This window comes from Ranitomeya variabilis, chromosome 1 (assembly GCF_051348905.1).
Source record: "Ranitomeya variabilis isolate aRanVar5 chromosome 1, aRanVar5.hap1, whole genome shotgun sequence".
NCBI classification, from domain to species: Eukaryota; Metazoa; Chordata; class Amphibia; order Anura; family Dendrobatidae; genus Ranitomeya; species Ranitomeya variabilis.
In genome coordinates, this window is record NC_135232.1 from 338,026,172 (window position 1) to 338,153,216 (window position 127,045).

At 45.9% G+C, this 127,045-nt stretch overlaps 1 protein-coding gene across 1 annotated transcript; it reads left to right on the plus strand.

Annotated features, from left to right (window-relative positions):
* Positions 1-19,831: 19,831 nt before the first annotated feature.
* Positions 19,832-96,260, plus strand: RNF31 (ring finger protein 31). Its single transcript, XM_077299486.1, has 22 exons — positions 19,832-20,077; positions 26,483-26,711; positions 26,914-27,057; positions 29,036-29,191; positions 29,281-29,340; positions 29,448-29,496; positions 32,301-32,469; positions 33,490-34,084; positions 34,169-34,366; positions 43,001-43,252; positions 51,513-51,695; positions 51,773-51,979; positions 58,733-58,906; positions 59,189-59,287; positions 70,799-70,888; positions 71,203-71,317; positions 82,626-82,744; positions 84,028-84,141; positions 86,262-86,319; positions 87,974-88,070; positions 94,695-94,863; positions 95,744-96,260. The coding sequence occupies exons 2-22, from the start codon at positions 26,556-26,558 to the stop codon at positions 95,798-95,800; spliced, it is 3,261 nt and encodes a 1,086-aa protein (XP_077155601.1). The 5' UTR covers positions 19,832-20,077; positions 26,483-26,555; the 3' UTR covers positions 95,801-96,260.
* Positions 96,261-127,045: the final 30,785 nt, after the last annotated feature.

The following is a 127,045-nucleotide window of genomic DNA, read 5'->3' on the forward strand; positions in this document are numbered from 1 at the left end:
TTATGGCCCCATAGATGCCCCATATAATGCTCCATGCAGTTCTTTATGGCCCCATAGACGCTCCATACAGTATTGTGCCACATGTAAAAAAAAATGACATACTCACCTCTCTTCGCTGCCCGCTGCTCCTCAGCATCCCGTCTCTCTGCACTGACTGTTCAGGCAGAGGGCGACACGCACACTCAAACGTCATCGCGCCCTCTGACCTGCACAGTCACAGCAAGAGGACGGAGAAGACGGAGCAGCGCCCGTCGGATGGAACGCGGACAGGTGAATATGAAATACCTGCTCCTGGTGCTCCTGACGCTGTCCCTGCCTGTCCCATGTACCGCAGCTTCTTCCTGTAATGAGCGGTCACTGGTACCGCTCATTACAGTAATGAATATGCGGCTCCGCCCCTATGGGAGTGGAGTCCATATTCATTACTTTAATGAGCGGTACCACGTGACCGCTGAATAGAGGAAGAGCTGCAGCGCGGGAGACCATGGGACAGGCTGGGATAGCGTTAGGAGCACCAGGAGCAGGCAAGTATGCGACAGTCCTCTCTCACTCGCCGACCCCGCCACCAACCATTACGCGAGTATAAGCCGAGAGGGGCACTTTCAGGGGCTGTTTTGGGCTGAAAATCTCGGCTTATACTCGAGTATATACAGTAAGTTGGCATTTGTATATGGGAGAGCAGATTTTTCTGGATTTCTTTTGGGGTCGAGAAGCCATAACACTTTTCCTGAGGCTTTGTGCTACCAGTAATATTGAAGCCCTCGATATTTCCGTTAACAGATGACAGACCTGAGTGGGGACGCTTTTTTCTGTGGATTGAGTTGAAGCTTTTATTGGAAACATTTTACGTAACATTTTGAATCTTGTTTATCCTGCGCTCTGCACAGAGCACTTACATCAGGGTTTCCATGTAAATCTCCAAATAACGTGATTCAGATGAAACCCCTGACAGATCCATTCACTATAATGAGGCAGTTTTCTTTTTAAACTTGCAAATAAATTATGGCCAGCAGCACTTTTGTACACACCTAAAAAGATGCATAAAAAGAAGGACACAGCCGGATTATAGTGTTTCCATCTGTCTCATTATAGGGAATCTTCTTCCATCTGAATCACGTATTCCAGAGATTTACATGTAAACCCTGATGTAATCGCTCAGCATAGAGTGCAGTATGAATGTAAGGCGAGCCTAAGGGTATGTGTCCACGTTCAGGATTGCATCAGGATTTGGTCAGGAATTTTCATCAGTATTTGTAAGCCAAAACCAGGAGTGGGTGATAAATACAGAAGTGGTGCATATGTTTCTGTTATACTTTTCCTCTAATTGCTCCACTCCTGCTTTTGGCTTACAGAAACTGATGAAAAATCCTGACCAAATCCTGATGCAATCCTGAACATGGACACATACCCTTACTGCAATTTTTGGGAAGCGGAATAAACAATCAACAGCAGGTCAAGAATTGGTGTTTTTTTTGCCTTATACTGTGTGGTATAGGTGATTAAACAACTTTATTCCTCAGATCGGTGCGGTTACAGCAATACCATATTTCTATTGATTTTTTTTATGTTTGGATACAATTATTCCCTAAAATAACCCTTTTTTAAACAAAAAGTTTTTGCATTGCCATATTTTGAGAGCTATAATTTTTCTATATTTCTGCCGACATAGTCATGTGCGGGCTTGTTTTTTTCGCGGGATGAGTTGACATTTTTATTGATACCATTTTCAAGAACATAACATTTTTTTATATGAATTTTGGGAGGCAGAATGAGCAAAAACCAGGAATTCAGGAATTTTGCTTTTGAGAGTATTTTGCCATTCTTCGTTTGGTAAAAGTTATAAGAAAGCTTTATTCTTCGGGACAATACGATTATAGCGACATCAGTTTTATATATTTTTTTATGTTTTGCCGCTTTTACACAATAAAAAAACATTTTTTAGAAAAAAAAATTGTTTCTGCACCAGTATATTGTGAGAGCTATACCTTTTTTTTTCTGCTGATGAGTCTATATGGTGGCTTATATTTTGTGGAACAAGATGCAATTTTCAGATATACCATTTTTATTTACATTCAACTGCTTGATTGCGTTTGGCAGTATGATGAAAAAGCATATTTTTTTGCCACGTTTTTCATTTATTTTTTTATACGGTGTTCACTCAAGGGGTTAACTGGTGTGACAGTTTTATAGGTTAGGTTGTTCTGGACGCGGCTATACCAAATATGTGTACTTTTCTATTTATTTTTTATAAATATGTGTATTTATTGGTATCTTAGTCCCTCTATGGGACGTTATCTTCTATTACTCTGATCACTGATATAATGCATTGTGATTCATTATACCTGTAAGCAGGGCCATATTTGGCGTTCATGCTGCCCTAGGCACTTTAACTGTTCACGCTCCCTACTGGTAAGTCACGCTAAGGCTTCTTCCAGAAGTCCGTGTTGTACGTATGTGTTATATCAGTGTTTTTTCACGGACACAGCAGGTACCCATTATAGCCCGTAGGACTGTTGATAAGTCTGTGTTTTTTATTGTATCACAGATGTAAAGGGCCAAGTCAAGCCTATAGGACCAGAAAAAATAACGTAGGGCACAAGGATGGCATTCATTTGTGCCATCCATGTGCTGTCCTTATTTAACATCACAAAGTATAGGAGAAGCTTTCTTATTTATTTACTTATCTATCCGTAAAAAACACTATTGACACACTGATGGTAAAAATAGACACACAGACCAAACACTGGCACAGGTACCATTTTTTCATGGACGTGTTTAACCCCTTAACGACAGCTGATACGCCTTTTAACGGCGGCAGTTAAGGGTACTTAAACCACAGCGCCGTTAATTAAAAAGTGAATAGCGCCCCCCAGAGTCGGATTTTCTCTGGGGTCTCGGTTGCCGGGGGTAGCCGAGACACAACCAGAGAACAAAAGCAGCAAATAGTCCAAATATATAAATATACAAAAACTTTATTAGTAATAGAACCAGATAAAAATGACGAAAGGAAACAATCCCCGTGCCACCCTCAGCATGCACCAAATATGGGCAGGGGGCAGGTGCTAACAATTACAAAGGTCCACATATTAATCACAATTTGCAGCAGGCTTGATTTATATAACATCAAAAACAATACAAGGAAATACCTAAAAAACCTGACATAGTAATAAAAGTACATACATACCAATAAGTTGTAGATGTGAAAATTGTGGACCGGCACCTCACCCCTGTCCCCCCCGACGCGCGTTTCGGCTCCTGCCTTTTTCAAGGGGTACACCGGTGTAGTGCTGGGTTCAGTATATATAGAGATGGGAAGGCACAAAATGGTGGGACTACAATTAAGGCTTGCCCAATGGCGTGAAGTGCCCCCTTGATCCGCTTATGCTGCACCTGGGCGCCGCATATGGAGAACACACGGGCCCCATGTGTCTCCAAAATGACAGCGCCATGATGCAGGAAGCAGAGGAGGCAAAGGAAGTAGTTCTGGGATGGTATGTGAAAGCAAAATCAGTGCGCATGCGCATATCGCGTCAAGCGGCCATTGTATTGGAGGCCAGTGATCAAATCAGCTGTGCCGCCATATTGGTGTAGTCTAATAGCACAAGTATGTCAGCGCAGCTATACAGGACACAGGAAGGGTAAATAACCACATCTATGCAGTCCAGCGCATACAGGTGGACGATATGCGACTATATTGATTACATTTACAGCGCAGATGTAACCAAATAAAAATAATACAATCCAACCATAAAAAACACAATCAATGAACAGACACCATTACACAGGAACATGTGCCCGTTCAGATATGAGTACACATATAAATAAACACATTTATCTCCCATCCTAGAAAAAATAATAAATAAAAACACCAAAGAAATAACCCACACACCTAAATAAACATATACATATATGCATATATACATGAACGAGTGAGAAAAACAATATAAATAGACATCCCATTAGATATATCGGTTGGCAAAAAAATCCCATATTTCACAGGACATAAGAAAATTCACCCCAAATGAACACATTTAAAGAGTCAATTGCAGATGGCAGACAGCATAGTGGCCAGAGTCAATGATATTCAACCCCTGTATATATATACATAAATGGGGATAATTAAACTCCAAGTGGATTTCTTCGGACATTCCAGTCACATGCTGCTCACTAGTTTCTCCATCGAGGGCAATATACATAGTCCAGAGAAAAAATAGAGCTGTTGCCAAGGAAATAACCGACTAATCATCCTTTACGTGCCAACACATCAATACTGAAAATAAAAAGTAAAAAATACACCGTTAAAAACAAAATATAAAAAGAAAGAACATGCGGGGGTTTGCAGAGCGATCTAGCAACAACAACCAGCAGACTACAAAAATGGGGCAAACTAAATATTTTCATTTAGACCCTCCGGGTAGAGTGTCCGGAGACGCCAGATCCACTGCGTCTCAAGCTTCCCCAACCTTTTCGAGAGTTGACCACCCCTAATGTTAATTTTTAGGGTATCAATGCCCCTAACTCTGAGGAGTGATGCATTGCAACCGTGAAACTCCCTAAAGTGCCTGGGTAGTGTTTCAAGTTTGGATGCATCAATGTGGCCGCCGGCCGCCTGTATCCCCAGGACATGCTCCCTAATGCGGACCTTCAAATGACGGGTAGTCAATCCCACATAGATAAGTCCGCAAGGGCAGGTAGCATAATAGATCACATATCGTGTAAGACACGTAATATGTGATCTAATAGAGTACGTCCTGGTACCCCTTGAATCAATGAATGTATCACAAGTATCCACATTGGGACAGGTGACACAGCGGCCACACGGACGACATCCAAACCTGGGAGTAAATCTCTCCAAAAAGGTTGGGGGATGCTGGCTCACATGGTGACTCTTCACCAGACAATCCCGGAGGTTTCTCGCACGTCTAAATGTCAATAAAGGTCGAGCGGGGAGAAATTTCCCAATGATCGGGTCGACCTTTAGAATAGGCCATGCTTTCGCCAGTATCTGGCGTACTTGGTCAGATTGAAGGCTGAAGGTAGTAATAAATCTAGTTGTCTCACTGACACCCATAGAGGGTTTTCTAGGGGGGGCCATAAACCAAATTATCCCTTGGGGTATGTTTGGCTCTCAAGTAAGCTCTTTTTATGGTTCTCCCACTATAACCACGTTCCCTAAATCTTAGAGAGAGTTCCTCCGCCCGTTTTTCAAAATCCCCCATATTGGAGCAGATTCGTCTCAGACGGAGAAATTGCCCCACAGGAATGGATTGTACCATGTGTCTTGGATGTCCAGAGGTGGCATGCAGTAGGGTGTTAGTAGATTTTTTTTGCGGAATATATCCGTATTTAAAGCACCTCTACTGTCCCTCTTTATCGTGACATCCAAGAAGTCAATGGAGTCAATGCTAGATGTAAACGTTAAATGAATGTTCAGGTCGTTGCCGTTCAGGAGAGACATAAACTGCGCAAGGTCGACGGATGTGCCCTGCCAGATGAAGAAGACATCATCGATATAGCGTGTCCACAACGGGACACGATCAATCGATCCCTGTTCATCTGACAGGGGAAGGTCCTTCTCCCACAGCCCCAGGAAGAGACCGGCATAGGCGGGCGCAAAGGCCGCCCCCATGGCGGTCCCCTGGAGCTGCAGGTAGAAGGACCCCTTGAAAACAAAAAAGTTGTGGGTGAGGGTGAACTCTAGAAGTTCCAGCAGAAGCGATCTCATGCCACTAGAGAGTGATGAGGTTGCCAAGAAGTATTTAACGGCACGGATACCATCCCTGTGCCTGATGTTAGTGTATAGAGACTCGACATCTGCTGAAACCAATAGAGTATCACCCTCTAAACACAATCCGTCGACCCTACGCAGAAGATCCCCAGTATCCTTAAGAAAGGAAGGGAGACTGGTAACTAGGGGCTGCAGGTGGAAATCTATCCATCTATTCACATGCTCCAGCAGGTTCCCCCTGCCCGAGATAATAGGTCTACCGGGTGGAGATCGGAGGCCCTTGTGGACTTTTGGCAACAGATAGAGTGTTGGTATAGTTGGCTCCTTAACCACTAAAGCTGTTGCCAGGTCCTTGGTGATAACGTCATCCCTTAAGGCCCGCTGGATAATAGATTCAAGTTGTACAGAAAATGCAGAGCGGGGGTTATATGTAAGTTTTTTATAAGTTGACATTTTTATTGATACCATTTTCAAGAACATAACATTTTTTTATATGAATTTCGGGAGGCAGAATGAGCAAAAACCAGGAATTCAGGAATTTTGCTTTTGAGAGTATTTTGCCATTCTTCGTTTGGTAAAAGTTATAAGAAAGCTTTATTCTTCGGGTCAATACGATTACAGCGACATCAGTTTTATATATTTTTTTATGTTTTGCCGCTTTTACACAATAAAAAAACATTTTTTAGAAAAAAAAATTGTTTCTGCACCAGTATATTGTGAGAGCTATACCTTTTTTTTTCTGCTGATGAGTCTATATGGTGGCTTATATTTTGTGGAACAAGATGCAATTTTCAGATATACCATTTTTATTTACATTCAACTGCTTGATTGCGTTTGGCAGTATGATGAAAAAGCATATTTTTTTGCCACGTTTTTCATTTATTTTTTTATACGGTGTTCACTCAAGGGGTTAACTGGTGTGACAGTTTTATAGGTTAGGTTGTTCTGGACGCGGCTATACCAAATATGTGTACTTTTCTATTTATTTTTTATAAATATGTGTATTTATTGGTATCTTAGTCCCTCTATGGGACGTTATCTTCTATTACTCTGATCACTGATATAATGCATTGTGATTCATTATACCTGTAAGCAGGACCATATTTGGCGTTCATGCTGCCCTAGGCACTTTAACTGTTCACGCTCCCTACTGGTAAGTCACGCTAAGGCTTCTTCCAGAAGTCCGTGTTGTACGTATGTGTTATATCAGTGTTTTTTCACGGACACAGCAGGTACTGGTAAGTCTGTGTTTTTTATTGTATCACAGATGTAAAGGGCCAAGTCAAGCCTATAGGACCAGAAAAAATAACGTAGGGCACAAGGATGGCATTCATTTGTGCCATCCATGTGCTGTCCTTATTTAACATCACAAAGTATAGGAGAAGCTTTCTTATTTATTTACTTATCTATCCGTAAAAAACACTATTGACACACTGATGGTAAAAATAGACACACAGACCAAACACTGGCACAGGTACCATTTTTTCATGGACGTGTTTAACCCCTTAACGACAGCTGATACGCCTTTTAACGGCGGCAGTTAAGGGTACTTAAACCACAGCGCCGTTAATTAAAAAGTGAATAGCGCCCCCCAGAGTCGGATTTTCTCTGGGGTCTCGGTTGCCGGGGGTAGCCGAGACCCCAGAGAACATGATTCGGTTTTTTTTTACAGACCCCCGAGTTGCGATCGCCGGTAATTAACCGTTTACCGGCGGTCGCAACAAAAAAAAAACGCGATTTGCCATTTAATTTCTCTGTCCTCCGATGTGATCGCACATCACAGGACAGAGAAATGGGGTCCCCAGTAGCCCCCCGATACTTACCTATCTCCCCCGGTGCTCCTCGTTGCTCCCGATGGGCGCCGCCATCTTTTTCCAGGAAAAAAATGGCGGGTGCATGCGCAGTGCGCCCGCCGCCCGGCACCCGGAAGATCTTTGGGGTCTCGGCTGCCGGGGATAGCCGAGACCCCAAAGAACATGATTGGGGTCGGTTTTTACCGACCCCCGTTTTGCGATCGCCGGTAATTACCTGTTTACCGGCGACCGCCAAAAAAAAAAAGAGATGTCATTCTCTGTCCTCTGATGTGATCGCACATCAGAGGACAGAGAAATAGGGGGATTCGGGGACCCTGTTATACTTACCGGTGTCCCTGGGTCCTCCTGTGTCCTTTCCTGGCCGCCGACTTCTTGCTCCGGTAAGAAAATGGCGGGCGCATGCGCAGTGCGCCCGCCATGATCTGCAGGCCGGCAGAGGAAGATTCTTCCTCTTCTTTTATTTTGGTCACTGTGAGATCCTATCACAGTGATCAAAATAAAAAAAATTGTTAATAACCCCCCCCTTTAACACCCCCTTAGTAAGGAAAAAATAATAAAATTAAAAAAATGTATGTATTTCTATTTTCCAATTAGGGTTAGGGTTAGGGGTAGGGTTAAAGGTAGGGGTAGGGATAGGGTTAGGGGTAGGGTTAGGGGTAGGGTTAGGATATGTGCACACGTAGAATGATTCTCTGTGGATTTTTCTGCAGCGGATTTGATAAATCCGCAGGGCCAAAACGCTGCATTTTTCCTGCGGATTTATCGCGGATGTACAGCGGTTTTTGTGCGGATTCCCCTGCAGTTTTACACCTGCGGTTTTCTATTATGGAGCAGGTGTAAAACCGCTGCGGAATCCGCAGAAAGAATTGACATGCTGCGGAATGTAAACCGCTGTGTTTCCGCGTGTTTTTTTCCGCAGCATGGGCACAGCGTTTTATGTTTCCCATAGGTTTACATTCTACTGTAAACTCATGGGAAACTGCTGCGGACCCGCAGCTGCGAAAACGCTGCGGATGCGCAGCAAAATCCGCAACGTGTGCACATAGCCTTAGGGTTAGGGCTTGGGTTAGGGTTAGAGCTAGGGTTAGGGCTAGGGTTAGGGTTGGGCTAAAGTTAGGGTTAGAGTTGGGATTAGGGTTGGCATTAGGGTTACATTTGGGATTAGGGTTAGGTTTGGGATTAGGGTTAAGGTTAGGGTTAGGATTAGGGTTAGGGGTGTATTGGGATTAGGGTTAGGTTTTGAGGTTAGGGTTGAGATTAGGATTAGGGGTGTGTTGGGTTTAGGGTTTTGATTAGGGTTATGGTTAGCTTTTGGATTAGGGTTAGCGGTGTTTTGGGGTTAGGGTTGTGATTAGGATTATGGATCAGATTAGGGTTAGGGGTGTGTTGGGGTTAAGGTTGGAGTTAGAATTGGGGGGTTTCCACTGTTTAGGTACATCAGGGGTATCTAAACGCCACAGCCAATTTTGCGCTCAAAAAGTCAAATGGTGCTCCCTCCCTTCTGAGCTCTGCCGTGCACCCAAACAGTGGTTTACCCCCACATATGGGGCATCAGAGTACTCGAGATAAATTGGACAACAACTTTTGGGGTCCAATTTCTCCTGTTACCCTTGTGAAAATAAAAACTTGGGGGCTAAAAAATCTTTTTTGTGGAAAAATAATATTTTTTATTTTCACGACTCTGCATTATAAACTTCTGTGAAGAACTTGGGAATTCAAAGTTCTCACCACACATCTAGATAAGTTCCTTGGGGGGGTCTAGTTTCCAAAATGGGGTCTCTTGTGGGGGGTTTCTACTGTTTAGGTACATCAGGGGCTCTGCAAACGCAAAATAACGCCCGCAGACCATTCTATCAAAGTCTGCACTCCAAAATGGCACTCCTTCCCTTCCGAGCTTAGCCATGCGCCCAAACAGTGGTCCCCCCCACACATGGGGTATCTTTGTACTCAGGACAAATTGGACAACAACTTTTGGGGTCCAATTTCTCTTGTTACCCTTGTAAAAATAAAAATTTTGGGGCTAAAAAAATCTTTTTTGTGGAAATTTTTTATTTTTTTATTTTCACAACTCTGCATTATAAACTTCTGTGAAGCACTTGGGCATTCAAAGTTCTCACATCACATCTAGATAAGTTCCTTGTGGGGTCTAGTTTCCAAAATGGGGTCACTTGTGGGAGGTTTCTACTGTTTAGGTACATCGGGGGCTCTGCAAACGCAACATAACGCCCGCAGACCATTCTATCAAAGTCTGGATTCCAAAACGGCGCTCCTTCCCTTCCGAGCTCTGCCATGTGCCCAAACAGTGGTTTACCCCCACATATGGGGTATCATCCTACTCAGCATAAATTGCACAATAAATTTTGGGGTCCAATTTCTCCTGTTACCCTTGTGAAAGTAAAAATTTGGGGGTGAAAAGATCATTTTTGTGGAAAAAATATGTTTTTTTTTTATTTTCATGGCTCTACATTATAAACTTCTGTGAAGCAGTTGGGGGTTCATAGTGCTCACCACACATCTAGATAAGCTCTTTGGGGGGTCTAGTTTCCAAAATGGGGTCACTTGTGGGGGGTTTCTACTGTTTAGGTACATCAGGAGCTCTGCAAATGCAACATGACGCCCGCAGACCATCCCATCAAAGTCTGCATTCCAAGCGGCGCTCCTTCCCTTCCGAGCCCTGATGGGTGCCCAAGCAGTGCCCCCCCCACACATGGGGTATCAGCGTATTCAGGACAAACTGTTCAACAGATTTTGGGGTCCAATGTCTCCTGTTACCCTTGAGAAAATAAAAAATTGCAGGCTAAAAAAATCTTTTTTGAGGTAAAAAAAAGGATTTTGTATTTTCACAGCTATACGTTATAAATTTCTGTGAAGCACTTGGGGGTTTAAAGTGCTCACCACACATCTAGATAAGTTCCTTAAGGGGTCTAGTTTCCAAAATGGGGTCACTTGTGGGGGGTTTCTACTGTTTAGGCACATCAAGGGCTCTCCAAACTCGACATGGTGTCCGATCTCAATTCCAGCCAATTCTACATTGAAAAAGTAAAACGGCACTCCTTCTCTTCCAAGCTCTGCGGTGCGCCCAAACAGTGGTTTACCCCCACATATGGGGTATCGACGTACTCAGGAGAAATTGCACAACAACTTTTGTGGTCTAGTTTCTCCTGTTACCCTTGTCAAAATAAAAATTTGGGTGCAAAAAGATCATTTTTGTAGAAAAAATGTGATTTTTTATTTTCACCGCTGTACGTTATAAACTTCCGTGAAGCACCTGGGGGTTTAAAGTGCTCACCACACATCTAGATAAGTTCCTTAAGGGGTCTAGTTTCCAAAATGGTGTCACTTGTGGAGCGTTTCCACTGTTTAGGCACATCAGGGGCTCTCTAAACATGACATGGCATCTGATCTCAATTCCAGCCAATTCTGCATTGAAAAAGTCAAACGGCACTCCTTCTCTTCCAAGCTCTGCGGTGCGCCCAAACAGTGGTTTACCCCCACATATGGGGTATCGGCGTATACCGACCGATGGTCAACTTTTAACCCTTATAACTCCCTAACAAAAAAAAAATGTGTTTCCAAAATTGTGCTGATGTAAAGTAGACATGTGGGAAATGTTATTTATTAACTATTTTGTGTGACATATCTCTCTGATTTAAGGGCATAAAAATACAAAGCTTGAAGTTACCACTAGCATGAAGTACAATATGTCACGAAAAAACAATCTCAGAATCAGCGGGATCCGTTAAAGCGTTCCAGAGTTATAACCTCATAAAGTGACAGTGGTCAGAATTGTAAAAATTGGCTCGGTCATTAAGTACCAAATTGGCTCTGTCACTAAGGGGTTAAACACAGACTTGTGATTGAGGCCTGAATCGAAGAGCAAGGCACCGCTGGAGCTCGGCCAGGTAAGGAAAACGTTACTTTTTTTTGTAAAGCCACAGTCTGCGGCATATTATAAAGGTATAGACAGGGGCGTAACGACCGCGGTCGCAGCGGTCGCCATTGCGACCGGGCCCCGCAGGTCAGGGGCCCCGGGCCGGAAGGTCAGAGCAGGGCCGGGCTGGCCATCGGGCACTTCTGGCAAATGCCAGAAGAGCCGATGCCAGTAGTGGGCCGCTGCACTGTTCCTCCCCCCCCCCGCCGCCGCCGCCGCATTTAACTATACCGGCGTCTATGACACCGGTATAGTTCAATGCAATGATGGAGGAGAGCGTCACCTGACGCTCCCTCTCCCATCATTCCCCGCTCTGCCTCTGACAGTACACTGCGGGTGCGGTGTCCTGGGCAGACTGCAGCCGCCAGGAGCAGCGCGGGCAAAAGGAAAGGTGAGGAGTTTTTTTTTTCTTTTTAACCGGACTGTGGGGCCATTATCGGGGGGGGGGGGGGGGGGGGGAGATGAGATGCGGGCTGTGCTCTATATACCCCTGTGCTGGCTGTGCTGTATATACCCCTGTGCTGGCTGTGCTGTATATACCCCTGTGCGGGCTGTGTTGTATATACCCCTGTGCGGGCTGTGCTGTATATACCCCTGTGCTGGCTGTGCTGTATATACCCCTGTGCGGGCTGTGCTCTATATACCCCTGTGCTGGCTGTGCTGTATATACCCCTGTGCGGGCTGTGCTCTATATACCCCTGTGCGGGCTCTGCTGTATATACCCCTGTGCGGGCTGTGCTGTATATACCCCTGTGCGGGCTGTGCTGTATATACCCCTGTGCGGGCTGTGCTGTATATACCCCTGTGCGGGCTGTGCTCTATATACCCCTGTGCTGGCTGTGCTGTATATACCCCTGTGCTGGCTGTGCTGTATATACCCCTGTGCGGGCTGTGTTGTATATACCCCTGTGCGGGCTGTGCTCTATATACCCCTGTGCTGGCTGTGCTGTATATACCCCTGTGCGGGCTGTGCTCTATATACCCCTGTGCGGGCTCTGCTGTATATACCCCTGTGCGGGCTGTGCTGTATATACCCCTGTGCGGGCTGTGTTGTATATACCCCTGTGCGGGCTGTGCTCTATATACCCCTGTGCTGGCTGTGCTGTATATACCCCTGTGCGGGCTGTGCTGTATATACCACTGTGCGGGCTGTGCTGTAAATACCCCTGTGCGGGCTGTGCTGGATATACCACTGTGCGGGCTGTGCTGTATATACCCCTGTGCTGGCTCTGCTGTATATACCACTGTGAGGGCTGTGCTGTATATACCCCTGTGCTGGCTGTGCTGTATATACCACTGTGCGGGCTGTGCTGTAAATACCCCTGTGCGGGCTCTGCTCTATATACCCCTGTGCGGGCTGTGCTGTATATACCCCTGTGTGGGCTCTGCTGTATATACCCCTGTGCGGGCTGTGCTGTATATACCCCTGTGCGGGCTGTGCTGTATATACCCCTGTGCGGGCTGTGCTGTATATACCCCTGTGCGGGCTGTGCTGTATATACCCCTGTGCGGGCTGTGCTGTATATACCCCTGTGCGGGCTGTGCTGTATATACCCCTGTGCGGGCTGTGCTGTATATACCCCTGTGCGGGCTGTGCTGTATATACCACTGTGCGGGCTGTGCTGTATATACCACTGTGCGGGCTGTGCTGTACATACCACTGTGCGGGCTGTGCTGTATATACCACTGTGCGGGCTGTGCTGTATGTACCACTGTGCGGGCTGTGCTGGATATACCACTGTGCGGGCTGTGCTGGATATACCACTGTGCGGGCTGTGCTGGATATACCACTGTGCGGGCTGTGCTGGATATACCACTGTGCGGGCTGTGCTGGATATACCACTGTGCGGGTTGTGCTGGATATACCACTGTGCGGGTTGTGCTGGATATACCACTGTGCGGGCTGTGCTGGCACCCAACACCATGTTGCAGTGCAGGAGATTCCTGCAACAGTCCGAGGCGTATCTAGGGGAAGGGGGTGGGGGGGCGTCGAGGGGGTAGGGGGGGGCCCATTTGGAAGTTCGCACCGGGGCCCATAACTTTGTAGTTACGCCACTGGGTATAGAGGTGCATTATGCTGGTATGGGGCTGCATTATACTGCTATGGGGTGCATTATACGCCCATGGGGCTGCATTATACCACTATGGGGTGCATTATACTCCTATGGGGCTGCACTATACTCCCATGGGGCTGCAATATACTCCTATGGGGCTGCATTATACTCCTATGGGGCTGCATATACTCCTATGGGGCTGTATTATACTGCTATGGTGCTGCATTTTACTGCTATGGGAGTGCATTATATTGCTATGGGGCTGCATTAAAATGCTATTGGGCTGCATTATACTGCTATGGGGGTGCATTATACTCCTATCCGGCTGCATTATACACCTATGGGGCTGCATTATACTCATATGGGGTGCATTATACTACTATGGGGCTGCATTATACTCCTATGGGTCTGCATTATACTGCTGTGGGGCTGCATTATTCTACTATAGGGCTACATTATACTCCTATGGGAGTGCATTATACTACTATGGGGTTGCATTATACTGCTATGGGGCTGCATTATACTACTATGGGGCTGCATTATACTACTATGGGGCTGCATTACACTCCTATGGGGCTGCATTATACTGCTGTGGGGCTGCATTATACTACTATAGGGCTACATTATACTGCTATGGGAGTGCATTATACTACTATGGGGTTGCATTATACTGCTATGGGGCTGCATTATACTACTATGGGGCTGCATTATACTCCTGTGGGGCTGCATTATACTCCTGTGGGGCTGCATTTTACTGCTGTGGGGCTGCATTATACTACTATAGGGCTACATTATACTTCTATGGCAGTGCATTATACTACTATGGGGTTGCATTATACTGCTATGGGGCTGCATTATACTACTATGGGGCTGCATTATACTACTATGGAGCTGCATTATACTCCTATGGGGCTGCATTATACTGCTATGGGGCTGCACTATACTCCCATGGGGCTGCATTATACTCCTATGGGACTGCATTATACTCCTATGGGGCTGCATATACTCCTATGGGGCTGTATTATACTGCTATGGCGCTGCATTATACTGCTATGGGAGTGCATTATATTGCTATGGGGATGCATTATACTGCTATGAGGGTGCATTATAATGCTATGGGAGTGCATTATACTGCTATGGGGCTGCATTCTACTGCTATTGGGCTGCATTATACTGCTATAGGGGTGCATTATACTCCTATCTGGCTGCATTATACACCTATGGTGTAACAACTCTGCTGGCATCACGACATGGCCTCTCATCTCTCACACTATCTTACCCATTGCTCCAGGTCATGTTGCAGTTTCTGTTTCTTGCCAGCTCCATATTCTGTGTCTCTGCTCTCTGCATGCTTCCTGGCTGTGTGCATAGGGGGGCGGCGCCTAAACTCTCTGGTTCTTATAGGAATCAGGTACATCTGTCTAATCTGTTCCTGACCAATTGCCAGGAGGCCTCCAGTATTTAGTGCAGCTCCACCCAGTGGACTGGGCCTGTGCAATGTGTTAGCTCAGTTTGTGCTTAGCTTCTGAGTTTGCCAGGCCTTGCTCTGTATTACTCCCTCTCTAGAGGCTTTTCTCCTTGCCTTGCCTAGATCTTGTTGTCCGCCCTCCAGGAGGCAGAATATCCTGGTCCCTGTGTCTTTGTTCTTGTTTCTTGTCTTGTTCCATTTGCTTGTCTGAACCTAGTCTTATCTCGGTCTTCTTGTCTGTGGCTTCCTTCCCTGTTGTGTCTTTCCTTGTGTTCTCAGTCTGCTTATGCTCCGCACTCTTGCGGCTCTGCCTGCTCTGTACCTTTGTGGCTTTACCTCTGCTCTGCACTCCAGCGGTTCTGCTCCTTTCTACTCTGCTTATCTTCTGCTGCAGTAATCTCTTGCTGCAGCTCCTCTCCGCATTCCTTGCGGTTCTGCTCTGCTTTGCTGCTGCAGAAACCTCTTGCTGCAGCTCCTCTCCACATTCCTTGTGGCTCCGCTCTGCTTAGCTTCTGCAGCTGCAGTAATCTCTTACTGCAGCTCCTCTCCGCATTCCTTGCGGTTCTGCTCTGCTTTGCTGCTGCAGAATCCTCTTGCTGCAGCTCCTCTCCACATTCCTTGTGGTTCTGCTCTGCTTAGCTTTTATTGCTACACTATCTCTTGCTGCTCTACCGCTCCTATCCACAGCCTTGCGGTTCTCTTCCTGTGTGAACAGGTCCCAACCTGTTCCTTCATTCTCCTTTCCTTCTGGCTTGTTTCCGTACCTGAATCTCCTGTGTGTACAGGTCCCAACCTGTTCCTTCATACCTCATTCCTTTCTGCTTGTTTCCTTTCCTGCACCTCCTGTGTGAACAGTTCCCTACCTGTTCCTCCATACTACATATCCGTACCTGCACCTCCAGCGTGAACAGGTCCCTACCTGTTCCTCCATACTACATATCCGTACCTGCACCTCCAGTGTGAACAGGTCCCTACCTGTTTCTTCATACACCAACCAGCCCTGTGTTCTCTGCCGTGCCTGCCAGCTCTGTGTTCTCTGCCATGCCTGCCAGCTCTGTGTTCTCTGCCTTGCCTGCCAGCTCTGTGTTCTCTGCCGTGCCTGCCAGCTCTGTGTTCTCTGCCGTGCCTGCCAGCTCTGTGTTCTCTGCCGTGCCTGCCAGCCCTGTGTTCTCTGCCGTGTCTCTGCCAGCCCTGTGTCTCAGCCGTGCCAGCCTACTCGTCTGAGTTTCAGCCGTGCTCTTCTGCCAGTCCTGCCTGATGCCCGCACCAATCCTGGTGTTCCTGTCTGTCAGCTCTTTCGGAACTCCTAAGGTGAACCCACAGAACCACGACAACGAACCTCCCAAGGGCGAGCTGGCCAGGTAGACCACCCCCAACACAGGGAGCGTTAGGGGTAGGCCCGAGGGAGACTATTGCCGCAGAAGCTGATACCCGGGGACAGGAAGTAGGAGAGGAAAAGACGCATAACTGGCTATAACGGAGACACAGGACTGACTGGCAATGACCGAGACAAAGAATAGGCAGGGTATGGCGGACGCCCAGGACAGAATGGATATTTTGGGAACACAGGACAGGCAGCGTATGGTGGAAACACAAGACAGGCAGGTTATGGCAGGAACACTGGACAGGCAGGGTATGGCAGAAACACTGGACAGGCAGGGTATGGCAGAAACACAGGGCAGGCAGGGTATGGCGGAAACACAGGACAGGCAAGGTATGACGAACGCACAGGACAGAGCAAGGAATGGCGAACGCACAAGACAGAGCAAGGTACAGAGGGACCTGGGTCAAATGAGGACAAATGACAATCAGGCATGGAGCAGAGGAAGAAGTTACCTTAAATAGGAGAGACGCAGAAGGACTTCCGGGTCAGGGTCCTCCAGGGTCAGAGAGAGGAGGAAGGGAGCGTCCGTAGAGCAGGGGAAGGAAGTGCGCGTGCGCGGAAGGAGTTGGGAGAGGAGTGCGCACGCGCACCCGATGTGAGCCAGGGCCCGGCGGCGAGACTGGAGACGAAGAGACCAGAAGGCGTGCACACACCGCAGGAGCGCGCCGGGTCGGGTAAGTATGCCGGCGGACAGGGGGCGGAGCGGCAGGCGGGGCGGCAGGAGCGGCGGCGCCATGACACTGTCTCCCAAGTGGGATCAGCAGCCACAGCCAGACACCACCCTGGAGTAGCACCTGGCAGCTGCCTGCTGCACAAGCTTGACCTCACCATCAGAGGCTCTAGTGAAAACCCAGGCAGCTGTCATAGTCACGCCCCTTCCAGGGTAGTCTGGTTTGTGGCACAGTGGGGCCACAAACCCCTCGAGCTCACGCCCACCAGTCAGGGCATGAGCGTGACATATGGGGCTCCATTATACTCATAAGGGGTGCATTATACTACTATGTGGCTGCATTATACCGCTGTGGGGCTGCATTATACTACTATAGGGCTACATTATACTGGTATGGGAGTGCATTATACTACTATGGGATTGCATTATACTGCTATAGGACTGCATTATACTACCATGGGGCTGCATTATACTCATATGGGGATGCATTATACTGCTATGGGGCTGCATTATACTGCTCTGGGAGTGCATTGTACTGCTATGGGGCTGTATTATACTGCTATGAGGCTGTATTATACTGCTATCGGGGTGCATTATACTGCTATGGGGGAGCTTTATACTGCTATAGGGGTGCATTATACTGCTATGGGGTGCATTATACTCCCATGGGGCTGCATTATACCACTATGGGGTGCATTATACTCCCATGGGGCTGCATTATACTTTTATGGGGCTGCATTATACTCCCATGGGGCTGCATTATACCACTATGGGGTGCATTATACTCCCATGGGGCTGCATTATATCACTATGGGGCTGCATTATACTCTCATGGGGCTGCATTATACCACTATGGGGCTGCATTAAACTCCCATGGGGCTGCATTATACTTTTATAGGGCTGCATTATACTCCCATGGGGCTGCATTATACTTTTATGGGGCTGCATTATACTCCCATGGGGCTGCATTACACCACTACGGGGTGCACTGTACTTCCATGGGGCTGCATTATACTCCCATGGGACTGCATTATACTCCTATGGGGCTGCATATACTCCTATGGGGCTGTATTATACTGCTATGGGGCTGCATTATACTGTTATGGGAGTGCATTATATTGCTATGGGGATGCATTATACTGCTATGAGAGTGCATTATAATGCTATGGGAGTGCATTATACTGCTATGGGGCTGCATTATACTGCTATTGGGCTGCATAATACTGCTATAGGGGTGCATTATACTCCTATCCGGCTGCATTATACACCTATGGGGCTGCATTATACTCCTATGGAGCTGCATTATACTCCTATGGGGCTGCATTATACTACTATGGGGCTGCATTATACTCCTATGGGACTGCATTATACTCCTATGGGACTACATTATACTCCTATGGGACTGCATTATACTACTGTGGGGCTGAATTATACTACTATAGGGCTACATTATACTGCTATGGGAGTGCATTATACTACTATGGGGTTGCATTATACTGCTATGGGGCTGCATTATACTGCTATGGGGCTGCATTATACTGCTATGGGGCTGCATTATACTACTATGGGGCTGCATTATACTCCTATGGGGCTGCATGATACTGCTCTGGGAGTGCATTGTACTGCTATGGGGCTGTATTATACTGTTCTGGGGCTGCATTATACTGCTATCGGGGTGCATTATATTGCTATGGGGGTGCATTATACTGCTATAGGGGCACATTATACTCATATGGGGTGCATTATACTATGGGGTGCATTATACTGCTTTGGGGCTGCATTATACTGCTTTGAGGCGCATTATACTGCTATGGGGCTGCATTATACTCCTATAGGGCTGCATTATACTCCTATGGGGCTGCATTATACTCCTATGGGGCTGCATTATACTGCTATGGGGCTGCATTATACTGCTATGGGGATGCATTATACTCCTATGGGGCTGCATTATACTCCTATGGGAGTGCATTATACTGATGCTGGATGTGGCATTAAGTAAAAGCTTTGCGAATTTTGTTAACAAAAAAAAACATTGTGGGGAAGAAAGGTGACATCAACCCCACAACTATTACTCAATTGCCACCGCTACAGGCCAAGTGGGAATAGTCGGGCAAAGCACCAAAATTGGACTCCTCTATTTTTGATAACCAGCCTTGCTGAAGCTGACAGCTGCAGCCACCAGCTGTGAATTTTGCCTGGCTGGTTATAGAAAATACAGGGGATCCCAGGTTGTTTTTTTCATTTATAGTGCAAGTGGTGGGTGATGAATACCCCCATCAGTTGCCACCTACTGTCACTGTTATTAGTGGCAGCAGGTGTAGGCTGATGGGAGTAATAGTCCCTTCAGCCGCTGCCTGCTGTCATTGTTCTGACTTTAATACAACTGTCAGCATTCTCCCCTGCTTGCTTTGATCGTCGGCAGAGCAGGAGAGACTGATGAGAGCCGTATTCAGCACCCGGTGCGGGGGAACAGCGCTTAATGTACCGCTTCTTCCCTGGTGCCCGTGCTTTTGGTACTGATGCGGCACATGGTTGCCAAACGTGTGCCACAAGTATTACACACACAGACACTGACATCTTCAGTACCATTTTTTTCCGGCACCGTAAATATCACAATGTGTGAAATCGGCCTAACACACAGGGGTGGACATTTCAGGGACCCACGAGATGTACAAAGCAGGTGGAATTGTGTATTTTGATGAGGTATTGGACTGCATTGGGCCCCTCCCCACTGGCCTCAAAGGTCACTTCTTTTAACCACTTTGTGTCTTTGGAGACCTAAAGCAAGAAGATCCCCTTAAAAAAAAAATCTGCTGGAAACCAAACCAGAACATATAATAGCACCTCACGTCTGTCACAAGGCGCCGGGCCATGTGTGCAGTATTGTCCTCCTGCCGTGCGATTTTACCTCCGGCCTGTAGAGGTCGCTTGGTCTTAGCTGAACAACCATGATTCTGTTATTTCTTGGGAATGGAAAGAGGAAGTAAGAATGAGAAACATAAGACGAGAAGTAGCTGAGCTCAGACAGGTATTGGCTATGGGTTATGGAATGTGTGAGTGCTTCTGGGGCGAGCGGGGGTCACGGGTGACAGGCAGACTGTTGTGAGGCAGGCACGTAGCAGAACTACAGGGCTCAGCATGCCCACACAACCTCTGGCGACCATGCTGTGCTGTGTGCCAGTCTCTGTACTGTGAGCCCCAGTTTAGTGCTTGGTATTATGTCAGTGCTTCCTGCCTTACTTAGAAATATGGCTACTTTGGAAGAAGCTCCCATTTTCTGATGTTGTCTGTGGGGCTACAGGGGTGGGGGGCTGCAGGAAATGCCGGCTGGAGTACGTCTAATAACATTGTGGGGCAGATGAGCATAAAGGGGTCTTCTTCTGATAATCTGATTGCAGAGGTCATGTGATATTGATTTTGAGGGAAATTTAATAGGGTTGTTATCTTCTGATTATAACAAACAGGACCAGTAGGGGACGTGTATGTTCACATGGGTCATACGTGGAGGGGCTTGTATTTACGGAACTGGGGAAGACCTTTATTACGTCTCATCCACACACGGTGCTGAGGGTCCGGGGCAGAAATGGGTCTTTTGGATATGAAATCCGCAACCTAGCGATAAGGCATTCCCCTGTGCAGTCTGTAGGATTTGGTGATCTGGATTTACTGCTGAAAATATATCCAATGGCTGTAACACCCCCTTAGTGCAGAAACGCTGCAGATCCACAATTGATTTACAGTACAATGTAAATCAATGAGAAAAAAAAAATGCTGTGCACACTTTGCGGAAAATCCGCTGCGGAAACGCTGCGGTTTAAAAGAAGTAGCATGTCACTTCTTTTTTGTGAATCTGCAGCGTTTTTGTACCCATTCCATTATAGAAAACCACAGGGGTAAAAAACGCAGCAAATCCGCAAGAAAACCGCAGCAAAAATGCACAATAAAACGCTGCGGAACCGCACAAAAAACCGCAGCTGCGTTTTCTGCCAGGAGAGACAGAATCCGCACCAGAAATTCCTAAGCCTAATCCGCAACGTGTGCACATAGCCTTAGGCTGCGCCCACAGTGCGTTTTTGACCCTGCGGAATCATAAATGCAGCGCCTTACAGTTCCAGCAAAGTGGATGGGATCTATAGAGTCTCGGGCACATCGGGCTTCTGTGATACTCAGCGTAACTGACCTGCGGTGCGCTGGGTTTTCTGTAAACGTGGAAAATCCGCAGTTAAAAAAAAACGCACGAGCACAGCGGAAACGCATCAAAAAGTCATGTAATCCGCATATGACGATTTTTGATAAGTTTTGCCAAAGCGAAATACCAGCAAGTATAAAAAACAAAGCGGCTTTGATTAAAACATGAACGCACTTAAAATTGCAATGATAAAAACACAAGTAACTTACTTTACATAATGGAAAAAAAAAAGAAAAGCTCATTATGGGAACATGGCCATCAGTTTTTTCCCCTAGACAATGAGTCGAGGTCGAGCACGCACAGGGTCTTGGGATCGCTGGGGTCATCACCCTCCCCTGTTTGTTAATATTATTATTATTCTGGACACATCAGCTGCCAACCTGACTTTCCTGTTTTCTCTTTTGGGGCTTTTATGTCTATGATAATCAGTCTAATGTCGGATTGCAATGCCCGGGCTGGCTGCACATCTTCTGATCCGAGCGTGACATGCTTCATAGAAATATACAAAGCTGTGCCTTGTGATCCGACATTAGACCGATTATCACGGACATCTGAAAGAGCTTTAATCACGATAGGCCACTTGGATTTATACTTGTCTAAACATAATGAAAGATTTATAAAGACCAATGACCTTGTCCTATTGATTCATGGAATCTATATATATATATATAACAGGCATCGTGATTACTCGCTAATCCCGCCCCCTGCACAGTAGCTCCGCCCCCACCACATCACCACACATAATCCCGCCCCCCCACCACATCACCACACATAATCCCACCCCCACCACATTACCAAACACAATCCCGCCCCCCCACCACATTACCAAACACAATCCCGCCCCCCACCACATCACCACACACAATCCCGCCCCCCCACATTACCACCCATAATCCCGCCCCCCACCACATTACCACACACAATCCCCCCCACCACATTACCACACACAATCCCGCCCCCACCACATTACCACACATAATCCTGCCCTCCACCACATTACCACACATAATCCTGCCCCCCACCACATTACCACACATAATCCTGCCCCCCACCACATTACCACACATAATCCCGCCCCCCACCACAGTACCACACACAATCCCGCCCCTCCACCACATTACCACACATAATCCGGCCCCCCCACCATATTACCACACATAATCCCGACCCCCACATTACCACACGAGGCTCCGTCCCCACACATTACCACACGAGGCTCCGTCCTCACACATTACCATACGAGGCTCCGTCCCTCCACATTACCACACGAGGCTCCGTCCTCACACATTACCACACGAGGCTCTGTCCCCACACATTACCACACGAGGCTCCGTCCCCACACATTACCACACGAGGCTCCGTCCCCACACATTACCACACGAGGCTCCGTCCTCACACATTACCACACGAGGCTCCGTCCCCACACATTACCACACGAGGCTCCGTCCTCACACATTACCACACGAGGCTCCGTCCTCACACATTACCACACGAGGCTGCGTCCCCACACATTACCACACGAGGCTCCGTCCCCACACATTACCACACGAGGCTCCGTCCCCACACATTACCACACGAGGCTCCGTCCTCACACATTACCACACGAGGCTCCGTCCCTCCACATTACCACACGAGGCTCCATCCTCACACATTACCACACGAATCCAGTTTGCTTTTGATTTCACATTGTGAATAAAATGTAGTATTATTCTGATTTGTAATTATTATTATTGTTATTAACTTCATTTTAAGTTAATTTACCACCTGTGTAAGCGCTATTGAATGTTGTCATTATTTACTTTAGTTTAATCACTAGCAGCGTTAGGCCACGTTCACACGCTGCGGGTTCCTCTGCGGGTTAATCCCGCAGCGGAATTGAAAATCTGCAGGGCAAAACCGCTGCGGTTATCCCTGCAGATTTATCGCGGTTTGTTCCGCGGTTTCCGCTGCGGGATTACTGCTGTACTATTGATGCTGCATATGCAGCAATATGCAGCATCAATAGTAATGTAAAAAATAATAAACATTGGTTATACTCACCCTCTGACGTCGCGATCTCCCCGGCGCTGCAAGCGGCTGTGCCGACAAGGACCTTCGTGACGTCACGGTCATGTGACCGCGGCGTCATCACGGTCATGTGACCGCGACGTCACCACAGGTCCTGTTCGGCACAGCAACTGAGACCGGACGCCGCGGGCAGCGCTGAGAGGTGAGTATAGCATTATTTTTTATTTTAATTCTTTTTTTTACACCCAAATATGGTTCCCAGGGCCTGGAGGAGAGTCTCCTCTCCTCCACCCCGGGTACCACCCGCACATTATCCGCTTAACTTCCCGCAACGTGGGCACAGCCCCGTGCGGGAAGTTAGCGGTTCAATGCATTCCTATGGGTGCAGAATCGCTGCGATTCTGCACCAAGAAGTGACATGGTCCTTCTTTTTTTCTGCAGAAAATCCGCGCGGATTTTCCACAGAAAAAAAGGATCGTCGGCACAGCGGGTTTTGTTTTCCATTAGGTTACATTGTACTGTAACCTACATGGAAAAAGGATGCGGACCCGCAGCTGCAAAACAGCTGCGGGTCCGCAGCAAAACCCGCAGCGTGTGAACATAGCCTTAGATAGCAATGAGCGTGCCGAGCGTTAGCTGGCTGGAAACAGCTAGTATTTAAACTAAAAACGGATGTTACTGTGTTATTCAGGGTAACAGAAGACAGTTGGTTATTTGCTCCACTGCTACCTCAGCTTTAGGTCACTTTCAGATCTGTGTTTTTTTTGTTTTGTTTTTTTTTTGCCATCCATTTTTGATGTGACTAATTTCCCCATCTTGTGTGGCATCCATTTTTCCCATATGCTAAACAAATAATACACTTCTGAGCTTCTTTTACCCATTAGGCTACGTTCATACATCTGGTTTTGTATTTACATCTATTAAAATCAAGCACTTTTTCTCTCACCCGTTTTTCCTCTATTTTATTTATTTTTTCTTAGCCATTGTTAAAAACTAAAAAGGCTAAACTGTCTCAACCATTTTTTTTCTACTGACACTTTTACAATGAAAAAGTTATAAACAAGTGGGGAAAAAAGATATTTTCCAAGTCTCATCTCCAAAAACGGATGAGAATAGGACATGCAGAGAGTTTAACAGAAGGGAAGCATGCATCTATCAGAAAACGTCGGATGTATGAATGGTTCTATAGATCTCTGGGTCAGTGTGCTGCCTGTCTTAAAAATGGACAGCACAAAGATGAGAAAAATTGATGTGTGAATGTAGATATAGGCCAAGATTCATCAAGACTGCTGTGAACAAGGCTGATCTCGATGGGGCTAATCCAATTAGGAACTGAAGTGAAATTTCTGGTGTAAGATGAGGCTTAAGGTACCTTCACACTAAGCGACTTTACAACGATAACGATAGCGATCCGTGACGTTGCAGTGTCCTGGATAGCGATCTCGTTGTGTTTGACACGCAGCAGCGATCAGGATCCCGCTGTGAGATCGCTGGTCGGAGCTGAAAGTCCAGAATTTTATTTCGTCGCTGGATCTCCCGCTGACATCGCTGAATCGGTGTGTGTGACACCGATCCAGCGATGTCTTCACTGGTAACCAGGGTAAACATCGGGTTACTAAGCGCAGGGCCGCGCTTAGTAACCCGATGTTTACCCTGGTTACCATTGTAAAAGTTAAAAAAAAAAACCACATACTCACATTCCGGTGCCCGGCGTCCGCTTGCCTGCACTCCTCCTGCATCCTGTGTAAGTGCCGGCCGTAAAGCAGAGCTGTGACGTCACCGCTCTGCTCTGTGGGAGATGCCGGAGATGTTCGGCGCTGACACAGGATGCAGGAGGAGTGCAGGGAAGCGGACGCCGGGCACCGGAATGTGAGTATGTGGTTTTTTTTTTTTACTTTTACAATGGTAACCAGGGTAAACATCGGGTTACTAAGCGCGGCCCTGCGCTTAGTAACCCGATGTTTACCCTGGTTACCAGGGGACTTCGGCATCGTTGGTCGCTGGAGAGCGGTCTGTGTGACAGCTCTCCAGCGACCACACAACGACTAAACAGCGACGCTGCAGCGATCGGCATCGTTGTCTGTATCGCTGCAGCGTCGCTTAGTGTGAAGGTACCTTTAGTTTGTCATGAATTTTGGCAGAGCTGAGCACAATTGGCGTGAGAATGCCAACATTCAGAATACTTTTGTGCAACTCGAAATTGAGAAAAAGTTTTGTGACTTTACAACGTTTCTTAATCCAGAATCCGTGCATCATCACTTTGATGAATTGGGGACTTAGATGGTTAAAATCAGACAGCAATAGGATGATATACAGATGGTTGGATAGATCTGTGTGCCATACAGTATTTTCACAGACCAATGCACTTGAATGGGCGAGTTAGATCGGCAAATTGATCAAAACTTGATGTCCATTTATTTATTTGGCAGGCTTAAAAAATTAAATAAATAAATATGACCATGTCTATAGATTATAATGGATATGTGTTCTCCCCATGAAAAACACAGAATGAAGCTTTTAGTTTAGAATCAATCCTGAAGATCAGCCTGACTTTCCAGTTCCGGCCCATAGCTAGCTATTTAATCAAATTCTACCATTAATCGCTAAACTGGGCACCCCTGATTTCCCACTCATATTTGTTATATTTGCCTCATCAGCTGACGTGCCGGAAAACATGTAGGCTCAGCGCCGGAGCCCACATCAAAGGGAGGGTGTCCAACATTGGTGTACTATCACTCCCGATGTCGGAAAGGGGTTTAGGAGAATCTGTCACCTGGTTTTTACTACTCCATCTGACAGCAGCATGCTGTAGAGACAGAAGCCCCGATTTCAGTGATGTCACTTAGTTTATTGGATGCAGCACTTTTGATAAAAACCGTTTTCTCTGCTGCAGATCCAGCAGAGCTCAGAAGGCTGAGCCCTATATAATTACACCACTGATTAGTAGCTTTCTGTGTACACTGCACATTGACAGAAAGCTGCTAATCAGTGGTGGGGGTGGGTTTAACAAAGCAGGATGACTAGATGGCACGGGGTAGCTAGTCCTCTAGTGATCACCTCCTGATAAAACATCAGACTTTCATCCCCTACATCATGCTGCTCTCAGATTACATTACGCAAACCTGCTGACAGATTCCTTTTAAGGGGTTAAGTAATGTATGGCGTATTATGTATACAGTTCATAACAGATGTATCTATATATTTGGTGTATTAATTATTTATGTATTTATTTTAAAGGTCTGTTACTGAAGGAAACTAAAGTGCTGCTGTGTATTTGGATTATACCAATGACAGTGTCTTCTGTGGAAACATGGCTACCTGGCAGCTGAGAAGTGCTTTGGAACAGGCTTTAATTCAGCAGCCTGACACTGTGACAACCGTTCTACTTGACCGGATGCTCGAGGTCCCATTGAAAGATAGGTATCGTAGACTGGACCTGCCGACTCTACTTCCAGGTGTTGAACAGGTATATTATCAAGAATCTCATACATTTTTCTCCAGTTTTCATCCCAATGCGAAGGCTACATGTGCAGCACCAGTTTCACAGGCCTTTGTACTTTGCGGTTTCTTTTATTATATACTGTAGCATAAGCTTGAACTGTCACTCAGCGTTTGAAATGGAAAGTGTTAATATTTGACATTCATTTGTACTGTTCTTCGTACCCTAGCCACAACATCTTCGCAGTGTGATTAATGCTCTCAATATCCTGGAGAAATATGGAAAGAATCTCCTCTCACAACAAAGACCTAAGTTCTGGAGAAGCGTCAAATTTAACAACCCAGTGTTTAAATCCACTGTTGATGCCATTAATGTAAGTTGTAATTAATTATTGTAGCGATTATAGGGCGATTATTCATTGCCTGGCTGTGCGATTACTGTCAGGCGTGTTTTAGGCTTCTTTCACACTAGCGTCGGGCCGAGGTCCCCGACGCTAGCGTTGTCCCCGCCGCACAACGGGGGCAGCGGATGCATTTTTCCTGCGCATCCGCTGCCCCATTGTCAGGTGGGGGCGGAGTTCCGGCCGCGCATGCGCGGTCGGAAAAAGCGGACCGTCGGGAGCAAAAAACGTTACATGTAACGTTTTTTGCTCCCGACGGTCCGCAACAGCACGGCGCTACCATCGCAGGACGGTTGCGACGTGTGTCATTGCATCGCAAATGCGTCGCTAATGTTAGTCAATGCAGAAAAAACGCATCCTGCAAGCACTTTTGCAGGATGCGTTTTTTCGGCAAAACGACGCATTTGCGACGTAATGCAGTTAACGCTAGTGTGAAAGTAGCCTTACTCTAAAGTGCTGCGGCATTTAAGAAAAAGCATATGTTTAAAAGCCGACAGGGATTGTGTGTCTTCGGCTGACTTCACGCCCCACACCAACTTCTCCCTGCCCCAATCCCCTTAACCATCAGGTCTCTCCGTGTGTACGCACAGAAGGGGAGGTTGGTCAGTCACTGAGTCAGGAAGAAGCCACAGACTAGGCATGCGAGACACATCGTCCCCATGCTTTTCAAAGTATGTTTTCTCTGAGACAACTCAGCATTTCAGAGTAAAACATGCACGGCTGCAATTGTGTAGGCAGAGTCTATTCATGCTGCTTACTGTTCAGGCAGCATGACTCTGATGGCAGATTCCCTTTAATATTTCTATTGGATTTACCTTTTTTTTTTTTTTTTTTTTTTTTTAATTTTACAATTTTTACATGTCAGGGCCAGATATGATATAGAATGGTGAGTTCAGAGCATGCAGTGTTAGAAAGACACATAATGACGTGAACTAAAAGATTGCCACTATATTCATACAGTGTAAAATCTGATGTGTGACATTATATACCATAGTGTATTATATCTAGTGCAGAGCTTTCAATATAATGTATGAGTGTGTGTGTGTATGTGTGTATATATATATATATATATATATATATATATATATATAATGTCAATTGAGAATCACTGAGTTAATTGAGTGTTTTTTGTTTTTTTTTTGAGACTGCACCATTCTAGTGCACGGGCTGTGTATTTGCAGCAAAGAGCTATTCACTTTAACAGCTGAAATGCCAGACCATTCCCATAGAGTGACACTGTTTCTTGCAAAATAAAAAGCAGAATATATATATATTTTTTTAAATCTCAGGAAACCCAGTGCCATTAGATCTTCATGTGTAGAACCTTTTGGCTTCAAAGTTCCGTCATTGTGCTGCGATCCTCCCTTTCCTTTTCATTCAGTAAGATGAAGTTCTCCTTGTCTGCCATGTTACCGATCCAGCAGAACTGCAGCCCGGTTCTACAACTTGCTAGCTCTCATTACACTTGTTATTCCTCTCCTCCCTGTCAGTATACTTCATCAGCAAGTGGACATGTGGTTATAAACATGGCACATAACAAGTATTCACTTTCTACAAAATGGTGGCTAGGATATACCATCACTTTATCATTGGGTTTGACTCCTGATGAAGCATGAAGGTGCTGCAATACTTATTTAGGGTTGTGTCCTCCTCAAAGTTTTAGTGGTACAAAGTTAAAAATAAAACTAATTAGGCCAGCAGCGATTCCGAACACAGCCAATGGGCTGGAGAAATTACTAAATCATAATCCTTTTGTCCTTTTAGATGTGATTTGTGAATCTTTTTGTAATAGAAAATAAAGAGATTAAATAGAAAAGAATAGTGAAAATGCCAATCCAAAGGAAGCATTTTGTGTAGACAAAATGTCACTGTGCCTTGGCTGATTTACTAGAGTCCATAAGTGTATTGTGATATTTCTATATAATGAGCCACTGCTTTTCTTACCTCCTAGGGTGGGCGTCATGTCTTATCATTGTATGGCTACACACAGTCTCTTCCAGATGGTCTTAGCTTTCCAGATACTGTGGAGGAACCAGATATCGCCAATGTTGCCGCTGTGACAGCGGATGTCATCATCCTGCATCGTGAGCTCAATCTTTTGATTTCTGTGAGTGCCTCTGTGCTTTCAGGTCTGGCTTCTGTTTTTCAAATCCTAGAATTTTCCTCACCAGAAATCATGACCTGTTTGTCCCCCAGAACTCCCATCCACACCAGGATCAAGTGGCAAAGGAACTGATGACTATGAATGTGCCTCAGGTAAAGTAGGTTTAGATATCTTATTGAGCTTTTGACAGTAAAATGTGTGGATTTATGCATCCTTTCTAAAAAGCTTTTATGACAATTGGGTTTTTGTATACTTGCAGCCAGCCTTGGTGTCAGATTCGGTTGTTTTTTCTAGACCTACCCCACCAGGTAATACAAATATTGCTTTGTCATTTAAATATACTCTTTTACTTTTAGCCTTTTATAAGCCAATTCTACCAAAAACCTGAAAGGTGCACGGTAAAAGAAAGTCCAATGATAATGAAAAATATTTTTTTTATTGCACAACCATATTAACAAAAGGACAAACAATTTAAAGCCCTCAAGTATATACAGTTGTGCTCGAAAGTTTACATACCTCAGCAGAGTTTTTGCTTTCTTGTTCTTTTTTTTAGAGAATATGAATAATAACACCAAAACTTTTTCTCCACTCATGGTTAGTGGTTGGGTGAAGCCATTTACTGTCAAACTACTGTGTTTTCTCTTTCTGAATCATAATGACAACTCAAAATATCCAAATGACCGTGATCAAAAGTTCACATACCCCATTTCTTAATACCGTGTATTGCCCCTATAACATCAATGACAGCTTGAAGTCTTTTGTGGTATTTGTAGATGAGGTTTTTTATTTTCTCAGATGGTAAAGCTGCCCACTCTTCTTGGCAAAAAGCCTCCAGTTCCTGTAAATTCCTGGGCTGTCTAGTATGAACTGCGCGCTTGAGATCTACCCAGAGTGGCTCAATGATATTGAGGTGAGGAGACTGAGATGGTCACTCCAGAACCTTCACTTTGTTCTGCTGTAGCCAATGACAGTTCGACTTGGCCTTGTGTTTTGGATCGTTGTCATGTTGGAACTTGCAAATTTGCCTCCAGTATTTGCTGATAATCTGCTGCATTCGTTTTTCTTCAACTTTGACCAAGTTTCCTGTGCCTTTGTAGCTCACACATCCCCAAAGCATCAGCGATCCACCTCCGTTTGTGGCCAAAAAGTTCAATTTTGGTCTCATCACTCCAAATTAACTTGTTTGAGAAGTTTTGAGGCTTGTCTCTGTGCTGTTTTGCTTATTGTAGGTGAGATACTTTGTGGCATTTGCACAGTAATGGCTTTCTTCTTGCGACTCGACCATGCAGCCCATTTTTCTGCAAGTGCCTCCTTATTGTGCATCCACAATGCTCGTTTTCAGAGAGTCCTGTAATTTCAGCTGAATTTTCCTGGCAGTTGTCGACAACATTTTTGTTTGTCAACCTGACCGTGGTTTTGTTTTTACAGAGCCCCTGATTCTCCATTTGTTAATCACAGTTTGAATGCTGCTCACTGCCATTATCAATTCCTTTGATATCTTTTTGTATCCCTGTCCTGTTTTATACTGTTCAACTACCTTTTCCCGTAGATCCGTTGACAATTCTTTTGCTTTCCCCATGACTCACAATCCAGAAATGTCAGTGGCTGGATGAAAGATGCAAGAGTCTGTCTGGATTACAGAAACTCACTCAGCTATTATGCACACACACACTGATTACAAGCAAACAGGTCATAGGTGAGGATGTTACCTTTAGTAGCTATTCAAACTCATTTGTGGCACCTTCTGTGCATGTTATCAGGCCAAAATCACCGGGGTATGTGAACAGGGTCATTTAGATGTTTTGGGTTGCCATTATGATTTAAAAGGAGAAAACTCAGTAGTTTGACAATAAATGGCTTCACCCAACCACTAACCATGAGTGGAGAAAAAGTTTTGGTGTTGTTATTCATATTCTCTGAAAAAAGGACAAGAAAGCAAAAATTTTGCAAGGGTATGTAAACTTTTGAGCACAACTGTAAGTGGCCAAGGGGTTACACTAAACATCTCATGTGCACCCTAACAACAAGTGGAATAGGCCCTAAATTAGGATAAGGGACCCAACAATGCAACATTTATCCGACTCATAAGCATGGATATCTGTATGAGTTAGTATGTGAAGACAAATAGTATATGTCATGTTTGCACACGTAAAGCACAACTTTAGGAGATTAGGCAGTGCCATTTACCTTCAATGTTATGTATTCGAGAATTGCATTATATTCTGGATTTGTCTGTTAGTGCATGCTTTATTTTAATCTGTCTTATAACGTATTATAAATTTCAAAAAATTGACCGTCACATCCAAACATAGATCAAGTATGAACAGGTGCTGAAACTAGAGTCACCAACTCGTACACAGTCAAATAAATAAGGCAGCACACTGTAGCGCTAAAATATGCAAACATGAAATTTGAAAGTTGAACTGCATTACTGCACTAGAAATATGAAAAAATGAGAGCGTTTAGCGCATAAAATGGCCAATTTAGGTGTACCTGGTAGCCACATTAGGGCATCTCTCGTATACCAGGTCCTAGACTTTCCTTTCCTCGCTGAGAATAAACGTCTCCATCTGAATGGGTACCTGTGAAACCTCTTCTTAGACTAAATTTCTCTCTCTCTGTGGAGGGGTAATAGACCTGCTGCGATTAAAACACCTGTGGCTAAGAGGCGGAGTGCTCGGTCAGAAGGCTAGTGAATACAAATTTCAAAAAACCTGACCGTCGCATCCAAACATAGATCAAGTGTGAACAGGTGCTGAACCTAGAGTCACCAACTCGTACACAGTCAAATAAATAAGGCAGCACACTGTAGCGCTAAAATATGCAAACATGAAATTTGAAAGACGTTTATTCTCAGCGAGGAAAGGAAAGTCTAGGACCTGGTATACGAGAGATGCCCTAACGTGGCTAGCAGGTACACATAAATTAGCAATTTTATGCGCTAAACGCTCTAATTTTTTCATATTTCTAGTGCAGTAATGCAGTTCAACTTTCAAATTTCATGTTTGCATGTTTTAGCGCTACAGTGTGCTGCCTTATTTATTCGATTATAACGTATTATGACTTTTCTAGAAAGTAACTTTTAGTTTTTGGGTACTGATTATGTCTCCAGTCTCAGAAACGTCTCCTGAAGGTTGTGGACTGTGTGGTGTGAAGACCGTTTCTGTGGTGTGTAATTCATGCAATGATGCGCTGTGTTTAGCGTGCGATCAGAGAGTGCACTCTCATCCCAATCGTTCACATCACCAGCGCACCCCCTATGGCACACCACCCACGCACAGGTATTGCTCATATTGTCATATATAGAAATTGTTTTATTACTTCAATGTGTATTCAAAATCTAAAAGTTTGCAAATTATCTTACAATTATCCAGTTGTGTCTACGTAGTAAAGGACTACAATATTTGCGTACTCTGATATGCAGTTATGATGCGATCTGGTCCGTCGTAATTTGTTATAGGGTTGTCCACTACGTTTTTTTATATTAAAAATGAGCCCTTGGTGGTTATTAGACAACAATGTACAGATACTCGTCTACTGCACCAGTGTCCTTGTCCCTGACCAAACTTCTCTCTTCGGGTGGTCATATCACACAACTGCTTAATACCTTCATGGGTTTAAAAAAAAAAATGTAGTGAACAGCACATTTATTAACCTAATTCTTGTAGATTTGCAGAAAGTAAGACACAGACAGAATAGCGTATGACTGCTGATTACATTACATAGGGTTTGCTTGTAGTCTGTTACTGTAGAGACTTACAGGTGTACTGAGCTGTAGACACGTAAGGCTATGTTCACACATAGGTTTTTCTTGCAGGCTAAAAAGCAGGTTTCACTGAGCGTTTGCCACTTGTTTTTCCTGCGTTTTTGTTAGGGTACATTTGTCTCTTGTGCATGCTGATAAAGCTTAGAGCATAAAAAAAAAAACCTGATTCAACTTCATCAGGTTTTGGAACAAAATCGCAGCAAAACCTGATACCTGCATTTTTTGCAGCATTTTTTTGCACTACCTATTACTTTCTTTGACAAAACGGTCATGAAAAAAACAAGCTATGTGCTTAAGATATCTGAAATCTCATAGACTTTGCTGGTATTGTGAAACGCAGCTGAAAATTTGCATAAGAAGCATATTAAAAAAACTGCAGTGTGTGAACATAGCCTAACAGTATGTAGGATATTTATTTTTTTAGATGTATTGAAGCAATAAAACAATTTTTGCTACAAAATGTACAATCGCTTTAACCAGACCTCTGAAGTCTTATTTTCCTTTTTAACTTTTTTTTTTTTTCTTTTTAATAAAGGCTCAAGGATGATGAATTTCTTTCACAGGTTTCATCTCGCCCAGCATGGCAATGTATGTCATGCCATATCTTAAATAGAGGGGGGTCAGTGCTGTGTGTGGGCTGTGATCGCCCCCGGGGTTGTAACAATGCATCAAGCTTGGCATCAGAAGCCTCTTTGCAGAAAGACACATGGGGGTGCCAGGCTTGTACTCTACAAAATCCTTCTTCAGCCGTCTTGTGTGCAGCGTGTGAGCGACCTCGCTTAGCCGGGAAACCACCTAGAGATGGCCTTGAGTCTCCTGCTTTTACCTTGATGGAAGCTGGAGACTTTTATAAGACAGCTGGCGTAATTGACCAGAGTAGACTTATGTCTAAGTCCGAAAATAGCAAGACAACTGTGTTGGGTAGTATGTATGACAAAGCTGCCAATATTGAGAGAAGTAACCCAAAGCCACTAACCCAAGTGAATAACAATGCTAGTCTTCTTCACGCAAAGAAAAGCCCCGATAACTCTTTCATGACTGAGAGACCCAGCATTGACTTGAGAAGCAGCTCGGACATTTTTTCTGAACGGCTAAATGGTGAAAAGGAAGATCAAATGAAAATGTTAAAGGTAATTATAATAACAGGATAGTATATCCTGTAAATAAGTGCGAAAGGGGTAAAAGTACTTAAACCTTTGTTATGTGGACCCTAGGGTTGGAAGTGCCGTCACTGCACCTTTTATAACATGGGCACTGGCCATGTTTGTCAGGTGTGTGACCGAACGAGCGAAGGAGTGGTACCTACAGAAGAAAATAAGAAAAAGGAAGAAGACAGACAGAAAAAATATCAGGATGAGATGAGACAGAAGCAATTAAAGGAGGATGGAGCCAAAATAGTGGCATTGATTAAGGTTAGTGAAATGCAAAAAATGAACTTGCAGTGTTCACTTTGTGTACAGCACCTTCCCATGCTTCCAGATCCATCAAATTGGAGTGAACATTTTAGGTGCACAATGTATATTATGTAGACCCTCTGAATTCATATTTAAAAAGGTATTCCCATCTCCAAGATCCTATCCCAATTGTAGCAGGTGTAATAATGATGATATTACTAAATACCTCTAATTAGAAATGTGGTATAGTTTTTCTGATTCGCTATCTTTCTTTCCTCATGTTCAGCTATTGTAGGACCTTAGGTATCAATGATTACGACCACTAGCAACTAGTGACTACCCCTGAGGAAGACACCCTATATGTGTTGATACGAGTGGGGCTTGTTCGTAGCTGCCATACAGCATCCTTTCCATCAGGATCCTTATGGCTGCCTAATGTTGTATTTACCTTTACAAACAGGAACTTTATTTGTTAAATGGCTGCTATTTTGGCCACAGCACGTATGGATCGTTTTACATGTAGCTAAATGCTTAAATATTTCTTTTGATATACAGCTCTGGCAAAAATTAAGAGACCACTGAAAATGTTCAGTTTGTCTGAGTTTTCTCTTTATAGGTATATTTTTGAGTAAAATGTAAATTGTTCTTTTAGTCTATAAACTTCTGACAACATGTCTCCGAAGTTCCAAGCAATACATTTTGAATTTTTTTCTGAAAAGGAGAAATGGTCAAAATTAAAAAAAACAAACAGTGCTTTCAGACGTCAAATAATGCAAAGAAAACAAGTTCATAATCATTTAGAAACAACAATACTAATGTTTTAACTCAGGAAGAGTTCAGAAATTAATATTTTGTGGAATAACCATGATTTTTAATCACCGCTTTCATGCGTCTTGGCATGCTTTCCACCAGTCTTTCACACTGCTCCTGGCTCAAAAATGTAAGCAGTACTTCTTTGTTTGATAGCTTGTGACTATCCATCATCCTCTTGATTACATTCCAGAGGTTTTCAATGGGGTTCAGGTCTGGAGATTGGACTGCCCATGACAGGGTTTTATGTGGTGGTCTCTTAATTTTTGCCAGAGCTGTATATGCACTTGCCATAGGCATTGTCTCATAAACAGCGCATTTTGATTATCCGGTTTTCTGGCTGGCAGCACACCATCAATGGAGGTATTTATCTTTTGGCTTGTGTTAATAACTATTACAGGTTATTATTCCTTGTATTTATGCCTCACTTTGGTCCTTCTTGATGGTTTCTTTGCTATATTGTGACTATTTTGGGAAAGACCACTCTTCATGGTCAGGTTCTTACTAGCAATAGGCTTTTTAAATATTTTTAAAATTCTGTAGTTGTGTGGTTTGTGTATTGCTTATATCTCTTGATAATGAAATAAATATTTGACAAAGGTGATCCCCTTTTGTATGCATACCCTTTTCCAGGACGTCCCCCTGACAGCACAATGGAGGACGTCCTCCTCCTCCTTGCAGGGACAGGAAACACAACACGAGAGGTTAAAAGGTCCCACTCCTCCCCCTTTCCCTCAGTGTTTTTCCTGTCCCTGCATGGAGGGACACACGAGAGGAACAGCGCTATACAGCGTGAAGACTCACCAGACCGGAGGGCTCGGGGGATCGTGCGGCTAGGCCAATATCCTTCCCCCGCCGTATTAAGCCCCAGGCAAGAAACTCCCCGGTGGGGAGTCCCTCTGCCCAGAGACCAGTCGAGCGGACGAGCTCCTGGGTTGAACCGCTTCCTCCCGGGGGGAGGCTCTCGGTTCAGGCGCCAGGAGAAGAGGCGCCGCATGGAGAAATATCCGGCGCCAGCAGCAGGCGCGACGGGCGTTCCACAGCGTGGAACGCGGCAATAGGAATCATATACCGGACAGTGCTTCCGGTATCAGCACAGGTAAGGTGACGTCACATCCGGGGCGCGCCTGACGCCCTCTCCTCCTGGCATCTCAGCGTGCGTTCCACTTGGTGGAACGCGGAAGTGAGCGTCCTTAAGGGCGCTGAGCACAGAGCGCCGCAGCGTTTCATTCAGCGTTCCTTCTGGAGTAAGGAGCGCCAGATTTGAAGTGTGGAGAAGCGTTTGAGCTACAGGACACGAATTGTGGTCTGTGCTAGCCAGACGGTCGGAAAGAATGCCGGAGACTAAGGGTGAGTGCGGCAGATGCTGCTATATCCCGCATTTGGTTGCTTATATTTAAAAAAGCTTATTTTATATACGGGGCATTTCTCAACAGAGAATGCGGAGGACAGAAATGAGGAGACTGGGGTAAGTGCGCAGTGCGCATATTACTTACATAGGACCGCACGCAGTCTGAGCCATTCTTATTCTTATTGTAGGATAAAGAGGCCACTCAAACTCCCCTTTCTCAGGCAAAAAAGTCGGGCAAAGCGGGAGCAAAATCTAGGAGATGCTCCATGTGCAACATGAAGCTTTCAGAAGCATACAAGAAAGCTCTCTGCAGTTCTTGTATCACTAAGGTTGTCAGGGATGAACAACCAGCAATGTTGTCGGAGATGAGGAGTCTAATCCGAGAAGAAATCCAAAATTCGCTGGCCTCTATGTCCCAACGGAATAGGAGCAGTCCAAGTCCGGCTCGTAAGAGACCAAGAAGGGATCCAGAACAGGAAGACCAGGAGGTTTCTTCAGAAGCAGAGTCGGAATACGGAGAGTTTGATCAGGAAGAAGGAGAATTGCCACTGGAACAGGAACAAGGCAGAAGGTATTACTTTCCGGTAGAAGACACAGAAGAGTTGGTTCAAGCGGTCAGAAGTACCATGCAGATAAAGGAAGATCCACGTCCAAGATCTAGACAGGATCAGATGTTCGGAGGTCTCACACATCAAGAACAAACAGTGTTCCCGGTGAGCGACCATATTCGCCGTATGATATCTCAGGAATGGAGAGATGCGGAACGTAGGTTGGTGATGTCTAGAGAATTTAAGAACCGTCTTCCATTTAATCCAGACGAGATCAAGACATGGGAAGAAATTCCTAAGGTAGATGTTCCCATAGCCAAAGTGGCAAAGAAGACTTCCATACCTTTCGAAGATTCATCTAGCCTCAAGGATGCCATGGACCGTAAGGCGGATATTCTGTTACGCCGAACCTGGGAGACTTCTGCAGCTCTGATAAAGACTAACATCGCAGCCACGTCGGTAGCAAGATCCATGTTCCTGTGGGTGGAACAATTGGAAGAACATTTAATTAATAAGACTCCAAGGGCTGATATAATTTCTTCCCTGCCTATCATAAAGTCAGCCACGGCTTTCATGGCAGACACCTCAGCCGAATCTGTTAGATTTGCGGCCAGAAATAGCTCTTTGTCAAACGCAACCCGTAGGGCCATTTGGCTTAGATCTTCGTCGGGGGATAATGCATCCAAAAATAAATTGTGTGCCATTCCATTCACAGGTTCTAGGATATTTGGTCGGGCTCTAGACGACATACTTGAATCGGCAGCTGATAGTAAAAAAGGGTTCCCCGAGGATAAACCTAGGAGATTTCAGCCCTTTCGGAGGAGGCCACTCCCCCCCCCTCCCCCCCGCAGACAACCGGAGTATAGAGAGCAGTGGAGATCAGGCAGAGGAACATTTAGGAATTCTTACACCCAGAACAAAAGGGGAAGATCTTCCCTTTTTGGTTCAAATTATAGACCAAGAAAGCAATGACGCCATGGGAATAGGCGGGAGACTAAGATTCTTTTTAAATCACTGGAGTCAGATCTCAGTCAACAGTTATGTTCTCAAAATAATCTCAGACGGTTACAGAATAGAACTGGTCTCCCATGTACCGCAGAGGGTTATAGCACCAACAGTGGTAGCTACAAATTCCCCTATGTTCTCAGACCTGCAAGATCTGTACAAGTCCCAGGTCATAGTTCGAGTTCCCTTTCCAGAATTAGACACAGGTCATTATTCCTCCCTATTCTCGATTCCAAAGGCGTCGGGAGAATCCCGTACAATAATAAATTTGAAACCTCTGAATGTATACGTCAGGTACAAAAAATTCAGAATGGAATCGATCAGGTCAACCATTCATCTTATAAACAAGGATTCGATGATGTGCACTCTCGACCTGAAGAGTGCGTATTATCAGGTTCCGATTCACCCCTCTTCTCAGGAGCTTCTGAGATTCTCGGTGAGTTTTCCGGACCAAACCTGCCACTTCCAATTTCAATGCCTCCCATTCGGTCTAGCATCTGCTCCAAGAATTTTCACAAAATTAGTAGCAGAAGTAGTGGCGTTCCTAAGAAACCAAGGAATAACAATAATTCCGTACTTGGACGATTTTCTCATCGTAGCACAGTCCGAGATCATTCTGCGGCAACACACAGATCGGGTCATAGCAGTATTGGAACAACTAGGATGGGTGGTAAACCGAAGAAAGTCCCATCTAAGACCAGAGACCCGAAAATTTTTTTTGGGAGTACTTTTGGATTCTACAACCAGACAATCCTTCTTGCCAAGGGACAAACGAAGCTCATTAATAAAGATGGTGCTACAGTTTCAAAGAAAGCCAGTTACGATAAGAATGGCCATGGAAATCTTGGGGAAGATGACAGCGTGCATCCCTTGTGTCAGATGGGCTCAAGCGCACTCAAGACCCTTACAAGAACAAGTACTCTCGGTATGGGATTGTTCCCGTTCATCATTAGACAAGAAGATGCTTCTATCAATGAAGGTAAGAAGTTCACTGCGATGGTGGACCCGGGACGACAATCTAAGAAGTGGAGTTCCTTGGATATCTTCCCCTTGTGTGGTAATCACCACAGACGCAAGTCAGTGGGGATGGGGAGCACACTTAGGAGGAAAATTCTTTCAGGGCAAGTGGCCCAAAGAAATCAGTCAGATGTCGTCAAATTACAGAGAACTATACGCAGCTTGGGAAGCTCTCAGAAGAAACTATTCATGCCTAAAAGGCAAGCACGTAAAAATCCTGTCAGACAACGTGACAGCAGTATCCTTTTTAAGACATCAAGGAGGTTCCAGACACAGGGCGCTTCAAATTCTAGCGCAAACAATATTCACATGGGCAGAAAACGTGGTCCTGTCGATAACAGCGGTTCATCTAGAAGGTTCCCAAAACATTCTAGCCGACTATTTAAGCAGAAAGAAGGTTTGTCCGACCGAATGGGAACTAAATCAAGAGATGTTCCAGATACTATGCCACCGTTGGGGAACGCCCAGGATAGATTTATTCGCCACAAGGAAAAATTCAAAGGTGTCCAGATTTTACTCTCTCAACCCTTCAGACATACCAGAAGCAGTCGATGCCTTAAGCCAAACATGGAACGAACCTCTTTCTTAAGCATTTCCCCCAATAGCACTTATTCCAATAGTGCTGAGGAAGATTCAAGAGGACCAGGCAACGGTGCTCACGATTATACCATTCTGGCCAAAGAGAAGTTGGTTCCCGTTATTGGGGGCCATGTCAGTGGAAGACCCTATCAAACTCCCGTTATGGAGGGATATCATTCACCAAGGACCAGTATTGCACCAGGATCCGGAGAGGCTACATCTGTCAGCGTGGATCCTGAAAGGGACATCTTGAAATCCAGAGGTCTTTCGGACGAAGTAATCACAACCATACAGGCTAGTAGGAAGCCTGTGACCACAGCCATCTACCACAAAATCTGGAGGAAATTTTGTTTGGAAAGTGGCAGGTCGGCCGTGATACCGGGGGCTTTGGATGTTCCTAGAGTCTTAAATTTTTTACAGACTGGGTTTAACTTGGGGCTCAGGCCGAGTACAATTAAAGTCCAGATCTCGGCCCTTAGTACCTTTTTAGATTATCCATTGGCCTCCCACCCCTGGATAATTAGATTTGTGAGGGCTATCCAAAGATTACGGCCTACGTTAAGACAACTAGCTCCTACATGGGACTTAAATCTGGTCCTCAGGGCGCTGTGTAAAAATCCTTATACTCTTGAGGAAGACATGCCCATTTCAATACGTACCTGGAAGACTGCCTTTTTAGTTGCAATTACAACTGCTAAACGCATAGGTGAAATTCAAGCCCTATCTATTAAGGATCCATATCTTCAGGTTCGAGAAGACCATATTATTCTAAAACTAGATCCGGCATTTATCCCTAAAATAGCCTCAGTTAAAAACCGAGACCAGGAGATAATTTTACCGTCTTTTTGTGAGAACCCGGCTAATGAAAAAGAACAAGCTTTACACTCCCTTGATGTTAGGCAGGCGGTATTAAGCTATCTAGAGGCCACTAGCTCCTGGAGAAAGGACCCTAATCTTTTTATTCTGTTTGGGGGTAAGAATAGAGGTAAAAAAGCATCCAAGCCTTCAATAGCCAGATGGATCACGACTATAATTTCAAAAGCCTACTCATCAGAGGGGATAGCTTGCCCAACAGGGATAAAAGCGCACTCTACTAGAGCGGTCTCAGCATCATGGGCTGAGCGAGCAGGAGCGTCTCTAGATCAGATTTGCAAGGCCGCAACTTGGGCCAGAGTAAACACATTTTGTAAGCATTATAAATTAGATGTTATGGCAGCCCAGCAGACATCATATGGGAGAAAGGTTCTCCAAGCAGTTGTCCCACCCTAAGGGAGTTTTCTTTGGTATTCTCCATTGTGCTGTCAGGGGGACGTCCTGGAAAATGGGTATTATACCTACCGATAATTCGGTTTCCAGGAGTCCATCCTGACAGCACCGTTATTTCCCCCCCTATGCATGCCAGTTCATATGCTGTAATATGTTTGGTTAATAAAGTTTTCAAAGTATATCTATCCATAGTGTGGTACTTGTCAAAACACTGAGGGAAAGGGGGAGGAGTGGGACCTTTTAACCTCTCGTGTTGTGTTTCCTGTCCCTGCAAGGAGGAGGAGGACGTCCTCCATTGTGCTGTCAGGATGGACTCCTGGAAACCGAATTATCGGTAGGTATAATACCCATTTTTTCTCTCATCTTGCCAACTCTAGCAACAAGCTAACTGTCACTATATCAGTGGTCGTAACCTTGGATGCCTAAGGCCCCTTTTCACACATCAGATTTTTGCCATCAGTCGCAAACCGTTGAATTTTGAAAAAAAAAAACGGATCTGGCGACATACCGCCGGATCTGTTTTTTTTCTCATAGACTTGTATTCGCGACGGATGGCCTCGTGTTTCATCCATTGTTCACCGGATCCGTCAAATTTTGTCCGGCGGCCGGAGGCAACAGATTGTGACTGACGACAAAAAACTGATGTGTAAAAGGGGCCTAAGGTTCTGCAATGCCTGCATATGGGGAAAGAGACCTAGCGAATCAGAAAAACAATACTACATCTCTAATTGGATGTATTTGTTAATATTATAATTATTACACCCATTACATTATTGGGAAAGGATCTTGGAGATGGGAATACCCCCTTTAAGGCTGCATTAAAGGGAACCTATCACCCCCAAAATCGACGATGAACTAAGCCCACTGGCATCAGGGCTTATCTACAGCATTCTGGAATGCTGTAGATAAGCCCCGATGTATCCTGAAAGATGAGAAAAAGAGGTTAGATTATACTCACCCAGGGGCGGTCCCGCTGCAGTCCGGTCCAATGCCTCCTATCTTCATAGGATGACGTCCTCTTCTTGTCTTCATTCTGCGGCTCCGGTGCAGGCGTACTTTGTCTGTCCTGTTGAGGGAAGAGCAAAGTACTGCAGTGCGCAGGTGCTGGGCCTCTCTGACCTTTTCCGGCGCCTGCGCACTGCAGTACTTTGCTCTGCCTTCAACAGGACAGACAAAGTACGCCGGAGCCGCGGCGTGAAGACAAGAAGAGGACGTCATCGTAAGAAGATGGGAGGCCCCGGACTGGACCGCGACGCCCACTGCAGTGGGACCGTCCCTGGGTGAGTATAATCTAACCTCTTTTTCTCATCTTTCGGAATACATCGGGGGCTTATCTACAGCATTCCAGAATGATAAGAGATACGGCCACCGCCTTTCAGGGCTGATATACAGCATTCTATAATGCTGTATATCTGCCCCCAACCCGACCTGCAAGAGAAGAAAAATAACTTTTATTACACTCACCTGCGGGGTGGTCCAGTCCAAGGGGTGTCGCTCTTTTTTTTAATCCAGCGCCTCCCATCTTTTCTTCAATACTGCTCTCCTGCTTGCTTCGTGTGGATGACACGTCTCCTCGGCACAGCGCTCCTGCGCAGGCGTACTTCTCTGCCCTGTTGAGGACAGAGCAAAGTACTGCAGTGTGCAGGGAAAGGTCAAAGAGCCCAGGCGCATGCACACTGCATTACTTTGCTCTGCCCTTGACAGGGTAGAGAAGTACACCTGCGCAGGAGCACTGTGCCGAGGAGACTGTGTGGATGACGAAGGGATGCATCCTCCACACAAAGCAAGCAGGAGGACGGGGATCGTAAGAAGATGGGAGGCGCCGGACCAAGACCACCGACGCCCATCGGACCGGACTGCCCGGCAGGTGAGTATAATAAAAGCTCTTTTTCTTATCTTGCAGGTCGGGTTGGGGCAGATATACATAATTATAGAATGCTGTATATCAGCCCTGAAAGGTGATGGCCATATCTCTTATCGGCCAAACCTGGCGACAGGTTCACTTTAATGTACAAACATACCCATAGGTGAAACTTGAAGTATTACATATATGAAATCCTATGTCCATTCTTTCAGGAAGGAGAGGCCTATGGGGTGTCTCCAGAAGAAGTTTGCAGTGCAGTACGGTACTCTGGTACAGAGGTGCCTCTTTCGTGGCTGCAGTCTGAGCTCGTTTATGTGTTAGAACATTTAATTGATGCTGCGTCTCAGAAAACAGACTCCGAGTTGGGGGCTTTCACAGCAGAAGAAGCTCGCAGTGCATGGTTATCATGTGGAGGTGATATGGAGGAAGCAGTTAACCTGTGCATCATGCAGCGAAGGAACAAGGTTAGTTATTAGCAAGAGAGCACAATGTTTAGCGTTGTGCGGCGCAGCGTCGGGCGCAGCCACGGCGACGCATGCGTCATGTGACCCTATATTTAACATGGGGGCGCATGGACATGCGTTGTCTTGCGTTTTGTGACGCATGCGTCATTTTGGCGCAACTGTCAGGGCGCAGAGGACGCTGCATGATGCAGTTTTTTCTGCGACAAAAATCATGCAAAAAATGAACGCATGCGTCACAAAACGCTGCGTTGTGCATGCGTTGCGTCGCCGACGCTGCGCCGCACAACGCAAATGTGAACGTAGCCTTAACTATTAATATGGGCATACAGGCTATAGACTGCTGAGAATAGTCCTACCTGTGTGTCTCATATGAGCTGCGTTGTTGCTGAGAAATCATCTATTATCACTTTATATAAATGACCTCTTCAAAGCTGTGGGGAAGACACTGCCTGGAAGATAACTCTGCCTCCAGAGATTATTTTACATGAAGGGGGAGTTACCAGCGTGAGACAAGTGACTAACACAAAACAGGAGAAGTGAAATTTGTCTAATTACAAACACATTTTCTTTATCGCCTCTCATTGGGGGACACAGGAACCATGGGTGTATGCTGCTGCCACTAGGAGGCTGACACTATGCAAACAAAAAAGTTAGCTCCTCCTCTGCAGTGTAAACCCCACCGACTGGCATTATACTCTTCAGTTTAGCTTAGTGTCAGTAGGAGGTGGACACGGGTCTTTCATTAGACCCTTATCTACCTCAATGTGCGTCGTTTCTTTTCAGGTTTTCCGGAAGGGATACAGGGTGAACAGTCACACCTGTATTCCCACAAGGCGGACTATGAGTACGGCGTGTACTGCCACCTCGTATCCTCATTGATCCCTTCCCAGGACCAAGAGCCTAGCACACAAGCGTGCTCAGAAGTCCGGTCCTGGCCCCGTCCCTCACCCACTCGCCCACCAGAGCCTGTCGGTTGGAGGAGATGAGGACGTCCATCACCAGCTCCCAGGGACGTCTGAGTCATTCCCCAAGGTTAGTAACGGACGACATGGGATGTTTTTAGGTGAGTATTCCTCTAGTCCTCGGGGGTCCCTTGAGTTCAGTTTTCCAGGCCACCTTTTGGCCTGGTCGGCATTCCTAAAGGGGTCCCAGGAATCAGCAGGGGTCATCGCTGCATTTGCAGCACTTTTTCAGTTCCCTGCGCGGTGGAACTGCCTGGCGAGGCGGCCTTTCGGCCAGCCGCGCTACTTTCTTCATCTGAGCACCGCCGCTGCCCTAACCGGCGGTCTCCATTTTACTAATTCAGGCCCCGGCTTCTTTCGGGGCCTACTTGCGGCGGTACACTAGCCTGCGGCAGCGCTCCCCCCAATCTATGCGGCGGCCCCGCAGGCTGCCGCGCCGCTCACCTTCCAGCAGGGTAGCACCGGCACCGCGGCCTTTCTCCTGCGGTCGCCGGCTCCTAATTTAGGCCCCGGTTTTTCCCGGGGCCTACTTCCGGCGACACGCTCACCGGCGGCAGCGCTTCCCTTTTCTATGCGGCGGCTGCCGCGCCTCTCAATCCAGGCAGCGCTTGCACAGCAGCGGTCGCCGGCTTTTAAATATAGGCCCCGGCTTTTCCCGGAGCCTACTTCCGGTGCCGCGCTCCGCCCACTTCCGTTTTCATCAATCTCTGCCCGGCGCCATCTCGGCTGACTCCGCCCCTTCCTCTACGCCGCTGCCTACACATTCAGAGCTGGATTCTAACAGAGCGCACACTCTAAGCCATCCTGATCTGCCTCCCTTCAGCGGTCACCATCTGCGCGGATGAAAGAGAGAACCCAGGGGCTTGTCTTCTCTCCGGAGATTCACCGCAAGCTGGACAGCTTCCCCCACCTGGTATCCGTTTTCTCGTCTGCCGTGAGTAGCTCTGCACTGCAGACTGACACCCCCCTCTGCCCCACTGTCCCCTAACCCGCTGGCATTTTCTTCAGGGACCTTTTCAATATGTCTAACTCTAAAGGGGGCCGCTCTCTTCCTCCTACTTCTTCCTCTTCTACCTTAGTCAAGTACTTTGCATGTTCGTCCTGTAACAGCAAACTTCCCTCAGGTCAGTCCTCTCCGCTCCGTCAGGCCTGCAGCAACCCGATCCGGTCCGCCCGAGAGTGATATCCCCATCCCAGGCTGGGCTTCATCTCTGTCTCAATCGGTGGCCGATCTGACACGGGTGTCTCAAACCCTGGTGTCAGTGCTGGACCGATTACCCCTGCAGACTCCCGCAGTAGCCAGCGGGTCGCAGGAAGCTCCGTCCGAGCCCTCCATTGCAAACGGCAAAAGATCCAGACAGGAACGCCGGTCTGAGTCCTCTTCTCGCTCCATCTCGCCACACGGTCCTTCTCTGCGGTCGACTTCCCCCCCCGGTCCTCCTCCTCTGAGTCAGGCGAGGCGTTCTCTGATGCGCCCTCGGAGGATGTTTCGGAGCTGGATTCGAACCAAATCGCTACTATGAGGGACATGGTTCAGAATCTCATAGGAGCGATAAATCAAACCTGTGGCATCAAGGAGTCCTCTACGGCAGAGGTCCCCAACCGCCGGTAGGCGGACCAGGACCGGGCCGTTGGGGTTTTTCAGCCGGTCCGCGGCGCCGCTGACAGCTAGCTCCGCGGCCCTGCGCCTGGTCAGAGCTCGCACAATTAAATCCCTCATCATCCCCGGCGCCCGGCGGCGCCTCGGCTGCAGGGGGTCCACAGCCACAGAGCTCTGTCTGAGCTGTTTCGCCAGCTCCTGGCGCTGCGCAGCTGCAATAGCAGCAATACTCACCCCCGCCGGCCCTCACCATGGATACACACAATACACTTCCGGGCGACGCTGGGTCATCTCTCCTGTTACTTCCGGTCGGCTCATCATCCTAAGAGCAAGAAGACAGAGAGAGAGCCCCACGTCGTCCAGCACAGCGTCCACCAGGTCACCGTCCAGGACATGAGGTCCAGCAGCGGCAGCGCCAAGCAGGAAAAGACGAGCAGCAGCTGCAGTGAGGACCGTGCAGCACCCTCTCCTGCTGTGTCCACAACGAGGGCGATGGACGGGCCGGTGAAGCAGTGAGTGAGTCAGTGACTCGTCTGCACTTTGCGGGGGCGGGGGGAATATGGGATGCAGCCTGCTGCTGCTGAGCCTGGGTCTGCTCTGCTGCGTGCTCACTGACCCTTTTACTTGCAAAATCTGATCTCCAGTGATGCCCCTGGGCCCTGTCACACATGAAAGACACGGAATAGCTGCTTGAGGGCATGAAGTTTTGGTGGCACGTCTCTGTTCAGTGCGGCACATTGTAAACACACCGCAAGGTGCATTGCTAGCATATGCAATCATTCAACAAAGTCACATTCTCATTATAAATGTCAAAATTATATGATAAGTATGCACTATGCTCCATCCCTCCATAACCCCACCCCCATATGACCAAAGCCCCGCCCCTGCCCCACCCCCACCGGGCCATGGAAAATTGGTCTTGCTTAAAGCCGGTCCCTGGTGCAAAAAAGGTTGGGGACCTCTGCTCTATGGAACCCGCAGATCAGGCGGTTTCGTTTAGACGGGCTAAACCACCTTCCAAGTTTTTCGCTCCTCACCCGGAATTCGAGGAGATTATGACTATGAGAAAGAGAGAACCCGACCAGACGCTTTCAGAGAGGAAAGCGACTTGGCGTCTTATATCCCTTCTCTCCGGAGCTCACCGCTAGTTGGACTGCTTCTCCTTCGGTGGATCCTCCAGTTTCCAGACTGTCCACCAACACGGTTCTTCCACTGTCCGGCGGAGCATCTCCGAAGGATTCTAATGATAGGGTCATAGAATCTTTCGCGAACTCAGCCTTTGAAGCGGCCTCAGCTAGTCTTTGCCCGGCCTTCGCTTCCACTTGGGTTTCAAAATCCATATCCAAACGGGCCAAACAACTCCGTCGGGGCATTCTGGACGGGACTCCGTCCGGTCAGCTGGCGGAACTTGCCAACCAGATTTCTCACGCGGGTGAATATCTGGTCTTCGCTTCCCGCGGTTGCCATCCGCCGGACCGTTTGGCTTAAGGCCTGGCAGGCGGATTTGTCTTCTAAAAAGTCCCTTACCAACCTGCCTTTTCAGAGGTCTCGTCTCTTTGGTTCTAAGCTGGACCAAATCATTAAGGACGCTACAGGGGGCACAAGCTCCCTTCTTCCCCAGGCCAAGCCTCGTCGCCCTCCTCCTAGACGTCAATTTCGGTCCTTTCGGCCTTTTCGTCGCTTCGCGGCATAAAATTCCTTCTCCCAGCAGCAACAGAGGCCACAGGCACGTCAAGAGAAGAAGACGGTATCCTTTAGGCCCACTCCTTCCTGGCGTCCTCGCTACTCCCAGGGTAGATCCTCCATGTCCAGGACTGGAAGAACCACCTCGGCATGACTCTCGGCTAGTCGTCAGCCCACCTCCCAGGCTGGGCGGCCGTCTCCTCTTTTTCAGGGACGTCTGGATCTTCTCAGTAGAGGACGCATGGGTCAGGGAAGTGGTATCCTCGGGATACAAGATCGAGTTCGTTTTACGACCCCGGGATCGTTTTTTCGAATCCTGACCTCCAAAAGATCCCGCTCTAGTTCCGGGTTTCTTCGCAGCCATCACCTCTCTCCTCAAAGCTGGGGTAATTGTTCCATTTCCAGAAAAAGAACGGTTCACAGGTTTCTATTCAAACCTTTTTGTGGTACCGAAAAAAGACGGCAGGGTGCGTCCCATTCTGGATCTCAAATTGCTGAACAAGAGAGTTCGTCTGAAGCACTTCAGGATGGAATCCCTTCGTTCAGTAATTGCTTCCATGGAGGCTCACAAATTTCTGTGTTCCATAGATATTCAGGACGCCTACCTCCATGTTCTGATATTTCCAGGACATCACTGATACCTGCGCTTTGCAGTGCTTCAGGAACATTTTCAGTTCGTCGCCCTGCTGTTCGGTCTTGCAACCGCCCCAAGAGTTTTCACGAAGATCATGGCGGCGCTGATGGCCATCTTGAGGGTCAGAGGCCTGGTTCTGTTTCCATACCTCGACGACATCTTCATCAAGGCTCCGTCCTTTTCTCAGGCCCACGAAGGCCTGTCCATCGTTCTCGACACCCTAGCCCGTTTTGGGTGGCTGGTCAACCGGAAGAAGTCCTGCCTTATTCCTTCTCAGCGCATCATCTTTCTGGGCATGCTCTTCGACACTCGTCAGACCAAGATCTTTCTTCCCGAAGACAATGATCCATTCTTCGTCGGGACATACGCGTGCTCCAGGGCCCTCGGTCTCCCTCCTTTCGATCGGCCATGAAGGTTTTGGGGAGGATGGTAGCAACATTGGAAGCGATTCCCTTTGCCCAATTTCACTCGTGACCTCTTCAGCAAGCCATTCTGTCTCAGTGGAACAGGTCTGTCTTCTCCCTGGACCGCCCGATCCGACTCTCTCCCCGGGTCAAACAGTCTCTCAATTGGTGGCTCACGTCACCTCTCGTCTCCCAGGGCAGGTCTTTCCTTCCAGTTCACTGGCAAGTGGTGACGGATGCCAGCCTGCTCGGCTGGGGTGCGGTGTTTCGCCACCTGACTGTACAGGGCCGCTGGTCGGCGCAGGAGTCAACCTTGCCGATCAATGTCCTCGAGATCCGGGCCATTTTTCTGTCCCTTCGTCACTGGGAAGGGATCCTCAAGGGCCTTCCAATCCGAATCCAGACGGACAATGCCACGGCGGTGGCATATGTCAACCATCAAGGGGGGACTCGGAGCTCCTTGGCCGAGGTATCCAAGATCCTCCTCTGGGCAGAGGCAACGGCTCCGGTGATATCCCCGGCGTGGACAATTGGGCCGCCGACTTCCTCAGCCATGAGGGTCTCGCGGCAGGGGAATGGTCCTTGCATCCGGAGGTCTTCTATCAGATTTGTCTTCGATGGGGGACTCCGGATGTGGACCTCACGGCGTCTCGAATGAACAGGAAGGTTCCGCAGTTCGTCTCCAGGTCTCGCGATCCTCTCGCAGTGGGCGTCGACGCTCTGGCCATTCCTTGGTCACAGGTCGTGCTGCCCTACCTGTTCCCACCCCTTCCATTACTTCCCAAAACTGTTGAAAAAGATCAAAGCGGAAGGGGTGCCGGTCATTCTGATCGCCCCGGATTGGCCCAGGAGAGCTTGGTACGCGGAGCTCGTCAATCTTCTCGCGGACGCTCCCTGGCGCCTTCCAGACAGGCCCGATCTTCTGTCTCCGGGTCCGATCTGCCACCCGAATTCTCGGTCGCTCAGTTTAACGGCGTGGCTGTTGAGACCGCAGTTCTAAGAGCGTCCGGCCTTTCGGCCTGGGTTATTCACACCGTGATTCAGGCTCGGAAGCCTTCGTCTTCCAGGATCTACTATCGTACCTGGAAGGCTTACTTCCGCTGGTGCGAGTCCAACCGCGTTTCATCTATGTCCTTTTCCCTGCCTCCCATCTTGGCCTTCCTTCAGGCAGGACTGGATTCGGGCCTTGCTCTTAGTTCCCTAAAGGGCCAGGTTTCTGCACTTTCCATCCTTTTTCAGGAGACTTTAGCTTCCCGACCACAGGTTAAGACCTTCCTTCAAGGAGTAGCCCACGCAGTCCCTCTGTACAGGGCCCCTGTGGATTCATGGGATTTAAACCTGGTACTGGACATTCTGAGGGTTTCCCCCTTTGAGCCTCTCAGGGAGGTTCCCCTGCCAGTTCTATCTTGGAAGGTGGCTTTTCTTGTGGCCATCACTTCTATCCGCCGCGTTTCCGAGCTGGCGGCCCTGTCTTGCCGTCCTCTGTTCTTGGTCATCCACCAGGACAAGGTGGTCCTCAGGCCTCCGCCTTCTTTTCTTCCTAAGGTGGTTTCCACCTTCCACCTCAACGAGGACATCGTTCTTCCTTCTTTTTGTCCAGCTCCGACTCATCCTCTGGAGCGATCGTTGAACAAGCTGGACCTTGTCAGGGCAGTCTATCTGGATAGAACGTCCACTTTCCGGAAGACGGATTCTCTTTTCGTCATTCCTGATGGCTCGCGCAGAGGCCAGCCGGCTTCTAAGGCGACTATTGCTCGCTGGATCAGAACGGCTATTCTGGAGGCTTACCGGGTCAAGAACAGAGTGCCTCCTCCTGGGATCAAGGCTCACTCTACCCGGGCAGTCGGCGCCTCCTGGGCGGTGCACCACAGGGCTTCCGCCCTACAGCTTTGCAAGGCGGCAACCTGGTTTTCCATCCACATGTTTGCCAAATTTTACAAGGTCCATACCTACGCTTCGGCAGACGCCAGCCTAGGCAGAAGGATCTTGCAGGCAGCAGTGGTGAGTCCTCTGGCCTGATGGAAGTCTGTTTTTCCCGCCCTTGGGACTGCTTTGGGACGTCCCATGGTTCCTGTGTCCCCCAATGAGAGGCGATAAAGAAAACAGGATTTTTGGTTGCTTACCGTAAAATCTGTTTCTTGGAGCCTCCATTGGGGGACACAGCTCCCTCCCAATGTTTCTGTTGTTTTATGTTCTATGACTGTTCTCACGTTTGACTGTTATCACGTTTACAGTTCTCAAGTTTGTGGTTATGGTTTTTCAACCTTGTTATTTTTCTCCTACTGCTTTCTCACTAACGGAAGAGTATAATGCCAGTCGGTGGGGTGTACACTGCAGAGGAGGAGCTAACTTTTTTATTTGCATAGTGTCAGCCTCCTAGTGGCAGCAGCATACACCCATGGTTCCTGTGTCCCCCAATGGAGGCTCCAAGAAACCGATTTTACGGTAAGCAACCAAAAATCCTGTTTTTTGCTTCTCTCTGAGCTCTTCTGTATTGCAGCAATATTGCAGCCATGTCTGCCTATGAGCTGGAAGCTGAGAGGAACCAGCAGATGTGTCGGGTATAATCACACACCGCTCCGCAGTTAGATCAGGAGAGCAGAGAGCAGCCATTTCGCATAACACTTGTAACCATTACACATCACGCTGGTATCTCCCTTTTATTTAAAATAAGCTCTGGAGGCATAGTTATCTTCCTGGAAACATGCTCCCCATAGCCTGGATGAGGTCATTTACATGAAGTGATAAAAAATGATTTCTCAACAATCTGATATGAAGCACACAGGTAGGACTTTTTTCAGCAGTCTATAACCTGTGTGCCCATATTAATAGTTTACATAGGTCAAATGTGGTGACAGATTCCCTTTAAAATAGATCCACAAGATTGTTTTTAATTTCAACAATTATTTATTTTATAGGCAGCAATGTGATGCAGGTAGTATAAACTAAGCGCTCTCTTTTTGGATACACTTTCTAGGTGGAAGAACTATGTGGCCTTGGCTTCCAAAATCGAGAAAACATGGTTGCTGCCCTCTATGAGAGTGCTGGCAGTGTAACTGGAGCACTTAGCATTTTACAAAAGCCTCTTCTGGAGCCCTTTCTCAAACGTGTATGGGAAGATAAAGAAGTTCCATTTCAGCTAAGCTCTGGAGACAGACAGGTGCTTATGATATATTTAGTGTGTTTTATAAGTAGGATTTTGTAGTTTGGGTACTAAAGCTGTTCCTGATCTTTTAGGCACTTCTTAGACGATTGCTTGCAGAACATGCTCTACATAGTTGGGGACGTGCAGAGCTGGCTCTGTCGTTGTTTCAGGAAGGTGAAGGACGTTATAACCTTCAGGATGTTGTTGAAGCAGTGAGGGAATCACAAGACCGTGACTTTATCAAGAGGATGCTAACTCAAGAATGTGCAGTCTGTGGATGGCAACTTCCACGCAATAAGGTACCATTGGGCACACTGAATAATACTGGCATGTCGCTCACCACTACTACTGTGTGGATGCTCATTGTGTAGTATTGCAACTTACATGTATGAGTCTTGGCATAGAATGTTAGAAATAGTGGTGATGGGCTTCATAAATATAGTTTTCTTTTAATTTTTAAAGGAATGTTCACAGAATTTGCACTCCTTAACTATCCATGTCATAGGTGTTGTGTCGCGTGAGATCCAACCTCTGAGTTTGGCTGGCTTAATGAGATGCCCCTGAAGATGTTTGAGGCAGGGTAGGACTGGTTCTCCTTAAGGAGACTAGTTGAGTATCAAGTCTTATTTGCAGTATGTTGCGGGTAAAAACTTGCAGATTAGTCTTCTGCTCAAATTAAAGCAATTGCCACCTGTAAGTGACAGGTTCCCTTTTGCAACATGACTATGCCAGACACCCATCTATATACAGTTGTTTTGGTGGAACATGCCCATAATAATTGGAGGCTGTCTGACTGAGATGTCATTGACGCTTCTGTGGAGTGGGTCTGTAGTCCGGCTTTCCCAGGCAGCTAGCCTTTCTGCACTATATAAAACAGCCCTGGAAATTTCCATGCAGACTACCTTTATTGGTGGGCATCCAGATCAGAAATGCTATTTTCTTTCTCGCCTCATTGGGGGACACAGGTAACCATGGGTGTATGCTGCTGTCACTAGGAGGCTGACTCTATGCAAATAAAGAAGTAGCTCCTCCATGGCAGTATACTCCCTCCGACAGGCACCAGGCAACTCAGTTTTTGCTTAGTGTCTGTAGGAGGCAGACCTGGATCTAACACCAGATCCGCATTTTTTCTTTTACAGGGATTTGTTGTGTGTATTAACCTTTTCCCCTTTCTTTTTCAGACTCTTTCTTCAGGGTAACAGGGTGCAGTTTTCTCACCACTTTGAGCGACAGAGAGCAGTGTGGTTTCACCCACATCGCACCCTCTCGGACCCGCTGGGCAGGACTTTGTCCTCGGTCATCCCTGCGGGTGTTCAGGGTGACTTTCTTCCTCTGGCCAGTCCTGCCCGTTTCCCCTCCACATCCCTCTCCTCGGAGAGGGCTGAGAGGAAGACGGCGGTCACTTCCAGTGACCCTCTCCCCCTGGTTAGGGGTCGACGCCGTCTTCTGCGCCGGGGCTCGCGGCGCGGGAAGGAGGACTTCTTCCAGGACCCTCTAATCTCCAAGGGATCCTGATGTGTTCCTCATCTCCAGGTAGGGAGCCTTCAATCAACAGTACTCCCCCTCCCCCCCGTACGACAAGCGATCTCCCTGATCTTACCCGGCTGGATGCCTTATACCCTTTTCAAGGGTCTCCGGTATAAGGAAGGGGGCTGCAGTTTTGGGGACGCAATCGCCGCAGGTCACATTTCCCTCCCTTTTATTCAAACCTACGGGCGCGCGCCTGCCATTTTTTTACCGGCTGTTTTCTCCTTCATTCGGCGCTTACGCGCCCTCTTGTAGCGGCCGGCATTATTGCGGCCGGGAGTTCAGCGCTTGGGGGCATTCTTTATGCTTCTCCCCTTCGGCGCTTGTGCACGCCCACAGCGTCGCACTGTCCCTGCGCTCTTTCTGCATCTTCCTGCTTCCTGCAGCGTCTGCTCACCGCGTGGGACACAGAATTCTCGGGGAAACACAGGCACAGACTCCTGCGGCTTCCGCTGTCGCTGTCCTTCCGCAGGCTCAGCTCTACTACTCCCGGCAGTATTTCTCCTCTCCTGGACAAGGTAATATCCACCTATGTCCGACCCCACTCCGGCCTTTGCCACTACGGCCATCCATTACGCCTGCGCTCTCTGCAAGAAAAAGTGGGCTTCAGGTCAGCCTTCCCCTTTCTGCCCGTCTGCGTTCCTCCCACCATGTCGGCTCCCCTGGAAGCCCCTAGGTCCTGGGATGAGTGCACCCCCCCCTCCCCCGGAGTGGGCTGTTGCAATGTCTCAATCAGTGTCTGACCTGACTAAGGTGTCTCAGTCTCTTGTCCAGGCACTTGAACGTATCCCGCTTCTCTCTAATGCCACCAGTGCCACGAATGCTTCACACGGCGATTTGCTCGCACCTGTCCAAGACCCTCACAGAGGCAGATCGGACAAAAGAGACAGAAAAAGGACCTTATCTAGATCCTCCTCCAGTTCCCCGGACCACATCGGGATTCCCCTATCTGCCCGTTCCCCTTCCTCGCAGGCGGACCTCGGGTCTGACGTAACCTCTCAGTCGGAATCTGACTCGGATGCAGATCAGACTTCCAGAACACAGGACATGGTCGATAGCCTTATTTCAGCTATCATTCAGACGCTTGATCTTAAGGAAGATGAGGCAAGCTCTCAGGACGTCTCTGTTGCGTTTAAACGGATTAAACGTCCCTCTAGGGTTTTTCCTAATCACAAGGAGTTTGACAACACTACCTCCTCTCACTGGGAAAACCCTGGTAAGCGTTTCCCTGGCAGGAAACGGCTAGACATGTTATACCCTTTTCACTCCGACCTGGTCTCCAAATGGTCCGAGTCTCCGAAGGTCGACCCGCCCGTGTCCAGGCTATCCTCACAGACAGTTCTGTCTATCCCGGACGCGGCTTCCCTTAAGGATCCCACGGACAGACAGATCGAGGCGCTAGCAAAATCGGCATTTGACGTCTCTTAGCCTCCCTTTGCCCTAGTTTCGCCTCGTGATGGGTAGCCAAGGCTGTATCAGCCTGGGCTAAGACCCTGCGCAGAGGCATTTTGGCCTCTGCTCCTGCTGAGGAACTGTCTGATTTGGCAGATCAGATTTCTCTGGCAGGAAAATACCTCATGAATGCCTCCCTTGATGCAGCGGCCTGCTCCACCAGGGCTAACGGCAACATTGTGGCCATTCCCCGGATTCTCTGGCTAAAGGCATGGAACGCTGACCCCGCCTCTAAGAAATCGCTCACTGGTCTGCACTTCCAGGGTTCCAGACTCTTCGGCATGCAGCTACATCAAATGATCTCGGACGCTACGGGTGGTAAGAGTACCTCTTTACCCCAGTCCAAGCCGAAACATCCTTTTAATAGGAGGGGCCCCCAGTCCTTTCGTCCCTTTCGGTCCTTTACCTCCTCAGGTAACCCCAACCAGGAGCTAAGAGCCACCACGCAAAACCATCTGGATCTCGGGGCCACAGGTTTTCTAATAAATGACGGGTCGCCCCCACCTGGAAATCCTTCAAGGGTGGGAGGCCGCCTTCTTCTGTTCTCAGAGGTTTGGCTTTCAGTAGTCGACGACGCCTGGGTCAGGGAGATCGTCACGTCAGGCTACAAAATAGAATTTTCTTCGCCCCCAGGAAGTTGTTTCCTCCTCTCCCGTCCTCCCAAACAGCCCTCTCATCTCCCAGGGCTTCTCCAGGCCGTCGATTCGCTCCTCACCTCGGGAGTCGTAGTGCCAGTGCCTTTTCGCGAGCGGTTTTCGGGTTTTACTCAAATCTGTTCGTGGTTCCAAAAAAGGACGGCTCGCTCCGTCCGATTTTGGATCTCAAGCGATTAAACCGCCATCTACGGATTCGGCACTTCAGAATGGAATCTCTGCGCTCGGTGATCGTGTCCATGGAACCGGGAGAGTTTCTGTGCTCCGTGGACATTCGGGATGCGTACCTTCACGTTCCGATTTCCGTACAGCATGAGAGGTTCCTCCGGTTTGCGATCCAAGAGCATCATTACCAGTTCACGGCTCTCCCTTTCGGGCTGGTGTCTGCTCCCAGGGTCTTTACGAAGGTCATGGCAGCTGTCATGGCCATTCTACATTCAAAAGGGATTCTGGTAATCCCATACCCCGACGACCTCTTGATCAAGGGCTCATCCCATCGGGATTGCAGCCAGAGCCTCCAGCTTACTCTGGACACGCTAGTTCGCCTCGGCTGGATAATCAACTACCAGAAGTCTTCCTTGATTCCAGCCCAGCGTCTGGAGTTCCTAGGCATGGAATTCGACACCTTTCGGGCTCAGGTCTTCCTCCCCAAGGTGAAGTTCCTTTCTCTTCGTCAGGGTGTCAGGGCGCTAAAGGGCCCGAACCCTCTGTCCCTCCGTCTCGCATGAGGGTCCTGGGGAAAATGGACGCTTCTATGGAAGCGGTCCCCTATGCTCAGTTCCACTCTCGTCCCCTCCAGCTGGCCCTCCTGTCTGCCTGGGACAGGAACCCGCTCTCCCTGGACCGCCCGTTTCGCCTCTCTTCCAAGGTGAAGCAGTCTCTCTCTTGGTGGACGCTGTCCTCCTCCATTCTGCGCGGGAGGTCATTTCTCCCTCCCCGCTAGCAGGTGATCACCACCGACGCCAGTCTCCAGGGTTGGGGAGCGGTCTTTCTCCACCTCACAGCCCAGGGTCGCTGGACTGCTCAGGAGGCGTGCCTCCCTATCAACCTTCTGGAAATCAGAGCCATCTTCCTAGCCCTCATCCGCTGGGAGTCCCTCCTCTCGGGAAAGCCGGTCCGCATTCAGTCGGACAACGCCACAGCCGTGGCATACATACACCATCTGGGAGGGACTCGCAGCAGTCAGATCATGACGGAGGTGGCAAAAATTCTCCGTTGGGCGGAGGGTCACGTTCCCTCTCTGTCAGCCGTCCACATCCCAGGGGTGGACAATTGAGAAGCCAACTTTCTAAGTTGCCAGGGCATCGTGGCGGGCGAGTGGTCTCTTCTTCCCGCAATCTTCAGCCAGATTTGCCAGCGGTGGGGCGTTCCAGACGTCGATTTGATGGCCTCCCGGGCGAACCACAAGGTTCCCCAGGAACATCTCCAGATCTCGGGATCCGATGGCCGTCGGATACGACGCGCTCGTGATCTCGTGGGCCCAGTCCCAGATGCCTTATCTGTTCCCGCCCCTCCCCTTGATTCCAAGGTAAAGATCAAGACAGAAGGGGTCCCTGTACTCTTGGTAGCTCCAGACTGGCCTCGCAGGGCCTGGTATGCATAGCTAGTGAACATGCTATCGGACGTTCCGTGGAGGCTCCTGGATCTTCCGGACCTTCTTTCGCAGGGGCCCCTCTTCCACCCGAATTCTCAGGCTCTGAATTTAATGGTATGGCCGTTGAGGCCGCGGTCCTGAAGAACGTAGGTTTTTCTCATAGCGTCATCCAGACTATAATAAGGGTGAGAAAACCGGCTTCCTTGCATATTTACCACAGATGTTGGAAGGCCTTTTTCCGGTGGTGTCAGGACAACAATCTGTTTCCTATGACCTTTTCCCTTCCTTCCATTCTCAGCTTCCTTCAAACGGGTCTAGATTCGGGTCTTGCCCTTAGCACCTTGAAGGGTCAGATCTCCGCTCTATCCATTCTTTTTCAAAGAGACCTGGCTTCCCTGCCTCAGGTGAGGACCTTCATCCAGGGGGTGGCTCATATAGCTCCCCCTTATCGTTCTCCTGTCGAGCCTTGGGATCTCAACCTCGTCTTAAACGCTCTCCAGCGTGCGCCCTTTGAACCGCTTCAGGACTTTTCCTTCTCCCTTCTATCCTGGCAGGTAGCCTTTTTGGTTGCCATCACCTCCATTAGAAGGGTGTCAGAGCTGGCAGCTTTATCCTGTCGTTCTCCCTTTTTAGTCCTGCAGCAGGACAAAGTGATTCTTCGTCCGGTTCCTTCCTTCTTACCGAAAGTAGTCTCATCTTTTCACATCAATGAAGACATTGTCCTCCCTTCCTTTTGCCCTTCCCCGGTTCATTCCTTGGAGAAATCTCTTCACAAGTTGGATGTGGTCAGGGCTATCCGGATTTACCTCGCCAGAACTGCCTCTTTTCGTCAGGCCGATCCTCTGTTCGTCGTCTCGGATGGGCGTCGAAAGGGACTCCCCGCCTCCAAGTCCACTATTGCTCGTTGCATCCGTTCGGCGGTTCTGGAGGCATACCGCGTCCAAGACAAACAGCCCCCTTCGGGGGTGATAGCTCACTCTACCCGGGCTGTGGGAGCTTCGTGGGCAGTTCGTCACCAAGCTTCGGCCTCGCAGGTTTGCAAGGCCGCTACGTGGTCATCCATTCACACCTTTGTCAAATTCTACAAGGTGCATACTCAGGCTTCCGCAGACGCGAGCCTGGGTAGGAGGATACTGCAGGCGGCAGTTTCTCACCGGCCGACCTAACTCCTCTTTTTCTGCAGAATACCCGCCCTAGGGACTGCTTTTGGACGTCCCATGGTTACCTGTGTCCCCCAATGAGGCGAGAAAGAAAGAGGGATTTTTGGTTCTTACCGTAAAATCTCTTTCTTGGAGCCTTCATTGGGGGACACGGCACCCTCCCTTGAAGTTGTACCGTGTTGGCACATAGGTTGAGTTTTATATTACCTGTTCCTACTACTGCTTTTGCACCAAGAGGGTTTTTACTGCCGGGGAGGAGCTACTTCTTCTTTATTTGCATAGTGTCAGCCTCCTAGTGACAGCAGCATACACCCATGGTTACCTGTGTCCTCGAAAGAAGGCTCCAAGAAAGCTATTTTACGGTAAGAACCAAAAATCCCTCTTTACAGAGGAACATTGTTCATTGTTTGCAGTCAGATTTCCATTGTCCTCCGAAGGTGGTTGTAAAATACAGGCCTTGATCTGTAATTGGTGGGAAAACGGTGTAGACATATTATAGAAAGAAGCAGTTTTGTGTTTAGAGTACTCTGCAAAAATTGTACAGTTGCGTCTATATACGCAGAGGGTTTAACTGTACCGAGTCAGCAACAGTGTGCTTCTGAAGATTAAGCATATGCATCGATACCTCTCCTGTAGCTTATTTGCTACATCTTGCCTCTTTTCCAGATGCGCTCTCTAACATCATGTGAGTGCTGCATCTGCCCAGACTGCTTCCGGATGCACTTTACGGTTGCATTGAAGGAGAAACATATTAGAGATATGGTGTGCCCAGCATGCGAGGAGCCAGAGATCAGTGATGAGGGGGAACTCTTACACTATTTTTCTACACTTGATATCCTGGTAAGTTTATTTTTCAGCAATGTACTCATTTTATATGAATCTGTGGGAGTAAAGCATTTTTGTTTCCATTACAATCTCAGGAAATCTTCCCATAAGTGCTTCCTACACACTGGAAGAATATTCAGACTGGTTTGCTTTTAATTGGTGTGCACAGTTGAAATTTATGGAGCAATTTATTGTAAAATATATCAAAAACTGTATTTACCTATTGCTTATATTATAGTTTTTGATTTATGATACAAGTGTCTAATAACTTTGTTTTTTTTTCCGGGCGCTTTCCAGTTACGGGACACTCTGGAGGAGGATGCGTACAATTTATTCCATAAAAAGTTGACAGAGAGGACACTTATGAAAGACCCCAAGTTTCTTTGGTGCACACATGTGGGTATACCTTAATTTTGGCTTTACTGATCTCAACTTTGGGGGTAGGAAGATGGAAGTCGAGTCCACATTAGGAGTTCTTATGAGATATTCTCCAAGTGAATAGAAAATGTGTGACAATGGTTCAGTTCTTACTTGTAATGCAAAATAGAAGCTTGAGTGTCTAGTATTGCCTAAAGAAAAAATATTATTGTCAGCATATCGTTGGTCGAATTAAGGGGTTAAAAACCTTGGTAATAAAATTGTAATTTGCTGGGTCCATTATATTGAAAATGCAATACAACTGTTTGCTGTTGTAGCAGAAAGAAGAGGGCTGCTTGCCAAGTATTTGGGGATCAGGAAGTACTTGCCTTTGCATAAACCATAATCACTTGTTGCCGGTGGCACTTGAGGAAAGAGACATAGTAAATCTGAAAAACTATACTACATTTCTAAGTGGAAGTATTTGCTAATATTATATTGGGATATGATTTTGGAGATAGGAATACCCCTTTTAAGTTTGAGAAATATCTAATATTTTCATACCTTGTCCAAGGCCTTTCACTACTTGACGCTTTTCAGGAGTAGATAGATCACCGACCCTGCCTTAAGAACGATCATATCATTAAATGGAACCTGTCACCCCCCTCAGACATTTGTAACTAAAAGAGTCACCTTGTGCAGCACAAATGCTGCATTCTGACAAGGTGGCTCTTTTAGTTATGATGCCTGCACACGCTGAAATAATCACTTATAAAATGTGCCCCCTCATACCCTGAAATCGCCAGGGAGGCAGGACTTTCCTTCCTAATCAGACGCAGCACAGTCGTCACTCTGGGCCTGTGCGCGCCAGGCGCCGCCTCCTCTTGCTGCATTATCGTCCAGGCGCCCGCGCTGTAAGTACAAAGGGCAGCGCAACTGCACACGCCCGAAAAAAAACAAAACGTAATGTGCAGGCGCCGGGGACGATAATGCAGCAAGAGGCGGCGCGCACAGGCCCGGAGTGACGGCTGTGCTGCATCTGATTAGGAAGGAAAGACCTGACCCCATGGCGATTCAGGGTATGAGGGGGCACATTTTATAAATGTTTATTTCAGCGTGTGCAGGGAGCATAACTAAAAGAGCCACCTTGTCAGAATGCAGCATTTGTGCTGCACAAAGTGGCTCTTTTAGTTACAAACGCCTCAGGGGGGGTGACAGGTTCCCTTTAACACATAACTGAAAATAAAGATTAAACAACAACCACAAGATGGATTTCATCAGCCAAGGTATCATTTTAATCAGTATAATAGTGCTAACCTGACACTGTCTGTACGTTACTGTGCACAATCCTGTTGACAGTTTCCCTATAACCAGAACAAGGGTGTTTTCAAGAAATTTGGGAAAGAAAAAGGATCTATCTACTCCTGAAAAGCATCAAATAGTTCATGGAGGAAGAACGCTGCCGTCCACAGCCCTGCCGAACGCTAGTGTGAAACCAGCCTTACTCTGATTATACATTCATAATGCAGCCTGCTGACAGGTCACTGATCCCTCACTGACCTGCCCCCTAGTTTATATAATAAATACCTAACATACTGAAGAAAGAGACAAAAGACGCATGTTTATTATTATTATTTATTATTTATTCATATAGCACCATTGATTCCATGGTGCTGTATATGAGAAGGGGTTACATACAAATTACAGATATCACTTACAGTAAGCAAACTAACAATTACAGACTTATACAGGGGCGAGGACCCTGCCCTTGCGGGATTACATTCTATAGGATGGTGGGGAAGGAGACAGTAGGTTGAGGGTTGCAGCAGCTCCAGCGTTGGTGTTGTTTAGTGCGGCAGTAATACATTTTCTTCTTGTTATGCAGCTAGAGAAAAAAAAAACTATTTGAATATGGCACCTGCTGCATCTGCACAGTAGCAGCTGATGGTGTCCTAGCTGTGATCCGAGAGCTGCTACTGCGCAGGTGCCTGCGGTGCCATCTTACTGGAGAAGAAAAAAAAATTCTTCCTCCAAGATGGCGCCGACCGCACCTGCGCAGTAGCAGCTATCCGTGCTAAAGCTGTGATCCGAGAGCTGCTACTGCACAGGCATGGCTGGTGTCATCTTGGAGGAGGATTTTTTTTTTTTCTTCTCCAGTAAGGCTTCTTTCACACTTCCGTCTTCCAAATCTGCACAGGATCCGTCAAGACGTTGAAATGACGGATCCTGTGCAGATTGTGGAAAACTTCTGAACTGGGCCCATCTTTCTGACGGACCCGTCGAGCCTATGTGCACCTGTTGTGTATGCGTCTTCGCAGCGGAAAACCGCTGCGAAAACGCATGCACAACACAAACCAGGTTAAAAAAAATAATCCCAGTGTTCTCACCTACCGGCGTTCCCACGCAGCGATGCTCCCGGCAGCTAGCGTTACTTCCTAGTAATACATTGTGAAATCTCGAGACCGCAACTTCTCGCGAGATTTCGCAATGTATTACTAGGAAGTAACGCTAGCTGCCGGCAGCATCTGAGGCTGCGCGGGAACGGCGGTAGGTGAGAATATTGCAATTTTTTTTTTTATTTATTATTTTTAACATTATATCTTGTTATTATTGATGCTGCATAGGCAGCATCAATAGTAAAAAGAGAAAGAGAGCGAGAGAGAATTTGCCTGATGGGAAATTGTTCCACGCATGCTCTCTTTGAAAAGACTGGATCCGTCGCTGGATTCCTGCTTTTCACAGGCAGCGATGCATCCTGCTCCCATAGGCTTCCATTGTAGCCAGTGATGGGCAGCGCAGGATGCGTCGCTAACCGATTTTCCGACATGCAGAAAAAATGTTCCTCTGAACGTTTTCTCTGCCCGACGGACGTTTTTTTTTTTATGCAGGATCCAGTGCACGACGGATGAAACGGATGGCCATCCGTCACAATCCGTCGCTAATACCAGTCTATGAGAAAATGCAGGATCCTGCATTCTCAAAAAACGACGGATTGTGATGGGAGCTGAAAGACGGAAGTGTGAAAGAGGCCTAAGATGGCGCCTGTGCAGTAGCAGCCCTCGGATCACAACTCGACACTGCTGCTACTGCACAAGCACAGCAGGTGCCATTTTCAAATAGTGTTTGTTTGTTTTTTTCCAGCTACTGAGCTGGATAACATGAAGAAATTGTATTATTGGCTCACTATCCTTGCAATTATGCAGAAGTGTTTCTTGTCTCTTTCTTCAGTATGTTAGGTATTCATTATGCAAACTAAGGGGGCAGGTCAGTGAGGGATCAGTTACCGGTCAGCTTTCTGCATTATGAATGTACTAGATGGTGGCCCTATTCTATCGCATCGGGTATTCTAGAATATGCATGTCCACGTAGTATATTGCCCAGTCACGTAGTATATTGCCCAGTCACGTAGAATATTGCCCAGTCACGTAGTATATTGCCCAGTCACGTAGTATATTGCCCAGTCACGTAGTATATTGCCCAGTCACGTAGTATATTGCCCAGTCACGTAGTATATTGCCCAGTCACGTAGTATATTGCCCAGTCACGTAGTATATTGCCCAGTCACGTAGTATATTGCCCAGTCACGTAGTATTTTGCCCAGTCACGTAGTATTTTGCCCAGTCACGTAGTATAATGCTCCATGCCGTTATGGTCCCATAGATGCCCCATATAATGCTCCATGCAGTTATGGCCCCATAGATGCTCCATATAATGCTCCATGCAGTTGTTTATGGCCCCATAAGATGCCCCATATAATGCTCCATGCAGTTATGGCCCCATAGATGCCCCATAGATGCCCCATATAATGCTCCATGCAGTTATGGCCCCATAGATGCCCCATTTAATGCTCCGTGCAGTTATGGCCCCATAGATGCTCCATATAATGCTCCATGCAGTTGTTTATGGCCCCATAAGATGCCCCATATAATGCTCCATGCAGTTATGGCCCCATAGATACCCCATATAATGCTCCATGCAGTTATGGCCCCATAGATGCTCCATATAATGCTCCATGCAGTTATGGCCCCATAGATGCTCCATATAATGCTTTATGCAGTTGTTTATGGCCCCATAAGATGCCCCATATAATGCTCCATGCAGTTATGGCCCCATAGATGCCCCATATAATGCTCCATGCAGTTATGGCCCCATAGATGCTCCATATAATGCTCCATGCAGTTATGGCCCCATAGATGCTCCATATAATGCTCCATGCAGTTGTTTATGGCCCCATAGACGCTCCATACAGCATTGTACCAGATGTAATGCTGCTGCTGCTGCAATTAAAAAAAATAAAATAAATCACATACTCACCTTTCGTCGCTGCTCCTCAGCGTCCCATCTCTCCGCACTGACTCTTCAGGCAGAGGGCGGCGCGCACACTAATACGTCATCGTGCCCTCTGACCTGCACAGTCAGTGCATGAGGACGGGAAGACGGAGCGGCACCCGGCGGATGGAACGCGGACAGGTGACTATGAAATACTCACCTGCTCCTGGCGCTCCTGACGCTGTCCCTGCCTGTCCCATGGTACCGCAGCTTCTTCTCTCAGGGCCTGTGGTTACGTCGCGGTCACATGACCGTGACGTCATGGCAGGTCCTGCTCGCGCAGGGCCTGTGATGACGTCGCGGTCACATGACCGTGACGTCATGGCAGGTCCTTGTCGCACACCAAACTTAGCACCGGAACCTGCCGCTTGCATGGACCGGTCACCGGAGCGTCGGAAAGGCGGCGGAAGGTGAGTATATAATGATTTGTTATTTTTTTTTAATTATTTTTCACATAACATGTTTTTACTATTGAAGCTGCATAGGCAGCCTCAATAGTAAAAACTTGGTCACACAGGGTTAATAGCGGCGGTAACGGAGTGAGTTACCCGCGGCATAACGCGGTCCGTTACCACTGGCATTAACCCTGTGTGAGCGGTGACTGCGGGGAGTATGGAGTGGGCGCCGGGCAGTGACTGCAGGGGAGTAGGGAGGGACTAATCGGACTGTGCCCGTCACTGATTGGTCGCGGCAGCCATGACAGGCAGCTGGCGAGACCAATCAGCGAATGAATAACCGTGACGGAAGTTGCCGACAGAAGGACAGACAGAAAGACGGAAGTACCCCTTAGACAATTATATATATAGATAATTGGAGCACCACATACACCAACCCCGCCTTAGGGCACTAGCATATCATTAACACAAAACTGAAAATAAAGATTAAGGGTATGTGCACACGTATCTGTGAGGGCTGCGGATTTTTCCACAGCGGATTTGATAAATCCGCAGGGCAAAATCGCTGTGTTTTTTCCTGCGGATTTATTGCGGTTTCTATTGCGGATTCTGCTGCGGGTTTACACCTGCAGATTTCTATTGGAGCAGGTGTAAACCCGCAGCGGAATCCGCACAAAGAATTGACATGCTGCGGAATGTAAACTGCTGCGTTTCCGCGCGTTTTTTTCCGCAGCGTGTGCACTGCGGATTTCGTTTCCCATAGGTTTACATTGTACTGTAAACGCATGGGAAACTGCTGCGGATCCGCAGCGTGTGCACATAGCCTAAAGAACAACCATAAGACGGATTTCATGAGCCAAGGTATCATTTTAATCAGTATAACGGCGCCAACCTGACACTGTCTGTAGGTTACTGTGCACAATCCTGCTGACAGGTTCCCTTTAATAATATGTAACATCTTTCTTAAAGGGGTTTAACTACGAACATTTTAATCAATAGATCTTTGAATAATAATAATTTCCACAATTGGATGGGTTTTTTTTTTGTTTTGTTTTTTAAAAAGTTCCTGTGCTGAGATTATCTTTATTGTTCAATGGCCATGTCTGACAGTACAGGGACATGGTCTGATTGTACCACAGCTCCTGGGCAGGGGAGGAAGCAAAAGCGAGATTACAGACATTACAGTACGGGATCACAGCTGATTCTTTCTGTGAAGTAAAACCTTTCCCTGCCTGTTTTTAAGCAATCTTCTACCTCAAAGTAAGATGATCTGTGATCCCCTGCAGTAATATCTGTATACTCTCTCTTTCTGCCTTTCCTGCCCAGGAGCTGTGGTATGATCAGACCATGTTCCTGCACGGTCAGACACAGCCATTACACAGTACACAGCAGGGGCACATTTATAAGATTATCTCAGCACAGGAACATTTTTTTAAACACATAACGTTGTAAACCTTTTTTTAAATCCAAGATCTATTAATTAAAATGTTGATTAAAGTAAACTTTGTTCATTGGAAAATGCCTTTAAGTAGCTTGAAGTATGACACTTACATCCAATTTGCATAATAATTTGGAATGTGGTGTATATAGAATACTTCATATGAACAAACCTCTACTTCTGCTCTGAATGCATACCGTATTTAATGTACAGCGGGGAAAATAAATATTTGATACACTGCCGATTTTGCAAGTTTTCCCACCTACAAAGAAAGGAGAGGTCAAAATTTTTTATTGTAGGTACACTTCAACTGTGAGAGACAGAATCTAAAAAAAATCCAGAAAATCACATTGTATGATTTTTACATAATTAATTTCCATTTTATTGCATTAAATAAGTATTTGATACAATAGAAAAACAGAACTTAATATTTGAGACGGAAACCTTTGTTTGCAATTACAGAGGTCAGACGTTTCCTGTAGTTCTTGACCAAGTTTGCACACACTGCAGCAGGGATTTTGTCCCCCTTCTCCTTGGAGATCTTTTCCAGATCTTTCAGGTTTCAATGCTGTCACTGGACAATATTGAGTTTCAGCTCGCGCCAAAGATTTTCTATTAGGTTCAGATCTGGAGACTGGTTAGGCCACTCCAGGACCTTGAAATGCTTCTTACGGAGGTACTCCTTAGTTGCCCTGGCTGTGTGTTTCAGGTCATTGTCATGCTGGGAGACCCAGCCACCACCCATCATCAATGCTCTTACTAAGGGAAGGAGGTTGTTGGCCAAAATCTTGCAATAAATGACCCCATCCATCTTCCCATCAATACAGTGCAGTCGTCCTGTCCCCTTTGCAGAAAAGCACCTGTAAAGCATGATGTTTCCCCCCACCATGCTTCACGGTTGGGATGGTGTTCTTGGGATTATACTCCTTTCTTCTTCCTTCAAACACTGCAAGTGGAGTTGGTACCAAAAGGTTCTATTTTGGTCTCATCTGACCACATGACCTTCTCCCTCAGGATAATCTAGATCAGGGGTGTCAAACTGCATTCCTCAAGGGCTGCAAACAGGTCATGTTTTCAGGATTTCCTTGTATTGCACAGGTGATCATTTAATCACCTGCATAGAATGATTCCAGCACCTTGTGCAATGAGAAGGAAATCTTGAAAATACGCATGGTTTGAGGCCCTCGAGGAATGCAGTTTGACACCCCTGATCTAGATGGTCATTGGTGAACTTCAAACAGGCCTGGACATGTGCTGACATGAGTTATACCCAGAGAAAAATGGAGTACTCAGTCCCACATTCCGTAAAAATGTATATAACTTTATCAAATAATCATTTGATAACATACAACATAAATAGAACAAACAAGTATAAAGGGAGGGATCAGGTCAGACACAGGTGTACCAGCAAAATATCATAGAAATGTAAAGTGCCTAGTGCTCATGGTTAGTATGGGAAGCATCCACAATAACCCCCACAATGGGATCCATTGGCCAAACAGGTAATCATTGCTCAGTGGCAGCTTTTTAGTATATGGCAGTACTTATAAAGAATGCTTACCCATATAGTGGTGTGGTGCCGGACCCGTGTCTCGCCGCTACCAATGTGCTGACATGAGCAGGGGGACTTTGCAAGCCCTGCAGGATTTTAATCCATGACAGCGTAGTGTTTTACTAATGGTAATGTTTGAGAATATGGTCACAACTCTCTTCAGGCCATTGACCAGATCCTCCCGTGTAGTCCTGGACTGATTCCTGACTTTTCTCAGAATCATCCTTGCCCCACGAGGCGAGATCTTGCATGGAGCTCCAGACAAAGAAAGATTGACAGTCATCTTGTGTTTTTAATAATTGCACCAAAAGTTGTTGCCTTCCCAAGCTGCTTGCCTTTTGTCATATAGCCCATCCCAGCCTTGTGCAGGTCTACAATTTTGTCCCTGGTTTCCTTACACAGCTCTTTGGTCTTGGCCATGGTGGAGAGATTAGAGTGTGTGAACTGGTGTCTTTTAAACAGGTAACAAGTTCAAACAGGTGCAGTTTATACAGGTAATGAGTGCAGAGTAGGAGGAATTCTTAAAGAAAAACTAACAGGTCTGTGAGCGCCAGAATTGTTCCTGGTTGGTAGGTGGTCAAATACTTATTTCCTGAAATAAAATGCAATTTAATTATGTAAAAATCATACAATGTGATTTTTTTGGCTTTTTTATTTTTAGATTCTGTCTCTCACAGTTGCAGTGTACCTATGATAAAAATTAGACCTCTCCATTCTTTGTATCAGAGCTCTTGCTGTTTTAACCCCATAGTGACAGAGCCAATTTTGTCCTTAAAGGGAACCTGTCAAGGAAGGACCTATCAAGGTAAAAGAGACCCTTCAGCAGCACTAAGGCTGCATTCTGTGAAGGTGGCCCTTGAGCTTAGTATCCCTAGGAATGCTGATATAATCACTTTTATAAATTTCGAGTCATCTTCTATTGAGTCAGGGAGGTATGATTTCTCCCTGACTCAAGCGTCTCGCAGCCGTCCATCATTCCACCGGGTGCTGCCTCCTCTGTCTTGTGCCGTCACCCGCGCCTGTGCCGTGTGCGCTACCCTGTAACTTACATCAGGTGATATAAGTAGATCACGCCTGCGCACAGCGGAGGCCCCAGATCCCACCTCGCAGTGTGTTATGATGTATTCACACTGCGGGGCTGGGAATCTGACGCTTTGCGCAGGCACGATCTACTTACATCACTTGATGTAAGTTCCAGGGCAGCGCGCACGGTGCACACCCGAGAAATAATTGCAGAGCGCCGGTGACGGCACAAGACAGAAAGGAGGCAGCACCTGGTGGGATGATGGATGGCTGCAAGGCAGCGGAGTCAGGGAGAAATCATACCTCCCTGACTCAATAGAGGTATGGAGCGAAATTTATAAAAGTGATTATTTAAGCGTTCCTAGGGATACAAAGCATAAAAGCCACCTTCACAGAATGCAGCCTTAGCGCTGCTGAAGGTGGCTCTTTTACCTTAATAGGGGTGACAGGTTCCCTTTAAATGACCAGGCCAATTTTTACAATTCTGACCAGTGTCACTTTGTGAGGTTATAGCTCTGGAATGCATCAACGGATCACACTGATTATGAGATTGTTTTTTTTTTCGTGACATATTGTACTTCATGTTGGTGGTAATATTTCTTCAATATGACTTGCGTTTATTTATGGAAAAAAAAAATGGAAATTTGGCAAACGTTTTGAAAATTTAGCAATTTTCAAACTTTTAATTTTTGTACCCTTAAAGGGACTCTGTCACCCCCTCCAGCCGTTAGAAACTAAAAGAGCCACCTTGTGCTGCAGTAATGCTGCATTCTGACAAGGTGGCTCTTTTAGTTATTGGTGCAGTCAAAGGAGAAATAAAGCGTTTTATAATTTCGCAAAAATACCTGTCTTTAGCCCTGGAGGCAGGTCTTAACCCCCCTGCTGCACACGCCACACTGCCGTCACTCAAGGCTTCTTCGGCGCCGGGCGCTGCCCCCTCCGCGCTGTTTTCACATCAAATCCGGCGCCTGCGCTGTTTTGTTCTGCCTGGGGCAGTCGCAGTGAGCGCTGCCCGTCTGACCTCAGATGCAGTCTCACAGACTGCGCCTGTGCGGCCACCCAGCTTGTGAATCCCAGCCCCGCAGTGTGTTATGCATTATGCACAGTGCGGGGCTGGGATTCCTGGGCATGCGCACTATGTGTGTCAGCCACTCACCCAGGTCCCCCGCCTTACAGCGTGTGTATCTTCAGCTGATCGAGACTGTATCTGAGGTCAGACGGGCAGCGCTCACTGCGCCTGCCCCAGGCAGAACAAAACAGCGCAGGCGCCGGATTTGATTTGAAAACAGCGCGGAGGGGGCGGCGCCTGGCGCCGAAGAAGCCTTGAGTGACGGCAGTGTGGCGTGTGCAGCAGGGGGGTTAAGACCTGCCTCCAGGGCTAAAGACAGGTATTTTTGCGAAATTATAAAATGCTTTATTTCTGCTTTGACTGCACCAATAACTAAAAGAGCCACCTTGTCAGAATGCAGCATTACTGCTGCACAAGGTGGCTCTCTTAGTTTCTAACGGCTGGAGGGGGTGACAGAGTCCCTTTAAATCAGAGAGTGGTGTCACACAAAATGGTTAATAAATAACATTTCCCACATGTCAACTTATATCCGCACAATTTTGGAAACATCATTTTTTTGTTAGTACGTTATAAGGGTTAAAAGTTGACCAACGATTTCTAATTTTTCCAACAAAATTTACAAACCCTTTTTTTTTTTCTTTTTTTTTTTTTTTTAGGGACCACCTCACATTTGAAGTGAGTTTGGGGGGGTCAATATAACAGAAAATACCCACAAGTGACTCCATTCTAAAAATTGCACCCCTCAAGGTTTTCAAATCCACATTCAAGAAGTTTATTAACCCTTCAGGTGCTTCACGAGAACTAAAGCAATATGGAAAGAAAGAATGAACATTTTACTTTTTTCACAAAAATTCAATTTAGATCCAAACTTTTTTATTTTCACAAGGGTATCAGGAGAAAATGGACCACAAAATTTGTTGTGAAATTTCTCCAGAGTACAACGATACCCCGTGTGTGGGGGGAAGCCACTGTTTGAGCGCATGGCAGGGCTCAGAAAGGAGGGAGCACCTTTTGACTTTTTGAATGCAAAATTGGCTGGAATCAATGGCGGGCGCCATGTCGCATTTGGAGACCCCCTGATGTACCTAAACAGTCGATACCCCCAATTTTAACTCCAACCCTAACCCCAACACACCCTTAACCCTAATCCCAACCCCAGCACCACCATCGTAGCCCCAGCACCACCACCGTAGCCCCAGCACCACCACCACCACCACCGTAACCCCAACATTAGCTCTAACCCCAACCCTAGATCTAACCCCAACCCTAACTGCAAAGAATGGAAAAAATACATTTTTTTTAAATTTTATTATATTTACCTAACTGAGGGGGTGACAAAGGGGGGTTTGATTTACTATTTTTATTATTTTGATCACTGTGATAGACCCCATCACAGTGATCAAAATGAACCAATAGGATAAGTCTCCTATTGTTGTTGGATGCTGGCCGGCAGATCTCGGCGGGCACACTGCACATGCGCCCGCCATTTTCTTATGGGAAAATTACACGGAAGGCCAGGGTATGGAGCCGGAGGGTCCAGGGATGCCGGAAGTATTGGGGAGGGGCGGGCGGCTCTGGGGACCACATTTCTCTGTATAATATTGAATTAACAGACAAGTCTAAATATTTGCCAAAATTAGCAAAAAAAATTGTGAAGCTATAATCTCTGTAGAATGCAAAGAACTACACATGTGTACCCCAATAACTGTAACTAATGGACTTGTTTTTGTTTCTATTTTTTTAGTGTTCATTTGGATTTATTTATGAAGGAGATCAACTTGATGTAAAGTGTCCTCAGTGCTCTTGCAGCTTCTGCAGGAAATGCAAGCGACCGGTAAGTTTTAGAATGCTGAAATTTGGGCTGGGGAGCTCGACATAGATAACTAGTTAGATAGACTGCAAAGGAAATGAGCTAAGAAAAGATGGTTTATGTATTCTGAAGATCTATAGCCTAGATAAGTGCCCCAAGTGGGCATCCTAAAGCCATTGGGTCTAGTGGCATTGTGCCTGTCCCTTGCTATTGCCAGGACGATCTAACACGTAAAAATGCTGTACGACCTTCAAGTCGTCTTGTATGTATTAAACATCCTAAGTTTTTTTTTCTCTAAATTCTAATGAAACACTGTGACTTTCCTGCTTATGCTACAGTGGGAAGACCAGCATCGGGCTCTAAGTTGTGAAGATTTCCAAAGTTGGAAGAGAGAAAATGATGCTGAATATCAGGCACAGGGACTGGCTGTGTACTTGCAGGACAATGGGATCAGTAAGTATACAGGATAATGAGAACCTTCTTATTTTACTATGTCACGCATAAAAAAATGGAAAACTTCTCTAAATATAATTAATTAAACAATTGCTAGATGTACCATGTGAAGGGCGCGCATTTTATGCAAATATGACTATCAGGAGGAAGTGGCCGCCAGCTCCCAGCAATCTGAGCGGCATTACGTTACTCCAAAGCCTGGAAGTGATCTTACTGCTCAGAGCAGATGGATTATGTCTGGGGCCGTGGCTTGAAGCTACTGCGGGGGACAGTGTTATTTCATTAGAAGTGCATTCCCTGCCTCTGTGCACTGCTCCTCTATCCATCACTGACACACCGGTCTCTGCTCTGATCACAGCAGAGGGATGTCTAACAGCCATGGACACTTGAAGCGGTACACAAAGGTAGGCAAAAATTCATAAAGTATGGTATATACTCGTGTATAAGCCGAGATTTTCAGCACAATTTTTCTCGGTCTCCCATGACAGCACTACGGAGAGAGGGGATCCGCCCTTCAGGGACAGGAAACCTACAGATAAAAGGGCGGTACCTCTCCCTCGCATCAGTTGGTTTCCTGTCCCTGACAAGGGAACCTCTCTTCGACGGTACCTGTATGAAGACCGATGGACCGGGACCGGGCGGTCGAGTTCCGGCAGCGAGGAGGCTCCTGCCGCGGCTGGCCCGGCTCCCGAAGCCGCCACCGCTGGAACCGACGGGTTCTTCAGGGTGTGCGGGGGAGAGGTCGCCGCCAGACTCCGAGGGAAGAAGGGGCGCTGATCACCCGGAGCTCCTGTGCCCGGCCGCTGCACGCTCCGGGTGAAGAAAGATGGCCGCCGCTCCGGAAATGCGGCAGGACCTCCGGGCCATCGCCGCGCGCATGCGCGGTAATATCTTCTCCCTGAAGGATGGCAGAGAACCGGAAGTGCGGTGGACGCCGGGGGGGTGGCGCCGGTTACAAAAAGGGAGATGGTGCACACATGGTTGTCGCACTTTCTCCCTGTAACCATGGAGGACAGCGATCCACAGGAGCTGCAGCCTGGACAGCAGCGCCACAGGAAATCTGAAACAAAGAGTACCAGGAGTGGGTCTAGCAGCCGTTCCACACGGCGCAGCAGATCTGCTGCGAAGACTGATACTCCTTCTCAAGGACCTTCCCTACCAGGCCCGAGTCCCCCTCCAGAACCGGTACCTGCCTCCACATCCGATGGTGAGTGATCTCCGTGAATGTGCATTTTTTATAATGGGGCTCCCTCTTCTCCCTTACTAGGGTAAGAAGAGCCTGGAGAAAAGGAAAAATAGAGTTTGCCCCACCTGTAACAAAGCTTTACCAGTAACCTGGGACAAAAAGCTTTGCAAGTCATGCATTCAACATTTACTATGTGAGGAGACACCTGACTTTGCATCTGAACTTAAATATAATCAGGTCTGAGGTTCAGAATGCCCTTTTATCCTCCAAAAAAGAGGTGAAGAAAGTGAAGGAGTCGGTACATTCCCACTCGGTCCGATCCTCATCTGAAAATGCTGATTCAGACGATTCAAATTCCCCCCTTTCCTCTTCCGAGGAAGAGTCAGGCCGACATTGCTTCCCACTAGAAGAAGTGGATTCTTTAGTGAGAGCAGTTAGGGCTACTATGGGGGTGGAGGAACCCAAACCTGACAAAATGGCCCAAGATGTAATGTTTGGAGGTCTGGGACAAAAAAAGAGAAGAACTTTTCCCCTAAATCCTAATGTCCAGACATTAATTAAAAAAGAATGGGAGAAACCGGATAGAAGAAATTCGTTGGTACCCTCCCTTAAAAAAAAATATCCCTTCGAGGATGAGGCTTCCTCTTTTTGGGATAAGGCACCAAAACTAGACGTTGCAGTAGCCAAAGCCTCGAAAAAATTTGCGCTGCCGTTCGAGGACATGGGTACCCTCAAAGACCCGTTAGATAAAAAAGCGGATACTTTCCTCAAGGGAGCATGGGAATCGGCGGGAGGTAGCCTGAGACCTGCAGTTGCAGCTACTTGCACCTCCAGATCCCTTATGGTGTGGATCGACCAGCTGGAAAGTCAGATTAAAGACGGGTTACCCAGAAATAAATTGCTGGATTCATTCCCTGCAATGAGAGCAGCAGCAGCGTTCCTAGCGGACTCCTCGGCGGACTCCGTACGCCTAACATCTAAGGCCGCTGCTCTTTCCAACGCAGCCAGAAGAACCTTGTGGCTCAAGAGCTGGCCGGGAGATCTACAAACGAAATTGAAATTATGTTCTATCCCATGTGAGGGAAATTTTTTATTCGGAGAAACCCTGGATGACATCCTCCAGAAAGCGGGAGACAAGAAAAAAGGGTTTCCAAATCTGGGTCCGGTTCCATTTAAACAATCCTTTCGGAGCCGCAGATTTTTTCGCCGTAGACCCCCCAGGGAGCAGAATAAGTGGGAAGACGGAAGGAGAAGGGATAAGGGTTACCTCTTTGGCAACACCTCCCGTGATAAAAAGCTCTCCAAATGACACTTACCCTCCGGTGGGAGGAAGGCTGACATCATTCCTTCCCACCTGGAAGAAAATTTCCAACAACATCTGGATTCTAAATATCATACAGTTTGGTCTAAAAATAGATTTTGTCTCTTTCCCTCCCTGGAATTATGTACTAACTAAAACAAGATCCTCGGCAGCAGAACAAGCTGCATTAGAGGAAGAAATTATTTCCCTTCTGCAAAAATCGGTGATTCGGGAAATATCTCCTCAGGAAATAGGGGAGGGGTTTTTCTCCCCTCTATTTTTAGTACCAAAGCCCGACGGGTCTTTTCGGACTATCATAAATCTAAAAAACTTAAACAGATACGTCGTAAATTACAAATTCAAAATGGAAACAATAAGGTCCACTATAAAGATCCTTTTCCCGAACTGCTACATGGTTGTAATAGACCTAACCGACGCATACTACCATGTGCCCATCCACGATCAATCCCAGAAATTCCTCAGGATGGCAGTCTCCATAAAGGGTCAAATAAGGTTTTTTCAATACAAGGCTCTTCCGTTCGGGATTTCAATAGCTCCACGTATATTTACGAAAATAATAGCGGAAATGATGGCCCACGTGAGGGAACAAAATATACTAATAATCCCTTACCTGGACGACTTTCTTATCGCAAGCAACTCAGCGCAAAGTTGCAGGGAAAAAAAGAGACCAATTGATGTCCATCCTGACGGACTTGGGTTGGCTTATAAATGTAAAAAAATCAAAATTGGAACCCTGTCAAGTACAGGAGTTCCTAGGACTGACATTAGACTCTCGGGTCCAAGAATGCCGACTCCCGGGTCCCAAAAAAGACAACATATTATCTATGATAGCGCGAACATTACACAATCCCTCAATGACTCTAAGGAGAGCAATGTCGCTTCTAGGCTCTCTGTCCTCATGTCTACCAGCGATACCCTTCGCACAATTTCACACAAGAGAGCTTCAATGGCACATACTACAATGGCAGATGTTACTAAAAAACAAATTGGAAAGCCGGGTCATCCTAGATTAATCAGTTATTCATTCCCTTCTTTGGTGGGGAAAAGACCAAAACCTGTCAAAGGGAGTCCCTTGGGTACCAAATATCTCTCGGATAATAACAACCGATGCGAGCCCCAGAGGGTGGGGGGCCCACCTGGGAGACAAAGTGGCTCAGGGAAATTGGTCAGTTCAAAAACTTTTAGCATCCTCAAACCAAAAAGAACTTTGGGCGGTATATCATGCTCTTCTATTTTTTCTAGCCGACATTCAGGGACACCATGTCCGAATTCTTTCAGACAACAAAGTGACCGTAGCCTATATAAACCACCAGTTCTTCAGCCAAAATTATCAAACTGGCGGAAGAAAACTTACTATCCCTCTCGGCACTACACATCCAGGGTTCAAACAACGAAAGGGCAGATTACCTAAGCCGGACTCAGTTGAAACAAGGCGAGTGGTCCCTAAACCAATCCATCTACAATCAGATCACAAAAATGTGGGGGACACCAACAATAGACCTGTTCGCCAATTGCAAAAACAAAAAAGTAGGCACATTTTGTTCTCTAAGCCCGGAAGGGAATCCCCAGGCTCTAGATGCCTTTCTGATTCCATGGACACACAAACTGGCATACGCTTTTCCACCAACCATTCTGATTCCGGCAGTCGTTCGGAAAGTCACAGAAGACAAAACAAAAATGATCCTTATTGCCCCATTCTGGCCAAAAAGGGCATGGTTTTCCTGGCTAAGGATGCTATCGATATCAGACCCGTGGGTTCTACCGGATATGCCAGACCTTCTACATCAAGGACCAATCTTCCACCCACAGGAGTCGAACCTCCATTTGACAGCCTGGTTTTTGAACGGGGACTATTAAGAGAAAGGGGTTTCTCAGATAACTTAGTGGCTACGCTGTTAAAAAGTAGAAAACCCATCACTACTAAAATATATGGGAAAACATGGAGGAAATTCCTATCTGTCTCCAAGGTAAAGATCCAGGACGGGCCTTCAATTCCTAAAATCCTTGAGTTCCTACAAAAAGGTCTGGAGCACGGGTTGGCAGTCAGTACTCTTAAGGTGCAAATAGCAGCTTTAGGAGCTCTATATAACCAAAACATTGCAGCTAACCCATGGATAATAAGATTTATTAAGGCGGTTACAAGATCAAAACCCTTAGTTATTCAAAAAATACCCTCATGGGACCTAAATTTAGTCCTTTCAGCATTAACGGGCCCTCCATTTGAACCTATACAAACGATTCCCATAAAGACATTATCACTTAAAACTATTCTCTTAGTAGCATTAACATCTGCGCGCAGAATAAGTGACATTCAAGCCCTCTCCTCTAATCCACCTTTCACTAAAATATTGGATGATAGAGTCACTCTTAGACCCGACCCAGCCTATTTGCCAAAAATGGCATCAAAATTTCATAGGTCACAAGAAGTATCCCTGCCATCCTTCTGTCCAAACCCGAAAAACGAAAAAGAGCTAAACTTCCATAATCTAGACGTTAGAAGATGCCTAGTCCAATACTTAGATTCCACCAGGGAGTATAGGAAGGAAGGCTCTTTGTTTGTCTTTTTTCAGGGTCCCAGAAAAGGATTCCGGGCATCCAAGGGTACTCTAGCCAGATGGATTAAGGAGGCAATAGCCTTAGCATATTCATCCTCGGGGAACACAATCCCGGATGGTATAAAAGCGCATTCCACAAGAGCAGTAGCTACCTCATGGGCTGAGAAGTCAGAGGTATCGATAGAGCAAATCTGTAAGGCGGCCACCTGGTCATCACCATCAACCTTTTTTAGGCACTATAGACTAAATCTAGCCTCTGTATCTGACTTAACCTTCGGACGAAGGGTCCTTGAGGCGGTAGTCCCTCCCTAAGCTTAATCTCTGCAATTCTCTCCGTAGTGCTGTCATGGGAGACCGAGAAAGTCATAGTTACTCACCGTTAACGGTGTTTCTCGGAGCCCATGACAGCACTCGCTTATTTCCCTCCCATCACGAGTGCGGTGAGCACCTTTTTTAAATATAATTTATATAATTTATATGATTTATATACTATAAGTTTAGGCACGGGGTTCCTCTTTTAAGAAATGTTATAATATAATGTTCTCTCTGTTGTAACTAACCTGGAGGTCCTCTGATGCTCTGTAAACCAACTGATGCGAGGGAGAGGTACCGCCCTTTTATCTGTAGGTTTCCTGTCCCTGAAGGGCGGATCCCCTCTCTCCGTAGTGCTGTCATGGGCTCCGAGAAACACCGTTAACGGTGAGTAACTATGACTTTTGTGCTGAAAACGCCCCCTTCAGCTTATACACAAGTGAATTGTCCAGAACGCTGGAGGGGGAGCGCTGTAGCAGCGGCAGGAGTCAGCGGCTGTGGCACAGTGACAGCTGCAGCCGCCAGCTAACAGAAGACCTCATACTCACCCTCCGTTACTGCATCTCCATCCCTGCATCTCCGTTGTCACGACGCCAGCGGTTCTCCTCTCCTGTGCTGAGCGGTCACATGGTACCGCTCATTAAGGTAATGAATATGGACACGTCTCCACTCCCATAGGCATGAAGTGCATATTCATTACTGTAATGAGTGGTACCACGTGACCGCTCAGCACAGGAGAGGAGGGCCACCGGCGCCGTGACAACGGAGATGTAGTGACGGAGATGCAGGCGCAAGGAGTGTTAGTATGACGAGGAGGGGGAAGGCAATGTGAGCCATGCATGCAACCAGGGGAAGGGGGGGGAAGCTGAGCCATGGAGGACGGGGGAGCTGAGCAGTGGGGGAGCCACACATACCAGGACAGGGGGAGCCACAGGACAGGGGAGCCACGCATAGCAGGACAGGACGAGGGGAGCCACATACCAGGACAGAAAAGGGGGAACCACATACCAAGACAGAGGGAGCCACCCATAGCAGGACAGGGGGAGCCACGCATACCAGGACAGGGGGAGCCACGCATACCAGGACAGGGGGAGCCACGCATACCAGGACAGGGGGAGCCACGCATACCAGGACAGGGGGAGCCACGCATACCAGGACAGGGGGTGCCACATACCAGGACAGGGGGTGCCACATACCAGGACAGGGGGAGCCACGCATACCAGGATGGGGATGAGGGGACAATGCATACCCGGCTTATACTGGAGTCAATAAGCTTACCCAGTTTTCCGTGCCTCGGTGTAATAATTATAGGGGATAACTCAGGAGACTCTTTGCGTGGAACCAGACAACTACAGGACACCGTTTTATAAGTGGTAAAGTCTATATTATCACACGGTGATTCAAACAGGTGCAGAGAGAAACTCAAGTCCACAACACTTGGTGCAAATAATAAACGCAGCTTAGCAGTCTATAGGAAACTTCAGAGGAAAATGCAATCAAGCAGAAAGTCTATGAAGCACAATTATTCTTGAGGATGCTTGACACGAATAAATCCTTGTCTTAGTCCAGGCACAGATAGATATGCTTATTAGGCAGTTCAAATCATATCTTAGCTCAACCAGGGAGGCCTGGTTAATAGTCTCAGGTTATTGCAAAGCAGCAACAGCTTACATGTCCAGCAAATGCAGATGGAAGTAAACACGAGCAGCAGATGAAGGAGGATTACTGGAAACTTGTGTATGCAGCAGGAACCCAGAGCAGAGTAGCAGGATCACCACACAGGTTCTCAGGAGCAGGTGTATAGCCAGGGAGTAATCAGAGGTCAGGAGCTGGATGCAAGGCAGAATACTCTAGCACAGACTGAAGGCTGGGGTGGAGTTTTATAGCAGGAAGACACAGTGCACATGAGACCAAAGACGCCATCTTGGAAAAGGGCAGTAATGCACAAAAGGTAAAAAATGTTCAGAGTCCTGACACTCGGCTTATACTCGGGTCGGCTTATACTCCAGTATATAAGGTACTTAGTCTGATAAGTGTTCCCCTTGAGTGATGTCCCTGGCAAGCACGTGTACAATATCAGTATCTTCACTAATTCGTGAGATCTTGAATGAATTTGCAAAATCACGCTTCTACTGAGACCGTGTACAACATCATTAATCCCTTGGAGGAACTCCCTTTTTATTTTTTTGTTTTCTCGCTTTTGTCGTTTTTCTCTTTTTTTTTTTTTTGTCAACCTACTTGTTTTGGGGGATTGTTTTTGTAGTTCTGAATGACAGCATTTATTTTACTATGTAATGTATTGGAAAACGTGAAAAACATTTCAAGAAGCATTGAATTGAAAAAAATAAGCAGCATCGTTGTTTTTTTGTTTTTTTTATGATATTCACTTTGCTCTAAAACTTATTTTATTACTTTTGCTCAATGGGTCTCTAGATATATGGGTTGGGTTGTTGTGACAGCAGGGGTCTATTGAAGTTCTGCTTGTCATTATCATTACTGAGCTCTTTTGAAACCCTACCCATGGGCGGACTTAAAAGGAGATCCTGATTTTCACAAAAAGCAGAGGATGGCAGCTTCAAGTCCCCTATGGGGACTGAGAAGTAAACTTAAGAGTAAAAATTAAAATGTTTTTAACAATCTGAAAAAAATAAAAAGAACAAAAAGTTCAAATCACCCCTCTTTTGCGCCATTAAAAATATAGTAAAAAAACATACACTTATGGTATTTCTGCGATCAGAAAAGTCCAATCTTTCAAAGTCTAAAAATAAGTAAATAAGTAACGCAAAAAGGTTGGTTTTCTTTCATCCCTGCAGTACCTCAAACAATGCTGTAACAAATGATCAAAATGTCATATCTATCCCAAAATAGTGCCAATAAAAACTTCTCTTCCTGCAAAAAATAATCTGTCACAGAGCTCCTTTGACCAAAAAATTAAATTTATTATGGGTCTTGGAAAATGACAACACAACCCCCAATTTTTTTTATTTATTTTTTTTACTAACTTCAGATTTTTTTCTTCACCACCTTAAAGGGAACCTGTCAGCAGGATTGTGCACAGTAACCTACACACAGTGTCAGGTTGGCGCCATTATACTGATTAAAATTATACCTAGGTGATGAAATCCATCTTGTGGATGTGTAATCTTTATTTTCAATTTTGAGTTAATGATATGCTCGTGTTCCGGGGCGGCCTGTGGGGAGTCTGGGGTCTGCATGTGGTGCTCTGATTAGATATTCATAATGCAGACTGCTGACAGGTCACTGATCAATCACTGACCTGCCCCCTAGTTTACATAATGAATATTATATATACATATTTTAAAAAAGACACCCCTTCTGCAGGCAGGTTATCCTGGTAAAAAAAAAAAATCCATTTGAAAATGGCGCCCGCTGCACCTGCGCAGTAGCAGCTATCGGTGTATATAGAGGTGATCCGATAGCTGCTACTGTGCAAGCTCCGGTGTCGCCATCTTGCTAGAGAAAATAAAAAATCCTCCTCCAAGATGGAGCTGCCGGCCGCCGCCTATGGGAGTAAAGAGAGGTAAATATTCATTACCTTTATGAGTGGGCCCCAGTGCTAGCCCGGCCGCTGCTGGAAGCTGGCGGCGACGGCTGTAACTGTGCCAGTGCAGTGAATGTTCATTTCTCTTTAGTATTGGTAACAGGCTTTAGCCACAGCCGCTGGCTCCAGCCTCCTGTGACCTGCTGCTCCGCCTCTCCCCCTCCCACGCCTTCATTCATCTGGGACAATGACTCATGTATAAGGCTTCTTTCACACTTGCGTCGGTACGGGGCTGTCGCTAAGCGTCGGCGCGACGTACCGACGCACGTTGTGAAAATTTGGCACAACGTGGGCAGCGAAATGCAGTTTTTCAACGCATCCACTGCCCATTGTAAAGTCCCGGGGAGGAGGGGGCGGAGTTCCGGCTGCGCATGCGCGGTAGGAAATGGTGGACCCGACGTACGAAAAAACGTTCCCTTGAACATTTTTTTCGTGACGACGGTCTGCCAAAACACGACGCATCCAGTGCACGGCAATACAAGTCTATGGGAAAAAAACACATCCTGCGGACACATTTGCAGGATGCGTTTTTTTCCCAAAACGACGCATTTCAACGGACGTCACACGACGCAAGTGTGAAAGTAGCCTAAGCTGAGGGGGGCGTTTTCAGCAAAAAAAAAATCCTGAAAAACTCTGCTTATACACGAGTATATACGGTAATTTTATACACATTACATATGCAATTATGCTGCAGCGCAGGAGCCAGGTACCTGCCTGCAGAAGGGTGTTTTTTTTCTTCAGTATGTACATATATTCATTATGTTAACTTGTGGGCAGGTCAGTGAGGGATTAGTGACCGGTCATAAGCCATCAGTATGAATATCTAATCAGAGCACCACATGAAGACTCACACAGGCTGCCCCGGAACACGGGCATATCATTAACTCAAAGCTGAAAATAAAGATTAAACAACAACCACAAGACCGATTTCATCACCCAGGTATCATGTTAATCAGTATAACGGCGCCGACCTGACACTGTGTGTAGGTTACTGTGCACAATCCTGCTGACAGGTTCCCTTTAAATACTTTAAAAAACTGGCCATGTTTTGGTATCACCTTTATTTGTGTTGATGAGGAGAATCATATTGCAAGGTGATTTTTACCACACAATGTACACCGTGAAAACAATGTCAGAATTGCGTGGTTTCTTTTCACAATTTCTCCCAGGAATTTTTTTCCCATTTTGCATTACACTGTTTGGTACAACTCGTCCCACAAAAAACAAGCCCTCAAACGTCTATGTGGATAGAAAAAAAAAATTATGGATTTGGGAAGAAGAGGAGGAACAAAAAAAATATATGTAAAAATGAAAATTGGCCACATCCATAAGGTGTTAATTGTTTTTCTTTTTTTTTTTTTTGGGGGGGGGGGGTTAGAGGGTGTTATTAGTCCGCTAAGGAGCTTGTACCTGCAATCAGTTGATCACTTTTGCAATACACTTCAGTATTGCAGACTTTTGTCCGATTACCGGAATCTTATGAAGCACGTCCGCCATCTTATTCCTACCTTCTTAAATGCTACCACCGCAATTGACTGCCGCATGAAAAAGATCACATTTTTGTGATCAGAGCTACCTCTAATTACCGCAGTTGCTAGTGCGCACATGTGACGTAAATGTACAAGAGATGTCTCTAAATGGTTAAACCCGCCTGTATTATTATTCTGTTGATACATAGGCTGGCTGTGATGAGAGAAGTGCAGTAAGGCTACGTTCACACTAGCGTTGTGCGCCTCTGCGTCGGCGACGCAACGCACAACACACGCAAAAACGCGTCAAAACGCACGCAAAAATGCTGCGTTTTGCGACGCATGCGTCGGTTTTTGCCGAAAATCGGACGCAAGAAAAATGCAACTTGTTGCGTTTTCTTGGTCCGACGCTTGCGGCAAAAAAGACGCATGTGTCGCACAACGCAAAAAAAAAAACGCATGCGTCCCCCATGTTAAGTATAGGGGCGCATGACGCATGCGTCGCCGACGCAAACCCGACGCACATTAGCTTAACGCTAATGTGAACGTAGCCTTACACCCCCCTCCAACCCCTCCACTCTCAGGCCCTGCCTTCTTGTTACCACCGCAGAGGCCACTTTCTTGCCAGTCAGTTTGCAGGGTCTTGCTTACAGGAGCTGTTCGGGATGTAGTGACCACTCAGCAGTTTTGTGATTAAAGCTGTTGTTTAACTTCAAAAAGCCATTAACAGTTTGACATTTTGCAACATTTTGTGGTAAAAGCAGCTTCATACTCTGCCAACTTGCCAATGAATTGCATGAAGCCTGTGACTGCTGGCAGTTTTGGTCAGGTAATATTTGCTTGTAGGGGCCCCCAGAATCAGTGTCACCCCAGTCTGAACATGATGTGATCTTGTTTCCACAGCTTGCCCACACTGCAAATTTTCTTATGCCCTTGCCAGAGGAGGTTGTATGCATTTTAACTGCTCTCAGTGTCGCCATCAGTTCTGTAGCGGATGTTACAACACTTTCCACTCCAAAAATGTAAGTAGCTTTTCAATTTGTCTATGGGCGCCATTGAGGATTTTTCGGCATTGGTTTGTTTCCGCATGCTAACCACATTCCAGTCAGATGTTACAAAGTTTGCTGTTTTTATGATCCTTCCTATCCATAGGGTGCAATATAACAGTAATGGAAAGATTTTAAGATGCAGTACATGCAGAAATTCCCCAAGTTACACCTATTACCTGAATCATCTATGCGTTCTCCCTGTCAGCTTCATAGTACCCTATTATATCAGGCGTGTTGGCATCTGTCTCAGTTATGTTCTGATGATGATTCCAAAGAAGGCAGTAGTGTAAACTTAATTAAAAGGGAATCGGTCACCAGGTTTTTGCTGCCCTATCTGAGAGCAGCATGATGTAGGGGCAGGGACCCTGATTCCAGCAAGTTGTGATAAAATCACTGTTTCATCTGCTGCAGATCCACCAGTCCTATGAATGCTGATCTCAGTATAACCCCGCCCACATCACTGATTGGCATCTTTCTGTGTACACTGTGCATGGGAATTTAGCTGCCAGTCAGTGAGGAGGGCATGGTTGGATTTACTTGCAGCAGGTTTACTAATCCTCTAGTGATCATCTCCTGCTGATAAAACAGTGATTTTATCAAAACTACAGCAAGTAGCCCAGTAAGTGACACACAACTGGAATCAGGGCCTCATCTCAGTTAGGTGCAGAACCTGCACCAAAAAGCGTTGTTTTTCTTGTACATTAATTAACCCCTTTCCCACCAGAGACGTATCCATATGTTCGTGTGACCTGGGCCTTATTGACCTGTGCTGTATGGATACGTCTCGGCGATATTGTGCTCACAGATGCTGTGCTCACGATCACCCCTGGGTGTCAGCTAATTCTGACACCTGGCACTCGGTGCCAGGAGCGATCAAACACCACTCCTGGCACTTTAACCCCCTAAATGCTGCAGTCGAACGGCTTTCAGTTGTCTATAATCTGTATGCCATATTAATAGTTTAGATAGGTGACAGATTCCCTTTAATTTCCCGATTAGCGTCAATGTGGCATTTCCAGAATCTTTCAGACTGATTCATCAAATGCATCTTTCTAAAGTGTCATGGGTTTTTTTTTACTGTAATGTACTGCAGGCTATCCCTGGAATTTTTTGTGGTCTAGAAATTATTGCACAAATTTTTGCGAATATGATAATTTAAAACTAAAGCCATCAGCAAGAAATGTAACTGCATAGTCCAAATAATAATTTTTCTGAGTGCATTTTTAACTTTGTTTAAATGTATCATTCTTTCTTAGAAATGCACAGTCCCATCTTGCACAATCAGGATGTCTCTTCATGCTCACCATCCTAGAGACTGCTTATTCTACCTGCGAGACTGGGAGGTGTCTCGTCTGCAGGATCTTCTTCAGGTAGCAAATTCTGACATGTCTGTCTTGGCTCTCCTTTATACATGATGATAATGTAATGGTAAAACATTTTTACTTGGAAAAACTTAACATATGAAACGTAACCCACTATGCATAGTATATTACTCTCCATGAAACTGAGGTGCACCTCTGCAAAATGAGTCAAGTGCCTAATTGTAGGTAGGGTAATGATTCATTCCTGTAATTTACAAGTGAGTATGATTCATGTGGGGATAGGTTTGTATTGTCTCGGTTACAAAACTTTACCTTGCCACCTCACCCCCCCAGTTCCCCTGCCCCCTCCTTGATATCCCTTTTTTTTCATATCCAGAATTTAAAGCACACCTCCAGAGTCACAAAAAAATGATTATAATTCAGGACTCTGAGTATAATCATTTGTGTAAATCAGTCTGGATTTGTTCATACATCGGGTTTTTGCTGCTTTTTTTTCTGAAAATGTATTTGGGCATAAAACAAAGCTTTTTACAGTACCAGCACAGTGACTGGGATCTCAATCAAATGCTGCTTATTTTTTTTTCTTGCAGATTTGAATCAGTTTCAAATCTGCAGTATGTCTATCCTTTTAGAGTTTTTGCAGCATTTTTCATCTGTTCAAATGAGTGGGAAAAAATGCATCAAAAATTCATGTATTTTTCACAGCGTATTTCCTGCCAACGCTGCAGTATCCGCTGCAGAAATATCTGCTGCAAATACTAAATGTGATAGCGTATGTTTTTAGTAATTTCTGACAATAACCCACAGTATGGACCACTGTAGTCTGTGCTGTGGGCTACATTAAACGGCGACATTGTTGTCACTTTTAGCTACCATCTTCACTGCAGGAGCGAGCGTTGTAAAATCTTATGATGCTTGCTCCAGCACTGAAGATGGTAAAGTAGCCGCTTATTGGCTGCAGCATGCACCACTGTTTTTATTTTAATATGGGTCCTGAATCAATTAAGGGGGGATAGTCCAGTAGTGGACAACCCCTTAAGGCTATGTGCACACGTTCAGGATTTTTATTGTTTTTTAGCTTTTTTTCATCCGTTTTCCGCCAAAAAAACTCTTACATAAGCATCCCATCATTTTTAATGCATTCCGCATTTTTTGTGCGCATGCTGCGTTTTTTCCCCGCGGCGGAATCGCATTCCGGAAAAAAAACGCAGCATGTTCATTCTTTGTGCGGAATCGCGGAGATTCCGCACACATAGGAATGCATTGATCCGCTTACTTCCCGCTTGGGGCTATGCCCACCATGCGTGAAGTAAGCGGATCATGTGCAGTTGGTACTCGGGGTGGAGGAGAGGAGACTCTCCTTCAAGCCCTGGGAACCATATACCTATTTAAAAAAAAAAAAAAAATTAAAATAAAAAATCTTGATATTCTCACCTTCCGGTGGCCCCGGCAGCGTTCCTGCTCCTCGCGATGCTCCCGTTCCCAGGGATGCTTTGCGGCAATGACCTGTGATGACGTAGCGGTCTCTCGTTATGCTACGTCATCTGGGGTCATTGCCGCGAGGCATTACTGGGAACGGGAGCATCGCGAGGAGCGGGAAGGCTGCGGGAGACGCCGGAAGGTGAGAATATCATGATATATTTTATTAATTATTTTTAACATTATATCTTTTTACTATTGATGCTGCATAGGCAGCATCAATAGGAAAAAGTTGGTCACACTTATCAAACACTATGTTTGACAAGTGTGACCAACCTGTCAATCAGTTTTCCAAGTGATGCTACAGATCGCTTGTAAAACTAGCATTCTGCAAGCTGATTACGCTTGCGAAACGCTAGTGTTAAGCGTGAATATGCATGCCAATTCCGCATGCGTATTTCCTACAGCAGGGAGTCGCAGAATTGCAGTGGAAATTTCCGCGGAAGTTCTGCAATGTGTGCACATAGCCTAAAGCTTTAACTTTCTGCAGCTTAGAATGACTCTACGCTTGTGATTCAGCTTTATTACGCACAGTACACCCATCATTTTTTCTTTTTCCTTCTGAAACCTCTTTGATATTCCTTCTTTTACTAAATCTTTGTCTACTTTATGCTCACAATTATCAGTCACTTCTTATATCTGTTTTATCCTGTTTTTGATTCCTGAGATGTTCTGTGTCTTTCACTCAGATGTTTAATGTGGCCTTTAACACAGATCCCCCTGCTGGAACACAGGCTGGACCTGGAGGTATGTGGGGATGACGTGATGTCCCGCTTTATTTATCGCTGTATCAGAGAACACAGTGTCAGAATAATCTAACATTCAGAAACATATGCTCTACTAAGTTAAAGTATGTCCACCATGTAGCAGTTTTAGGCTACATAGATTTAAAAAATCTGCCAAATGTTTTTTTTTTATGTATATTTTATAGTTACCAGAGCTCTGGTTTGTCTGACACAGAGCTCCAAATCTCCGGTATAGTCATACAGTTAAAGACAGGGGTCCCCAACCTGTAGCTTAAGATTTACATGTGGCTCGCGGACCCGTGATATGTGGCTCGCGGCTGTCTGCCAGCTTGGTGCATTAGGTCTCTAGATGGTGACTTTTGTGTGTAGCCCTGCACAGAAGACTTGATCTGAATGGGGTAAAATAGGAAAACCCGGAGCTTGACATACTATACTGGTGTGATTTCAGTGATAAAGCTTTGGCTGTCATTATACCGGTAATAGGGGGCTCTGTGTCACTACTGTAAGTGGGGCAGGAGCTGGATGTGACTCACGACCTTCTTTCATAGCTGAATGTGAGAAAGGTTGGGGACCTCTGATTAAAGAGAACCTGACAGCGGATATATGATAAATGCTGCTCGATCCACGGGCAACATGTATCAGACAGTGGTTGTATGATTTCAGGCACATAATTTATTAGCTGCCAGGGACCAAGCTGCCTGGGAGACTAGTCCCCGGCTACTTTTCCGCATCCGCCGCCCTGGAGTGACAGGTCTCTAACTGCCTGCTTGTATATTACTCCAGAGGGCAGGCGGGGAGACGCTGCCTGTCCAACCAGTCTTCCTTTTAAATGCTTCTATTTGTCAGCCTCCACTAGAGTTATAATGCTCCTTATATGTTAGCCAAACACCCATATCGCAGTTTACATATCTATTGTCTGATTGTCCCTTTAATGTGGCTAAATATCCATTAACTCCTTTGTCCTTGAACATGTTGATGCATTTAGAGTAGTAGGAGAAAAAAATTGCCATCTAACCTATCTGCTGACATGTCAGGCCCCTTACAAGACATGCCAGATCATATTGTATACTTATATAGCTCATAAAGGAAGCTAACTTATGTCAAGCCCACCACTTTGTGAGTGAAGTTCATATATCTAAAATGTATACATTTAGATACAGTGTACATGAAAAATTGAGCGACTTTCTTTGTACATACAGTATATTCTTTACTGATCTGAAGTGACAACCTGTGTTAGAGTCCAGAGCTGCATGCGTAATTCTGTTTTTTTTTTTTTTTTTTTTTAATTTAAAACCGCGAAGAAGCTTGCACACAGACATATCACATTTTAACTGAACTCTTATGTGAGATGGTATAGAGTCTGGTGGAAATACAACACTTCCCAAAGGGAAAATCACTAGAGCAATTAAACAAGCAAAGAATGCTGGGAGATTTCAGCTCTGAAGCTTGCAGGAATGCGACTGCAGCTCTGGGCTGTAATACAGACTGTAAATTGGGATAAGTAAAAAGGGCGTAGATTTTATTTACACAGTTGTTCAATGTGTAGGAATGTATATAGTCATTCCATCTACTAAAGCTCAGCTACGTCTTCAACCTTTCTTTACACATAAGACTTAGCTTTGTCTTTGCTTCTATTTTGCAATTGTCTTATGAAGGTGGATGTCGCGTGATGGAGCAGAAAGAGACTATTGATGGATTAACAGATGAAGCCTGTGGAAAGCAGACTGTCCATGGGTATGCAGGGTTGTGTGAGTAAGTATTGGATACTCACTTTGTCTTCTATTAGTATTTACCTTTTTTTTTTTTTCATTTCTTTTTTCATTGGTTCCAATGTACGGCATAGATGTACATGTTGGGGTCTTAATATCTGCTCAGGTTAAAACAAACACATGACCGCGCACACGGTGAACAAGCCTGTAATGACACTGTTCACACCACCAAGAAACAGAGACACAAAAAAGGCACGGTAAAACCAAAAAATACTCTGTTGCAGAAAATATCAGTAAACAGCAAGTGCTAGTAAAAAGATGGAAAAACACAGGGTATTTGGTAATACGTTTTTTGCAAAAAATGTATATTAAGCAGCTCTACCAAACGTCAAGGTGTACTCGTATTAGAGCAGTCCTAACTAATGTATGTAATCTTTTTGCTAGCACTTGCTGTTTACTGATATTTTCTGCAACAGAGTATTTTTTGGTTTTACCGTGCCTTGTGTCTCAGTTTCTTGGTGGTGTGAACAGTGTCCCTACAGGCTTGTTCGCCGTGTGCGCGGCTCATGTGTTTGTTTTAACCAATTGTTTTCTTTCTGAATCCTGCTCCAACAGGTACTATACATATGACCAGGTTTTTAAATACATCAGATAGGGATTACATACATTAGTTCGGACTGCTCTAATACGGGTATACCTTAACGTTTGGTAGAGCGGCTTAATATACATTTCCCCTTCGCCTCATTGGGGGACACAGACCATGGGTGTATGCTGCTGCCACCAGGAGGCTGACACTAAGTATTACAAAGAAAGTTAGCTCCTCCCCTGCAGTATACACCCCTCTGCTGGCTCCCAGCTAACCAGTTCTTGCTTAGTGTCCGTAGGAGGCACACGGACTGGTCTGCTATTCAGACCCAAAGAATCTTTTTACTTTTACCTTTTACCGGACGAAGGGGGCGACGGATTCTTTCATGTTCCGATCTCCCCCGAACCAACAACAGGCGAGCACGGGAGTTTCACCTCTCTGTATCCTCTCCTGCGACGTGGGAAGCCACTGCCTGAGCTGATTCTAGGGGCGACGGGTCCCTTCATGGGACCGATCTCCCCCCTCCCTTTTCAGACGAGCACTGGAGTGTCACCTTCAGTATCCTCTTCTGCAGCCAGGCCTATTGCCGGACATTCAGCCCTGACCACCAGGTTTTACCCTCGGCTGTTCAGAGGCACAATCCAGTGTGGCGTCCGAGCAGCCCCCACTGCACCACCACTATTAAGAGCGGATGGTACAAGGAGGCGGACGGTTCCTCTCCTCCTCCCTAACAAACGGATGATGGATTGAGGTTTATCCCTGCACCGTCCACGCTGCACAGAACAGCGCTGAAACCCACATCCGCGGCGGCTCCATGCCGGGACGCGCAACGATGGTGAGTGGATCCATCTTCAGAGGGATATCCATAAAGGCGCAGGCAGCCTTAGCCACTTTCCTGTGGCCCACCTCTCTGAGGTAACGCTCTGGCCAGCTACAAAAATTTAGCCCCTGGCTTCGGCCGATGTGTAGGCCGCATCCCGGAAGTCTCCTGAAACGCCCCGCTGGTGTCGCCCGCCTGCTACAGAAATTTAGGCCCCGGCTTGGGCCTATTCAGCATCGTGTCCGTCGCTCCGCCCCCCGAGTTGGCGCTTCTCGCTCTCTGCGAGATTTTATCTACTCTGCAGCTCACAGTGGCCATCTTGGTCCACCCGGCCGGCTCACACTGAGGCAAAGATTTTTAGCATTAAGGGGGCACAACCACTCACAAGTATTCTCCCTTCTTAAAGGCACATGTAGTATTGTCTGGTTTTAAAGGCGCATGTCCAGTATTGTCTGTTCTTAAAGGCGCAGGTCCAGTATTGTCTGGTCTTAAAGGCGCATGACCAGTATTCTCTGTTCTTAAAGGCGCATGTCCAGTATTGTCTGTTCTTAAAGGCGCAGGTCCAGTATTGTCTGGTCTTAAAGGCGCATGACCAGTATTCTCTGTTCTTAAAGGCGCATGTCCAGTATTCTCTGTTCTTAAAGGCGCATGTCCAGTATTCTCTGTTCTTAAAGGCGCATGTCCAGTATTGTCTGGTCTTAAAGGCGCATGTCCTGTTTTGGCTGGTCTTAAAGGCGCATGTCCAGTATTCTCTGTTCTTAAAGGCGCATGTCCAGTATTGGCTGGTCGTAAAGGCGCAGGTCCAATATTGTCTGTTCTTAAGGGCGCATATCCAGTATTGTCTGGTCTTAAAGGAGCATGTCCAGTATTGTCTGGTCTTAAAGGCGCATGTCTAGTATTGTCTGGTCTTAAAGGCACGTGACCAGTTTTTCCCCTGGTCTTAAAGGCGCATGGCCAGCATACCCTGGTCTTACGCACATGGCCAGTATGCCCTGGTCTTAAAGGCGCATGACCAGTATTCCTGGTCTTAAAGGCACGTGACCAGTATTCCCTGGTCTTAAAGGCGCATGACCAGTATTCCTGGTCTTAGCAACACGTAACCAGTATTCCCTGGTCTTAAAGACGCATGACCAGTACTTCTTGGTCTTAAGGGCACATGTCCAGTATTACCTGGTCTTAAAGGCACATGACCAGTATGTCCTGGTCTTAAAGGCACGTGACCAGTATGCCCTGGTCTTAAAGGCACATGACCAGTAGGCCCTGGTCTTAAAGGCACGTGTTCAATATGCCCTGGACTTAAAGACACATAACCAGTATGCCCTGGTCTTCAAAGCATATGACAAGTATGTCCTGGTTCTTAAAGGCACATGACCAGCATGCCCTCCTCCTAAAGGCACAAGACCAGTATACCCTGGTCTTAAAGACGCACGACCAGTATTCCCTAGTCTTAAAGGCGCATGACCAGTATTTACTGGTCTTAAGGGCACATCATCAATCTGAAGCTGGTCACCCTAATTGAGCCCTGGAGCCTTTGCCACTCATCCCCTAACCGCAACCCATGGTTTTCTCGGACCAAGAGATTGAATCCCTCTGTGAACCCTCTGTGGCTCGGAGTGCTCGCAGGACCGAGATACATGGTCCCTCTCCTACATGGGAGCGTCCGCTAGCAGGGGCCGCAAGTGTTCTAGAAAAACGTACAGGCGTCTGCAAAACGGAAGTTTTTCATTTCCTAATCTCTCCCCCATGATTTGTTGAGAACAACGCTGAATATGGATCGCATATTGCCTTGGATTGCAAGAGCTTCAGAAAAGGAGGGACTCTCCTATTTATACCATCAACAAATCGACGAGCAATTCACTGGACAGAAGCCGCTAAGTAGGTTGCCATACCTGGTCTGATTTTTTTATGGGCGACGGGTCCTTTTAAAGGCACCGATTCCCCCCACATCTTCAACAGACGAACACATGCAGTGTCGCCTCCATGTATCCTCTTCTGCATCCAGGCCTAATGCCAAACAACCTGCCCTGTCCACCCGGGGACCTCAACTCTGGGGATGTACAGAGGCACACATCTTTGGCGTCCGAGCACCCCCCTTTGTATCAATTTAGGGGATGATGCAAGAAAGCGGACGATTCCTTTCCACGTCCCTGTTAACAGAATGGTGGATCGAAGGTTCCTAATTTTCTACTCCGCACGATGGCAAGAGGCCTGCTGGTTGCAGCCCCGTATTCTGCCACTTGGCAGTCTAACCGGGTGGAATTTCTTGTGGTATACCTACCAGTATCCCTGCCCGATGTATCATCAATTAAAAAACCACAGACAGTCGGATAGCAAATCTGGTTCGTTCCGTCTTGTGGCTTCGGGTTCAGCGCTCTACCCTTCTTTAGCGCCACATGATGTTGCTTGACCAATAGTCTCCTGGTCAGAGACCTGCAGTAGAAGCATTGTCCTGGACAGTCTAGATCTAAGAGATCTTGGTTTCACGAAGGAGAAAATGAAAAGTATGATCATTCCTGGACCTCAAACTTCTAACAACCTTTGACAAGGCCCTCCTTTTTCAGATGCAGTTCCTCCGCTCAGCCATTACTTAAAAAAAAAAAAAAAAAAAAGTGGAGTTTTCTGGCATCCATCGACATTCGGTTTTCTTACCCTCACATGCCTACTTTTTTCCCCTCTACAATTATCTCTTCGCCTTTCCATTTGCGAACAGCATTTTCAAGTCACGACCTTGCCCTTCAGCCTGGCTACCGCACCACAGTGGTCGCAACGCTCATAGCAGTTGTCATGTGCTTCTTGCACCCTAGAAACATGGTCGTCCTGCCCTACTCGGTCGACTTTCTACAAGGACTACGCTAAGTCGTCTATATCACTTGCAATACCCTCTCACTTGGGCTAGCAGCTAAACTTAGACAAGTTTTTTCCTCATTCCCAGCCCAGCAGATCCTCTTTGACGATGATCCTGCACAAGAAGGATGGTAATTCTCTCTCTCTCGAGTCAAGGTCGTGGCCCTTCAACACGGAGCTTGTGCACTTGATCACTCATTCCCTCGGTTCATTCAATTAGCTAGGAGGTTTCTGAGCAATAAGACGAAAACGGAAGTAGTTTTCTTCTGCTCCGCTCGTTTTCAGCAAGTCAATCAGGCTTTCAAAAGGTAGTCTCTAAGCTCCTTCCTCATCCAGAGCCTTCTTCTGGTCCAGTGGTTATTAGGGATACCAATGCCCGTCTTCTTCTCCCGATCATTTCTCTGGGGATCCGAACAGTACGGCTAATCCTACAGCAGGTCCACTGCCCTTAGGCGGGTCAACCATCCGTCTTCAATTTGGATAATGCCACGGCTGTGCCATACGTCAATCATCTCGCAGGTACCCACAGTCAAGCGCCATGGCCGAGGTACCTCGCACTCTCTGATGGGCCGAGATCTATCATTCGGTGATCTCAACAGTACATGTCCCTGGAGTAGAACACTGGGCGGCTGACATATTCAGCCGTCAGGGTTTTCTCCTCAAGTGAGTGGGAACTTCACTCGGAAGTCTTCCTTCACATCTGCCTTCACTGGAGTACTCCAGATGTAGGTCGGATGGCGTCCAAGCTGAACGCCTATGTACTCCAGTTCATGGTTTGGCTTCAAGATCCAAGTCCATCGCAGTGCATGCTCCGTTTCTTCCACGGTACCAATTTCCATAACTCCTCTTCCACTACGTCTTGAGATATTTTTGGAAGCAGAAAAGGCCCCCAGTGATCCCGGGAGACCCGCACTGACCATGTCAGGTTTTCTCGCTTGCGGTACTAGTATTTCTCCGTCTTATTTAGTCAAAACTGGAAATATGGACCTTCTCGCAGGGAGCCTTCACCTGTAGTTCTTCCCTACCGCGTACCGTTAGATCTGGGGGACCTTAATGGTCCTGGGGATCTTACAGTAGACTCCTTTTTCGATCCAGAAAGACTTTACTATCAGGGAACGTCACTCCCCTTTTTTCTCTGCGTTCTTGTCATCCTGATGAGTCTTCAGAGCTTGCCACTCTGTTCCTTTCAGTCTTTTTTCCTTATTACCATCAATGCATCGTTGCCCACAAGCCATCCCCTTCCCTCGTTGCCAAGGTGGTTTTGTATTCCCACTGTTGCAGGGGCATCGTCCTCTCATCTCTTTCGGCTCCAGTCCACACAACGGAATGGGTTCTCCATAATCTGGAAGAAGTGAGTGCTCCAAGTGGGTACGTATCGAGGACGGCGTCCTTCCGAAGGTTGGACACTTTGCTTGGGCTTCTCGATGGTAAGTAGGCTTCCCGACGGTCACAGGAAGGGTTTAGCCGTGTTCATCGGCCACGTTAGCCTGGTGGATTCTTTTCACCATCCAGGAGTCCTTCCGTGCTAGATGTCAGCCTATCTCCCTGTCTCAGGGCTCTAGGCACCAGGCGTCGGCAAGCACGACCACAAGCTTGCGAATTCCTCCAGTCCGCATGCATTCTTGAAGCACTATAATTCACACACTTCCACAGATGTGAGTCTGGGCAGGCGGACTTTGCAGGCCGCCTTGGCGCACTTGTAAGTAGCGGTTACATGGCCTGATCTGATGTTGTCCCCACCCAGGGACTGCTTTGGGACGTCCCATGGTCTGTGTCCCCCAATGAGGCGAAGGAGAAACAGGGATTTTTGTGTACTCACCGTAAAATCCTTTTCTCCGAGCCATTCATTGGGGGACACAGTTCCCTCCCTATTATTAGTTATTTGTTTTTATCATTTGATATGTTATACTCTCATATATAATGTGACATGCTATACGCTTATATGTTGTTATTGATCTCCTACTGCTTTTGCACCGAACTGGTTAGCTGGGAGCCAGCAGAGGGGTGTATACTGCAGGGGAGGAGCTAACTTTCTTTGTAATACTTAGTGTCAGCCTCCTGGTGGCAGCAGCATACACCCATGGTCTGTGTCCCCCAATGAATGGCTTGGAGAAAAGGATTTTACGGTGAGTACACAAAAATCCCTATTTTTTGCAACAAATGTATTAACCAAATACCCTGTGTTTTTCCATCTTTTTACTAGCGCTTGCTGTTTACTGATATTTTCTGCAACAGGGTATTTTTTTGTTTTTCCGTGCCTTGTTTGTGTGTCACTCTCTCTCTCTCTCTCTCTCTCTCTCTCTCTCTCTCTCTCTCTCTCTATCCTACTCCAGACCTGATAGTAGGAATAGAGAATTTGCCAATACAGATTGTACAGTGTCTGATAATAATGATGCCATGTATTCTGCCTTTCCTAGGTCTCATTATAAGGAGTATTTAGTGAGTCAAATTAATAATTTGGCTCTGGATCCTTGTGTTCTCTATGACTTGGAAGAAACTATCACTGTATGTAAACGCTACCTCCAAAAATGCCCCAATCGTGAGATCAGTGAAGATGATATAACTTACAAGGAAAGACTTGTAAAGGTGAGGCGATGTTAATATTGTATATCACTGTTCCCTTGTCGGTTGGGTCACAAATAGTGTTGAGCGATACCGTCCGATACTTGAAAGTATCGGTATCGGAAAGTATCGGCCGATACCGGCAAAGTATCGGATCTAATCCGATACCGATACCCGATACCAATACAAGTCAATGGGACTCAAGTATCGGACGGTATCCCTGATGGTTCCCAGGGTCTGAAGGAGAGGAAACTCTCCTTCAGGCCCTGGGATCCATATTAATGTGTAAAAGAAAGAATTAAAATAAAAAATATTGCTATACTCACCTCTCCGACGCAGCCTGGACCTCACCGAGGGAAACGGCAGCGTTCTTTGCTTAAAATGCGCGCGTTTACTTCCTTCCGTGACGTCATGGCTTGTGATTGGTTGCGTGCCGCCCATGTGACCGCGACGCGACCAATCACAGCAAGCCGTGACGTAATTTTCAGGTCCTGAATGCAGAATTAGGCATTCAGGACCTGAAATTACGTCACGGCTTGCTGTGATTGGTCGCGTCGCGGCCACATGGGCGGCACGCGACCAATCACAAGCCGTGACGTCACGGAAGGAAGTAAACGCGCGCATTTTAAGCAAAGAACGCTGCCGGTTCCCTCGGTGAGGTCCAGGCTGCGTCGGAGAGGTGAGTATAGCAATATTTTTTATTTTAATTCTTTCTTTTACACATTAATGTTGTTTCGATACCGATACCCAATACCACAAAAGTATCGGATCTCGGTATCGGAATTCCGATACCCGCAAGTATCGGCCGATACCCGATACTTGCGGTATCGGAATGCTCAACACTAGTCACAAATAATACATTATCTCCTGTCCATTTTACCTAATGGTCTGCTTCTCTTTTTAGGTACTGATGATTGAGATGCCACTAAATCCAATTGCTCAAAGAAATCACCATCCATAAAGCTTTACTTTTTACCCTTTTACCTGCAAAAAATAAATATTGTAAATGTGATATTTATCCATTAAATAAAAGTAGATGTATACTTTATCTTTTCTGTATGCAACATAGATTGGATATGTTTATTTTGAAACAATTTTCTATTGGTGAACGCAACTTCATACCAGATATGATCAGTTAATTGTTTCTGTGTAGAAGATTTAATGCATGCACAACAATTATTTCTGTGACAGATGAAGGAGAAATGTTTTAGGAATCTGTGGAATCACTGCTGCTGAGATCATTCTTCATTCTTTTGACGTTAGGAGTGTTCAGCCCTAGTCCCTTACTGGCTAACAAAAGACAATCCTGTAGAGTCCAGCTCTTTCTCTACATTGTTCTTGGATGTCCTTGTCAAATGTGTTGCTGACAAAACAGCTAAAAGAGAACCAAAAATATAGTTTTATTAAAAAATTTAATTCTATTTGTGTGTTTACTTATTTTAGTGCTGCTGTAAAAGTTTGAAAAATCTTTTTCAATGGAAGCAATCTGCCATCTTTTGGCTTCTCACCAATCCCTCTGCTCCACGCATGCTTCTAATGCACTTGCACAGGCAGAGACTGGACGCGTGCTGATCCCGGGGATATAGTGCTAATTTATTAGAAGACTTTTCCCTACCTGTCTGCAGCTTCACTGCCTATCATTATCACACTGGTCTGTGGTCTGATCGTAGTGATCAAAGCAAAGACCAATGTAAGGCTACTTTCACACTAGCGTTGTTGGCTGTACGTCGCAATGCGTCGCTTAGGAGAAAAAACGCATCCTGCAAAGTTGTCCGCAGGATGTGTTTTTTCCCCCATAGATTTACATTAGCGATGCATTGCGACGTATGGCCACACGTCGCAACCATCGTGCGACGGTTGCGTCGTGTTTTGGCGGACCGTCAGAACAAAAAAACGTTACATGTAACGTTTTTTTTGCGCGTCGTGTCTGCCATTTTCGACCACGTATGGGCGGCCGAAACTCCACCCCCTCCTCCCCGGACCTTACAATGGGGCAGCGGAAGCGTCATAAAACTGCTTCCGCTGCCCACGTCGGGCATCACTTTCACAACGCGTGTCGGCACGTCGGGCTGACGCATAGCGACAGCCCCGTGCCGACGCTAGTGTGAAAGCAGCCTAATAGTGATAGAGAAGCTGCTGACAGGCAGGGACAACGACAATATACAGGTCCTTCTCAAAAAATTAGCATATAGTGTTAAATTTCATTATTTACCATAATGTAATGATTACAATTAAACTTTCATATACTATAGATTCATTATCCACCAACTGAAATTTGTCAGGTCTTTTATTGTTTTAATACTGATGATTTTGGCATACAACTCCTGATAACCCAAAAAACCTGTCTCAATAAATTAGCATATCAAGAAAAGGTTCTCTAAATGACCTATTACCCTAATCTTCTGAATCAACTAATTAACTCTAAACACATGCAAAAGATACCTGAGGCTTTTAAAAACTCCCTGCCTGGTTCATTACTCAAAACCCCCATCATGGGTAAGACTAGCGACCTGACAGATGTCAAGAAGGCCATCATTGACACCCTCAAGCAAGAGGGTAAGACCCAGAAAGAAATTTCTCAACAAATAGGCTGTTCCCAGAGTGCTGTATCAAGGCACCTCAATGGTAAGTCTGTTGGAAGGAAACAATGTGGCAGAAAACGCTGTACAATGAGAAGAGGTGACCGGAACCTGAGGAAGCAGTGGACTGAGTCTGGTGTGGAAACATCCAGAGCCACCGTGCACAGGCGTGTGCAGGAAATGGGCTACAGGTGCCGCATTCCCCAGGTAAAGCCACTTTTGAACCATAAACAGCGGCAGAAGCGCCTGACCTGGGCTACAGAGAAGCAGCACTGGACTGTTGCTAAGTGGTCCCAAGTACTTTTTTCTGATGAAAGCAAATTTTGCATGTCATTCGGAAATCAAGGTGCCAGAGTCTGGAGGAAGACTGGGGAGAAGGAAATGCCAAAATGCCTGAAGTCCAGTGTCAAGTACCCACAGTCAGTGATGGTGTGGGGTGCCATGTCAGCTGCTGGTGTTGGTCCACTGTGTTTCATCAAGGGCAGGGTCAATGCAGCTAGCTATCAGGAGATTTTGGAGCACTTCATGCTTCCATCGGCTGAAATGCTTTATGGAGATGAAGATTTCATTTTTCAGCACGACCTGGCACCTGCTCACAGTGCCAAAACCACTGGTAAATGGTTTACTGACCATGGTATTACTGTGCTCAATTGGCCTGCCAACTCTCCTGACCTGAACCCCATAGAGAATCTGTGGGATATTGTGAAGAGAAAGTTGAGAGACGCAAGACCCAACACTCTGGATGAGCTTAAGGCCGCTATTGAAGCATCCTGGGCCTCCATAACATCTCAGCAGTGTCACAGGCTGATTGCCTCCATGCCACGCCGCATTGAAGCAGTCATTTCTGCCAAAGGATTCCCGACCAAGTATTGAGTGCATAACTGAACATTATTATTTGATGGTTTTTTTGTTTGGTATTAAAAAAACACTTTTATTTGATTGGTCGGGTGAAATATGCTAATTTATTGAGACAGGTTTTTTGGGTTATCAGGAGTTGTATGCCAAAATCATCAGTATTAAAACAATAAAAGACCTGACAAATTTCAGTTGGTGGATAATGAATCTATAGTATATGAAAGTTTAATTGTAATCATTACATTATGGTAAATAATGAAATTTAACACTATATGCTAATTTTTTGAGAAGGACCTGTACTTATTGTTTCTGGAGCCAGTGGTGGTCTGAGAAAGTGCAGCAATGTCCCTGGGAGCCAGGCGAATGAGGACACTTCTTGATCTCTCTATCCTCACTCAGCAGTGAGATCTTGCAACTTCTTGTGGGAGATCCCGGTTTAGTGAGGAGAGAGACCAAGTGTTCCTATACACACCTCTCGCTGGGACATCACTGCACCTTCTGAGAAAACAGACCACTTCAGCATCATATATTACATTTGTCCCTGCCTGTTGGCAGCTTTTCTGTCTATCAATATTGGTGGAATCAGGGTCTCTGTCCCTACATCATGCTGATATATTCCCTTTAACAACTTCATGAGTGTCAATAGTATGACTGCACGATGTTGCCAGCTGCAAAGCCAAAACTCAGCCTACCCGCAGTGGGCAATGGCTGCACGATTCTGAAACAAATTCATGTGGCCATCGGCCTCTGTAGGTGGTTGGAGTTTCTGCCTCTGTCAGCCGCACCATCTTCCTAAGGGCTCGCTCATTCAAGAGTATAAATGGGACTAGTGAAATATGGTTAAAAATCGGATATCACTCGGACCAACGTTATATTGTGGGGCAGTGGAGATCTGCGATTTTTATTCTCAAATGCGAATCGGACTGAGGAAAAAAATCGCAGCATTCTGAGTGCATCCGAGAATTGCACTCACCCATACAAGTCAATGGGTGAAACATCGGACTGCATTCAGATGTCATCCGAGTCCGACTGACCACGGACGCCGGCAATGGAGGAGATGGAGAAATTACTTTCTCAATCTCCTCCGCACCTGTGCTGTGATTCTCTCATGCGAGAGAATTGGAGCACAGTGCAGTGACACTCAGCTTAAACTTAGTCCCACTATGACACTTGAATATTTTACACATTGATCTCTTGACTAATACATTGCAGTACTAATGTATTGCAATGCATTAGACCTGTCAGTGTTACTCTGGGTCTTGGCTTGTTTGGCTATGCTTAAGGCAGGGTCTAACAGACCACCATAGCTGGCAGACCAGGATGCCATTATATGGCTTTGAAGTTGCCATAAGCATAGGTTTCAATGGTTGCCATAAACCCTGTATGACGATGGAGCTAGAGGAAGCATGTAGGTGTTTACTATGGCCACCTGGACAGACTGAAGATATGGATGAACTCTTTTTTATATCAGATGCCTTTGTTCTCAAACAAGTAGAACAAAATAGTGATCCTGGGAGATTTTAACTATCCAGAGCAAATGGGTCTAGGAAATTCTTCTCTTCTCTTTCTGACAGCTTTAGCTTTCAAAAGGTAGAGAGAACAAGAGAATCTGTCATCTTCATCTTCGACCTAATTTTTATCAACAGGGAAAAAAATGGTTGAGGATCATGCCATCCTCGAATTTTGGATTACAAGAGGAGTAAAACCAGAGAGGACTCAAGGCTTTAAGGTTGAACTTCAGAATGGCAGATTTTTAATGGACTCAGAAAAAGGGTAGGAAAGGTTCAATGGCTGGATGTTCTAAAGGACTGAAATGTCCAAGAAGGATGGGAGATTTTGCTGAAATGAAATTCTCACTGCACAATCAGTTAAAATCCCAAAATGAAGAATTGTAAGTATTTAAAGAGACCAGGACTTAAACACTTGCTAAAAAGAAATGTATCTCATGTATGGGGAAGAGGGGGGTTATCTAAAGAAGAATATAATGCTGTCTGCAGGGAATGCAGGACAAGCGTTAAAAGATCTAAACCCAACAATGAAGTGAGGCTTGCAAGGGATATCAAAAGCAATAAAAAGGGATTTTGGGGGTCTGTCAAAAGCAAAAGAAAACTCAAAGATGCTAAAGGATTTTTACAGGATGAAAAGGGTGAAGTGGTCAAAAATGATATTGAGAATGTTGAAAGTTTAAATTCGCATCTGTGTTCTCTAAGACAGCATTTGTAACATCAACTGATCTTCACGGTGCCATCAAAGGAATCAAAGAATCCACACTATCTATAAACAGAGAGATGGTGAGGAAACACTTAGCTACCGTATTTTTTGGCGTATAAGACGACCCCCAACTTTTCGGGGGTCATCTTATACACCGGGTGTCGTCTTATACGGAGTGTGCAGGGAGCGTTCCCGGATGGTTGCCAGGGTCTGGAGGAGAGGAGACTCTCCTTCAGGCCCTGGGATTCATATTCATGTAAAAAAAAAGAATAAAAATAAAAAATATGGATATACTTACCTTCCGATGGCCCTCGGAGTTCTCCCGGCCGTCAGCGGTGCATGCGGCGGCTTCCGTTCCCAGGGAAGCATTGCACGCCGCAACGTCACAAAGGTCCTTCGCGGCGCGCAATGCATCCCTGGGAACGGAAGCCGCCGCATGCACCGCTGACAGCCGGGAGAACTCCGGGGGCCGCCGGAAGGTAAGTATATACTTTTTTTTTTTTTTTTTTTTTTTTTAACATGAATATGGATCCCAGGGCCTGAAGAAGAGTCTCCTCTCCTCCAGACCCTGGGAACCATCCGGGAACGCTCCCTGCACATGCCGTACCCGGCGTATAAGAAAACCCCCGACTTTGAGAAGATTTTCAGGGGTTAAAAAGTCGTCATATACGCTGGAAAATATGGTAATCCTTCTATATTATTTCAAAACACTTTTTTTCGGTGATTACTTTGTATCTCCGTTCATACTGCACCCACACACACAAATGATACACCATTTGAAAGGTAAACTTGCCCCCGTCAGCAAGAAAATAGCCAAACAAACCACACATCCACGATGTTATCACAAAATGCATTTTAAACATTAATTTTCATAAAACTGCAGTAAGGAAAAATGACTTTCAGGTGGCACCACACTACCCCAAATCATACTACTACAAAGCTGAAACAAATCCTAACATTTGCCTTGGGGGCTTTCCTGCTTGCTGAACTCCTTGCCCAGCCGATTTCAGGCATTTACATATAAAATATTTGCTACATATGTGGAAGTAGAATAAAAGTAAAAATTTACCTGTTTCAGACTTCAGCTTTAAAACTGAAGATATAAATGAATGCAGCCTAAAAGGGACCGGGCAGGTTCTGAACCATCAGATTTTCCTTATTATTGGTCAGTCATTGAAAAGTTTATCTTCCTTCTAAGGCCGACCTCACACTAGCGAGTTTTACGGACGTATGAGCGCATAAACTACGTCCGTAAAATACGCATAACACACTGCCCAATGATTCCCTATGTCCCAGCTCCTATCTGCTGTATTTTACTGATCCGTATTATACAGTCTTGCACGGCCGTAGAAAATCGCAGCATGCTGCGTTTGTCACCGTATTGCGCAAAAAAAATCGCCAATGAAAGTCTATGGGGGCGAGAAAAATACAGATTACACACGGACCAGCAGTGTGACCTGCGAGAAATACTCACCGGTGTTAGAGAGAAAAGCCGGTAATTCAATTGCCGGCTTTTCATTTCTCCTTCCCAAACCCGACTGGATATGAGACATGGTTTACATACAGTAAACCATCTCATATCCCTTTTTTTTTTTGCATATTCCACACTACTAATGTTAGTAGTGTGTATGTGCAAAATGTGGGCGCTGTAGCTGCTAAAATAAAGGGTTAAATGGCGGAAAAAATTGGCGTGGGCTCCCGCGCAATTTTCTCCGCCAGAGTGGTAAAGCCAGTGACTGAGGGCAGATATTAATAGCCTAGAAGAGGGTCCATAGTTATTGGCCCCCCCGGCTAAAAACATCTGCCCCCAGCCACCCCAGAAAAGGCACATCTGGAAGATACGCCTATTCTGGCACTTGGCCACTCTCTTCCCACTCCCGTGTAGCGGTGGGATATGGGGTAATGAAGGGTTAATGTCACCTTGCTATTGTAAGGTGACATTAAGCCAGGTTAATAATGGAGAAGCGTCAATTATGACACCTATCCATTATTAATCCAATAGTACTAAATGGTTAATAAAACACACACACATTATTACAAAGTATTTTAATGAAATAAAGACACATGTTGTAATATTTTATTAGACTCTTAATCCACCTGAAGACCCTCGTTCTGTTAGAAAGTTAAAAAAACAAACAACAATATTCCATACCTTCCGTCGTTATGTCCCACGATGTAAATCCATCTGAAGGGGTTAAATCATTTTACAGCCAGGAGCTGTGCTAATGCACTTGCTCGTGCCTGTAAACCCTGGGTACTGAAAGGAAAGCTGGGTTATCTGTAGTTACCTTGAGTCGCGGTGAGGCGCCCTCTGCTGGATGTCCTCATGAACTGGAGCCTTGGAAAAGTTCCCACGCTCGAGTTCGTATGAGGACATCCAGCAGAGGGCGCCTCACCACGACTCAAGGTAACTACAGATCACCCAGCTTTCCTTTCAGTACCCGGGGGTTTACAGGCACGAGCGAGTGCATTAGCACAGCTCCTGGCTGTAAAATGATTTAACCCCTTCAGATGGATTTACATGGTGGGACATAACGACGGAAGGTATGGAATATTGTTGTTTGTTTTTTTAACTTTGTTACAGAACGAGGGTCTTCAGGTGGATTAACCCCTTCACCCCCAAGGGTGGTTTGCACGTTAATGACCAGGCCAATTTTAACAATTCTGACCACTGTCCCTTTATGAGGTTATAACTCTGGAACGCTTCAACGGATCTTGGCGATTCTGACATTGTTTTCTCGTGACATATTGTACTTCATGTTAGTGGTAAAATTTATTCGATATAACTTGCGTTTATTTGTGAAAAAAACGGAAATTTGGCGAAAATTTCGCAAATTTCCAACTTTGAATTTTTATGCCCTTAAATCACAGAGATATGTCACGCAAAATACTTAATAAGTAACATTCCCCACATGTCTACTTTACATCAGCACAATTTTGGAAACAAAATTTTTTTTTCTTAGGGAGTTATAAGGGTTAAAAGTTGACCAGAAATTTCTCATTTTTACAACACCATTTTTTTTTTAGGGACCACATCTCATTTGAAGTCATTTTGAGGGGTCAATATGATAGAAAATAACCAAGTGTGACACCATTCTAAAAACTGCACCCCTCAAGGTGCTCAAAACCACATTCAAGAAGTTTATTAACCCTTCAGGTGTTTGACAGGAATTTTTGGAATGTTTAAATAAAAATGAACATTTAACTTTTTTTCACACAAAATTTATTTCAGCTCCAATTTGTTTTATTTTACCAAGGGTAACAGGAGAAAATGGACCCCAAAAGTTGTTGTACAATTTGTCCTGAGTACGCTGATACCCAATATGTGGGGGTAAACCACTGTTTGGGCGCATGGCAGAGCTCAGAAGGAAAGGAGCGTCATTTTATTTTTCAATGCAAAATTGACTGGAATTGAGATGGGACGCCATGTTGCGTTTGGAGAGCCCCTGATGTGCCTAAACATTGAAACCCCCCACAAGTGACACCATTTTGGAAAGTAGACCCCCTAAGGAACTTATCTAGATGTGTGGTGAGCACTTTGACCCACCAAGTGCTTCACAGAAGTTTATAATGCAGAGCCGTAAAAATAAAAAATCATATTTTTTCACAAAAATGATCTTTTCGCCCCCAATTTTTTATTTTCACAAGGGTAACAGGATAAATTGGACCCTAAAAGTTGTTGTCCAATTTGTCCTGAGTACGCTGATACTCCATATGTAGGTGTAAACCATTGTTTGGGCGCATGGCAGAGCTCAGAAGGGAAGGAGCGCCATTTGACTTTTCAATGCAAAATTTACTGGAATTGAGATTGGACGCCATGTTGGGTTTGGAGAGCCCCTCATGTGCCTAAACATTGAAACCCCCCACAGGTGACACCATTTTGGAAAGTAGACCCCTTAAGGAACTTATCTAGATATGTGGTGAGCACTTTGAGCCAACAAGTGCTTCACAGAAGTTTATAATGCAGAGCCGTAAAAATAAAAAATCATATTTTTTCACAAAAGTGATCTTTTTGCCCCCAATTTTTTATTTTCCCAAGGGTAAGAGAAGAAATTAGACCACAAAAGTTGTTGTGCAATTTGTCCTGAGTACGACGATACCCCATATGTGGGGTAAACCACTGTTTGGGCGCATAGCAGAGCTCGGAAGGGAAGGAGCGCCATTTTACTTTTCAATGCAAAATTGACTGGAATTGAGATGGGACGCCATGTTGGGTTTGGAGAGCCCCTCATGTGCCTAAACATTGAAACCCCCCACAAGTGACACCATTTTGGAAAGTAGACCCCTTAAGGAACTTATCTAGATGTGTGGTAAGCACTTTGAACCAACAAGTGCTTCACAGAAGTTTATAATGCAGAGCCGAAAAAATAAAAAATCATATTTTTTCACAAAAGTGATCTTTTTGCCCCCAATTTTTTATTTTCCCAAGGGTAAGAGAAGAAATTAGACCACAAAAGTTGTTGTGCAATTTGTCCTGAGTACGACGATACCCCATATGTGGGGGTAAACCACTGTTTGGGCGCATAGCAGAGCTCGGAAGGGAAGGAGCGCCATTTTACTTTTCAATGCAAAATTGACTGGAATTAAGATGGGACGCCATGTTGCGTTTGGAGAGCCCCTGATGTGCCTATACATTGAAACCCCCCACAAGTGACAGCATTTTGGAAAGTAGACCCCCTAAGGAACTTATCTAGATGTGTTTTGAGAGCTTTGAACCCCCAAGTGTTTCACTACAGTTTATAACGCAGAGCCGTGAAAATAAAAATTCTTTTTTTTTTCACAAAAATTATTTTTTAGCCCCCAGTTTTGTATTTTCACAAGGGTAACAGGATAACTTGGACCCTAAAAGTTGTTGTCCAATTTGTCCTGAGTAAGCTGATACCCCATATGTGGGGGGGGGGGACCACTGTTTGGGCGCCTGGCAGAGCTCGGAAGGGAAGGAGCGCCATTTGGAATGCAGACTTAGATGGATTGGTCTGCAGGCGTCACGTTGCATTTGCAGAGCCCCTGATGTACCCAAACAGTACAAACCCCCCACAAGTGACCCCATATTGGAAACTAGACCTCCTAAGGAACTTATCTAGATGTGTTGTGAGAACTTTGAACCCCCAAGTGTTTCACTACAGTTTACAACGCAGAGCCGTGAAAATAAAAAATCGTTTTTTTTCCCACAAAAATGATTTTTGGCCCCCCAAATTTTTATTTTCCCAAGGATAACAAGAGAACTTCGACCCCAAAAGTTGTTGTCCAATTTGTCCCGAGTACTCTGATACCCCATATGTTGGGGTAAACCCCTGTTTGGGCGCACGGGAGAGCTCGGAAGGGAAGGAGCACTGTTTTACTTTTTCAACGCAGAATTGGCTGGAATTGAGATCGGACGCCATGTCACGTTTGGAGAGCCCCTGATGTGCCTAAACAGTGGAAACCCCCCAATTCTACCTGAAACCCTAATCCAAACACACCCCTAACCCTAATCCCAACGGTAACCCTAACCACACCCCTAACCCTGACACACCCCTAACTCTAATCCCAACCCTAATCCCAACCGTAAATATAATCCAAACCCTAACTTTAGCCCCAACCCTAACCCTAACTTTAGCCCCAACCCTAACCCTAACTTTAGCCCCAACCCTAGCCCCAACCCTAGCTCTAACCCTAGCCCTAGCTCTAACCCTAGCTCTAACCCTAGCTCTAACCCTAGCCCTAACCCTAGCCCTAGCTCTAACCCTAGCCCTAACCCTAGCCCTAACTCTAACCCTAACCCTAACCCTAATGGGAAAATGGAAATAAATACATTTTTTTAAATTTTTTTATTTTTCACTAACTAAGGGGGTGATGAAGGGGGGTTTGATTTATTTTTATAGCGGGTTTTTAAGCGGATTTTTATGATTGTCAGATGTCACACACTGAAAGACGCTTTTTATTGCAAAAAATATTTTTTGCGTTACCACATTTTGAGACCTATAATTTTTCCATATTTTGGTCCACAGAGTCATGTGAGGTCTTGTTTTTTGCGGGACGAGTTAACGTTTTTATTGGTAACATTTTCGGACACGTGACAGTTTTTGATCACTTTTTATTTCGATTTTTGTGAGGCAGAATGACCAAAAACCAGCTATTCATGAATTTCTTTTGGGGGAGGCGTTTATACCGTTCCACGTTTGGTAAAATTGATAAAGCAGTTTTATTCTTCGGGTCAGTACGATTACAGCGATATCTCATTTATATCATTTTTTTATGTTTTGGCGCTTTTATACGATAAAAGCCATTTTATAGAAAAAATAATTATTTTGGCATCACTTTATTCTGAGGACTATAACTTTTTTATTTTTTTGCTTATGATGCTGTATGGCAGCTCGTTTTTTGCAGGACAAGATGACGTTTTCAGCGGTACCATGGTTATTTATATCCGTCTTTTTGATCGCGTGTTATTCCACTTTTTGTTCGGCGGTATGATAATAAAGCGTTGTTTTTTGGTTCGTTTTTTTTTTTCTTACGATGTTCACTGAAGGGGTTAACTAGTGGGAAAGTTTTATAGGTTGGGTCATTACGGACGCAGCGATACCAAATATGTGTACTTTTATTGTTTTTTTTTGTTTTTTTTTAGATAAAGAAATGTATTTATGGGAATATTATTTTTTTTTTCTTTATTTAGGAATTTTTTATTTTTTTTTTACACTTGTGGAAATTTTTTTTTTTTTACTTTGTCCCAGGGGGGGACATCACAGATCGCCCACCTGACAGTTTGCACAGCACTCTGTCAGATGGGCGATCTTACTTTCATCGGAGCTGGCTGCTCTGCAGCCGGCTCCAGACCCTGACCCGGATGCAGCCCCGCGGCCATTTTGGATCCGGGGCCTGCAGGGAGAAGATGCTCGGTACAAGGTGAGTACATCACCTTGTACCGATCGTCTCAGGGAAGCCCGCAGGGAGCCCCCTCCCTGCGCGATGCTTCCCTGTACCGCCGGTACACCGCGATCATGTTTGATCGCGGTGTGCCGGGGGTTAATGTGTTGGGGGCAGTCCGTGACCGCTCCTGGCACATAGTGCCGGATGTCAGCTGCGATAGGCAGCTGACACCCGTCCGCGATCGGCCGCGCTCCCCCCGTAAGCGCGGCCGATCGCATATGACGTACTATCCCGTCGGTGGTCATACGGGCCCACCCCACCTCGACGGGATAGTACGTCAGATGTCAGAAAGGGGTTAAGAGTCTAATAAAATATTACAACAACATGTGTCTTTATTTCATTAAAATACTTTGTAATAATGTGTGTGTTTTATTAACCATTTAGTACTATTGGATTAATAATGGTTAGGTGTCATAATTGACGCCTCTCCATTATTAATCTGGCTTAATGTCACCTTACAATAGCAAGGTGACATTAACCCTTCATTACCCCATATCCCACCTCTACACTGGAGTGGGAAGAGAGTGGCCAAGTGCCAGAATAGGCACATCTTCCAGATGTGCCTTTTCTGGGGTGGCTGGGGGCAGATGTTTGTAGCCGGGGGGGCCAATAACCATGGACCCTCTCTAGGCTATTAATATCTGCCCTCAGTCACCGGCTTTACCACTCTGGCGGAGAAAATTGCGCGGGAGCCCACGCCAATTTTTTCCGCCATTTAACCCTTTATTTTAGCAGCTACAGCGCCCAAATTTTGCACATACACACTACTAACATTAGTAGTGTGGAATATGCAAAAAAAAAGGGATATGAGATGGTTTACTGTATGTAAACCATGCCTCATATCATGTCGGGTTTGGGAAGGAGAAATGAAAAGCCGGCAATTGAATTACCGGCTTTTCACATATATATGGCGCTGAATTAAATATAAATACAGAATATATATGTATCTCAATGATTATATATATATATATATGTATATATATACACACACACACTGTATATATGTTTTACCGAACATTTGAGCACATAAATCCATTAGATGTCGGTTTTGCAAGCCTGCGAGAAAATATCGCAGTACGGATGCCATACGGATTACATATGGAGGATGCCATGCGCAAAATACGCTGACACACCCTGCCTCCGGAGGACATACGGATCACTATTTGGGGGACTTTTCTGCATATTACGGCCGTAAAAAACGGACCGTATTTACATACGCTGAGTGTGAGGCCGGCCTAAGGTTGCAGCTTATTGGTGACCTGGAGTCACCTCTGATTCCAAGTAAAAAACTGCAGCGTTGACATAACTCAGACTGTACATTGTTTCCCGGTGGGAGAGATTGGTGGAAACAACCTTGCAAAAATTGAAAACAAAAATCCAACTGTAGGGGAAAAAAAGGTAAAACAATCTGCAGATATTGCATTTTTTTTTTAAAGGGATATTCCTAATTATTATACAATGGTGTAAATACACTCAGTTATGGGGTCAATTCTCCATCATTTTTACTGTCAAAGTGGCACTGCTGTACAGGGAGCTGCTCCGTTCACATACATAGGGCTGTGTTGCACTTCCCTACACTGCAGATAGATGGCAGTGCTGCTGTGGAGGGGAAAAATGATGCTGCCCCTATTCTTTTGCAAGGTCCTGACAATCAGACCCCTTCTGATCAGTAAGTAAAATACCATTATGTTTAATGTTGGGGATCTCCTTTAGGCTGGAGTCACACACAAAGTATAAAAAAATCGGTCCGTTTTACACGGACGGCAATCGTAGGAATGTTCCCTGAACAGTGATCCGTATGTCATTTGTGTGCAGTGCGAGGATGTGATTTTCTCACATGTAAGCATCCGTATGACATCCGTATGGTGAGATTTTCTCGCCGGCTTGCAAAATGGACATATAATGGATCCATGGGCTCAAATATTCATGAATATATATATATATATGTCAGTGACACACATACCTTTCTGTGTTCATCATCTCATTAAATACATTTACATTTTAACCAGCTTACTTTTCCTGAAATTGCCTGCGCCCCAGACAACCACTGTGCGAAAATTTTGCACGGGCCAACTAGTTTAAATGAAATTAAATCTCTTGGTCCAGATGAATTACATCCTAGGATACTGAAAGAGATAGCAGAGGAAATTGCAAAAGGACTAGCCAGAATCTATGAAAAATCCTGGAGAATATGAGTCCAAGAAGATTGGAGAAGGGAAAATGTTGTCCCTATCTTCAAAAAAGGAAAAGTTGGAGCCAGGAGGCTTACTTCTACACCAGGAAAGATCTTTGAACAAGTTATTAAATTGCATAATAATCTACTAGACAAATCTACTGTATTTTTTGGACTGTAAGACACACTTTTTTTCCTCCAAAAATGTGGAGGAAAATTGGGGGTGCGTCTTATAATCTGGATGTACCATCTGGAGCAGCGGCGAGGCAGCGGATCACAGACGAAGGAGCTGGCTGCTGAGGCTAACTCCTGTGCCCGCTACTTAAGAGAAATGAATATTCACTGCATTCCACGCCCATGGGTGAATATTCATTTCTCTTAAGTAGTGACCACTGACAGCTGCAGGAAGGCTCCGTCTGACACTGTGCTCGCTATTAAAGAGCAATGAATACTCACTGCTCTCTATGCATACAGTCCTAGTGTGCAGAGCAGTGAGTATTCTGGCAACTGCACTTCGGCTTGCAAGCAACACATGATGTCCCTGACATGCGCTGCTTACAACCATAAAGCAGCTGCTGGCATCAGAACAAGATGCTGCGAGGGAGCGCCGGGAAGGTAAGTGTAATAGATTTTTTTTTAATGTTTTCGGATGGGGCCATGCATACCAGTATGGGAGCAAATCATACTAGGATAAGAATGGGGCCCAGCATTCCAGGATAGGGATGGGGCCATGCACACTAAGATGAAATGGGGGCCCTGCATACCAGGATAGGGATGAGGGCGACAATTCCTGCCAGGATAGGAATGAGGGGGCTTTGCCTACCAGGCTAGAGATAAGGAGGACATGCATACCAGGCTAGGGATGAGGGGACCATCCACACCAGGGTAGGGATAAGGGGCCCATGTGTATTGGGATTGGGATGAGGGGACCATATATATCAGGATTAAGTAAAGAATTGACCACATTTTTTGCTTTAATATTTTTTTTCCTAATTTCCTCTAAAACTTAGGTGCATCTTATAGTCCGAAAAACACTAATTTCCTTCTATGATGGAATCACTGTGTGACTCAAGGAAATGTGGTATACATAGTATATATTGACTTCAGCAAAGCATTTGATACAGTATCTCATACCATCCTTATTGAAAAAATGACCAAGCAGGCTAAGAGGAGACTTAATAACTGTCGACAAATACCTGAAGAGATGTCACAGTGTAGAGCAGACGTGGGCAAAGTACGGGCCACATCCAGCCCTCTGGCTGTCTCAGCCCGGCCCGCGGACCAAGACAGCCGTGGGGCTGGAAGCCAGAGGTTCACGGGCCGCACGGTGCCCGCTCGCTGTCTCTATCTGCGCTGCACCTCTGACTCCTTTGGTGCCACTTCCTCCACCAATCAGAGTGTGAAACAGCTGACATGACATCATTTTCATCGCATCAGCTGTGTACTGCGGAGAGTCAGCGCATCGGAGGCAGAGAGAGAAGCAGAGCACCGAGGAACGGAACCATGGTGAGCATATGGTGTTTTTTTTTTTTTTAAATTTCATGTGTATGGGATGTTTGAGGCTATGGGGGTGAGATGGTGCTGCATATGGGGGCGACATGCTGCACATAGTGCTGCATATGGAGGTGACATGCTGCACATGGGGAGGCTATAGGGGCGACATGCAGTGTATATAGGGAGGCAGTGTGGGGCTCATGCAGTATATGGGGAGGCAGTGTGGGGCTCATGCAGTATATGGGGAGGCTTGTTGGAGCTCATGCAGTGCATATAGGGAGGCTGTGTGGGGCTCTCGCAGTGTATATAGGGAGGCTGTGTGGGGCTCATGCTGTATATAGGGAGGCTGTGTGGGGCTCTTGCAGTGTATATAGGGAGGCTGTGTGGGGCTCATGCAGTATATGGGGAGGCTTGTTGGAGCTCATGCAGTGCATATAGGGAGGCTGTGTGGGGCTCTTGCAGTATATGGGGAGGCTGTGTGGGGCTTATGCTGTATATAGGGAGGCTGTGTGGGGCTCATGCAGTGTATATAGGGAGGCTGTGTGGGGCTCTTGCAGTGTATATAGGGAGGCTGTGTGGGGCTCATGCAGTGTATATAGGGAGGCTGTGTGGGGCTCATGCAGTGTATATAGGGAGGCTGTGTGGGGCTCATGCAGTGTATATAGGAAGGCTGTGGGGCTCATGCAGTGTATATAGGGAGGCTGTGTGGGGCTCTTGCAGTGTATATAGGGAGGCTGTGTGGGGCTCATGCAGTGTGCATAGGGAGGCTGCGTGGGGCTCATGCTGCATGTATGGGGCTGTTGGGGGCTCATACGATATACAGAAGGGGCTGTGCTCGGGTTAAAACAATATATAGGTGGATCTCACGATATTTAATTCTCAATATTAAGTGATACAATTAATATTAATAAAATTATCAATAATATATCAATATTAATATTGAGCAGAATTAATTTTGGCCTATTGTTTTGGCCCTCCACAACAGTCACGGTCTCTCATGTGGCCCCTTGGGAAAATTAATTGCCCACCCCTGGTGTAGAGGGATTATCATTATTCTCATTTGCACATGGAAACACGAGAAACAATGGAATTAAACTGAAAGGGAGAAGATACAGATTAGATATCAGAAAAAACTTTTTGACAGTGAGGGTGATCAATGAGTGGAACAGGCTGCCACAAGAAGTGGTGAGTTCTCCTCAATGGAAGTCTTCAATCAGAGGCTGGACAGACATCTGTCTGAGATGGTTTAGTGAATCCTGCATAGAGCAGGGGTTGGACACGATGACCCTGGAGGTCCCTTCCAAATGTATCATTCTATGATTCATGTTAGCCATATAGATACCACTTTTGCTATTGATAGTTACATCTAAAGGGTTAAATGGCCACAATAAGTGTTAGCACTGACTGTGGCTGTTGCAGCAGGGTGTCAGGTGCTGCAATATTAGTTATTTTTTCCAATAACTAAGCCATAAATTGCAACCTGTAGGTAACGTGACACAGGTGTTGTTTACAGTAGACACAAGCCTGTCCCTGGAGGTGAACTAAGTATAATTGTTCCCCTCTAGCAGATTACCACTAAGAGAGAATCACAATAGGCTTTAACAACTTTGTGTGGATATAAAATGATTACAGTAGGTTACATAATTTAACGTTTATGCAAAGGGATTTTCAGCCTTGAAAAAGAGAGCAGCAAATACTTTAAAATAAGAAAAAATAGCTATACTCTTCTCTTCTGGCCCTTGGATTTCCAGCGCAGATGTTCCAACGATTCCCTCCAGTGTTTGCTTACAAGCTATAGGTATTTGGGCATGTGAACAATGAGGCCACTGATTGGCTACTGTGGCTACTTGACATACTTACTCTTTTCCATTGGTTTTATAAAACCACTATTGATCCAGTTCAGCACTGTAGTCCTTTTGTAATAAGCTTTTTGTGGAGTCCTTAGTATTCACACATTTGCTTGCTATTGATTGACCTCTTTTCTCATATATGCCCCCCCAGCAATGGTGACTTAAATCTGTCATAAGGATCCAACTCTTACTCTCCCTTTCCCCAAACCCCAAAATTTTTACATGGTCATGTTGCTGCGCAGATGGGTTGACATGACAGCTGGGGGTCTGCTGAAGACCCCGGTTCCTATTATGATATTAGCTGGCATTCATTGATCATAATTTTAGCTATACATAGCAGTGCTGATGCAGAAGCGATCGGATGACCACAGCTTCAAGTTTCCTAAGGGCACCTCTACTCCTCCTTGGTCAGGTCGCATCTGAAATATTGTGTCCAGTTCTGGGCACCACATTTAAAAAAGACATTGAAAAACTGGAGCAAGTTCAGAGAAGAGCTTCCATGATGGTGAGCGGACTGCAAAGTATGTCCTACGAGGAACGGTTAAAGGCTCTGGGACGGTTTAGCTTGCTAAAAAGAAGGCTCAGAGGAGACTTAATAGCTGTCTACAAATATCTGCAGGGATATCACAGTGTAGAGGGATCATCATTATTCTCATTTGCACATGGAAACGCGAGAAACAATGGAGTTAAACAAAGGGAGGAGATACAGATTAGATATTAGAAAAAAACTTTTCTGACAGTGATGATGATCAATGAGTGGAACAGGCTGCCACGAGAGGTGGTGAGTTCTCCTTCAATGGAAGTCTTCAATCAGAGGCTGGACAGATGTGTCTAAGGCCTCTTTCACACTTCCGTCTTTCTTTTTCCGTCACAATGCGTCGTTTTGTGAAAAAATCGGATCCAGAAAATGTTTCTGCTGGATCCGTTTTTTTCTCATAGACTTGTATTAGCCATCCTTTTCATCCGTCGTGCACTGGATCCGTCATAAAAATTGCTGTCCGTCTGGCGGAGACAACGCACAGAGGAACGTTTTTCTGTATGTCGGAAAATCACTCAGCGACGGATCCTGCGCTGCCCGTCGTTTGCTATAATGGAAGCCTATGGACGCAGGATCCGTTGCTGACCATCAAAAGCAGGAATCCAGTGACGGATGCTGTCTTATGAAACGGAGTATGCGAGGAAGAATTTCCCGTCAGGGAAATTCTCTCACGCTCTCTCTCTCTCTTTTTACTATTGATGCTGCCTATGCAGCATCAATAGTAAAAAGATATAATGTTAAAAATAATAATAAAAAAAAAAATTCATGATATTCTTACCTTCCGGTGTCCACCGCAGCCTTCCCGCAGGCTCCCGTTCCCAGTAATGCATTGCGAGACAATGACCTGTGATGACTTAGCGGTCTCGCGAGACCGCTACGTCATCGGGTCATTGCGCAATGCATTACTGGGAACGGGAGCTGCCGGCAGCATCGCGAGCATCGGGAAGGCCACGGGGGATGCCGGAAGATGAGAATATCACGATTTTTTATTTTTTTTTTTCATTTTAACCTGGGTTGTGTTGTGTATGCATTTTCACAGCGGAAAAACATGGTGAAGACGCATACACAATGTGTGCACATAGCCTCGACTTATCCATCTAAAAAAATCGGACCCAGTGCACCCGTTTTTTACAATCTGCACAGGACCCATCCTTAGCAAAAACCAACAAAAATACAAGTGACATCATAGTAATAGATATCAAAGCATGTTAAGCAAATATTGTCACTGTAAAATGGGACATATATATGGCCAATCATCAATTACAAAACTAACACAACACAAACAAAGGATGATAAACAGGCCCAAGATATAAAAGGGTATATTTTATTAGACACAATTTTAAAATACAAAGGTATAAATAGTGGATAAGACCACAGTGCAAAATAGCTATAGAAACGGGATGGGTGTACCGCGACTGAATATAGGAAATTTACAGATACAGTTGTGCAACGGCGCACATCAATGAAGATATATAGATTATTCTATTACCTCCATATATAGCACATGGAACATATCATCGAATGATAGCACCACAAATCATGATGAAAAATATATGTAACGGCGCAAAATCATATAACATACCAGTGTGGAGAGTTGCCAAATACTCGTCCGGCTAGCAGGAGGTATAGACAAAAGCCAGCGGTCACCACATCACCCCGACGCGCGTTTCGGCGCACAGCCTTCGTCAGGGGGCGTGGCGACAATTGAAATGTGTGCAGCTTAAAAAGAGACCCAGACCAATAACCAGTGACCGGAAGTGAAGTCATATTGCCATGGTGTCCGAAAATATATAGCTATTTCGCGCACCTAGCATAATAATAGTACCAATAACATATAATATAAAAGATGCGCGACAGATTAAAGCTGTAATACCACAGCGATGAGAATTAGCACTGTGAAGCCGTACCGATGGCGGCGCATGCGCGGTTGGAATCCAAGCCACGCCCGCCGGCGTCAACGTCAAGGGGAAACGGAGCCGCTGCGCCGAAGCACAACGGAACCATGTCACCATGGAGACGCAGAGAGCCGAGGGACGCGGAAGACCAAGCACGCATGCGCTCACGGACAGCAACCAGAAAAGTAAGATGTTCACAACCATAGTCATAATTAACATCCATAACAATAACTACAAGGTATACAAATATTGCAAAAGAGTATAAGTTATAGATATACAATTATAAAAATAAATGAATGAAAAAACAAACGACAGTAAATATGAATCTGTTATGTTGAGACAATTTAGACGATATGGAAGATGATGCAATGTCCAGAACGATGAAAACGATGGAAAAGACCAAATGAAGAATTGAAACACCAAATGGAATGGTGGGGCCACAAGCTAAAAGAAAACAATGTGAATGGATTAGAAACATGAACACACGATATAAAAAAACAATAAAAACACTAGCTATAGCACAGATGGGAGCGCCAACACAACAGCGGAACGGAATCACAGAAATGGGACAAAACTCATTTGTTCATTGAGACCCTTTGGATGTAGCGTGTCAAGCCGCCATATCCAGCGGGACTCAAGCTGGGCGAGCCGTTGAGATACCTTGCCACCACGAATATTGGTCTCCAAGATGTCAATGCCCCTGATCCTCAAAAGGGTGGCGTCACAATTGTGGCACCGCCAAAAATGTCTAGGGATTGTTTTTAGAATGGATGGATCGGTGGTCTCGGACGCAGCCATTATCCCTAAGACATGTTCCCTAATTCTAATTTTGAATGGGCGTGTGGTCAAACCAATATATATAAGACCACATGGACAGGTGGCAAAGTAAATAACGTTCTTTGTAGTACAATTAATAGATTTCCTGATATCGAACGTTCTTGATTTATCAGAATTGAAGAAAGAATCGCACCTCTCCACATTAGGACAGGCCACACAATGACCACAAGGAGTACAGCCCAATTTCCTTGGATATTGATCCAAGAAAGTAGTTTTAGGGTTACCAACATAATGACTATGTACCAAAAGATCACGTAAATTTTTAGACCTCCTTGTGGTTATGGCGGGCCTATCGGGCAGATATTGAGAAAGAATGGGATCAACAAGTAGGATTGGCCAAGATTTCGTGAGGGCTTCTCGAACCGCTGGAAAACGATCGTGGTAATCGGTTACAAATCTTATCTTTCCATCGGATAATTTGTTATTAGATTTATAAATCAAATCATGCCGAGAAGAATGTCGGGCCCGGTTGTACGCTTTTTTTATCATACGATGACTATACCCCCTTTGATAAAATCTGTTTTTCAAATCATCAGCCTGTTTTTCGAAGTCTCTTACATCAGAACAGATCCTCCGAAGGCGAAGAAACTGTCCTGTGGGTACAGATTGAACAACATGTCTCGGATGAGCAGAGGAGGCGTGTAAGAGTGAATTAGTGGAGGTGAGTTTCCTAAAGATATCAGTTTGTAACATGTTACTATTATCCCGTTTGATCAATACGTCTAAAAATTCGACACACTGGGTATCATGATGGTGAGTAACGCGTACATTTATGGAATTATTGTTAAGGGAAACCATAAATTCCTGCAAAAGATTGGTGGGGCCCTGCCAGATCATGAAAATATCGTCTATGTACCGCGTCCACAAGAGGACGCGGTCCATAGACGTGCCAGGATCTGACAGGGTGAGGTCCCTCTCCCACAGCCCCAGGAACAGGTTAGCATAGGACGGCGCAAAAGCCGCACCCATGGCTGTTCCCTGGAGCTGCAGGAAGAAGGACCCCTTGAAAGTGAAAAAATTATGCGTCAAAGAAAACTCCAATACCTCCAATACAAAATTTTGAAAGGAAACAGGAAAATTAGACATGGTCAAATAATATTTAATGGCCCTGAGACCGTCCGGGTGCCTAATGCTGGTATAAAGAGATTCAATATCGGCTACAACCATGACGGCCCCGGGGTCAATCTGAACACCATCGACCAATTTAAGAAAGGCCCCCGTGTCCTTCAGAAATGATGGAAGACTTTCCACGATGGGTTGCAAGATAGAATCAATCCATCGCCCGACATGCTCCAAGAAATTCCCCCCTCCAGAGACAATGGGACGTCCTGGTGGGTTGACACTATCTTTATGGATTTTGGGCAGTAAATAGAGAGTGGGGATGGTAGGCTCAATTATTGTGAGGGCACTAGCCAGTTCTTTTGTAATAACCTCACTCTCTACTGCCCGATCCAAAATTGATTTTAACTGTGTTGTAAATGTAGATAAAGGATTATATGTAAGTTTTTTATAACATATTTTGTCATTGAGCTGACGATAAACTTCCTTTTCATACATTGATCTTGGCCATACGACGATGTTACCGCCTTTATCGGCTGGTTTGAATTCAACGTCGGGAAGTTGTTGAAGGGTTTTTAAACAGTCGCGCTCATGACGTGTTAAATTATCATTGGCGATAGATTTTGGAATTTCCATTAAATCCCTTGTGACAATCCGGACGAATAGGTCCACATTGGCACTGGAGGAAAGAGGGGGGAATCTCTTGGACCGTGGTCGGATCGATGAAGGTATCTTACCATTAATAGGTGTATGGTGTTCATCGTAGAGTTCCTCCAAAACTCTCAAGGCACATTGTTCTTCCTCTGTGGGAAATAAAGCATGTAGGTCACCATCATGGAAATGCTTTTTAAAAAGCAAGGATCTAGCAAAGATGTTTAAGTCTTTTATGGCCAAAAATGTATCAAATTTGGAAACAGGGGAGAACGTAAGACCCCTGTTCAATATTGATAACTCAGTATCAGAAAAATTATAGTGACTTAGATTAATTACCTTATTGTCTCGTTTGGGAGCATCAGGTGAACCACGATCCTTCCTTCTATATGGATGGTAATTTCGACCATCCTTTCAACATTTTGACGGATTGTGACTGATTGTGAAAAACGGAAGTGTGAAAGAGGCCTAAGATGGTTTAGTGAATCCTGCATTGAGCGGGGGTTGGACATGTCCCTTGAGTTCCCTTCCGATTCTAACATTCTATGATTCTATAAGTATTAAATACAGAAAAAAAATTAAAACAAACCCCACAAAAGTTCAAATAACCCCCCTTTTGCTCCATTAAAAATAAAACAATTAGAAAAAAAATGCACATATTTGTTATATCTGCTTTTGTAAAAGTCCAATCGGTCTTTTGATCAGACTATCGAAATATAAAATAAACTAATACGATTAGTAAATGGTGCAACGCTAAAAAAAATCAGAAAGCCAGAAATACTGTTCATTGCCCACCGCAATAGTGGAATAAAATGCTGTAATAGGCAATTAAAACATCGTATCTACCCCAAAATGGTATCAGTAAAAACGTGAGCTCACGGCACAAAAGTCTGAAGATATTGTCATTTATACATCAAATGTAGCAAGATGAGCCTTATGGCTTAAAGGCTGCCCATGAGATTTGCAGTCTATGAATAGACTATGCTATTCCATGTGAGGGCCAATTTCTATTCAGGAAGAAATTATTATACCTACGCAAAATTGGTGAATAAACCTAATAATTCAAAATATACATAAAATATATAATTTCATTGAATCATGATAATAAAAACCAAACCACAAAATACAGAAACCACAGCACAAAAATACCAATAATGGGTATACTGACTGCATAACATAATCATACTGACATAATACATACATAATACATACATACATACATACATACATACATAATAAGAATCCCACATAAGTAGTCTGTTGAATAAGTAGGTATGTCAAACATGAATACCTGGAAAGAGAGAAGGGGATAAAATACATTACACTCCCCGACAGAAGTTATGTCGCTTATCCATATTATGTAAATAAAAGCTTAAAACCTGACGTTAAATTCATCCATTGGTTGTATAAATTATTCTTTTGAAAGCTGAAACCCTCCGAAATGTGGTTTAGGTTAAGAAAATAAATTTGCATCAATGCAGAAATATTGATCAGTTAATGGACACAGAATGGTCAGATTTTGGCAAGACAAAAGTTTTGTCGCCTGGTCATATAATTCACCCAATCCTAGTTAACATCCTCACCTGTGCTCAGTAAATGATCGGTTAATTAGTGTGTGTATAAAAAGAAATCCAGCACCCCAGACCTTCACTTGAACTGCAACTTGAGCTCTGACAACCTGCCAAAAATCCACCCTGCGACCAAAGCCTGGATTATCAAGAGGCTGAAGACCAGATCCACTGCAGAGGTGGCTGGCACTTTTAATGTGTCTCAGCGTCAAGTACAAAGAATTAAAAAAAGATTTGAAGAGACTGGAGATGTGTTTGACAAGCCCAGGTGTCATGCTCGCGCCCAGACTGGTTGGCGCGGGCGTGCGGGGGAGTGCCCCCACTGGACCACAGACCAAACCTCCCTGGAAGGGGCGTAACTAAGTAGCTTCCTAGGTGTTCGCTGGAGCCTCTGATGGTGAGGTCAGACTTGTGCAATAGGAAGCTACCAGGTACCACTCCAGGGTGGAGTCTGGTTGTGGCTGCTGATCCCACTGGGGAACGGAACATAGACAAGCAAGCGGGCACGGCTGGCACATAGGCAGGCAGACGGGTACAACAGGAACACTGTCAGGCAGGCGGGCACGGCTGGCTCTCTGGTAGGCAGGCGGGCACGGCTGGCTCTCTGGAAAGGTAGGCGGGCACGGCTGGCTCTCTGGCAGGACTGGTGGGAAAGACTGGTACACTGGAAGAACCGGTAGGGACCGGTCTGCAGGCAGGTATGTAGAAAGGGTAAGAACCTGTTCAGACACGAGGACCTAGGAATAAGTAGATAAAGACCGCAAGAGCGGATGCAGAGCGAAAGCACAGGAGCTAGAGCCAAGAACAGAAATGCAGGAGGCGGAGCCAAGAGCAGGAGGCGGAGCCAAGTGCAAAACCGCAGGAGGCGGAGCCAAGTGCAGACAGGCAGGAGGCGGAGCCAAGGGCTGGCGGCGGAGCCAAGTGCAGGGGAGGTAGAACCGCAAGGAGTGGAGCCAGGTAGAACCGCAAGGAGCGGAGCCAGGTAAAACCGCAAGGAGCGGAGCCAGGTAAAACCGCAAGGAGCGGAGCCAGGTAGAACCGCAAGGAGCGGAGCCAGGTAGAACCGCAAGGAGCGGAGCCAGGTAGAACCGCAAGGAGCGGAGCCAGGTAGAACCGCAAGGAGCGGAGCGGAGCTGCGGGAGAGGTCTCTGCGGCAAAGCTGAGCAGAGCCACAAGGAATGTGGAGAGAAGCTGCAGCAAGGGATAACTGCAACAGCAGAAGATAAGCAGAGTAGAAAGGAGCAGAAACGCAGAAGGGAGGAGCAGAGGTAAAGTCACAAAGGTTCAGAGCAGGCAGAGCTGCAAGAGTGCGGAGTGTAAGCAGACTGAGAATACAAGGAAAGACAACAGGGAAGGAAGCCAAAGACTAGGAGACCGAGGTAAGACTAAGTGCAGACAAGGCAATGGAACAAGACACAAGGACAAAGACACTGGGACCAGGATATACTGCCTCCTGGTGGGCGGACAACAAGACCAAGGAAATAACACAGAAAATCCTCCAGAGAGGGAGTAACTCAGAGAAAGGCCAGGCAAACTCAGAAGCAAGACGCTAACACATTGCACAGGCCCAGAACACTGGGTGGAGCTGCACTATATACTGGAGGCCTCTTGACAATTGGTCAGGAACAGATTGGACAGATGCACCTGATTCCTATAAGAACCAGAGAGTTCAGGCGCCGCCCCTCTATACACAGAACTATGAAGCATGCAGAGAGCAGAGACACAGAACATGGAGCTGGCAAGAAACAGAAACCACATCATGGCCTGGAGCAGTGGGTAAGATAGTGTGAGAAATGCGAGGCCATGCCGTGATGCCAGCAGAGTTGTTACACCAGGTCTGGCAGATCCCGCAAGACAACTGCTCAGGAGGAATGTTTCATACCTCCCAACCGTCCCGGATCCCGCGGGACTGTCCTGATTTTGACAGTTGTCCCGCACTACGTGCCTAGACGGGGACAATGCAGGGGGCGGCACCTGAGTGCGGTTAGGTTTGTGGCTGTTTTTTTTTTTTTTTTATAAAAGCTGGGTCACCTCCCCACCAACCCCGCCCCCTGTGCGGCGCTGCGCTGCCTGCCACGCTGAGGCAGAGAGCCAGCAGCGATCAAGATGAAAGGTCAGCGACTCACCTCCCTCCTGTGTGTGCACGGAGCTCCGGCTTCTCCTGCTCTTATCTGCTATCCCGGCAGAGAAGGAGAGAAGGGGGAGGTGCCGAGACAGTGCAGAGCTGTGAGCAGCTGGAGGAACTGAAGAGCTGCACATGGACATCAGCCGCCCCTGCACCACAGAGGAGAGTGTGTGTGTGTGTGTGTCTGATGCTGCATGTGTGTGTGTGTGTGTGTGTGTGTCATGTGTGTATGAGGTATCTGGTGTGTATGTGATGGCTGCGTGTGTGTGATGGCTGCGTGTGTGTGATGGCTGGATGTGTGTGTGTGATGGCTGGGTGTGTGTGTGTGATGGCTGGGTGTGTGTGTGTGTGATGGCTGGATGTATGTGTGTGATGGCTGGGTGTGTGTGTGATGGCTGGGTGTGTGTGTGTGTGTGATGGCTGTGTGTGTGTGTGTGTGTGATGGCTGTGTGTGTGTGTGATGGCTGGGTGGGTGTGTGTGTGTGTGTGTGTGATGGCCGGGTGTGTGTGTGTGATGGCTGGGTGTGTGTGTGTGATGGCTGCGTGTGTGTGTGTGTGATGGCTGCGTGTGTGTGTGTGATGGCTGCGTGTGTGTGATGGCTGCGTGTGTGTGTGATGGCTGCGTGTGTGTGTGTGATGGCTGCGTGTGTGATGCATTTGTGTCAAAGTGCATGTGTTTGTGAGCTGCGTTTGTGATGCTTCGTGTGTATGTTTGATACTGCGTGTGTGTGTGTGATGCTGTGTGTGTGAGCTGCGTGCGTGTGAGCCGTGTGTGTGAGCTGTGTGTGTGAGCTGCGTGCCTGTATGTCATTATACAGTATGGAGAACTGTGGCCATTATACAGTATGGAGCATCATGTGCAGCCAGTATACAGTATGAAGCATCATGTGCGGTCATTATACAGTATGGAGCATCATGTGTGGCCATTATACAGTATGGAGCATCATGTGCGGTCATTATACAGTATGCAGCATCATGTGCGGTCATTATACAGTATGGAGCATCATGTGCGGTCATTAGACAGTATGAAGCATCATGTGCAGCCAGTATACAGTATGGAGCATCATGTGCGGTCATTATACAGTATGGAGCATCATGTGCGGTCATTATACAGTATTGAGCATCATGTTGGGTCATTATACAGTATGGAGTATCATGTGCGGTCATTATACAGTATGGAGCATCATGTGCGGTCATTATACAGTATGGAGCATCATGTGCAGCCAGTATACAGTATGGAGCATCATGTGCAGCCAGTATACAGTATGGAGCATCATGTGGGCCATTATACAGTATGGAGCATCATGTGCGGTCATTATACAGTATGCAGCATCATGTGCGGTCATTATACAGTATGGAGCATCATGTGCGGTCATTAGACAGTATGGAGCATCATGTGCGGTCATTGGACAGTATGGAGCATCATGTGCAGCCAGTATACAGTATGGAGCATCATGTGCGGTCATTATACAGTATGCATCATCATGTGCGGTCATTATACAGTATGGAGCATCATGTGCGGTCATTAGACAGTATGGAGCATCATGTGCGGTCATTATACAGTATGCATGCGGTCATTATACAGTATGGAGTGTCATGTGTGTTCATTATACAGTATGGAGCATCATGTGTGGCCATTATACAGTATGGAGCATCATGTGTGGCCATTATACAGTATGGAGCATCATGTGTGGCCATTATACAGTATGGAGCATCATGTGTGGCCATTATACAGTATGGAGCATCATGTGCGGTCATTATACAGTATGCATGCGGTCATTATACAGTATGGAGTGTCATGTGTGTTCATTATACAGTATGGAGCATCATGTGTGGCCATTATACAGTATGGAGCATCATGTGTGGCCATTATACAGTATGGAGCATCATGTGTGGCCATTATACAGTATGGAGCATCATGTGTGGCCATTATACAGTATGGAGCACTGTGTGGCCATATTTTTTTGTTTATAATTATTGTGTATGAAATAGTGTGATCGGCAGTGCTAAATGGGTGTGGTTGGGACGTGGATATGGGTGTGACTAATTATGAATGGGTGTGGTCAGAGGCGTGGCCTAAAATTTGCCGCGGCGCGCTTAGCACGCCGCAAACTTTGTCCCTCTTTCCCGTCTTAAAAAGTTGGGAGGTATGAATGTTTGCTGGTTAGAAAATCCAAAGCAAGCCCCTCTTCCACTGCAGCAGAGTTCCAACAGGCCTGGTAACCTCAAGTCCCTGTGTCAACTAGAATAGTTTGCAGGATTCTGTCTCGAAATGGCCTCCATGGTCGAATCAGTGCCCAGAAGCCAGCACTAAACAAAAGGCAAATAAAAAAAGTGTGGCATTTGCAAAGACCCACAGCCTGCTAAACAGATGGACGCTGGAAAAGTGGCAGAAGTTGGATTTCTCTGAAGAATCTTCAGTAGAATTACACCACAGCCACCGCAAATACTGCAGGAGACCTACTGGAGCCCATATGGATCCAAAATACACCCAGAAAACAGTTAAATTTGGTGGTGGAAAGATCATGGTCTGGGGTTACATTCAGTATGGGGCGTGCGAAACATTTGCAAGGTGGAAGGCAATATCAATAGCCTAAAATATCAAGAAGTATTAGCTGCCTCTTATATTCCAAATTATAAAAAGGGGTAAAATACTGCAGCAGGATGGTGCTCCATCTCATACATCCATCTCTACAACAAAGTTCCTCCAGGCAAAAAAGATCAAGGTGCTCAAGGACTGGCCAGTCACCAGACATGAACATCATTGAGCATGTTTGGGGTAGGATGAAAGAGGAAGCTTGGAAGACAAAACCAAAGAATCTACATGAACTCTGGGAGGCATGTAAGACTGCATTCTTTGCTATTCCTGATGACTTCATTAATAACTTGTATGAATCATTGTTGAACCGCATGGATGCAGTCCTTCAAGCTCATGGAAGTCACACAAAATATTGAATATGACTCTAATAGCACCACAACTTCATTCACCAATGTTAGGCAACATATAATTGTATTTTAAGTTCATTATTTGTTTGAATATCACATTACATTCTGTGGACGACAAAACTTTTGTCTTGCCAAAATCTGACCATTCTGTGTCCATTAACTGATCAATATTTCTGCATTGATGCCAACTTATTTTCTTAACCTAAACCCCAATTTGGAGGCTTTCAGCTTTCAAAAGAATAATTTATACAACCAATGGATAAATTTAACATCAGGTTATGAGCTTTTATTTACATAACACGGATAAGCGACATAACTTCTGTCAGGCCTGTCAGAGAGTGTAGTATATACCAGTAGTCAGTATCCCGTGGCTCCTGTGACTCCAACATACGTTTTACCTAGTGGCTTTCTCCTTGGGTCCTAAAAAATTACGCAGAATGTCCTGTCGCCTGCATGCACCAGAGGAAGATGTTTCATTTGAGCACGTAGCACAGAATGACCGCGTACTCAATCCCTGAGAGCTGCATTTGACAAACAGAGGTGTACGTCGTTCCACGCTCTCATCGGCATGCCCGTAAATGTGACCATGGGATGCCGATGGGTTGTCATGACAGCCGGGGATCTGCTGAAGACCCCTGAACCTATCATTGCAATACTCCTGTGGCTAGCATTCATAGGAGATCGTGATTTTAGCAATGGAAAATGGCCACGACGTGAAGGGGTTAATTAGCATATTTAACTATACTTCAGTTTCTGTAGATTGGAAGCAACAATTAGATCATTAAAGGAGTGATTTTTATAGGGGCTTTATCCCCTACAATGCTATATGCTTAATTTATACTGTAAGATTGGACTGACAACACCCCTTTAAAAATCTGAAAAGTCACAGCATACCATGCATGAAATATCAAATGCTAACATCTACATTATGGTTATTATTTATTATAGCGCCATTTATTCCATTGCACTTTACATGTGAAACTTTTGTCTATACACAATTTATATTTCTAACTCTATTCCTTATTTTTAGAGATGATCAAATATTTTGATATTTGAATACACCAAGTTCAGCTAATTTTTCCCAAAACTTTGAATTGTGACTAAGGCTAGGTTCACATTGCGTTAGGGCAATCCGTTTAGCGCTAGCGGATTGCGCTAACGCAATGTATTTTTCGGGGCCGCGTTTAGGGGTCGCGTTAACGTCCCCGCTCTCGCAGATCCCCGATCTGCGAGAGCGGGGAACGGACCTCGGGCGCGCCGCGGACGCTGCTTGCAGCGTCCGCGGCGCGTCACAAAAGAACGGCACATCGCTAGCGCGAGCCGAAAAAGGCACGCGCTAGCGATGCGCTACAGGCGAAATTTACATTGCTGTCAATGGGTGCGCTAACGGACCCGTTGCACGGCGTTAATTGCGACATTTTCGCCGTGCAACGCTGTCCGTTAGCGTGCACACATTAACGCAATGTGAACCTAGCCTAATAGGTTCACCGCAAATTGCAGGTACTCTAATGGCTCTGAAAAGAGATATAGAACATCCTAGGACTGTGCCCAACTCCTTTCAGCCTCTTTAACGCAACAAATTCTTAATTCAAACGCAGACAGCGGCATTTAACCGGCGCTTCGGGCCGGGCGGCCGGAAATGAGCGCATCGCCGACCCTCGTCAAATGATCGGGGGTCAGCGATGCTTCTGCATTGTAACCATAGAGGTCCTTGAGACCTCTATGGTTACTGATCCCGGCTAGCTGTGAGCGCCACCCTGTGGTCGGCGCTCACAGCACACCTGCATTTCTGCTGCATAGCAGCGATCTTATGATCGCTGCTATGCAGCAGCGCCGATCACGTGCCAGCTTCTAGCCTCGCATGGAGGCTATTGAAGCATGGCAAAAGGAAAAAAAAAAAGTAAAAAAAAAAAAAATATATAAAAGTTTAAATCACCCCCCCTTTCACCCCATCAAAATAAATCAATAAAAAAAAATCAAACCTACACATATTTGGTATCGCCGTGTTCAGAATTGCCCGATCAATAAAAAAAAGCATTAACCTGATCGCTAAATGGCGCAGCGAGAAAAAATTTCGAAATGCCAGAATTACCTTTTTTTGGTCACCGCGACATTGCATTAAAATGCAAAATGCAAAAGAACGTATCTGCACTGAAATGGTATCATTAAAAATGCCAGCTCGGCACGCAAAAAATAAGCCCTCAACCGACCCCAGATCATGAAAAATGGAGACGCTACGGGTATCCGAAAATGGCGTAATTTTTTTTTTTTTTTAGCAAAGTTTGGAATTTTTTTTTCACCACTTAGATAAAAAATAACCTAGTCATGTTAGGTGTCTATGAACTCGTAATGACCTGGAGAATCATAATGGCAGGTTAGTTTTAGCATTTAGTGAAGCTAGCAAAAAAGCCAAACAAAAAACAAGTGTGGGATTGCACTTTTTTTGCAATTTCACCGCACTTGGAATTTTTTTTCCCGTTTTCTAGTACACGACATGGTAAAACCAATGATGTCGT

Excerpts from the sequence above, each read along its gene's own strand:
- RNF31 (XM_077299486.1), top strand. The coding sequence starts at position 26,556 with ATGGCTACCTGGCAGCTGAGAAGTGCTTTGGAACAGGCTTTAATTCAG. Across the intron at positions 34,367-43,000 it reads AAATAGTGGCATTGATTAAG|GAAGGAGAGGCCTATGGGGT; the intron begins GTTAGTGAAATG and ends CCATTCTTTCAG. Across the intron at positions 82,745-84,027 it reads ACACTTTCCACTCCAAAAAT|AAATGCACAGTCCCATCTTG; the intron begins GTAAGTAGCTTT and ends ATTCTTTCTTAG.